This window comes from Taurulus bubalis (genome assembly GCF_910589615.1).
Source record: "Taurulus bubalis genome assembly, chromosome: 17".
Lineage (NCBI taxonomy): Eukaryota > Metazoa > Chordata > Actinopteri > Perciformes > Cottidae > Taurulus > Taurulus bubalis.
Genome location: NC_136605.1, coordinates 11918404 through 12061068, shown reverse-complemented (window position 1 = coordinate 12061068; position 142665 = coordinate 11918404). Strand labels below are relative to the sequence as shown.

At 41.7% G+C, this 142665-nt stretch overlaps 7 protein-coding genes across 8 annotated transcripts; 3 read left to right on the top strand and 4 right to left on the bottom strand.

The window, feature by feature from the left end:
- Window positions 1-14448: 14448 nt before the first annotated feature.
- On the top strand, window positions 14449-17297 carry LOC306749360 (peripheral myelin protein 22-like). 2 transcript variants are annotated; one of them, XM_079232640.1, is made up of 5 exons: window positions 14449-14716; window positions 15431-15527; window positions 15729-15822; window positions 15933-16073; window positions 16192-17297. In XM_079232640.1, the coding sequence occupies exons 2-5, from the start codon at window positions 15450-15452 to the stop codon at window positions 16347-16349; spliced, it is 471 nt and encodes a 156-aa protein (XP_079088766.1). In that variant the 5' UTR covers window positions 14449-14716; window positions 15431-15449; the 3' UTR covers window positions 16350-17297. The 2 variants fall into 2 exon arrangements, with proteins under 2 accessions (XP_079088766.1, XP_079088767.1); XM_079232641.1 differs by lacking the exon at window positions 14449-14716 and adding an exon at window positions 15273-15284.
- Window positions 17298-41149: 23852 nt separating this feature from the next.
- hs3st3b1a (heparan sulfate (glucosamine) 3-O-sulfotransferase 3B1a) lies at window positions 41150-51810 on the bottom strand (the record flags this gene model as incomplete). The annotated part of the gene is made up of 2 exons (XM_079232607.1): window positions 41150-41768; window positions 51317-51810. The coding sequence occupies 2 exons, from the start codon at window positions 51808-51810 to the stop codon at window positions 41150-41152; spliced, it is 1113 nt and encodes a 370-aa protein (XP_079088733.1).
- A 13228-nt stretch (window positions 51811-65038) lies between these two features.
- arhgap44a (Rho GTPase activating protein 44a) lies at window positions 65039-89774 on the top strand (the record flags this gene model as incomplete). The annotated part of the gene is made up of 22 exons (XM_079232622.1): window positions 65039-65091; window positions 76092-76131; window positions 77116-77220; window positions 77374-77450; window positions 77611-77722; window positions 77891-77967; window positions 78110-78224; window positions 78399-78467; window positions 78629-78710; window positions 79175-79302; window positions 79969-80080; window positions 80577-80658; window positions 80840-80920; window positions 81535-81648; window positions 81742-81833; window positions 82658-82841; window positions 83664-83681; window positions 83782-83970; window positions 85098-85610; window positions 87263-87408; window positions 87499-87894; window positions 89620-89774. 22 exons carry the CDS (start codon window positions 65039-65041, stop codon window positions 89772-89774), a joined length of 2940 nt encoding a protein of 979 aa, XP_079088748.1.
- A 5299-nt stretch (window positions 89775-95073) lies between these two features.
- On the bottom strand, window positions 95074-95786 carry LOC306749302 (RING finger protein 222; the record flags this gene model as incomplete). The annotated part of the gene is made up of 1 exon (XM_079232575.1): window positions 95074-95786. Exon 1 carries the CDS (start codon window positions 95698-95700, stop codon window positions 95074-95076), a length of 627 nt encoding a protein of 208 aa, XP_079088701.1. The 5' UTR covers window positions 95701-95786.
- Window positions 95787-105505: 9719 nt separating this feature from the next.
- Window positions 105506-113525, top strand: ndel1b (nudE neurodevelopment protein 1-like 1b). Its single transcript, XM_079232634.1, has 9 exons — window positions 105506-105538; window positions 107928-108024; window positions 109797-109950; window positions 110614-110762; window positions 110926-111062; window positions 111158-111325; window positions 111422-111513; window positions 111631-111776; window positions 111910-113525. Exons 2-9 carry the CDS (start codon window positions 107939-107941, stop codon window positions 111998-112000), a joined length of 1023 nt encoding a protein of 340 aa, XP_079088760.1. The 5' UTR covers window positions 105506-105538; window positions 107928-107938; the 3' UTR covers window positions 112001-113525.
- Window positions 113526-117106: 3581 nt separating this feature from the next.
- On the bottom strand, window positions 117107-125282 carry LOC306750210 (medium-chain acyl-CoA ligase ACSF2, mitochondrial-like; the record flags this gene model as incomplete). The annotated part of the gene is made up of 15 exons (XM_079233605.1): window positions 117107-117483; window positions 117581-117649; window positions 117739-117849; window positions 118618-118759; window positions 119597-119748; window positions 119837-119944; window positions 120050-120126; window positions 120237-120328; window positions 120412-120563; window positions 120643-120738; window positions 120848-121129; window positions 122651-122704; window positions 122909-123037; window positions 123468-123663; window positions 125176-125282. 15 exons carry the CDS (start codon window positions 125280-125282, stop codon window positions 117433-117435), a joined length of 1818 nt encoding a protein of 605 aa, XP_079089731.1. The 3' UTR covers window positions 117107-117432.
- A 10559-nt stretch (window positions 125283-135841) lies between these two features.
- On the bottom strand, window positions 135842-142375 carry metrnla (meteorin like, glial cell differentiation regulator a). The gene is made up of 4 exons (XM_079233712.1): window positions 142054-142375; window positions 139893-140281; window positions 136885-136944; window positions 135842-136772 (listed from the first exon to the last, which is right to left on the bottom strand). The coding sequence occupies exons 1-4, from the start codon at window positions 142152-142154 to the stop codon at window positions 136459-136461; spliced, it is 864 nt and encodes a 287-aa protein (XP_079089838.1). The 5' UTR covers window positions 142155-142375; the 3' UTR covers window positions 135842-136458.
- Window positions 142376-142665: the final 290 nt, after the last annotated feature.

The following is a 142665-nucleotide window of genomic DNA, read 5'->3' as shown; positions in this document are numbered from 1 at the left end:
GGCTCTATACTTTTATAATAAATACATACTTTGATGTTGAGTCATTTCATCACTTTTTGCTGTAAAAAAAACATGGTCGTGTTCTGTTCTTGTTTTGTCGGGGTATGTGAAAATACTAAAACCCTTTTGAAGATTTGTGCCTGAATTTATAATTCCACCCCTGGACGGAGGAAGGGAAGTGCATCACTATGGAGAGCTGTGTTTATAAATAGCGGTGACAGGTAATCCTTCTGGCCCTGCTGATTGGAGACAGATGCGCCAGGCTGTCATGTAAGACCAGGATCCCACTCATCATCACAAACGCACAACTGTTCTGTCACTTTGGATTTCACTTTTTTTTTTTGTACACCACTGAACCTTTCACGGCTCGGTCAAAGTTCATGCACTCTGCTTTGTTCACTCTGGTTGCAGACAGTCCGAGGTCCCCCCCCTGCATTATCCCTCCGTATTAAAACTGCATGCTGAAAACACGCATCCATTTTTCCTTGGTGTCTTTTTTTCCAATTCAATCTTTCATCTCCACTTCGGGGGATCTTTAATCTCCTTCCACTTTCAGTTTTTCACAGTCACATTATACCAGCATCCAATCTGCCAGAGGGCTAGAACAAGTCATTATTCTTACACTTGTGGTAAAAACAGGGCATTTATATTGATTGGTGTGGTCAATACAAACCAGTGAGGCTATTGATCCTACTTTCCTCTGTCTGTATAAAGTCATTATTCTCTTTAGAGATTGTTAGTCTGTTTTATTTTTTTAAAGACTAAATCTTTACTAGTCACCGCTTTTGCATTTTTTTTTCTTCTTCTTTTTATCACTGCTTTCAATTGGATTATTTATCTTGTGCTGAAGGTCCAGCAGCAAGCAGCAAATCACTCACCGTCCTAAAGCTTGTTATCTACTGCCACCTAGTGGTTCTATGAGGCTGCCATCTGGGGATGGGTGTGTCTGTGAAATCACTGCTTTGACTTCGGGGTTGTAAATGAATCTTTTGTATATCTTGGCATCATATTGCACCCTAGAACACCATGTTGATCTTGAGTTTTGTACATTTTTTGTTTCACTTTTCAGTGCTCCACCCACATTTTACAGTGTCTACAGAAAAACTGTTGCAAAAAAAAAAAAGACTGTCAAATGACACCAAGACTGTCAAATGAGATTATTTGGATGATTTGCAGGAATAGGCAGGATGTGAACACAACTGTTGAAATCTTCCCGCACATTTGAACTTGATACCGGAGACGGCAGATTTGTTCAGGAGGCGAAAGTCTCCTCCCTCCCCCATAGGAACTCATTGTAATTTAAGTCTGCCTTGCAGCTGTTTCTTCCTCTCAAACACCCGGCATGCAGTTTCTCATCTGCTTCAGAGGCTGTCGAATGTCATTTCCCTTTGGTTTCAAACTCACTTTGAAAATCATATTTTGTTTTACTGAAGCCACCAATGGGAGGCGCTCATAGCCTTTAGGTTTATTATGTCAGAAGCCCCTGCCTAGACCCACAACCTTTTCCGCCAAATTCCATCAGCAGACTTGCAGTTCTTCCAGGAGGCCGACGGCATGCTGAAATCTGGAAAGTATTAAGCAACCTGCTGGTGGAAGGGACTGGGGGGCTGATGAAGGAGGGAGAGAGGGGAAGTAAAAAAAAAAAGTGGGGGATGGGGGAGAAAAGAAACAGAATAACAAATTGTTCATATACCGCCCTTTGCCTGGCTCTGCTCCCTTTTCCCTCCCACACACACACACACACACACACACACACACACACACACACACACACACACACACACACACTCACACACATTAGCGTGTGAGCTCCCCCCCAAAAAATCCAGACCACTCCCCAAGCAGCTCGAGCATTTTTCTTTTTATGTTTGCAGTATTTTGCTTTCCTCCTTTTTTTTAATGGGTCATAAACAAACACCCATTTCTGCTGTGTAGTTCTGCACTGAGGAAAAGAGATGGGGGAGTGGTGTGTGTGTGTGTGTGTGTGTGTGTGGTTGTTTTGCTGGCGCTAAACTGAAAAGCGAGTACCGTGGTCAAAAGCCCCAACTGTGTGTTTGTGGTTGGAGGGGAGAATGAAAAAACTGGATGGCGTCCAGACATCGTTTCCCATGCTTTGATGCACATATCTTTGACCAAATGTATGCACAGAATTTGGGAGGGCACACAGTAAGCCCAGTGAGAAAGGCCCGCCCTCAAGAAGATGCATATACTCTGAACTGTGCCAAGTAACATTCTTAAGCTGGCAAGAACAAAATGTATCTTCCAGGGAGGCAGATCTGTCTTAATGTCAATGCATTCATTGAGGTTTTTATTCAAATAAACCTTTTCTTCTGGAGGAGGAGGTTAAAGTTGTCTGTTGTTGACTGTATTTCATAAAGTTATTATCACTGATGTTCATCACGTATATGTTAGTACTCCAGGCTGTCTTTTTATTGATTATGCTCTACATCTGCGTTTATTTCAGTCTGCTAAGTAACCAAACACATTTTAAGACAGTCAAACCAACAAATATTATCATTTTTGTTTCCCCTTTGTGTCTTCAAAGTAAGGCTGAGGTATTCCTGGGAGTGCAAGACGCAGCACCACGGATATTGGTGTAAGCAGGAGCAGCGAACATAAACATTCCAGTCCCCAGTGCTGACCTCTTGACCTCTAAACCTTGGAACTGCAGGCCCGGCAGCAGTAGACCACACGCACGTGGTGAGAGGAGGAGCGGGGAGTACGCACAACCTCTCCGATGTCTTTGCCTTAAAGAGCTTCAGATACCTCAGCTGAAGACTGAAAAATTAGCCCTTCCTATTAACATCGGTGCCGTCTTCCCCGCTCAGGGATTGTTGCATGTATGCTAGAATGTGGGCATGGCTTTCTCAGATGGAAAAGTTATTCCAAAGGAAACACAGCTCCTGTCTCCCTCGTTCTCCCCCAGTTGTTGAGCAACTAGTTTCCTTTATGAACCTGGAGATTGTGTCATAGATTCTTTGGGCTAGAATACAAATCTCCAGTGTTAAAATATGTTTTTCCACTCCGCAGAGCCACAAATGTTAAATCCCCTTGTGGCTCACCGGACTGAAACCATGGGTTCAAATTTTCTTTTTGCTGTTTATGAACAAACAAACAGCCGGATTAATAATTTCTTTCAAAGTATTTCAAAATTAACTGATCATAAAGTCAACTTCCACCATGATTCTGCACTGAGTTTGTTGAACTACAATGTGAGCACGGATCACACATTCTTGCCATAGAAACAATGATTCATCCCTTCATTTTGCATTCCTTCTTTCCATCTGTGCGCTGCTCTGCTGACCCTGTCTCACTCCGAAGAAGAAGAGCGGTTCCTGCAGCCATGTGCGTCCCCAGGAGGTCTGGCCTGGCCTGCATTCAGCCATGACCACATAGGATGGGGCTGGGGGCTCTACACCCCCTCAAGTCTGCCAGACGCCACTTCCCTTCCAAGGCCTGTGCTGCCTGACACTTAAGGAAGGAGAGCACTTATATACCCCCACACATGCTACACTCCTCTGCACACCCATACCTTTAGGCTGCTGTGCAATGTCAACTTCCTCACGCCATGTTTTAAGCAGTTATTGTTAACTTAAAATTCAAACAACAGAATTCTTACATTTAGAGTTAATAGAGTTCCACACACAAATAAACTATGTGTTTTCTGTTCATCTCTGGATGTAGCGCATTGGGAGGTTAAGGGAACAGTCAATTTCTCAGTGAACCCAGGATAGATAAAAAGAAGCTTAAGATGTTGATCACACAGCGAGGGTACATCCTTGCCAACATGGACTTGGCTCCCTCCCAACAGAGGCTGTTCGTCCACACAAAGCCCTCCTTGTTTAGGAGATACTGCATGCCCACTGTGGAGCAAAATACTCAAATGATCAGGAAGGGAGGGATCACAAAGGGTCACATCCCATAGGCCAGATTTAAACTTTGACCTGCCAGTCCTTCTTCAACTTAATATCCCCACTCTCACGACATAATGAGTGATACCAGTGCCACACATTCACTGCAGGGGCAGAAGGAACTGAAGGACAGTCTCACAGATTGATGCCTGACGATAATCTGGAAATAAGGGGCTCCTTTTGTCCAACGCATTTCATTCATTCATTCAGTTTATTTCAGTGCATGAAGTTTATATATATATAGCCTTGCATATACAAAGTACAATTCGAAACATCACTGTGTTTTGCCCAAACCACCTCAAAAGTACTTTAGATAAAAGTCTATTTGAGCAGTTATTAGTTTAGAAGTTGAACGTTTTTGCACTTATAACTGTCAAAGAGGATACCAAGAAATGCAACTGAATAGCTATGACATCATCGCTATATTAAGGAGTATATAAACGATTCCTCACTCACTTCTCACTTCATATTTGGCCAGGGGGATAAGCGTTGTGTTCAGGCCTCTGTGCATTCCTCTGTTAGCTTTATAAAACAGTGTCCACTGTTCACAGGGACTAAACCTCAGTGATTTAATATTGCACCAGTAAATATCAGCTCTAGCAGAGCCAATCAGACAGATTTTCCATTACACTCCATCACCTTCCTGTTTTCATGTAACCTCAACGAGTGGAAACACTGCAGCAGCTTTAAGCTCATTCACTTCTATCAAATCTCAACAGCATCATAAATCAGGGTGTGTCTGGAGATAGAAAACAGCACTAGGGTGAAGAATCCCAGAGCTCCATGTGGGGAGATGACTTTTAAACATACTGTACTGGGTGTTGGTCCTCCATTCAACAACTCCGTCATCCAGTTTATTCTCCCCTCCCTCTGGTCACGGTTCCCTCAGGGCTGAGCTGGAGAGGAGAGGGGGAAAAGTCCGGCCGATGCTGGCTCTCTTCGTCATCCCGCCGGCCAGGCTCTGACTCTCCTCCTCCTCCTCGTCCTCCTCATCCTGCTCCTCCTAAGTTTGACAATCAGAGCCAGCAGACCATACACAGATGTATCGTGTGTGTTTGTTTGTCTTTTTGGTTGGGTTGGGTTGAATTGTGTTTATTTTATTTGTATGTGATTATTCAAAGATTGATTTGGGCTGGATTTACATGTTGCTTCAATAGAACAACTCAGAAGTGATTTGTATGAGTTCATAAACAGCTCAGCATGCTGACTGCAGAAGAGGATGTGCAAAATGGGAGAGTGATTTTTAAATACAGAGTGTACAATGCTGCAATAATGTGCAACATATTTAAATTACCACATATTTAGTTCACCCCTGTATTCCTTTTCGCTTCATGTTGGATAACAGAAGTTGGAGAAGAAGGCTGTACAGCAGTGGTAATCACCGATACAGTCACCGTCCTGGAGGCATGTGTGCTATAAGTGTCAATGTTCATTCAAATGCTGGATAAAAACCAACGTCAAAAACAGCAAGGCACAATTTTATGATCTCTTAAACAACCTTAACGTTCTCACATCTAACATAAGACATTTTTTCTCTCAGGGTAGATGTAGGCTTGAAATTGCAATCTATCTGCTGTGTTTATTTTAAACATAAACACTCGAGGTGATGCTTCGCATGTGATGTCAAGGCGTGTCTGTCTCTGAGCTCGGAAGACGCTGCTGAGCATGAAGCCATCTTCTGGCTTTCCCGTATCAGACAATTGCCTTTCAGCGGTATATCCAGCATGGTAAAGCCTGGTTAAAGCCCTCTCCACCCTTTCCATCTGTAGCCGTTTACTTCGATTGACAGCTCGCTCGGATCCTCAAAGAGGCAATGAAAGTTGTACCGGATTCATTTCAAGCGAAGCACTGCCTCATTCACACCACAATCTCCAGAAAAACGTCATGTTGACAGCAAAGGAGTGCGTATGTGTGTGTGTGTTCAAGAATGCAAAGAGTGCTTACGTGGGTGTTTGACCGACTTGGTGAGCAACAGCGAGGTTGGACAAAATGTGAATCAGAGCAGGATGGAACAAATAGAGAGGGAATGGTTTAGTAATCATCCAAATCAGGTTTTTTCTTTCTCTATTCTCCTGCTTGCTGCATGCTCCAGCTGTGTTACTCTGGGCAAGTCAGGAAGGGGAGTGTGTGGGGTGGAGGCAGGGTGAGGTCACCATGCTGTTGGCCCCTGGGATGGGAGGAGAGAGAAGAGACACTCAGCCCACTGTCACAGCCCTATATATCCATTCTAATCGAATCGTTAACTGAGCCCTTCATCAGAAACACATGGTATATCCCAGCACTACATCTGGAACACCTCTCAGTGCTGCCATTTTGAACACTATCAAACACTGACCCCTCTATCGCGGATGTGCCCATGCACACACACACAAAGTGAGAGTGACTCACCCACAGAGCCGTAGGCATGTTTAGAGACCACTGTGATAGTGCCTGGCCTTGCGTGCTTGGGATGCCTTGGGTGTGACCAGGGTGGCCCGAAGTGTGTGTGTCACTGAGTGTCACTGTGTGTGTGTGTTATAGTCGCTCCAGTCGCCTGTCGTTTGTTGCCTGTCCAATCGGTTCTCACTAAAGGAATAGAGCCAGCCAGACAGCGACTCACACACACACACACTAAGAGAAAAGGCTACTCAATGGAAAGAACTGCTGATAGAATTTGGAATTTCCTGGTCACCAGCAAGTTCCATTTGGAACAAGCACTGGTCACTTTCAGGCTTTTACTGTAACACTGATAATCAATCAGTCAAAATGGAGGAACCACAGAAAGTTAAATTCAATAATGAAACCGAAACACTACTTGGCATTTCGCCACCTGTTATTCGACACCGAGGTTTTTTAATACATTGATGTGAAGGGAAAAACTTTTACCGTCGACACAGAGTTTCAATTTTTTGCTACATTTTCCAGTCATACATTGTGCAACAATTGCACTGTAGTTAAGTCTGGTGATTCTCTGGAATTGGCCAGCGCCCTGCTCCCCCCCAGCCATGTGTGTAGTTTTTACAGACTGGAGATCTACAAACCCAAGCATGACCTCAGAGAATTAAATATGCTCCTGGGAAAACCCCCACATCCCCAAAGTGGCATTTTAGGTTGTGAGCTGCACTGTTACTATATGTGTAGTGTATGTGTGACAGACAGAGATTTAGTTTGTGGTGACACTGTTTTCCATGAAAATGCATATCCAGTTTGTGCTTGCTTTTGTGTGTAGTTCACACGTGTAAGTAAGTAAGTGTAGTACTTGATGATATACATTAATTTTTAAGCCCAAAAGAGTTCCAAAAGAGTACTTGCAGTAGCCCAGTTTTTTTAACAAGGATTAAACTGTACTGTAGGCCCACTGTAACGAGAGCCCAGGTAATTGTTTTGAAGGGTAACTTTATTATGGAAGAATATAAAAACAACCTCTGTTTCCAATTAAGTATTTCCATCCCATCCCCCCTCACCGCCATGCTATATTTTCTTCTCTGAGTTCACCACTTGCCTACACCATATGGCCAAGAACGGGATTTAATGTAATTTTTCCGCTTGCACGATCTAAACCTCATGTTTTGGTCTTGAATGATGGCTGATGCCATATTTATTAGTCATTTATCTCCAAACGTTTTCTGTTTCGAAAGAAAAAAAATAGGAAAGTGCTTTAAAAAAGTGAAATGTTGAGAATGTATAGATTGTTTTCTGTTTGTAACACTGCTTGTTGTTTCTGACCACACCCAACTTTTCTTTCTGTCATGCAAGAGTGAAATTCATTAAATAAAAGAACGAAGCAGAGCACATGTTTTGAAGCACTCATATGGGTGGGGGAACAGGCTATGGTCTCATCTGGAATGCATAAAGCATAACAATACATCCCAACGTCTCTCATCGCTCTGCAGAGCGAGGTTAGGCTGGGAGAGGAGTGGGTGGGATCTGCTATGTCTTGAATCCTGCTGGAGTAGTACAGGCTGCAGTCTGCAGATCAAGCTGTTCTTGCTGTGCCTCCTTCATATATGTGAAACACTCTTTCAATTGTTCTGCAGTTACTTTATATTCAAGCTAATCTGTACAGTTTTTGTTTTATTTTGGACACATCCTTCATGATAAGCAGTGGCTGTGGGTTTGTTTATGCACTACATTTTAATGATAAAATTTCACAATCGAATAAGATCTCCTGAGATTTTTCTTAGCTGAAGTCTGGGTTTCTGGGGCAACATACTTTTCTGTCTGTTGCTCAGTTATGGAAGTTATTGTTTGCTACCCATCTATTTTTCTATTTCTTCCTATACATGTGAAAAGGGTATTAAGACGGTAATAAGTATATAGCCATGCAGTTCTGTGAAGCTGTCACTGTCTTATTAGCATGATAGCATGCTAACATTTGTTAACTGGCACCAAACACAGATGAGGCTTATGAGAGTGGCATTAGTTTACAGGTATGTCATCTTATACAACAATTGGACAAATGAGAATTTTGAAATGATAGACGGTGATTAGATGAAAAGTTAAGGAATCTGCAAAGTTATGACAATTCATCTTAAGAAAGACATGAATGTGTGTACCATGTTTTAAGGTAATAGATGTTGAGACATCTCACTAAAAAAACTGAAATATGAATCTGCTTGTGGTGCTACAGAGGAACGGTCAAGGGGTCATCAAAGTAATTATAATTCATCATCTGGGGACAATGCATGTATGTACAAAATTGAATCTCAATTCATCAAACAGATAATTCAGTAACTGACCGACAGTTTGCCATCATCAGAACTGCTAGCAGTTAAATGTTTGGATTGATCTTAGTGTTCGAAAAATGTGTTGTTATCGCCATGAAACCAACATTGTTGAAGTTGTGGATGTTTTCCATTGCGTGCTATGTCCATGTGGGGATTTGTACCGCATGCTGGTGCATCTCTGTCCGCCAGCATTTATCAATGCCTCTCACCTCCTCCTTCACTCTTCCACTGAGAGGAGCTCAGTGGGTTGTGTGCACATGGTGTGTGAGTGGCTACTTGGGCTGCAGTCCAGACCGATGCTGACAGATGCGCACGTACAACACAGATGATCTGCCACAAGCCGGGCTTTACGGCACGGCCACAGCTTCCTTTGGCCAGGCCACTAGACAGTAAGTGGATAGCCATTGCTGTGTATGTGTATCACCACATTCCCCAATAGCAACCAAGTTTGACCAGCCATCTCTTATGCAGCGTTCACACCAAAGTAGCCTGAAGTAGCCTGAAGTAGCCTGAAGTAGCCTGAAGTAGCGCTGGTAGCGGCCGTCATTCAGACGCTGTTGTGGGTCTACGGGTAATATTATGAACCCAGACACGATGGAGTTTGATGTTTCAACGTATGTGGAATTTACACAAGTATAAAGAAGAACTAGTGGTTATTTCCATGGTGGATGGCGGAAACGGTAACTGTTTTTGGGGAGATAAGCCAGCCGCAGTTCCTGGAGAAGTCAGTGAAATTCACCAAGCTGTGTGCGGCTACGGATGGTGTTATGAACCTTAACATGAGGGCGTTTGATGTTCCGACGTTTTTGGGACTTCCACAACAAGTATAACGCAGAAATAATGGTTATTTGTTCCATGGTTGATAGCGGAAATGATAGCTCTTTTCACAGCTATAAGGAATGGAGATAAGCCACGCCCCCACACACTTTTATTGTCGAGCGAGTAAACTGACTCATAACTTAAGATGGCAGATGTAGACAGAGATAAAACTCACTCAGCACCATTCTTAGGGATGGCCTTTTTTCTCTCTTTTGCTTCCTTTCTTTCACACAAGACAACAACTAGCTGTTTACTAGCTGTCCCTTTGCTAATAATATGTTGACTCACCACCCAACTGTTTTACACAGACTTGATACTAGCCAATGCCTTACATGTAACCTCCTGATGACCTCAGAGTGTACCAGTTACCACTGCTAGCCATATAAACACAAGTAAATGAGCTCAATGTGTTTTCATTGGCTTATCGTGACCTTTGACACCAGACGCAGCTATGTGTATCACTTATATGAAGCTAAAACAAGTGAATGCCTTAGATAATACACATAATAGGCAATTAGAGTGAGCTAGCTCCTTATTCTCCAGTTAGACCACATTTACAAAAGTGACAACGTGTTGGCAACACTTAAGGAAAGAAAATATTCACTGGCGCACATCTTCCTTCACATAGAGTCAAAATTGGCAGCCTGTACAGGAAGTGCTGCACTGTTAGCGGTTACAGGAGCATAGATACACTGCTTGGAAAAGATAGCAGCCCAGCAGGAATGGGAAAACCACTGCTAACAAGAGGAAGAATTATTGGGAGTTTAAGAGGATTTTAGCTTCTGATCAGCAACTGAATCATATGACCATGAGTGTTGACATTCAATTGGAATTCAAATGAACCAACATGGAGTATATATATATATATATATATATATATATATATATATATATATATATATTTAGATATGTATCTGTAGATAGCAGAACTGCGAGAACTGTGTAGAAATGAAAGCAAGGCGATTCAAATTCTTTCAGAGCTTTTATTGCTCCATTCCAAACCCCAGAGGCCAGTTTCACTCTGATTTGAAGCAACAGTTTGTATGCTGGTCGTGCCTGTTGGGATGTGTGTGCTGATGACATCGGCTCCAACAGGAAGCCAGGGGCTAATGATTAGCACATGTTAAGGATCACTAGGGTGCCACAATCTGGAGTTCTCATGCCGTATGTCTCTGATTTATTTGGTTGTTGTTCCTTCACAAGAAGGGAAAGGCCTGTTTTTAAAGGGATAGAAACAACGCCTTCTCCCCTCTTTAACATCTTCGCCTGCTTTATCTGATTTAGCGCCCAACCAATGGAGATCTTCATCTCGGTCACGGTCCATTTTGGAGCTTCGGAGTTTAAAATGGGACAGGTGAGACGGGGCACGCACGGCACGGATGCTCTAATGTGATCCTGCTTCACACTTGCACACATACCTGCATGTGGCTTTCACACATAGCCGAAATGCTTTTGATTGTAAAGCAGACATTGCATATTGTAGTTTAAAGGCCTGGTCAGCAGTGAGCTTGTCTTTTTGTGAGTGCATTTTGTCTGTCTAGCACCAGTGTCACTGTGTGCGAACAGCTTCACAGTGTGCCATCCTTTAACGTAGGTCTGGCTCTGGAGGGCTTCGCTCCAGCTCCTCCTGCGTGGTCTGTGGTATGTTATCTGATAGTCACGATGTGGTGAAACACAAACACTAAGAGCAGCAACAGAGAGGCCACTTCAGCCCGGAGAATCGAGCAGCACAGCGAAAGAGAGAGAGCATCCTGGAAAGCAGAGAATGCATCTGCAGGAGGAATGTCGCCGTCTATGGTTTCAAGCAGACTTGAGGGATGCGTTTGACACTGCATTTGAATCAAACACATACAGGCCAAACAAACACAAGCTATATCAAAAGTTTGAAGCTCTCTGAGCAGCTATGTGCAGAGAGTAGTTCCCATCGCTTTCCAGCTGTGATGATTCAGAGATGTTCCAGTAAGATATCTTAAGGATTATGTTTTTATGGACAGGCGTTGTCAACTACTACAGATGACATTTGACCAGACTGACTTCAGAGCTTTAGTGTTTCCTCTTTTTCTGGCAGCGGCTTCCATACGTGAAGGAGAAATGAGGCGTTCCACCATTCCTTCATATTCCCACAAGTGAAATTGAATGTCCATCTGTCCCACTAAGACGTATTCTAAGCAGCCAAGCCCAGGTCATGTCCAAAACCAAAACCTAATTCCTAATTATCTCACCCCTCTCTCAGTCCTGCGTTTGCTATTGGAGCTGCAACAGTGAGTCATTTGGCCCCTCCTGCTGTCTGGCGCTGGATACCAGGGCCGGGCTTAAACTGAGGCTGACTCATTCTGTCACCAAACAGCAAGCCATTACGACTATACACCTCCACTGCTACACAAGTCTGGACTTGACTTGAGATGCACTGACCTACTGTGGGTTTGAATAGGCAAACATAAACCTGACGCAATTTGCATTAATGCCAAAAAGAAAACTGAAAGTTAGCACATCACCTTGTCTCACAGGCCTCAACACCTCACCACATATCCAAAAACATTGTAGTTATATACAATGTAGATACACATTTCAGTGGCCATATAGCCAATAACAAAATCATTTATAATTGTATCATTGTGAATAACAGCGACATGTTCATTATCCACACAGTACATGTATTATCTTAAATGTATTATATGGTTTCCTATTAAACAGATTTTTTTCTAATAAAGTCACAGCCCAATGTTTTATAGTGTTACAACTTGCAGTTTCATTAAACAGCTCTTACATCACAATGACGCCTCTGTGGTTTTGATTTGGGTCAGCTGTTTTGCTTGAGGTACTGTTTAAACAGTACTGCAACTCTTTTGCACAAACCATGAGGTCCATTTAAAGAAACAGAAAATACTCCAGTTTACATCAACAAACCTTTAACAGTCTAAATGACCAGCTTTCTGAAATAGCTCACCTGGTGAATCCCTCAATAAAGCAGGGTGTGTCGGTTTTAAATTTCAACTGCGGCTTCGCCACAATGGCTGTGACTAAAGTTACTGGTGCCGAGCTACTCCTGCCTGTTAGCTTTGTAATCCCACACTTTCAAGAGAAGAAAAGAAGAGGAGTTTTCATTTAATGGGTTTAAGGGTCAATGGTTTCGGATGGTTTCCAGTGCTTTCAGCCATGTTGGACAGATCATAACTATTCAAAGATTTGGTTGAGCATTCAATGACAGCACGATGTGTTTAAGTCAAACGGATTGGCACTAATAAGCACGCAGGGTAAAATGTGAGAAACCACACCCACACATCTTTTATAGTGTCTTCACAAAAATGGGATTCACTAAAAAGGCAATATGTACATGTTTTTAGGAATGTTATTAAATATCCAACCACAATGTAGTGATCTAATCAGTGCTTATTAAAACAAATAAAGCTGTGGTAAAAAAAGAAGAAAAGGTGGAGCACTTTGTGGTTCACTGCAGTGAAGCTTCATTTACTGGGGAGTGTATCACAAATGCCGTATCATTTGAGCTCCTCTTTACATGGATTTCTAGTTCAAAGGAAATAAACAGAACCGTCCTTTTACTTTTCTGCTCTGTATAGATCCACTTTGTGAGTAACAGTTTAGCATTGTGTGTGAATCCTCCGCTGATTAAGAGGAGTGTTCGACTGCTGTGACATTTATAGTCTCCTCACACACACCTGCTCCAGCTGGGCAGCCAGGTTTGACTTCTCACCCTGCTGCTGGTGCTGGCGCTGCCTTCCACCCGACCACTGCACCAATTACATCTTCATAAACAGCATCACGTCCAGCTGAGTGTCTGTCTCTCTCTCTCTCTCTCTCTCTCTCTCTCTCTCTCTCTCTCACTCTCTCTCTCTCTCTACCCCCTCCAGCTCTGCCAGAGATCATCCCACAGCGAGCCTGGGCAGCAGCTTACAGTTCCTCCCCTCGTATGTTTACTAATACAGACCACAGGAATCCACCTGATGCGCCAACAAACTGCAAGGGAGAGAGAGAGAGAGATAGAGAGAGAGAGAGAGAGAGAGAGAGAGAGAGAGAGAGAGAGAGAGCTGATCACTATCATGTTTGTACTCGGGTGGTTTCAAAACACCAAATGTGTGCTTTTGTCACTGCTGTCATTGGGATTCTGATTTGGTTTACAACGTTGTCACTTGCGAGGCAATGGCCTGAGACCACAGTGTAATGAGGGATGCAGAGCCACGGCGGGCGATCTTGGTCACTCATCCTTGAATCATGTGTGCATAGAGAGCCAAGCCGTTCCATCCATTTAGCATGACCGAAACATTGCACTGTGTTAACTCCCATATGGCGCTGGACAGACTCTCGCATCCCTTTGCAGACGCAGGAGTAAACAGCAGAACTGCTTCACACACACAGGCATTCTGGGCATACCGCGGGGCCTCAGGAGGGCTGGTCTGTTCACACACGCACACACACACGCACACACACACACACACACACACACACACACACACACACACACACCATCTGGACAGAACACTTCTGGACATGGTTTATGAAGCATAGTGTGCACATTTGAGTTCTGCCAGTCAATGAAGGTCATAGTGCTGTCCAGCCACCTTCAACCATCTGGAAAAAGATCATCAAGCCATCCTCAATGTCCGATTGTTAGGATTTCAGGTGTGGCCTATAAAGAATAAAACATAATCATATATATTGCAGAACAGTTCACACCTTGGTATGCAGGATCAGGCCTTTATAATAGGGAATAATCACTAGAAATATATCATAACATTACTGAGAATCACAGACATGCCTCCGTTGGATTTTTAAATGATTATGTCATAATTATGTTTTATTACTAGTAGTGAAATAATGGATGTTTTTCGGGCATAAATGCATAGACAGTTACACTTACATTTTTTGTTTTTAAGGCTTTGCGGTTTGCACATAGGAATCTCCACACAATCCTGTGGATTTAAGAACAATCCAGATGATAGGCTTCCACAGGAAGAAGAAGAAGAAGAAGAAGAAGAAGAAGAAGAAGAAGAAGAAGAAGAAGAAGAAGAAGAAGAAGAAGAAGAAGAAGAAGAAGAAGAAAAAAAAGAAAAAGAAAAAACGTTTAGGACGGGCCTCTGGTGACGTGCAGGGCCTGCAGGGCGGTGTTTCTCGGGCGGAGGAAGTCTGACTGGGGCGTGTGCGCCACATCTGGAATAGTAGCTACAGTGAAAGAAGTCGAGAGAAGCAGAACCTCGCTGATACTCGTCCCAACTCCCAGCACTCCCTTTTTTTCGGATACAAACCTTCTTGCTTTGCCTATTTGTAAGTTGGAGTAACTTCCTTTTGTTTTAGTCAGTAAACCAAGTTTTTTTTTATTTACTATTTTTTTCTTCTCGAATCACAACAGGACGTCACCCCTGGAGTTTAAATCGACTTTTTGGATTTTCTTTCAATGGCTCTGTGTCTATACCACGTGTTTATACGTTACCTGCATAAGTCGCGCGTGTATCACTATTGTAGATGCAGATATGTGTACTGGAGTTAAAGCTCGAGGCTCGCGCATGGCGCCACTACGATGGAATGTTTCTCGTGCAGATGGCTCGCGTTTGTTTTCATAGCAGCATGCATTAATTCGTCTCTCACTCCCTCACTTCTCTCGTTATGCAAACACGCGTCGCCCGAATCAATGAGTTGTAATTACATCATTTTGGGACTCGTAAGGATGGATCTCAAGTTAAACAAATCTTGAAATCAGCTCGAGAATCGATTTAGTTTCATAACTTCAGCCTGACTTAAAACTCAACATTGACCATTTTAGCCCCATCAGGAAGAAATTAAAGTTCCTTCCTTCTTTCTACGTTAGCGTGTAAGGGGATACTTTCACATTGAGGTAAACACTGCGGTCGGTGCAAAAGTGAGGAAATAGCGCCCTCTAGCGTCCAAAAGAGTTTATACGCCTAACGTTGTTTTTTTTTGTGTTGAAGAGACGTTAAACTCATCTGGATTGACTCATTTTTGTCTCATGTATCACTCTAGATCTACTTGAAAAGATAAAATGCTGCTCTTCCTGCTCGGAGTGCTTGTTTTGCACTTAATCATTCTGGTTCTTCTCATTGTGTCGACAGCAGCCAGCGTAAGTTGTTTCACTTTCCCTCTTCAATCTTGGGTGTGAACGTAAAGCAGAATAGAACATGGGCATGATGTGAATAAGCAATACTATAACTGCTTCATTGTAATGCTTATTAACTGTTATTGGTGTTGGATGTTACAGCCCTGGGCTGTGCTGTAGATGCTGCAGTGTATGTTAATGTCACTGTGTTGTTGTGTTTACCAGGCCTGGACTATAGGTGGGGATAGCACCACGGATCTATGGTACACTTGTATGACAACTAATGGAGGCTACCACTGCAAGCCAGCCAGCAATGAAGGTTTGTCAGCATTCCCGGGAGAAAAAAAACTGCCTAAGTTATGCCTTTATTGTCTTTGATATAGAAACGTTATGACTATTTAAATTCATGCTCTCCATCTTGTCTTCTAGACTGGATCCAGGCGGTGCAAGCCCTCATGATCCTGTCCCTGCTCTTCTGCTTCTTCTCCCTCATTGCATTCGTGTTTCAGCTGTTCAAACTGGTCAAGGGCGGACGCTTCTTCTTCACAGCCATCTTCCAGATCTTGGCAAGTGAGTATGACGTCATCACACGCCGGCGGGTCACACCCTGAGCAGATGTGGGTGGAGTAGTGAGGTCATCTGCATTTGCGTTCAGATCCCCCTCACCTCTCTTTCTCGTCTCTCCTAGGTGTGTTCGTGATGTGCGCGGCAATCATCTACACCGTGATGAGTCCGGATGACGGATCCGGTGCAAAATTCGGCTACGCGTATGTGCTGGCCTGGGTGGCTTTCCCTATGTGTCTCGTCAGCGGGCTCATTTATATCGTCCTGAGGAAGAAAGAATGAGAGAGAGAGCAGAGGAGAAAAGAGGAGGGGTAGTAAGGTGACCCCTTACAACAACATCGCACTGTGCCTACTGCCCACAGACCATAGACTGACATCCCAACAACACAACACAAGTGCATGTGTCACCAATCATTTTCAACACTAAATGGAGATATTTATCACTGCTGGGGATGCATTTAGCTGTATTTCAGTATCCACTAAATCCCCATCAAATGCTGAAATATATCACACCTGTTCGCTTTGTCGATTTTAACAGTGTTACTACAAGTTTCCTGCAGTGACAGATTGTCTTCAAAATGTGTTTATAAATGTGTTGGCGACAGTGATTTCTTGTTGCATGCTGGCACCCGACTTCCACAAATCCATCACGTGTGATAACAAAGACGAGTAATCTCTGCCTTGCTTCAGTACAAAGATGTACATAGTGTCTGTGGTTTTTAGACATATTTATAACATTTTTACATACATTTTGTACATAGTGTTGTCAAGTTAACATTGTCATGCTCATTTTACGTGATAGAGTTTTTTGTCTCTCACAAATCATGCAGCTGTGCCAAAGAGATCCCCCTTAATCTGCCAGAGTATCAATCTTTTTTTTTAAATTTTCTCTTTTTTTTGAGTGTCCAATGCTTTGAATCACGTGCCTTACTAGGAATATCTGTGTTGTTCTTGAAGGAAATGAAAACTTTACAGAAATAAAAAAAACAACAACAATAAGAAGTCTTAATAAACTCATGAAGTTTTTCTGAATTATCATTGTACTTGATATGCCAATTGATTTTGCATTTTGTAATCTAGTTTTGAAAAATGGTGCTTTAATCTACTATTCTTGAAATGTATAGCCTACTTTGTGTTGCAAGTGTGTCATGCCTTGTGATTAATTTGCTTTGTACAAACCCCAGTTTGCATTTTTGTCAGTATTCTTCTAAATAAACCCGTTGAAATGAATCATTCTTACTGTTGAACGGTCCAGCCACATGCACAATTTACAGCTGTAAAGTACACGTTTAGTGTTCACACCACACAGTGAGCCTCTCTACCTGATATTTCTTCTTCAGTGGTTTTACTCTGAAGTTATACTTGCTGATATATTAACTGTATGGTATGTCATGATGTTCATGACTGACCTTGTTCCCAGCAGCTACTTGTAATGGCTTAACTGTACCACATGGTGGAGCTGCTACACACAAAACACCACCAGGATGTTCTCCTCAGGGAAAAATGGATGCTGTTCTGCACATAGTACATAGTCATATTTAGATAAGATTGTTTTTTTTAGGTTGAGTTTAAATCCAGAAGGAGTTGTTATTGATTGACGTCAAAGCTTTTGAAAGGTTAAAAATCACTACATTTACCGAGACCGTAAACATTTTGAAATGACGAATATCACCATCCGGCTATAGTTTGAGGGGTTTGCTTATCATCCGCTATCAGAAAACAACATCAAATTAAAGTGTTAAATGGTTCATAAAAACTGGTTCAGAAGCATCTCATTGAGGAAAAGTAAATAACATGTTTTTCAAATCAGACATATTCAGATCATTGGCTGCCAAGCTTCTCATAAAAGACACCAATCTAGCTCTGTGCCTGACAAGTTTCCTGACAGAATATCCCCACTATTTGTTTAACTTCTCAAAACAATATTTATTCTGCAGGACATACACCGATACACTGCAGTATATCTGTTATTTACTCATCAGCTGTATGTGATACTGCTGTGAAATAGACTGAATGGTGCAATAATTACCATGAAATGTGTATTACTGTTTATTTTCACTCAGAGGTGGAATACGTATTAATACCATTGGGAAACTGTATTTCAAATTGTTCTTGAGTAAAAATACACAAGCATCACAATAAGTACTTACTGTACTTAACAAAATCTACTCAACGACATACACTTATAGTACCAAAAGTATTATGCAGAACCATTTCAGAATAATGATGTATTCATCAGCTGGTAAAGGTAGAACACATTTCCACATCTTTATACTGCCGCAGCTTAGTCTATAATAATTAGTGTAATTAGTTGAATTATATTTGTATCAATTATCTGAATCAAAGCAAAAGTTCAAAGTTCAAAACTAACTAAAGTTGTAAGTATAATTAATCTAGTGGAATACATAGCTCTCACATGTAGTTGAGTCGAAGTATAAAGAAGCATACAAATGCTAAATGTTTTGTTGCATTCCACTACAGGTGTAAAGACAACCAAATGGTAGCAGTCTTTATCTTATCTGTGACATTGTGTTTGAGCCCATAAAGCAGCCAAGCAGTCTGAGAGAACGCTCACTTTGCTTATAATTCCACTAGGTGGAGACTGAAACACACTTTTCTTGTTTTTTATTTGTTTTTATTTTGAAAAAAACATTTGAGTGATTGTTTAAATCATATGGTACGAAACATATAATGTGTCTCCCAAATTGAAGAAGATATATATATATATATATATATATATTTCCCTCTCTATTTTTATACGATACTGGGAAAACGTGACATTAATCTTCTCTCGTGCTTCCTCTCAGACGTTGGCACCACAGTGGATTTTTAAGTAGGATTCTGCTCTTTGATCAAAAGCCGTTTATTGATGTCTTATAGTTTCCACCAGAAATAAAGTGTATGGTGGCCGGCTCTCAAATGTACAAAACTGTGTCGATGGTGTACATCGTACAGAATGTACAGAACAAATGCTGAACTTCCTGTGTCGTGTCCTGTTCCTTGTTCCTTGTTTTATTCCGTGCCACGTTACGGGACTCATTTTCCTGACTCACACGTTAAAATGTTCCAAAAAATGACTCTCGAGACGCTGATTCAATTTCTATCCTTTTGTCGATTTATTTTTTATTGAATCGAACAAAACAAATCATAAATCTAACTTCAGCTCTTATCCTAAATTAATGTTCTAACGTGAGGTCAAAAAACTATACCGATGTCCCATTCCACATAAGAAACTAAACAACCCCGATATTCGGTCCCGCCCCTTCCTCTTATACCAGCCAGCTGATCCTAATCAGATTAATATAAACAATTAACAGAAAAAGGCATTATTATTATTATTGCAAAGAAAGTCTTTAAATCATACAAATTAAATTATATAACATGATTTATAATCGAACAAAAATATATGGCTCCAACACTCCAGCCCCTAATTGCTTTTAGTACAGCAATTAATAAATAGAGCCATTATTCAAACACAAATAGCTGTATATTACGTTCATTTGTTTTCATAGATGAAGTTCATCTTTTTCATACTACTGTCCAGCTTCAGCTACTCTATAGCTTCCAGCAGCAGACATAGCTTGTCGATAGGTCCCTGTAAGACACTGTGGACAAGTCCTTTACTTCCCAGCATGGTCTTTTCTCCAGTATTTTCCCTTTGCAAGGAGGGCAAATTCCAGTGCAAAGTGTTGCTGTTGTTCTAATGTATATATGGCCATTTCCGCATTGTCCATATCTTTTACCGTCAGATCCGCACCGAGTCAAACCTTTAGGTTTATGGCACGTTCTTCAGTGATTTATCATTACTCAGCAGCAGTCCTGCATCTGTTATCTTTCTTCTTTGAGTGATCTCCAAGAGCAATCTTTTCAGCTTCAATATCCAAGCTACAGCTATTTTCAGGCTGTTCCAGTCTGAGTAGTACTCAATTAGCTTACTGGTGGGACTTTCCCCCCAATGCTCGTTGTATTCACGATCACATCCTTTTTTACTTCAGGATCATCCGAGGAAAGAGAACTTCCTGACGTTTTGTCTGTGTTCTTTGGCCACTGAGATTCCACCTTTTGCAGAAACTCTGGTCCTTGTCGCCATCCTTTGGACTTCATGAACGCTTCAATGTTTAATCCCCGTGAAGCATCATCTGCAGGATTGTTCTTGGAGTCCACATACCTCCACTGAGTCTCATTTGACAAGTCATGAATAACCGAATAAATGAATAAATGAAATAGTATGATAGTGAAAAGGTCTTAGTATCAAGAAAGCATTACAGTATTAATCACAAATTGTTAGATTATGATTATATAGCATTGAAAAACATGTGTATATACATTATACATCCTATAAATCACACCTAATTAATTTAATTCATCTGTGATAACACACACATTTTCCTTTCTTTTATATTGTCTTCCTGCCCCTGAACACATCCTGATCAGATGTCTTTATATATGTAAATGTATAGTGTTGCTGAAATACTGATGCTTTGAAAGTTTCATGTTCGTTTTATCTCACTTCCAACATGACAGGAATCAGCTCATCTTAAGACTCCAGACATGTTCACAGACATCACCAGCAGCCGTGAAGGATAAACACCAACCTCTTTTTAGCCTCCTAACAGACTCCAAGGTACCATACTACCCAACGCCATCTGTGCACACACTTGTATGCTCATGTGCACGGCTGCAGTACAATCTTCAGTAAAATAGAATTAACCACACCCACGCACACACAATCCGGTGTGAATGCACAGATTTAACCAGTGTGAATGTCATACGTTCATTGCTGCTGAACATGCAGATAGAGGATTAAATTCACATTCTCAGGACTGTTGGTCAAAAGAGCTTTTCCTATCTCCATTAGTCCTGACACAAAGGAGAGGCCAGTTAATGTTGCTCTGGCTAAAGTCCCTGGGCATACAGATAACATATTGAAGATGTCAGGAAAACTCCGGAGGCCTATAATGGCCTCACAGCTCCATTTCAAACGTGGTTAACCTTAAGGGTTATTTATCACTGTTAGGGTCACCGGGGGGCACTTAGTATTTACTGCAGGGCATGCAGGATGGGGGAGAGAGGGTTGAGGGGAAGCCACCCTCATCACCATCCTCTGAGTGCTTACTTTGGTGGCTGTATACATACATCAACACTGTTAAACCAGGATATTTCACCTTTTTAACAACAGCCATGAGCATTTACATGTAACTCGTCAAGTGTTTTTCTTGGTATCCCAGGATCATTTCCATAAGTCTACGGTTGGGAATTTATCCGGTGAAGCAGTAATGGTGGTGAGGCTCCACATACAATGGGGGTGCGGCCAGCTGATGGGTCCTTGAATAGGACATGTGAGGACTTCAGAGGATGCTGCGGCCCTCCTCTCTTCTTTCTCTTTAGATTTGTTGCCTTTTTATCCAGGGTGTCTGTCTCCCGGAACAAACCCCGAAGCCTTCAGATGTAGCTAAACGATAAAGAAAATGGGCAGCGCCCAGTTTATTCAAAGCTGATTTCATCACGCCCATAAATCTTTGAGAAATCAAAGCCCATCTTGTGCTCGCCCCTCTCCTCACCCTTTGTCTTGCTAATACACATTAGTGAGTGGCTGGCTGCCCACTTTGACGGCAGCCCGGACAGGATCTGGGCAAAGTTGCAAATTTGGAACCTGGAGGCACCTTTGACCCATGACCCCTGCCGTTAAATCTTGCCACTTGCATCCGCCTTAGACCCCCGCCATGCGAAGGAATCTCCCAGCTCCATTTCCTGCCTAGAACTGCCTAAAACTCACAGGGAGACATGAAGACATATAGGATGAAGATGACAAGGGGGTTGATGAGAAACACACATCTGATGTGTGCAGATACATGATCACAATTGCACACAACTTCACATATACACATAAAATGATTTACAAACACACTCATGCATAAAATTAATGCATTATATCTAAATTATGAATGTGAAAACGTTAAACGTTAAATCACCCATCCCTCACGCTCTGTAGAGCGGAGCACAGATGTGAAACAGTTTCCTGCAGCAGCGACAGAGCCAGAAGTTTTAAATGCAAAAAAATCAGCACTGCATGTATGGACTTCAAAATGAGAGAATATAGCCTATTTTCAGTAAAGTTTAAGAAAAGTTTTTTTTTTTTTAACCGTGCCACAGTGTATATTCACTCATCCCAAGTGACCCTGAATAATATTTGATTCAAAACATTGCTTCTGTAACTTGAGACTTAATTAAAACAGTGTCTTGTAAATAATTTAGTGCCAACAGCGAGGCTCAGTCATAATCGTTGAGTAAGAAGGGAGGTGGTTACATAGGGGAAAAAAGAAAACTAAATCTTAACTGCTATTTTTAAACACATTAAATCTGGTACCATCAATATTATGGAGGGATTTGGGAAGCAGACCTAACATTTGGTACTTTAATATGGTCCCTATTTCATTTTTGTCTAAAAGGTTAGTTCTGGCATTCCCGAAAGGAGTTCTTTTCAACGACACAGAGGGCCATGTCACACTGGACTTCCAGGGGGTAGACGGCTCCTTTTCAACTTGGTCTCACAGAAATAAGTGAAATGGCCACAACCTCGTAACAGTGCATTACACGGTGGTGGCACCAAATGTGTTCAAATGACTTGAACCACGAAAAAAATTCATATGAAAAGTCAATTAGAATCTTTTTTGTGGTGAATGCACAAATAAACACATCTAGGTCAAAAACAAAAAACAGAGCCAAAACCAACGTGGTAAAATGAAATAACAATATGCAGGAATTTGTCAGGTGCGTGCCTTATACTGTCAAAGTGTGCAGGATAATCTACACATTATGAGCTCTCATTGGAAAGCTGCAGCGATATCCAAACAGAGGGAATTTAAAGTGAGTTTCAAGAGTTTAGCATTCCAGAGATGTTCTATAAATAGTAATTACAGTACTTTGATGTCATATACAACATCGGCGAGTTTAGCACGACTCACTTAAAAGCTGTGTGGCCATTAGCCAGCAACAAAGACCGTCTCATCTAACAAGGGTTTCTCTACTGGTGTGAGGAGGCGACTGAGGCAAACATTTCTTCTTTAATTATACAACAGTAAGTTGGAGAGTGTCTTGCCGCTCTCTAGTGTTTCAGGCCTGAGCAGAGCTCCTCCAAATTAGAGAGAAATGTGACAGTGCCGAGATGTGGGGAAACATGGAGAGGTGGCTACACGGCTGCTGGTCCATTTATGGGCTTCAAATACACTTCCCACATTTGAGTTGGAGATGAAAATATGCAGATAATTTGAGAGAGCTTGTGAGAGCTTGCACATGCAGGCACGTGAGGATAATTACACACAAAGTGGCACCAAAATGATTTGAAAGCATTATACTGGTGTGAGCAAAGGAGATTATCCTCTCCGTGCGCATAAATGAAGAGACAATCACCCCAAAATGGAGATATTAAATGTATTGGATCAGTTTGTCTTTGAAATTGTGTCTTTGCTAAAACATTAGTCTCTGTGTCAGGAGATTTCTCATGGAATCAGCGAGTGACGGTACAGAGAGAAATCCCTCTGTACAGGACTTCCACATTTAGTGTTTTTGACTGAAACTGCTGCACAGTAATCATGCCATGTATTTTGTGAATATCACCATTCAGTTCCTTGTAGTTGTTTTTTAAATCTGGATTTGTCGGTGGTACAGATACATGTATACATGCATACATGCATAAATGCGTAAGATCCAATTACAGGCATTCATCTGTCAGTGGGCTAAGTAAGCCAGAGAGGCAGACGTGATATCTGCTGGCAGATCAAATGAAGGATGGCGGTTGTGCCCTAATTGAGGGGTCAAACTGAAGTAGCTGTGTTATTTCAACCTCACTGACCCCGGCCGGTGGCCCCAGTCTCCCCGGTGGATTTCAGAGTGGATGGGGAGCTGAGGCCAGCCGAGAAGTAGATGTTTGTAGTGGGTGTCTTTGTTTGTCTTCCCAACCTCGAAACCCGTCTCCGGTGACTGATGATCAGAGTCCTGGTGGCTGCTCGAGTCTGTAATAAGGAAAGCTGGAGTCACACCTTCAGCAAACACTCCACTGGCCAAAGTTCAGAAAAGAGCTGGATGAGATTGTTGCTTACGCCGACTAAAGGCTTCACATACACACAAACACACAGCTGGGTCCAGAAGTGTCCAGTCCCCAGACTCTATCTGCTAAAACAGATGCCAGGATACCTTTCTAATCTATCTGATTCATCAGTTGTAAAGTCCCATCGCCTGCATCCTCTGATTGGATGAAACAACCTATTTCCTCCCACTTCCGCTTCATCTCCAGATCACTACAAGCCAAGATAAGTTTACCTCAAGTCATTCTCATTTTTCATCAATTGAAAATGTAATGAGGCCAAAATATAATGATGCGAGAGAGATAGCTAGGAGACAAGAGATCTTTTTTATTTATTTTTAATGCAGGTCAGCTGCAAATGTGTCAGTTTAAACTGCTTCTGTGAGTTTTCATCTGCTCTTCAAGTGAGTGACAAAGATTTAGATATGATAACTGACTGAGCTGAACGGCCACAAAGGCATTTCAATTATGTTGAAATGGTATAAACACTATGCTATTCTCAAATGGACCAAAATGTGCCTTTATTTTGAGAAGATTAAAAGAGGCAAATTCTGCACATTCAACCGTAAGCATGTAAAAGTAAGAATTCCCAATTAGGGCTTTAAAGAGTGTTGTTGATAGAGACTGGACAATGTAAGCAGCAGGGAGGCCAGAAAACCTTTTTAAAGCTGCTGGCATGAACCTGTAAACACTAAGGAACTCCAGCTGTAAGCAGTCTAAATCGTGTTACCCCACAGTTAACCCTGTCAGCGAGAATGGTCAGACACCTAAATATTAAGACAGAGGGAGGGAAAGAGAAAAGAGAGCTCAGCGCACTGACTGCTACGCTCAGATGGGGTTAATAGGTTCATCTCAACGTCTGCGTTGTGCAAATATTGACAGTGACTCCATCGTCTCATTTAATGACCTGATCTCTCCTCCGGTCCTGTTGCCTACAGACTAAAGAGCCCAAACAGCTGCTCTGCGATAGCTTCACTTCTGTCCTGTCCAGACCAGTCTGGACGTACCAAAGACACACATTGCTAATGATTACCCAGACTGCACCACAGCAGAGATGGGAGGTTTAGGGGTATGTGCAATTGGCAAAGGTAAAGCTACAGAGGGATGGATGCACATGTTATTTGCTTATCATGAATCACTTGAGAACAATCTGGCTTTAATTAGAAGTGTGTAACAATATCTTCTCATATCTAAAACTGTTCTATAGATGATTACATTATTATGTCTGGGGAAGGACATTATTTGATTATCTGAATAATGCAATCTCAAGTTAATCACTATATTATCGGGCAAGAAGCTAAATTCCCTACATTTGAGCTCTTGAAGTGATTAAAAGCTAACACAGTTTAAGATCCACCATTTATTCAGAGCTCTTTAGAGAAATTATTTGTTGAAAACCTCTTCTCTGACCTGGAGAAGTGTCTTTCTGCAACAACACATTTTGTATTACTTGCTTTTGTATTTACTGAGAGCAGCCAGATTATTTTTGAACGTCTCTAAAAGCCTCTTATTCAATTCCTCATTGATGGTGTCAGACAGAAATTGCCCCAGGCTGTAAACCCTATGAATGTGTTTTGGAAAAGTCTGAACGACTGAATGAATTGTTAAGCAAGAAAACACTTAAACCCAGGCGCACCTCTGCACAGCTGGCATGTACATCAATACTGTCACGTATATCTCTGCCTACTGGAATGCGGCTTATGAATGAATTATCTACACGTATAAACCAAAATACAGAGATAGGAAAAGAATTGAATGGATGAATTGCATATGATCAAAAACTCTTATCCTAAATAAAACCATGCCAAGCCTGATTGCTCATTCTTCCAAAAGAATTTACATTCTTCAGATATCTTAAAAAGCTTCAGGTGACAATGGCAAACAATGGTGATCATCAGCCATATGAAAAGAGCATCGACTAATGAGCTATTAACCTTTCAACTGCAGACACTGGGCTCCTGATTGGCCAGTGAAATCAAGCATGAAGTGTCACCTCCATCAAACCAGGACAGCAAAGCTTTGTTCACAGTCATCTGTCTGCATTTAGGATGAGCATACACATACTTTGATGTTGCCTGAAGCACACATATTCAGTTCCAAATGAAAACATACAATTGCAATAGTTGCATCTCTCCATCATGAAAAGAAGAGGTAGTTAAATCAGGGACGTACACCAACCTTTTGAAATCCCTTTCGTTCCTGCTATTATGCTCAATGAACTTTCAACGTGGTTTTTAAAAGACATTTCTCAGAAATCTGTAAACTTGGCTGGAGATGTATTTTGTAATAGCTTCCTCCCCAGTTAATTGCAGAAACTGAGGGCTGTCAGAGCCTTGACCCTTTTGCGACCTGCATTGAAAGAAACATAACCCGCAAACCTTCCATAAATGCATTCAAGAAAAATAAGTCTGTCTCTCTGTGCAGAACCCACAATAAATACGGTAGCAATAATGTCCTGTTATAACCATTGTTATGTGTAACCTCCATGCATTAATCTATTCGCTGAATTATAAGAGCAACAATTAAATCCCAGTGTGCACTGTGATAAGACTTTTCCATATGTGGCTGCCAAGGTGTCAAGAAGCCTTTTGAGAGCTCCAAAGTTCACACTATGTTCGTTTTGTCGACACTAAACATCCGGGTCATAAAAAGCAGGATTCATGGGAGGTAGCCCGGGTTAGCCAGGGGTAAGATGAAGATTTGATCGCTGTAAAGCCCATGTTGGAGCACAGCGGTCAAGTACTGACTTGCTCTGGCCTCAAGGCTGTATCATCCCAGTGAAGCACAACAACTGGCAAGCAGGTAATACGTCTTCATGGGTCATGTTACACACCGATTTGTCAAGCAAAGAAATCACCATAAAGTATGCACTTGAAAACATAATGTTACATGAAAATAGCATAAGCATATGACACACTATAGAACAGCACAGTGCAAAACACATTGATGAAAGCATTCATTTTTTTCCCCAGCACCACCTCAATTAGAAAGGTCCATTGATTCTCGATGCGTGACGGGACTATGCAAGGACAGGACTGTATGTCATACGTTACTGCATCTGTCCCCTATTTCCCACGGGCACAGCAGGCATCATAAATCTGATCTGGCCATAAAACTCTGCCCTCAACTGAGATAAACACTTAGAGGTAAACACAGTCACTCACACATTCCTTTGCACCCAGACTATTTAAAACAGTATCTTCATCGTGACTATTATGAAAACGAGCACAAACAAAACTACCAAACCACGTATGCTGCATGTGTTAGCTGAACCATGACCTTACAAGTAAAATCAAATCCACCAAGGCCAGTTGTGTGTGGCTACTGCACAGCCAGATGTCGGGACCACAGCAGCCTCGCGCTCGGCCTGTGAGCGTTCACATGTCCGATACTCAACCGCCGCTAAAGATGAGCGCTGAGTGGAGCTGACCGACTGCGCCGGCTGTGGCTCACCCAAGTCTGTTTGGTCTTGGCGCAGCCTGAGAAAAACCCTGTGAGGCAGGATGTTGCAGGATGTCTGTTGTGGGCAACGTGAAGTTTGTTTTGACACTCAGTGACATGGTGACACATCGTGCAGCACAAAGGTTCTCACCTTTACTCTCATCCAACCTAGGAGAGGGAATTGTTGACAATTCTTTCTGAGTTCATCCCATTGATGTTGGAAATGTGTCATCAGTCGAAGCAATGTTGAAGTTCCTACAGAGGGCTTCACTCAAAACTTTGTTTTGCTTGTTGTTACTTAATTTGAGTTTTTAACCCTCACAGTGCATGATGATCAATGCGCACTAGAAGGTTGTTTTCACATTAATCTATTAAAGGGGGAACATTTCTCACCGTAAATCTGGTAAGCACGAATGAGCAAGATTTTGCGACATCACAACTAGTCCTTGAAGCCAATCTGTGTGATGTGGAAATATGATGATGATGATGAGGTGGAAGACATTTCGTGTCCAGTTTTTATATTTGCATAATCATGGCTACCGGACGGTAATTGGACTTCCTTATGTAGAAACAACATATACATAACATATATTTGACACAAATTATTATTCCAAGTTCAAGTTTACAATGAATCATAGCTCAGAAGAAGAGTAAATTAACAAAGCAACGTATTGTTACATTAAAACATCCATTTAGTATCATAAGGAATAATCTAAATACATATTAGCTGTACAAAATCAGACTGTTTCATTCTTAATTCACGCCCCATAAATGAACTGACACAATGTACTCTGGGAACCTCAGGGTGTTGTTGGACGTTGACATGTGTAAGGAGCTGGAATAACTAGTGAGCAGCAAAGAGGAGGACTGGGGCAATGCAGCCATGTCAGCTATGACACTGCCTTCAATTTAAATTAAGAAATTGGTGGTATGAACTTGCTTCCTGTCTTAAGAAGCTTTTCGAAAGATGAATTGCTTCAGACCAGGCTCTTACAATATAGGTCAGATTTTGAGCTTAATTTTAGTCTGTTCATTATTTGCAAGAGGAAAGAGAGATCAGGGAAGAGGAGAAGAGAGAAAGAAAGCCCTTTGAAAGGAGCCTCTGAACCTTCTTCTCATGTTCTCTGGGTGGAAGTGGAGTTCTTGATGAGCTAAATGCGAGTTCTCAAAAGTTCGTAGGGCATGAAGCCATCTTTAAAGCTGACAGGTCTTTGATCCTGCGGTCTGTCATGATTTGTTTTTGATTAATGTGGAATTTGTTTTTTTTATCCATGTGGATACGCCCCATCCTGTTAACATACACAGACACATGCACGCACACACTCATGCACTCATCCTTAGCCCTCAACACAGTAACACAGCGCTGACAGACCAAATGCGATGGATGCCAAAACACAGCTGACTCCAAAAAAAACTGCATACCAGCACTGCAGCAAAAACAGGCATGTGTGAGAACACATCCCTGTTTTCGTCTGGTTGGAGAACAAGAAAAAAAATCACCCTGAAGGCAAAATGTAAGGAAATAAAATGCATAAAGAAACAGATTAGGCAGTATCATACTACTGGAAAGCGATGTCACTGAGAATTTACTGCACAGCGTATAACACATTGCAGTTGAAACCAGGCTACAGTAAACATAGGATGTTCCAGGTGAAACAAAAGAACATTACCTTTATTTGCCTTTAGACATAAAATACATGCTTTCGTTGCCAAAATAAAATAAAAAATGTCAATACTTCTGTAAACTCCTTGTGTCTCTTTAACCTCAGCAGACTGTTTCAACTTCATGGTCCTCTCTGTCTCGGTTGTCGGGAAGTGGAAACTTTTTTTTAACACAGCATTCCTGATTATGACCTGAAAGTGGCATCCATTGTATCTTTTTACAAACTGCCCGTCCTGGTCAAAGAGCGACAGCTTGTATCGTACATGATCCGGTAGTATTGTACTTTCCCAGTTTACATTGTGTTGTTCACTTTCTGACACAAGCAACAGTGATTATTGACTGTTTCTTCATCTTAAAGTTGTCTTCACAACGAACAACTTGTAGGAGAATTCGCAAGCAGCCCAAACTGACCAATCAAGTTCTTACCGTTTTCCCATGTGGTATCTCCGTTGCCACAGTAGCCCCAACGTGTAATAGTGTATTCTTTTTACTGAAATGCTGAGCTACAGAGAAACCTCATCTCAGCTACTTGATCCTATTCTGTCAGTCAAAATCCACGTTGTGTGAATCTAAGTGAGGGATGGAATACAGATTAAAGTTAAAGGGAAATAATTGCATCAAAGCCATTAAAGACTCAGTCCATCACAATCCTTAAGTTTCAAAGAACGCAGCAGAAGTTCAATATGTAAATTGCAAAGGAAAAGTTCTCTTACAAAACTTGTATAATGAGCAGAGAAATTAGATGTCAAAGTTAGCTTAATATCATGAAACAAAAACCATGATAATAATTATGAGTAATGAGTCAAACTAATTAGCCACATGCAGGAAATTCCCTGAATATAATACAGTCATTACAATGATAATAACTGTATTACTGGAGGAAGAATTGAATTAGTCTGCCTGGTATCTCCAGAGCAAATCCCAGTCCTCTGAGCCACGGGTCGCTGGTTGGTGGGAATGCTTCAGCAAGTGACCAGAAAGGAACGCACACTGTTTAACTGTGTGAAGTTAATAACTGGATGTAGCAGGGATAATGTCAATGGACGATAAATGTGGGATGACATCAAGTAGAAAGTGTGTGTGTGTGTGTGTGTGTGCATGCGCGCGTGTGTGTGTGTGTCTGCTTAAGCAATGAGGACATGAGATACAAGGCCGAACCACCCACCCACAATATTATCCCTCCTTCCCTTTCCTCTCTTTGCGCTGTTGAAGGTTGCACCAAGTCAGGAGAGACAGAGTTGGGCCGAGAGCAGGATCGAGCGACTGGTTGTCTGGAAGCCCACTCAATAAAACATCTCTGGACCTGAAGTAAAACAATATCCTCTGCCTTGTGCTACATATTTACTATTCAATCTGATCGTTATTATTAGTTTTGGGCTCCATTGTTTTAATCTTTTCCATTTTAACAATGCAACACAAGTCGTGGCAATCTGATACTTAAATTAGTTGTATTGCATGTTTATTTTATTGTATTTATTGTATGTATGATGGATTTGGTTTTCACCTCCTCTCAGGAGCACTGTTTCCCCATCTCAATCTTTATATTAGGTGGAGAGACATTTCAGAAATGGAAAGGAATGATGATGAAGTCCCATTAAGTCACATGAAATACAAGCCATGTCAGTGTCCAGCCAGATGTCCTGGGAATTAAGTTTGTGTCCAGAAGCCTCTCCTCCCGATGAAAATGTACCAATGCAGGAAGTACAGTATGTATGTCTAATATACGTCTACACCTAACCATACCTTGTGGGCGACTGTGGCTCAGTGGTGAGCGGGGTCGTCCTTCAATCAGAGCATCGGCGGTTTGATCCCCGGCTCCGCTAGCCCATGTCGATGTGTCCTTGAGCGAAACACTTAACCCTATATTGCTCCCGTAGCTGCGCCTATGGTGTATGAATGGTTGATAATCCTGATGTGGCACCTTGCATGGTAGCTCCTCTCATCAGTGGGTGAATGATGTCATGTAGTGTTAAAGTGCTTTGCGTGGTCGGAAGACTAGAAAAGCGCTATGCAAGTACAGGTCTATTTAACCATTTCCCAGCATTTCTGATAATAATCTCTTGAACCAAAGTTTTTCTTGAACCACCATTTTGCTCGTCAGGGGCCCTTTACACCTTGTTCATGCAGTTTGTGTCCAGAGGGTTGAAGGGGCAAACGTCTACTTGGACAGAACCAGGAAATGTGTGTTATTTGACTCAAAACGATTGCAAAAGGAGTGCCAATGCCAACCCTAAATTCCTCTCTTTGATGGTGTACTTTCTTTTGAACAGCGTGTTTATACTCTTCATGCAGGCTCTGACAGGTGAGAAGAGAGTTTTAAGTATGTGTATAAAAGATTGGAGGTGTTTGATTGAAACAAACCTTGATGGGTCTGAAACCTCACTGTCTCAAACTAGCACAGCGGCACTCAGCACCCTCTGCACCGCTGCTGACGTAAGTCTAACACTCAGTGGGCCAACAGTTAAATGGAAGGTGACACGTGAAGGAAAACAACAGAACAAAGACAGTTTTCTGCCCTATAGATAGGACGGATGACCTAGATAAAGATCTCTCTTGTGGTAAAGCCTGAAATTAGTTCTATAGTGCGACAATCTTCCTGTCCCAATCGTCAGGCGGAACCCTCGGCAGAGCGAATGGGAGCATTTTGATTGTGCACCTTGGTACTCCGAAGACTTTCTGGAGATGTTAATGATACTGGGAACAGCCTCCACCAGCACCCACGTGTGATACTACACTGAGTTTCTACATGTCGTGCACCAGAAGCTGCGTTGTCCAGCTATATCAGAGCAGCTTCATTCTGCCGCATGGAAGGAAAGCGAGAAGATTTCTATAATAGGGCCTCCAAAAAACTTCACACAGCTGGTGTTCACCCAGAGAATGGAGAAAAAAAACCTGGGCTTTGGGGTTCAATATGTTGTCTCACAATGTGACTTAATGGAAGTCTTCAAAGGGAAAAGCAGCTGAGAGCAACATTTTGGATGAATTACAGGATAATTGCTGAGGCTTTTAGATGTGGTGTGATACAGCAGTGGCTTGGATATTGAGCGGAAGAGGAAGAAGTGTGGGAGGACTTCTGGTGAGAGGAAAGCTTGCCTTGGGATATATTCTTTGGCAGATCCTCTGTTTGGCTAAATTAATGATGAGAGTTTATTTGGTGGCATGCCGCATCTGTGTTGCTCTCATATCATCCAACATATTTCAGTTTTTGAGTTAGAGCAACAACAGCAATCTCAGAAGAGCAAATATAGTAGCGGAGAAAGAAACGAGAGCGCGTCATCTCGGGGACAATGAGTGACAGCGTTCCCCTGATACCATGGCAACACATGGAATTCTACTCAATAGAGCCCATGACAAATCAGGACCTTGATGTTTTGCTGCTTTCCAATAGAGCAGCAGGGGAGCGAGATCAAGGACAGGACTTATTCAGATCAGCAGCAGTTTGCTAGCTTGATATAAAATATTAAATGTGATACTGAGATTAAATGCAGTTCTTTTTGGGAATCAATTTGAAGCTTTCTATTGTGAATCATTAACATGATTTAGTGGTCGGTAGTGTGACAAAAGTGCAGCGGGCCAAAGAAAAGTGTTTTTTCAGAAGGCATCTATATCATTTCAGCAAATGCCAAAATTTCCATCGAACCGCTTGTAGCATTGAATGCCCTTTGGGTATTGTTAGACCATTGGTTCTCAAATGGGGTTACGTGTACCCCTGGGGTTACCAAATGGGGGGACCAAATATATGTAAAAATAAGGACATTGGCAGGTGACTCGCCCTCCCTAACCTCACAGGTTTCTAGACTTTGTTGGCTAGAAGCTCAGTATCTCTTTAAAAAGACAAGCACTATGTTTCACCAAGATGCAACCCCATATATATTAGTTTAAAACTAAGTTAGAGAAACCCTGGGAATAAAACTCTTTGAATATATTGTTTTGTAACACATCTGTATGTTGGTTTGAATTTATGGTTGACACGATTGACTGACGACACCTTTGAATTGTTGCATGGTTGTTTTGATTGCTTTGGTCTCTTATTTTTACTTATTTACCTGCTTCTTTTTTTTTCTTTTGATGGCCCTACTTGGCCAGATGCATGGTTAATTTCTTATTTGAAGGTTGTATTTTTGTTAAACTGTAAAAATACCTGAATAAAATATCAAGTATAAACATTTTGTTTTTATTTAATACATATTCAATAAAATCTAAGTGTAAATTCATGAACGGAATTTGATAAATTCTATATTAAATCAGACACTGGCACATCGCCGTGTATTACATCTTTTTGTTCATCCAAAAATGCTTTGTGCTGATTAGGAGCTACTTGGCTGAAAAATATTTCACAACACTGAAAAAAGGTTGAGAACCACTGGTTTATACCATGATTAAAATAATAACGTTCAAAACAAAATATGCAGGCTGTCTGTCATCACTATAGTGAAGGCCAGTATCTTATTTATTTATCTCTTCATAGGTGCTCAATTCAATATTCAGAACATTTAGCAGCAAATCATAATTTACCCCTTAGGTAAACACTGTTTGCTCTGCCAGCACTGTTGCCGCTGTAATCACTGCTGCGAGCCGCCGGCTCAGCTGTCGCCATAGTCGGAGCCGTTGAGAGGCAATAGAAAGGCTCCCAATCTCTACTCAAGCACCTATAAGATGAAAACAGAAACATTTTCCATTTCATTGCCATGCAAACAAAAATAAATAAAAAAGGATGTTTCTGTTTTCGAGATTGAACGTAAGATTTGAATGATTACATGATGGTACAATAACCTCAAATGGGGAGGCTTATCAGAGTTGTCAGACCTTAAGTTCTCCTTAATCTCAATAAGTGGGAGATAAACTGCAGAATTATGATAACGCTTCATGGTGCATCCTAGTAGGAATTCTACTTGAAATATGCACATGATCGACTGGCCACTAATGTAGCGTGCTGCTCGATGAAATTACATCGCAACAGACTCAAGCCTCCTCAGCGCATCCTTAAGCAACGGACAGCTGAGAATGACACGGTCGATTTTGATCTCCTTCTGTGGTACCCATAATCAAGGGATATATATTCAAATTCATGAAATCCTGGTTTTTGCTTGTCACAAACTTGAGGCCTTTTTAAATTACTTAAGGAGGAGATAAGTGATACTTTTGTATTGATGCAAAAATAAACAGAGTCTGGTGCAAAGGCTGCCTTGGGAAAGTCCCTGCTCCGTTCTGGCATTGCTTTAATTTCCGTTTAATCCCAGGAGCAGGAGTTTAACGAACCAATTAATTGCAAAATCAGATTAAATCCCCGAAAGCCTTGAAATTATCTCTGTGTGAAGTGTTTCTCCGATGCTCAATGCATACATATTACTGTCCCTAGTTCATTTTAATTGTAAGATCTCTGTTAGAAGCCAACAAGTCCTTGAGTCATGATCTCCCACTCTGCCTTTTTTATCCTTGTCAACAGCTATAATGAAATATGTTCTGCAACGTAACTTGATTAAATATAATACCATTTGGGCTTGTCTCTGCCATGTCCAGTAGTTAGAAGCACTACTTTAAAGATATCCTTATCTATCCCGCACATATGTACAGATAAATGTAACTGTCTGGTCCTGAGGCCAGCTCAGACGGTGCTAAGGCTTCAACTCCAGATTAGCAGCAACTAAATGTCGAGTATCCTCCTGCTCGGCCTCTCTGGAGGTTGCAGACAGCCGACAGACCATGCAGTCCGTCCAGTCAGTAATCCCGCTGAGGATCCCATAACCCCCCCTCAAAGTCTAAATCTTGGATTATGAAGGTGACATTGGTCCACGGAGAATAGGGGGGCTGTACACACCTCATTACAGAGAAAGCAGGATAAGACTGGAAAAGCTCTGAGATGTCTGAGCTGGGTGGGGTCACAGGCGGAAGAGTCTGAGCAACTAATGCTGATTTTCTCTTGCTAGCCCCCATGTGATTGCTTCAAATTAAAGGAATAGATATCTTTAAATACAATGTATTACACAGATGAGACAAGCAAACTACTTGTTATTGTGCTCTGAGAAGAATTGTCAGACATTAAGGTTTTGAGCCACAATCCCACAGCCCAAATGGTTTTGTGATCTGGGACTCAATGAATGAGGTAGAGTGATATAGTCATTACAATAGCATGCCACTGGGATTTGGAGAGGACTGGTCTGGCCTAATGGAGAGTCTAAAGTGGTACCATGCAGGCGGGCGACTGCAACAAATAGCGCTAGACCACGGAATGAACATTAACGACAGAAAGGCCTGTATTGGTCAGAGGGCACTTCTCCCTTCATCAGCTTCCTCAAGGGAATCTCTGGTTGCAACACAAGGTGCTGATGAAACATTCAGTCCTTCACAACATCACAGTATCTGTTTGTCCTCCGAACAATATAGACTGATACACTTTTTATACAGCTGATCAAAATATATGAAAATGTGATGAATGCCTTGAAAAGTCCATGCAACTTCAAAGCTGCAATTAAAAGCCATTTTGAGTGCCATATGTGAAGTCTAATCCCATTAGAGAGTACTGGGGAGATCACTAGTTTTGCATAAGGTTAATGGTTTAAAGGTTTTGTCTTTTGGACACATGTCCTGCAACATAATCCAGAGTAAACTAAGTGGCAACAGTACAAAGTAAAGCTATGCTAATGCTTGGAGGCTATTGAAAGCAATTACTAAATCATAAATTAAATAAAATACAAATTGTGGACAAATGCTAAACTATAACAGCATTAATGTGAAAGTGAAACTCTATGCTAATCAACGGCTTGAATGTATTTATACTATCTTATATGTTCGAGGGAAATGAGTGTCTACAAAGTGCTATTAATGCAACAGCTCACTGTACCCTGTTACAATGAGTAACAGTAAGCACTTTGATGGCACAAGGGAATTACTCCTCCCTCTTAGCTTGTTGAAACAAGTTGAATAAACTGTTGAAGCTTTCATAACACATTTTGAATATTAAGTTTAACACTGAATTGTCATTTTCATATATACGGATTATTGGGGCAATGATATCCACAAGAGAAAATAAATTGTACTAAACCACAGATGCCTGAAAAATCCACCTCATTATTTTAGGGACAACGTGTTGAGAGATGTTTAGTCACGCTATGGGTTATGACAAGTTGTTTTCAGATGCAATCGAGCATTCACAGCACTGGATCCTGACAGTGAGGAGCTGATGAAGCAGCGCATCAAGACAAGCCCAAGGTGTGGATGTATTGTGCACAAATCTATCATTTAGAAAAACATCCGCCTCATCTTAAAATATAAATTCTTAACCATGTTGTAAGTAAATCAAGACGTGCACTACTTGCACTACTCTGACTACTCTGTTGTCTTTAATTGTCTTTTTTGTCGCTGTTGTCTTTAATGTCTTTTTATATTTATCTTGTTTATTGTATATAATATGTACATATAAACGATGAGAGCTATGTGAAACCGGAGTCAAATTCAAATTCAGAATCAGCTTTATTGGCCATGTGTGTTTACACATACATGGCCAATAAAGCTGATTCTGATTCTGAAGTCGGTCCCACTCAAGGCAAGGAAGTCATTTTGGAAGTGGGATTAGATTTGGATTAGTCATGCCAGCACATATCTGTCAACTCCAATTCTTCTGTCTCAGATTAATGCTTGCCCTTCCTATCGGATTAGGCTTAAAGGTTTGGGCAATGCAGAATAAAAGAGGGCAATAGAGGAAGGCAATTGTCTTATTAACCCCTGAAACCAATTTAACCACTGTAAGAATGATTATTTCCCTGCTTTCGTACTTTCTGCTTTGGGTGCTCAGAGATGATATTATCCCTGTGTTTGAAGATAAATACCTTCAGTACCTTCTGAACCCCAGAGCCCCCACAAATGGGGGCTAAACCCTTCATCGAAGGTCTTCATTGATCTCCCAAGCCCTATTAGTCCATATATGGGCCTCTGGTGTGATACAGCAAAATAAACGGCACATCCTGGCCTTACAGGGCAATATAAGTCAATATTTCATGTTTATGAAACTATTCCACAATACATATTAGCATAAACCAGAAGTATGACTCGAAGAGACTCGAGAGTGACTTGTGAGAGCACCCAGATTTTTAAAAATATGACTTTTCATATCGATAGCATGAAGCTACACAGGAGTATCATACAGTTGTGGAATCCTTAGAGCCTACTGAATCCACCAAATATGCTGAGAAACCAACCTTCGCCAAGATACGCACAACATTGACATTTATGTCCAGCAAAAAATAAAAAATTGACTTACTTATGACCGAAATCTGATTCATTTCTGAGCCTTTCTTGGACTCTATAGCTTCGTCTCTCCCCGCAGCACATGGCTACAGTGGAGCGAGGACCGTTCAAGGACCAGGAAGGGAGTGTGAGAATATTCAGTGTTGGCCGAGTTGACACGATTATTAAAAGTACTTAACTTCACTCAATCAAAGCCAAACTTTGCAAAATTCAGCGTTTGCAAATATAGTTACGAAAAAAACCAACAATTTTTAGTTGTTGTTTTTTAAGATTATTTTTTTCTGTGTACTATCATAAACTAATATAACACTAACCCATATATGAACTTATCATCTATGTTCACACAGGTTTTCTGTATATTATAGCTTTTTCAATTATTCAAATAGACCTTGGGGTTGAGGAGATAATCAGTATTTAGTATGGGATGCAAACCATTCGCAATTTTCATCATTACATTGATCTGACATTCTGCATCATAAGTGTACTTCCTGTCGATTTTCTTTAACCTTTTTCATGATCCCTTTCATGATCTTCTTTAGATTCTCAAAGAACAGGTTGTTGTGGATGAGAAATGTTCAGGGACAAATTGATTTAATGTTCTGTTTGGCTGCCATGTGCAGCCTGACCTTGTATAAGAGCTCACTCTATTCTTGTGAGAGTGAAAAGAAAAAATGAAAAACAAGTAACAAAAGATCACTTAATCCCTACAAAGTGCGTTAAGATACATAACTGATGTCAAATTCTCAGGACTTGCATGACTCCACAAATCAATTTTCTCACAGGGTCTATTTTATTCCAATAAATTAGTTTAGGACCAGATATAAGTGTGGTATTGACACTTAAATGTCTCTTATTTTTGGTTGGATTTTTAGGTATAGGCCTTCAAATATCTCTGCACTACTGTAAACTGAGGCATGCACCGTGTAACTGAGATATTCTTGTTTTGACCTATGCTCATGTCGTCCCCTCTTCTACTTTTCTCTCTCTCAGTTGTTGCTTACACGTCTAATGTCACATAAATGCAAAAGTATTAACCTCACAGTGTGATTTTGGAAAACTGATTTCCACAATCAAATCAAATGTTTAGTGGATGAATGACTCAGATCAAGCATGTTTAGCTCCCGTCCTGCACGAGTGACATCTTGTTAAAATATAAAGACTTTCATTGACATCATAATGAGGTGATTGTTCATCCCGCTGCCAGCAACCAATCCAATCTCCAAATGTCTGTAAATCTGTTCTCTCAACCAAACCGTCTGCTGATGTATGATGTTGTATTTTCTCTCACTTGTACTCAGCAGCTCTGATTCCAAATCCCAGTGGTAGCTGCCAAGTAGCCGAATGAAGTTGCTTCATGCTCAGGGCTGCCAGGTGTCTTATTTTGCTTGTCTTCCCAACCTTCGAACAACAGAAACCTCCCTTATAACAGCCTGGAGGGATGCACGCTAACAGCAATTCCCCAGTTGCGAGCCTAGCAATTACAGCACCCCTCCTCTATCCCTGTAATTGCAAAGGGAGCTGCTTCCTGAGTGATCAGACTGCCAGCCTGCCACCAGGGAGACTGGCTTCATCACCTCTGGCAGCCCCAGTTAAATGAGGGTGTTTTGCTGGAGAGTTAAATAAAGGTTGTTCGTTAATAGGGCGTAGTGATTCATATCTCGCTTGAACCGTAACCTTTTTGCTCTGCGGTTAGTTGTGCTGCATGATGGATGGGACAGGTTGCTTGATTAATGTGCCACAGACAACCTGAGGCGCCTTACTTAAAACATGACGGGGAAAATTGATGGATTAGCAAATGCTTCTAGAGTTAAAACCAATATGTACGACAGACTGAATATTGTATCATCAGCAGCATAATGAGCTTGATTTGTTCTGCTTCAGGTCACGGCTCAAACACACAAACAGGAAGAAGAACCTCCTCTTTACACCCACATAAACACATTTAAACAGCAGCTTGAAACCTGACCTAACTTCATTTTGTCGGGTGTGGAGTCTTAAGTGTCACCTAGGGACATAAAAAGGAATGCCAATGTTTTCCATGATATGTGACGTCTCTCCAGATGAGAAACCTGACACTTTGTTTTGTGTTTCTGGGGGTCATAGCAACAAAACCCACTCATTGGTGGTAGCGTGAGGCTGAGACAGCATAAAGAATAACGCTGCTGTGCTAATTAGCAGTTGACGTGAATTAGACACAGCAGTACTCCTTCGCCTCCAGGGATACAGAAGTCCATACAGGTATAAGGTGGGGGCAGTGCATGAATGAGTGCCACAAGTTCAGCATTTTAAGAAAGTAAAACAATGACATAAACAAGTTTTTTTTATATATAATTAAGTGCTATTTTAGTACAATATTCAAATATAGTAAGATAAGGGACTGTTGATGATTTTGGTAAAACATATTTATTTCTTACTTCATAAAAATGACATGACCGCACCTCTGAATCAACTTCTCAGGCAAACCTGTTTGATTTCCATGTTTGTAAAGCAATGCATTAAGTAAAATAGTGCCGCTACGGGGGTTTCATTAATATGTAATTGTGTCTGTTCAAATGCTTACTAAAGTTTGCCCATAAAGGTTGAATAAAACTCAACCATACAATAAATTAAATGGAGAAATTTAAGCCCAACATAGGTGTATTCTTATCCTCCTCAGCTGCGACTGAAAGTAAACTATAAAGATGCTTATTTCAGTTTGTGTATCATGGCTAAGGGCAGCATTAACACATGTAGTATCACCTGTGGTTAAAAAAAAGAAAAGAAAAAAAGAAAAGCTGTTCGGGATGATCCATGAGAGCCATTTCAGAGCAGATCAATGGATGTGATTAAGACATATGAATCATTTTCTTTTCGGAAAGAGCAATACATGAGAGGCATTATGAAGCCTGTGCAGCAGGTTTTTGGATCGCGGCATGGCCCTCTACTGGTTCCTAATAAACATTCCTTTGTAGAAATAACATAAATAGTGGTTAAGTCAAAACATTGTAACAACGTATAACAACGTATCTTATTATATTAATTTGACGTTGGCTAAAGGGTCAACCATAAACTTACTACCATTAATGGATCCATGTTTTATTGCGGTGCTCGAGAGCTCAAGTCAGTGCCATCACTCAGGTCTAATTGACATGATGAGGAGCTATTACTGTATTGATCCACCTGGCAAGTGGCACTGGATCAGCTGAGGCCTGTATCGACCTGCCTAAGTGGGTCCACAGACCTCTGAGGGTCAGGCAAATGTTAAGGGGATATTACCAGTTGTTTGGAAAGTTGGATCTCATTCAGTTTAAGGTAAAGCAAAAGAAGCATTTTGGAAAAGTAAAAGACAAAGTAGTGGTTATCCACTGAAAGCCAAAACAAAACATCCTGATGGGAAAAAAAGGATGCTGACCCTGCTCAAAATACCCGTAAAAACATTGTGCTTATATAAACATGTTCATGTGCTCAATGAGAACTAAAATTGGAACATGAAATATGGTGTGGATCATTAATTAACCTGGTTAGGCAGCTAGTGAATTAATATCACAACAATAAATTATCATAAAATAGACTTCTGAACTTTTTACACATCCACCAAAGAATGTACATACACTGTATAACAATATCTCCAAAACACAGACAAGGGACCAGCATGAGTCTGTAGTTATCCTCTCAATCCCAGCCAAAGTCATGACCAGTCATCTGGTAAAACTTGCGATTAAAGGGTTTATAAAAGTCCCTGAGCTTCTGTTCCACCTCTGGGTTAATATTAGGATGGGTCCTGCCTTTGGTTTTGCCCAGGCAGTGTGGCTTGCTGTTCCACTCCGGTCTCTTAAGGCAGGGGAAGCCCTTTGCTGGGTTAAAGTGAAAATGCTTCTCCGTGACCACCCTCCTGAGCCCGAGAAAGTCCTGGACGCGAGCCATCTCACCTGCGGGGTCGCTAATCAGACGCTCTCCGCTAACAAACAGCAGCTGCTCCGTAGGGAAGTACTGCAGCCAGCGCTCAAGGTGCTTCGCATACATGCCAATTTGAACAGCACTCCATGTGGTGTCGATCAGACCCGCGGACATGTTCTTAAACGTCAGGCTCTCGAAGGACGGGATGTCCGGCTTCTTGGAGCGAGTCTGGGTGTAGTCTGAGATGGCCCTGGTGACTGGATCCCGGACAACCACAATTAGCTTTGTGTCTCTAGACATGGTGTAGATTCTTGCGGGGACCTCCTTGGTGACATAGTAGCTGGGGGTCTTCTCCATGGTCATCTGGCCCTCAGATGACTTGGGCATCAATTCCCTAGAAAAGGACACAAACACACTGATTTATATTTGCGCTACAGGCACTCCATATGGCACAAACAAAACTCTGCACCATTGTAAATTTTCCTCTTTTAATACAGCTTATAAAAGCCCCATACAGGAAGATGACAGACACAATGACACAGTAGCTTCATGGCAGGTTTATAGCACTGTCAGGCAGGAGCAAGACAATCAAGATCAAGAAGACAATCGTAGACATCATGATCAACATTAACCGAGTCTGTGAGTGTACCTGAGGTGACAGGAGCTGGTAGGAAAATCAGGAGTCCTATCAATCATCTGTGATTGTGTGTGAACACAATGCACAGTTCATGGCATGTTCTAAATACAAACCCTAAAGGAATACATTCATCTGCCCCGCTGCTGCATTTAATCCACCTTAAAACCTAAATCCTCTTTCAAACCCCACAATCCTCACATTGAAATACTCCACACCTTCATTACATTATATAAAGAACGGTTTAACTGTGAAAAGGCAGCATTATGCTTCATGCCAAGACAGACGACTGTGACTACACCTTTATTCTCATATTTGGCTGTAATTTTGTGTAAAATGGGAAGATTTAGAGGAGCCTTGCATTCCTCATGATAAAATGCAAAGCTTGGGAGCTGTCTATTCCCATAACTCTATATTCCTTTTTACCCTGGATGGCTTTGGTTGATCATAATATAGCCTGTTAACTGCAGCTCTGACTGGATAATGGCTAAAGTGAGCCAAGGGGGATTAGGACTAAGCCAAACACGCTGGAGCATTAGAGGCTGGTTGACTGCTTGTTGGCTGGCTGCGTGGCTGACTTGAGAGAGATATGTGGCCACAACGATGAGATTCAATGGTAAGTAGTTAATCCAAGGAGAAATATTAGTGATGGACACAATAACCCAAACATAGCTGAGGCTGTGTCGGAGCAGTGTTCACTCAGCAACATGTTATGGATGTATGTAAAGTTATGTTGCATCAAACAGCATTTTATATGAACATGTTCCTCATCCACACAACAATGTAACAATGTAGAATGCATAGTAAGTCAACTATTCTCTTCCAGGAATCAAAATAGCACTTTTCCAACTTCACATCTGGCAGCATTTAGTGAAGGGGTACTGCATTTGCAAGGTGTTTCTGTATTAACCTATTTACAGTACACATAGTTAAATAAAGTATAAACTCCACACTATGAACACTTCCCCACTTGTTATATGTGTAAAAATAGTTGACAAGCAGCATTTCTTATGAAGGTAAAATAAAGATATAATATCTTCTTGGGGGGCGATGCTTGTGAACACATCATCACTCCCATATACATTTTCTACGCTCATATAGAAGCAGAAGATGAGAAATTCAAGAGATGTATTTATTACAGGCATCAAAGTAACATTTTTCCGTCCCTGCTATTTTCTATCAGAGTATATCTTATACAGATTCAACAAATAACTTGAAAGCATTTGTTGAATCATACCTCCTAATGGTTTTGTCAAAATGTAAATCTTAAAGCATTTGGTAATATTCTTATGTCAAGATTGTGAGCGGTTGATCGAAATCAAACAAACGGGAAAGCAGAGCAGCCATGTCATTAAAGTGATTACAATAATTTCCAACCATCTGTTGGTACACGTACATGGAGCTTCAATTTCCCTCTCCAAACACAGAAGCTTTCATCGTACACATATATGTGCTGGAAAAGAGCTTAGCTTATGGGAAAAGTATGCATTACATATAATTTGTTGCTGCCATGTAAACACACAAGGGTTTTTCTTTATTATGCAATGTCATCACCTCATGTCACCTGCTCTTTCTTTTCTCTAGAAGCCCTGCATCTCAGACATTTATTCCAAGTTCCACTCCCTGAGTGACGTAGTCACCATTGTAGGTGGGAGAGACAAACAAATCAATCAGAAACCCCACAAGTGACTGTATATATTGGCTTTACACAAGCAGAGGGCTGTAGGTCTTCCTTCGGTTCTCCAGGCACACACACACACACTTACTACTGTACCAATCAAACTTTCTACTTAGTCCCTGAGCAAAACAATCTGTGTGAGAAAAACATGCATTATTCATTTGAGCAGAGACAGAGAAGGGAAGAACATCTCTGACTCAGTGAGGAGTGAGAGTTGCCTGAGGGGGGCAGATGTAGCAAGCTTTCACAATTTGTTCCGCTTAATAAACAATGTCGCCTGGAACCAATAGCTTTCAGTGCATCCTCATTTATCAATCAGCTACGCAAAGGCATCTTCATTCAGCTTCAAGGCAGTACAAACAAAAAGAGTCCTCTCTCTAACTGAGCTACAGCGTGCTGACTTTTGCCCCTTCATGAATTTTGCAAGTTTCTATTTGACTTCATAAAACAAAAAATGCTGCTTTGCTCTAAAACTGTAACATCTAGGTAGGCTGTAAAGTCATAAAGCCAGGAGTCTACCTATAAAAAGTGCACTGAACATACATCTATATTGATGCTACACATAAACATCCTCTGCCCTCTAACCTGTCCTGTTAAACTTGCAGGAGAACGGCAGGGGCTGAGGAGATAACACCAGCAGAGAGGAAGACTGTTAAGAGAATGAGATAAGGCAAGAGAGGAAGGAGTAAAAGGTGCAAAGAGAGGATTAGATGGAATCAGGTGCACCTTTGGAGGATAGAGTCGACCCCCCTGACCCAGAAGCCTAAGTCTAAGTTTTAAGTCACCGGCAACTTTAGATGCTGCGTCGGCCTTTTCCTGCAGCAGTAGCACAACATAAGTCACCCCTACAGCAGCCTAAATACAGATATTAATCCAGGAGTGGTGTGTTGCGTAATTTGCCCGTGTTATGTCTGCTGGGCACTCAGGTGTGTCCTTTAAACTGGCTTCTGGGTAGACAGCGTTTGAACGCTGGGTGCCTTGTTTACATTCACTGCTATCGGGAAGCGGGTTCAAAGGTAGATATCTACAAAGTCGCTGCGTGCGGCTGCTGGATGATGCCCTTGCTGATGAGTTCACCAAAAACAAGAGCGGTGCAGAAAACTCCCACAAGACTTACACCTCTTGAATCCTGCAGGATTCTGCTTGACTGACTCTAATTGGAATCTGATATCTCAGCATTTCAGACCACCGTGACAAGGGACTGCCCCAGGAAAAAAATGGTGCATTTTCTAATGTCAATGATGAGTCCTAATCTTGTAATGCAGGGGTTGAGCTACTGTGGGAATGAATGGCTCTCAAAGACAGGATGAGAGGTGGTGGTATGCAGCCACTTATATTAATCAGACCGATACCCTGGGAGATGATTACCAGACAGATATCAAAGAGGAAAACTTCTTCAGGGGAGGTGTTCTCTGGTCATTGCAGCTCATTTTATCATGCGTGTGAAAGTCATTGTCATTGCGCTCAGGACCTTCAGCATTCAGTATCTCAACAGCATTCCTGAACAGCAGTGATAGTGCAGAGCAAGCCTTTTCCCCATCCTCCATTATTACTGTCAGTATGCAGAACTCAGGGCCACCTGCTGTCTGAGGGAGACAGGCCCAGACTGATGAGAAGAAGAGGAGGAGGAGGAGGAGGAGGAACAGTGAATGAGACATTCTGGCTTCCCACACACAACTGTCAGCCTTACATTAACACATAACAATTCTGGCAGTCAGTTGTTTTCTAGAACCAATGAGCACTTTTTCTTCGGCTGGTGGTGCTGGAAAAGACATAAACCAGTAATGCTAAACAAATCATTCAAAACCAATCGAAATGAATATCAGTGTTGTGTAGCGTTTGATTCAACCAGTGTGTTAACAAATAAGTATATTTATAGAAACTTAGGAAGCCAAAAAGAGCATGAGAGTGAGTCTGACAGGTGGTTTTTGTCTGCTTCCATTTTGAAGGACAGCTCAGAGGAAATAATCAACAGGTATGACTCTGACTTTAAAGATGAAATGAAGGACTGTAACTCACTCTGCACTAGGATCACTGACAAGAACATCCAGAAACTACAATATATCCAAAACAGCGCTGCTAGGGTCCTGAGGGGAGTCCGGAAATATGACCACATATCACCCATTCTCCACTCACTGCACTAGCTCCCTGTTTCATTCCGGATTAACTACAAAGTCCGAGTACTCACATATAAATGCATCAATGGACATGCACCCCCTTACCTACAAGAACTTATCACTCCCCTAACCTCCACTTGCACCCTCAGATCCACAGGCCGCTCGCTCCTTCGGGTCCCCAACACCAAGCTCCGCACCATGGGCGACCGGCCTTTTGCTCGGCAGCGCCACGCTTGTGGAACGGTCTCCCTGACCACCTAAGGGCAACTCAGACACTGAACTCTTTTAAGACTGGCCTAAAAACCTTTTTATTCAGGAAGGCATTTTTTTACCTTGAGTTAATTTATTGTCAGCTATTACATTCTTTTTTTTTCTTTTTTTTTTATGGGTTGCTTTAACTATGTTTTAATCGGTTTTATTTGTTTTTACTATGTGTGGCACTCTGAGATTCTGAAGGAAGAGTGCGATAAAAATGAAATGCATTGTTATAATTATTATTATTATTATTAAGGACACAACCTAAGACATGTATCTTATTTACATGGAGCAAAACACATGCCAACAGTGAAACAGCATCTAACTTAAAGGGGACCTCCTCTAATTGTATATATCAAAGTCTGTTTACAGGGGTTGGAGTACTACTGCATGTGCAAAACATTTCATAAAAATGTTATCATTCCTCTGTTACTCCAGAGGGATGGAATCTGATAAAAGTGTGCCACTTGAGTCAGCATCAGTTGAAGTGAAGGGTACATAAAAAAAAGAAAGAAAGCGGAGGAAGGAGTTACGAAGAAGTGAGCTTTCCAGACTTCTCAGTGCTCATCTCTGCTTGAGGCTAGGCTGAAGGAAACAGCCGCTGCTAGCATAACACACCTGAATCATGTGCTCATTCCAACTCGTCACACACTGACACTTCGTCAGACCCCTTTGCGCCACTTTCTAACACTAGTAGCCCAGCGCACAGTCTCAGTTAAAGTTGAGTTGAAGTGTGAGCATTGTAGGTGGCAATTTATGTCAAGAAGGAAGAATGAAAAAAGAAAATATATGTTGCTCTGGTGCATCCATTTGAACTTTATTTCATACTGTCCATTATGAGTGCAACAGCGTTATAGGAGTGCTATGGCCAAGAGAGACGGGGGAGCAGGTGAATATTTATGTGTTTGTGCAACCAAATGGTTGGTGGTTAAATATAGCAAACAAAATATGTCCGATTTAATACTGCTATATTCTGATACTAATGCATGCAATAATGTCATGCTAATATATGTAGGGGCAAAGCGGTATAAATGGAAAACGTTGGTCAACTGCAGCTGGTTAAGAATGAAGCTCGTTCACCTCAATGCATATGGGCACAGTTCAAAACATCCACAGTTATGACGGTAGTTTCCATTTAATTGGGGGTAAAAAACATAATTCTTAACATATAATGTAACGTATATAGTGGTAATTCCCCACAGACACATGGTGGCCTGAGAGGATCAGCAAAAGCAAACAACACGTCAGAGAAGCAAACCAAAGATGGCTGAGGCAGATTGCTGCTTTCTCAAGTTGCTCTGACTTGCTGTCAGGGAGCCTCTGCAGCGGAGAAAAATAGAAGGAGGAAACAACATATTCTCTCTGAAGATACTACAAAAGAAAGAGAGAGAGAGATGAGGACGTCAACAACTCAAGGGGATCTAATGGAGTGATTTTTTTTTCTGTGTTTCCAAAGTGCTGTAATAAGTACTGTGGTTTGACAAATTGCCTCAAGCATAAGCCCAGGGGGTTGTTTCAGCAAATTAAACCTTCAATCTTTAGAATAGGGAGGTGAGGTGCACATTACCAGTATTGACAATCTGGTGGACTTCTAGGAACTCCAGCATCATTTTAGTCAATTGAAAGAAACACATTGATAAGTTTTAGAGTGCAAGGTTTTATGGTTTGTGGAAATATTTTAGGAATGTTTGAAACAACAGCGAAACAACAGCGAGCATGTGACATTGAAGCGTCTAATTATCAATGCAGTTCTCCCTTCTTTTCCTGTCAGTGTGCTGACACATTAGTTTAGGCTTTGGGATGTACCTATAGCAAGAGCTCTCTCGCTTTCGCCGATCCCCCTGTGTCCTTCTAAAGAGCATAAAGTGATGAGTAAGCAAAAGTCCACCAGTGGACTTAAATGAACCTTCTCTTGGGAATAACGTAACTTTTTCAGACAGAAATCTCTGAAAGTCAACGTTCAGGCTAAAAGCGTAGTGTTTGGCTCTTTTCTTGGGGAAATGCTCTTTCTGATGAACTCCTGCTGGGCTTCGTCAAAGGGCACTTTCACCCTTCTGAGCACATTTGCATACAAAGTGAAGGCAGAGAAAACATGTTTCACACTAATTGTGTGCTCTTTTATTGTCAGGGTTAATGCAGACCTCAGGGGTCCTCCGGCATCCCCTTTCATTGAGCTCAATAATACTGTTGCGCTTTCTAAAGACTCACTTTAAATTTACTGCCCTCTATCTGCCACTGGCCTGCAGTAAGCCTCCCAGGGGCTATGAGGAGGATTAGGCCGTCTTCACTGACACCCTCAGTGAGTTAGTAAGAAGGCCACTCATTGTTCTATATATGGAGCCTCAAGAGGAAAAACACAATCTCAGCAATTAAGTCCCATCTACAGTATATCAGTCAGAAGACCTTGATATAAGCATGCATCCAGCAGATGAATAAGACATTCGGGAGGAAGTTGGTGCCGTTATTAAAGAAAGGAGGGCCCAAGGACTTGCCTTCTGTGTGAGAGTGCACAATTGTCTGCATGCCTCTCTGTTTCTGCCGCTGGGTGACAACGTGCTGCATTGTGGGTGGTGCCCTGCTGTGCTGGGGCCTCTCCGCTATGTGGGGCCGCCATGCAGGATGGACAGAGCAGACCTCCAGCAGGATGGACACACCAATCACAGCCGATAAATGGCGTGAGCACAACTCAATGTCACCGCAGGAACTGATAAGCCCACACTGTTCCTCTCCCCAAGTTACTGCATGCCATTAGTCTGGGGGCAATGATGTGAAACATATGGGGAAACAAATCCACACATACCCCCACCTGGATTTTTCCTCTTAGCTTATCTTTAAGACCAACAGGATGTAGGACTGCACGGAGAAAGGCTTCAACCGGCTTGAAAAGGGTGTGCCAAACTACTGAAATGCCATGTGAAAACGCCCATTTATCAAATTGACAAAAACTCATCCGTCCAACTACGCTGCGCTGCACCATAAGGCCGGGTGAGGGATCTTCTGAGCGCCACTAAATGATCAGTAAGAGTTGACTCAATGTCACGGTGCTTTGCTGCATGGGGGTCAACCTGTGGCGCAGGGCTCTCACTGTGACAACCCATGCCAACTAGTTTTAATTAGCCAGATCACCTCTAACAGCTCCCAAGATGAATCAGTTCTCTACATCCACAAGCCGAAACGTATATACAACTGCTTCTTTGACTATTACTTGCAAAACCTTTAATGGTATCCATCTTCAAGGATAGCTTCATGCTTCCTTTTAGACATCACTCATTGTTAACATGCACTGCCTACTCGTGCATCACGTGGATTGTAAAAACAGCATGATAGTAAAAGAAATCTTCAAACATGGTACGATTTCAATTTGTTCTCGTTGCTCAGTCTGTGGAGATGGACAAAAGACCTCTCTCCACACACTGATCATCCAAAATGTCCTAAACCTGTCCGGAAATTCTTGAAGGAGCTTAGGCGAGAAGTCCTTTGAACAATGCTTCACTTCGCCTATTGTAGCTTTATGGAGCCAGCTTTGAAACAGTGTCTAGATCCTTTGACATCACCCGTTAATCCCTCGTCTCAGTCAAATGGACCCTTGAAACCGCAGCATCTCTTATTATCTCTTACTAGCAAATTGGGTGCTCTGATGCAAGCCATTTATTGACAAACCATTTCCTGGAAATTTTTGGGGACATAAAAAGATCAATAATTTCCACGAATAAAACGTATTAGTGATTTATTCTCAGCAAGTTGTGTAACCGTGCAGCTAGGTAAATAGTAAAGTGCATGCATATGGAGATTGTGAGGCATGGTATACAGTTTCCATGACAACGAATACAATGAAAATGTTACATTACATAATGTTAGAGGTGTAAGCAGCCTCAGGTATCGGATCTCTGCCTTTGACATTGAAGTCTATTTGGATTGAAGATCAAAACAAACTAATGCCACTGAATCAATACCCTGGATCTCATAATCCTGAATCATGCTCCTGGCTGTTCAAGGATGACAGTGTGATGTAACTTGCTGACACATAACCATAAACCACAAATTGTTTCTTTCTTTGATCAGCATCCAGAATGCATGTCAACCCTAAGTGTAAGCGCTGCTTCATATATTTCTACCTGGTGCCCCCCTTCTTGTCTTCTTGTCAGAAAACCACATCATGACTAAATCCAAGGACGGACTTTCCCAGAACTCTGAGGTGATGGAGGTCATGCAAACAGGCAGAAAATCAATTGTGTTTTGTAAATGAACTGAGAAGAGATGCCTGAAACGTTAGGTTGTAGTCTTATTGGAAATGTGGGTATAGTGTTGTTCCCTCTGACCTGTGGTATACTGACATTAGAGGTGTTGATTGCACCTGCAGTTGTTAAGGCTGTAAGGTGCAGCGTCCTGATACTACTCTTCACAACGTAGATGAACACTTTGTGGTATTACAGTTGCTTCACTGATGTTTGGTTGTTTAGGACTAAACTATCTTGTGAAAAAACAGTTAACATCTTTAATAAAAACTGTATAGTGGAGTTTAAAGTCACTTTCGGTTTGCCGTTCTATGAGAAATGGACACAAATCACTATAAAGTTACAGCACACATCAAACTTCACGTCAAAACATACATCTAAAAATTCAGCATTCTTTTTATTCTTAATATTGTTTTAGTCTACCAGGTTCTTGTCACTATTCTTTGTCAATAAAAGGATTTTCTTTAATTGCATTACACAGTATATCATTATTTAATTGTCTCACTTTCTTTGTTATTTGTATCTTGTTATATCAACTTGCACACCCAATATCCTTGTACATTTTACTGAAATATTTATTTATCACATTCTTTTATTTGGATTAAACGTATGGGACGTGTCAAGATAATGTATTGTAGCACAATATAAGAAAGTTCAAAGTAACATGATGATAGACTTTTAAAGAAGCAAAGTATCTATTTAAAATGTGTTTTGGTGGTCACAACCCGATGCAATTTAAATTTAGCCGAGTGTAGATATTCCAGCCTTTACTGTTTTTTTATGGTTACATCATATTACGTCGGTAAAAGTTCCATGAAGGTGGCTCGAGGTGGAAATATACTTTTCAAAGTGATGCGTGTTTTATTCTGGAGTTACGCTTCCAGACAGCATCAACATGAGATGCCCCTGCGCAATAAGGCTGGTGACGCAGAAGCGCACTTTATGTGTAAATGCACCATATCAGAGCTCAGTAAACCATCTATCTCTGGATTGATGTCCAGAAGCAGCGGATCAGTGAGGTACCTGTACCACTCCAGTCCCTTGTCGTAGTTGCGGTCGAAGAAGTGCGGCTCCGCTCCCACCGCTCGGATGTCTGGATGCAGGCGCAGAAACTCCAACAGCGCCCGGGTTCCTCCTTTCTTCACCCCGATGATGATGGCCTGGGGCAACTTTTTACTTTCCGACTCATTGAGGAAACCTGACATGGCATTATCATCCAACGCCTTCGCCTCGCCTCTAATTTCATCCCACTCGTCTCCTCTGCTGTCCAAATCGTTCTCGTTATTCAGCAAGTCCCTGGACGCCCCGAGAGAGGACTCCTGATTGTCAACTTCTGAGTCGTTTTCGTGTCTCTTCCCCGAGCCGTACGTCAGGTTTGGCATAGTTGAGCAGTAGCCAACACAACAATAAATCATATACACCCAAAGGGACAGCATTATGCAGAACACAAATAGTTTGTTTTTCACGTGGGATGATGGCACAACATGTAGATTGTGTAAAATCGGACTATATTCCATAGGACCGCCGTGGACAAGTTATATTCCAGTTAACAGGCATTTTGGTAAAAGTGCCTCACTCCTCTGCCATGACTGAGAACCAGTGCGTAATTTCCCAAAACACAAAGTATAGCCAACATGGAAACTGATATAGTCGTTCACCTTCTGCTTCGACCCCAGTTCTGCTTGGAAAAGATGATGGCTGTCTTTATTCTTGATAGAAACAAAAATGTAGAAAACAAGTTTTTAAAATGTCAAAAGAGGCAATAATAATATCGCCAGGTGAGCGATACGCACGTCAGGGACTGAGTTTGTCTCCCATCACTTGCTCTCTGTGTGTGAGCGCTTTCACAGCAGCACCCAGTTATCTAGGCATAAGCATCAAGCATGCCAGAATACCAAGATCCTTCTTCCGGTAGTGCCTTTCAAAGTAAACCTCGTTAGGATATGGCAAATATATATTAGATTAGATTAGATTAGATATTCCTTTATTAGTCCCACAGTGGGGACATTTCAGGATTACAGCAGCAAACAGGGTAAAGTGCACATATATATGGATATATATATATATATATATATATATATATATATATATATATATATATATATATATATGTGTGTGTGTGTGTGTGTGTGTGTGTGTGTGTGTGTGTGTGTGTGTGTGTGTGTATAGAATGTTCTTATAATAATGAGATACATACATTTGTAATCATTATGTTACTGTATTCACATCGATGGAAGTCTCAATGATAATTGAAAGTTTATGCCAATAACAATTATGAAAACAATCTTGAGAATTTGGGTTAATAAATTGAGCATATCCGTTCTATTATTATCGCTATTTTTCGCGAAATCACGTAGGCCTTCTTGTCGTCTGTTTTGTTTTGTCTATTTTGGACACTTGTAGACTCTTCCAGTGATTTGCTGTGCTGTACAAAATACTTTTAGCATTCATTTTATTTTGAAATCTGTGAAGGTTCCGGTCCTTTTCTCTCCTTTTCATGGTTATTGACGCAGTTCTCCGTGTCTCAGAAACACAGGAGGGCGGATGACTACCAGAGGAGTTTAGCGACATTCTGGGCATATTTACAGCCTTTTTAATGCCAAACACTGGATGACACTAAACCAAGCTTTTCAGAGGTAAATTGTGGCTCGTTGTGCAAATATTAAACACATACACGAAGAATAGTGATTTGTTGCCCTCATGCTCAGAAACAATAAACAGCACGTCACGACAACTTCGAATTGTTTACTTGCATGTTTACATCTTTACATCCGCACTTCTGTTTCCAAACGTCAGCTTGAGATACCAGCACACAAACAAGCCACATGAGTTTTTTTTAAGTGTTACGGATCAGCTGTTTCTTTCACAGCTTCACGCCAATTCTGGAATTGTGGGACGAATGGTCCAGTGACTTAAAGTTAATTGGCCTCATAATCCGTCCTAATTGTCCTTGTAATCATTCCACACAACATGAGCATGCCGTTCTACATAAACACAAATTGATAATTTACTCTTTAGGGGTGTGGTGGTGGAGAAGATGTGTGACCATGACGTCTGACATGCCACAACAACTTTGGTGTGTGTGTGTGTGTGTGTGTAGGTGTGTGTGTGTGTGTGTGTGTGTGTGTGTGTGTGTGTGTGTGTGTGTGTGTGTGTGTGTGTGTGTGTGTGTGTGTGTGTGCACCTCCTCTTGATGTAGGGTCAAAGGCCTTCAGCCCCACCGCACCCTTCAGCTAGCAGAGGATTAGCAGGATTACCCCAGAGCTGCCATGTCAGTCAGAGTTTCACCAGAGACCCTGCCCCCTTCATCTAAACCCCTTATCTCATCTCCCAGACACTGCTATGTATGATATATATGGTGCGTGTCTGTGTGTGTCTTTTAATCCTAATAGGTGCATTTCCACTGTGCATGAGCACAAGATAACCTGTTTGAGGAAATATGTGCATCAAGGGGGTTGGTTGGAACTACAGTCATGGTTTGCCCTTTCCGCTTTGTGTACAGACCATGTTTGTCTTTGAACTGCGTACTTGTAACTCTCTGGGTGGGAGTTGATGGGTTAGTTCAAGTGTATTAACTTTATGGTTACTCAGAAGTCCAAAACACTCTTTTCTGTGTTTAGCTGATTGAAGAGGCCATTTATAGGTTTCCATGTCTTTGATACCCAGAGCTCTCAGTATGACAAAACCATCAGTAGATGCAGCTGTGAGTACATCACTACACGTCTGTTTTGAAATAGTAACAACATGTTTGCCTAAGTCTTCCTGACAATTTCCGTCGGCTCTTGCCAAGTGAAAGCTCACTGGAACACTATTGTGGAGCACATCCAGACCGGGTAATATAGTATGAACAATGAATGTCTCCGTAATAGATCAAAAATAATATCGTTGGAAATGTTGCGACTAACACAAGAACATTAAATCTATGTGAATTAAACCAAAACAAGGGTGCTAAAGTACCCAGCATTTACACAGGAATAATTTTGGGTGTCTACAAAGTAATGTTGCCATCCCACCTGACTAATGAAAGCCCAATATTCACTGAGCAAACGTTTTTATCCAGTTAGTTGCACAATATGTCTGCTCTTTGATGTTGGGCAGGTCGGATACAGTAATTAGCACTGCATTGCTGAAAACAACATTATTTAGTACAATATCATTAAAATGTATCACGCTATGAGATAGTTACCTCTATGTCTAAAAATATCCAGATATATTTATACAGCACCTTAATTGTACACATACTTATACATTTCACTCTTACTCAATCTCTTCCTATTCTAAGTATTAGGTGATGCTTTAACTCAGGATAATATGTGACCCGGTCTTTGCCCTTTTCTAAAAAATGGTATACATATCTATGTCTGTCTGTATTCAAATATGTGTATTGTGATACAGTATTTGGGTATGTATATACCTCTATATGTGCATGTAAATATACTGCAAATATGAATACTTTTGTTTTTGCTAGACTATTGAGGGGACACAGGCCTTATTTTGGCGTTTTCTTAGTTTACATTTTTGTCTGAATGGCGATGATTGACAGACTTCAAAGTAGAGCACAGTTATGAAAGCATGAAACTTAGAATAAGAACTAAAGAAATCTTAGGAAGGACACACACAAACACACACACGCACGCACGCACACACACACACACACACACACAAACACACACAAAGGATGCACAAGCAGACACAGTTTTTCCAGAATTGTTGAGCTGATTTGTTCCATCTGTTGTGCTTCATGATGCACATAGACAACACCTCTCACACACATACACACACACACACACACACACACACACACACACACACGCACACATGTACACAGACAAGCACATGTGTTCTCTGTGTCATCTCAAAAGGACTCAGGAGAAGTAAACCGGACACAGTGAAGTGAGTGCTTGACTTGTTCTACACATCCTCAACACGATTACACTACATGGACCATGTTAACACACTCCTCTTCTGCAGCCTAAACAGATGACATACACAGCAGCTCATACATGAAAACCAGACAGTTTAATGAAGTCCTGCATCAGGACACACACTGATACTGCATCATCTGTCCTATTGTATAGCCACAGTATAAACAAATGCAACCTGATCTAACCTTTGTGTATTTGGTTTGTCAGTCTGCCATTATGGAGCCATTTTCTAATTTAGTGAAAGTAAAAAGTCCAGAATGTTCACTTACAGAAGTTTCTTCTAACAACCTATGTGTGCTTATCACATTGTTTAGTCATCATTTTTTCAAAACGATTTTTTTTAGCATGACTGCATTGTGTTAATCAAGTGTGGAATCAGGTGTGTGTTTGTGTGCACATTTGTACATGCTCAGCGTATAATCACAATCTGCGGTGAGGTCTAATGTGGTATAGTCGAATACAAAAATAAACATACACACATCACGTTGCACTAATGTCACTGTTGGAGCAACCTCCAGATGTCAGAGATCTGAGTCCATTAGAGGGTAAAGTGGATGATCTCATCGGGCGCTCTATCCCAGAAAGAACAAACAAATGGAAACAACAGAAGGACCGACGAGGTCTTACACACGGAAAGCCCTCAATCTAATGATAGGGTTATTAGGTGAGCCTAGAGGCAGATCAAGACACTGCTCTGGCTCCTTAAGTCCCTCCTTCAAGGTCTTCAACTCTGGCTAAGGCCATTTAAAATGTCTATAAATTCTCTGAATCCGTGCTAGAGACTGTCTTATCTTCTGTTAAGGAGTAGCCGTAGCCTGAGCGGATTTCCCGACCCTGATCCTGTAGAAAAGGTCTTATTCCTCGCTGCTGTCCTCCTGGACCTGGAAGCAGCCCCGTGGCAGGTTGGCCTAGTTTAGATGTTCTGGATCTGCCAAGTCCTGCACAAACAAACAGAAAAGAAAATCCTGCAATGCTGTTAGCTTGTTTATTATGGGTGAGTGTGACAGTTGCTCTCACCAAAATAAAAATGTGTTGTCTTTCATACTTTTGGGAATGAGTATTTGTTAGTCTGGATGCAATGTTTCAAAAACACTCTCCTCAAACTCCAGATGATAATCACTTTGAAAGCATTCATGTTTCAGACAAATGAAAGCTCTTCAAACGCATACTATATTATTGGATTAAGAAAATTACCTCACTCTGACATGCCCTATTTGTTTTGCCTTTTTATTACCATGTAAGGAAGTGTTTCTGTTTTACTGACCATATATGTTTTATAGCACTGAAGTTGAAGTTCAAAAACTTTTCAGTATCAAAACAGTCTATTCATTTTTAATTTCTGAGTTGTTTTTTCACAATATCCAGATGGTTCACAACTTCATCATGCCACATCAGGTAAGATACAACACTTCAGGTTCAGGTCTATTTCAATTTAGCTTATGTACAAAAGAACAAATGTGCAGCGTACTTTCTGGTAACAATGTTCAAAGTTAAGGCACATTATTTAACCATCAGTAAAAGTGGACCATATCAGAGCACTTTTTATTTATTTGTATTATTAACCAAGACATGCTTTTAGCTGTTTTGTCTGATGTATTATCTCCTACAGTATAATCAAGGATGCCAGAAATGTCAGAAAATGTCAAGTGCCATGAAAAGCAAATCCTATTTTGCAGCTGCTTGCACATCAGGTGTTACTTCTCCTGAGTGATGGTTACCATACTCACATCAGGGTGGATCATTATGTCTAATAATTGGTGGAAAGCTATAGATTTGGAGATGAGATACCTTTGATATCTGGTGGAGGTGTATTATGTACAGGAAGATAATGCTTTTATCTATCCCTTCTTTGTCTTTATACAAGCATTTACATAAACACAAACATTCACACACAGTCAGTGTGTTTTTTCAACTATACTGCTGCTTTATTATCAAGCCGATAATAACTTCAAAGCATAATGTAACCTTGCCATTTGACTGTTTCTAAAAACAGATCTAACCAGTCAAAGAACACATGTTGATATGTTCAAAAGGTTCCAATGAATATTCACTGGCATCGGTGGCAACTAGAAACCCTCAAGGCGAAGGCTTAGAGGCTGTCGGTCCCTTAGGGGGTATATCCCGGATGAAAATGTCGCCCATTATTTGAGCTGAGAACAGGTGCTTCCAGCAAAGAACACTGCATCATTATGGTCATGTGGGAAATGAGGGAAAATATTAAGGCCCAGGAATTTACGATGTGGCCTTTTGAAAGCAAAGCAGATCAGATGCCGGAGTTGTGAGTCAAACTATAAGCCGTTTATAGAATAAAGATGGAAAAGCAAGGAAAGCTTCTTCGACATTAAACAGGAATGGAGGAGAGTTTTTTTAACCAGCAATACGGCGAGTTAATTGGACACACACACATGGAGGTTATGAGTTGGTCAAAAGGTTTTTTTGATTCTGCCATGTATTATGGATTCCATTCATTATCTAAGTTATCATGTATCACTGGATGACACAAGAACACATAAAACACGGTGCAACTATTTTATATTTTAGCATCTAATCCAAACTATATGAATAATAACACTTTAGATACTAATGGAGTTCTCTCCAAGTTCTCCCAATCTTATTTATTTTTTCTCTACTTTTTGTATTTTTCTTAGGAAGCACAAAACAAAGAGCTGAGCACGCTGCGGCGTGGTTCTTAAACCCTTTACTTGGTTTGTGACTTAATTATTTGATCTTTGCTCTCAGCCAGTTTATTATTCAGTGGAGAGACTGTGCATGTCAGCAAATATTCTGAGGTCACAAGAAAGCAGATCCGAGGCCAAGAAAAAGTTCTCACTGCAGCTCCGTCTGGGTGGAGGTCCTCATGAGACGCGTTGAGCTCCACATTTCCACCACTTCTCCTTCCCTGTGTGCTTTTGTTTCAAAATTCCTGACGTGCCTCTTCTCTCACTTCCCTTTCATTTAACTCAACATGTACTCACCAATCTCGCTTCCCTACTCAGATGTCTTGTGCGTTTCTTGAGCAAAGTTAGACGAGCCATTGGCTCTAAAGCAAACTCGCTCAGGGTAACCTACACAGATACTCTGCCTCTAGCCACCCATGGTGTTGATCAAGCCGTGCTCTCCAGCTCCGTGCTCACTGTAAGCCTTCATCCAAGGCCATGGCTGCTGTCAGACAAGAGCAGGCCCTTTGATCTGGGCTGGGATGACAAGGCTGTGTGGTCCCAGTGCCCCAGGCCTCCTCTGTCACCACAGGCTGAATATAACAAGGTCACTCAGGGGAACGCACGTACGGCCTCCAATCTACCTGGATAATTGGGTGCAAGACTGGGTGTGGGGAACACAGCGAAAGATACCAAGGGCCCGAAACTGAGGCACTACAAACTTAGAAAATAAGATAATCCTTTATTACAAGGATACATTTACAAGTCAAAGATGTCTATGTGCACAGTTACGTTCTGGACAGGTACATTAGCATACACGCTAGAGAAGCACAGGTTTATACTCTCCTATTGTTCTGTCATGAAGTCAATATTGACGATGAAGTCAATTTCAAGTTTTATTGTATGATGATTTAAGGGCTACATTTTTTTAGAAATTACATTTCTGATAAGTTCTTCTGAATTGATTTTATTTAAAAAAAAACGGGGGAGGGGGGCGAGGGGGGGGGGGTAGCTTTTTATGTCGCAGATTTGTTTTAATCTATCTTCATGTTTGACAAACGTTTCACCACAGCAGCTTTTCTTTTTGGTCTCATAAAAGTCTATGAAGGCTGGATAAGTCTCTGCATGATACAATAAATAACATAGCATAACTATAGCTGCACTAAACTGCAGAGTAGTGGATATAGTTTGTAATTGTGAACAGTAAATGATCTATGGAGCCTCAGTGTTTCAACATTTTTGTAAGAATATACAATTACCGCTCTGATTGAAAAGTAACTGACTCAATAAATGTCCTAGCCAACCACTTCAATAAATCAGAAAGGGCTCAAACACACATGCTGTTTGTCTCTGAACTACACTCATTAGAAATGTACAGTCGTTTTTCAGTCTTCCAGTTGTATTTTCCATTAGTCACGCAACTGTCATTCACGCTGACTTTTATTCTCTGCGGAAAGCCGGCTGAGATGAAGTAAAGCTGGTCTGTGGGCAAGTTGTCAACTGCCTGAAGAAGAGACAAGACAAACATGATAAGAGGCTGTTGGTAAAATTACAGACTGCAGCCAGCCCTTAATGGAGTTGAGCGCAGGGTTGAAGGAAGTAAGGTCAGTCAGTCATCGAAGCTCCTCCACTGACACGATGCTTCCTACATTCCTCAACCCCAATGTCAACAAGAAAAGAGGCCGATTATTACATTAAGTTCAACCTTTTGAACAAGGACAAACTTGCAAACTATATTGTACTTTATGTCCACAATTTTTTTTCATTTGAATGATAATATACTGAACCCACATTTACAAAGCATGAAGAAGCTGAATGAAGCCAATACAAACAGTGCTTTGGTGATTATGAAGTCTCCCTGTAGGCTAACCATGCTCATTAGCATTGGATAAACACACTGCCGCACTTGAAACATGTTTAGCGGATGCATATTTCATAAGGGTTGTGACAGTCCATTGAAAATTCATCTCTTCCAGATTTACAGCACGGCACTAAGGGTGGGCAAATACCATAAACTATTTAAACCACTTTTGGTATACATACTTTCTTGAGGTCTACTTTCATTTTTGCCAAATGGACATTACACAGGTCTTAACTCAGAGATTCAGATCCCTCTGAAAATTTGATTTATGGGCCCTTAAGTGTTCAGTTTGGGGGAGCCATTCTTGACCTCTCTAGCTTTACGTTTAGGTAAGTGCTGTTGGTTCCAGCGCTCTAATTCAGCTTTGTTGGCTCCGTCTCCATTTTACTTTTCCCATGGTCTATGAGCAATCAGCTGTAATATCCTGCCTGTAAATCTCTCTATCACCATGTTGCTGCCAGCCCAGAGAGGAGTTGGCTTGTCCCTCAGGTTGCTCGCCTCACATCATAAATCCTGGACCATCTGAGCTCAATCTGTCTTTCAGATCCAGGAAATGCCAAGGCTATACCTCAAGGCTTTGGTTTCCAAAAGTCCAGGTCTCAATTCAAATGCGCTGTCTGTGTTTTATATTCATGTGTAAATGTTCAATCTACACCTGTTCACCAACAATATCAAGATGTGGAATTAACAGCTTTAGTCTGCAGTGGTGCCAAGTAACTAAGTGCATTTCAATTTTCTCTGTTATTATTGTTCTTTTCATGCCACTATAAATTATGATGTTATATTATAGATCAACTAACTTAATTGATATCCAGGAGGAAATGAACAAGCTACCCAGATGATACATTGTATACAGCAGTAGTTCAAATTAGCCCTACTTTTACTAGTTTCGGTATTAACATGATGCATCAATAATTACCATCCACTAATATGATATAGATTATTGGTCCTTGTACATTTTGTTTCCAAAGCTTTTGTACTTTTAGTTAAAGTTTCTGAGGGGTACTTTATTTTTCTATCTTTAAACCCAGAGCCCCGCGGCGCCTATTATCGGACAGGAAAAGAGAAAAATAAGTCAAGTGACGTTTCCTAAAGGACATCCAGAACTACAACGTTGATTAACTTCATTAAATTGCTGAAATACAGTAAAGCCTTGTGGGGAGAGTTCTATCCGAACAGAAAAAATTAAACTTACCGTTACGTTTATGTAATTACATAAACCCCGTAACATCGCCGTCATTTCATTTTTTCTTTATGCAAATTGTCTTACCCACCATGCCTCAAACATATGGGGAGAAGGCATAAAGCTTATAACTTGTACATGTTTTAACCGAACGACACATTTTTTTGCGCTTTATCGTGGAAGTAACCATATATGGTCGTTTTCCTCACAAAGTACTTCAATGAGTGCCTCATGAAGAGTAGCATAAATCAATGCCACTAACTGCATCATGTATGCTAGTTTCCAATGCCCGTTCCTGGACGATTGAACAGACAAAACAGCACAAAACACAAACAACGGTACAAAAAAATTGCCATTCACCGATAATTCATGACATGACTGATGACTGATTCAGCTAAAATTTGAAATCATCCATTTTAAGCTGTGTGGATAAGGAGTTCCACATATTGATCCCCCAAACAGAAAAAGGTAATCTGTTTTCTATTCAAGCTCGCTTTCAAGCAAAGCCTACTACATGAGTTACTTGCATGTACATACATGCTCTGTCCCTGAGCACAATGTATGCAGCTGGAGCTCTCCATACCCCGGCAAGCAGTTTTTGAGTTGGTATTCTTTGCATCCTTGAAGATCTATGTGATGAAAGGTGAGATGTGAAAGGTAACACCTTGATAGCTGATATGGTCGCACCATCTTCTCAATGTTATGTCCACACCTTATTAATAGAATCTATGAGTTATCTCTGTTAAAGTGATGAAGTCTCCACCATCTTTTGATTTGCCCAGAGAAAGAAGCATTTTCCTGTTTTATTTACATCTGTCTCTAGATGCCGAGTGTCCAACATGCCATCAGTCTTAAGTGCTCAGCTTGTGTCTCTCAACTCCAGGTCGACTTACCAGCAGACCTGCATTTAGTGTCTGAACGGTGTTTGTGATAACCATCATTTTCTGTCATTTGATGCATGTTAAAACGGCCTCTGTAGTTTAGACCTGTAATATCTTTTCCCCTCAGATGTCGCAGCGTTTTCATTAGGCCTGGCGCTGGGCTAACTGGGGCTCATTATGGCCTTAGATATCCCTTTAAAGACTCACAACAAAGTCTGGCCTCGGCACTCAGGCTTACCTGAGAGGGCTGCCGTTAATGCCTAGGTGAGCTTTGTCTCTCCACACCCAGCCTGCAAGAGACTGCATCAACTACAAATATAAGCAAACCATATATTGTTTGCATGTTTCTTGACTTAAATTGCGATCAGTGTTTGATCCCTGATTATATTGTGTGTGGAATTACCATAAAAGTGAATATATCTGGATTTAAAAAAGGATTTAGCCAGAGGGTGTACAACTCATGGTACCTGCCTGCTGCCCTACACACACCACCTTGATGAATATGTGACACTTTTCTTTAATGACAGACCAAAGGCTTGTAGCGACCCACCCTTCACACCCAGACTGATTGATCTGGGTAATACGATGCTATTTGTCAGAAGATAAAACACGAGCATGATGTATGTGGTGATACCGCCAAGCTTTACCCTCTGCTGACCCGGCAGCTTTCAACCTGAGCTCATAAGGTGCCATTAGGTCCTTCCTATGTTCTACCCTTGTTTGTTTTGAGCAAAGCTAACACTTGATGCTCCAACATTTTGTTTCCAGCAAGACCAAACCCATCTAGACTGCCTGCAAAGATCTTGTATACGTGTCGCTCTGATACCACGCCTCAGTGCAGGAAACACAGGTCACTGTCAAAGGGCAGCTCACATATCACTAGCGTATGACCTGGGATAAGGCTTCAATTGGTGAACTGGGGGGCAATTAGTCCCAAGCTGCCCAGTAGAGGAGCATTCGGTGAGAGAAGAACACTCAGTCATCCCACTCACTGAGAGGAACAGCAGGAGACCAGTAAAGAATGGTCGTTCAATTTTTTTGTTCTTGTTTTGGTCTCATGAGATAGAAACCTGGGAACTATTTCATGATTTTTGGGGGTCAAAACCTACCTCTGAATTCCCTTGTGGTTTGACTTTATGTTCCTCCCCCTGCTCTTTCTTTGTTTATTGTCGAGGGATTACCAGTGAGAGGGTTTCTGAAACAGGCTAGCGGATGTTGAGAATCATCCATGCTGATTTAGAAGTGTCCAGAGACACTCTGGAGCAGTATACGTTTTGGGGGTTGGGGTTAGTCAAGAAGACCCCTGGAGAGGCTTTCAGAAATGCTCCCTGTTTTTTGGGGGGGGGTAGTCTGGACTGTGACTGGCCAGTTTGTCTGAGTGAGGACTAATGAAAACAAATGATCTGACAAGGTCAAAAGGTTGAGATCAAGGCTGAAGGATCCTCCGCCCCTCTCAATTTCCAACGTGGGAGATTAATGAGGGCATTGAACAGCCATTGCTCTATATAATTTACTCCCTGAGGCCTCGGGACCTGGTGGTGGTGCTGGTGTGCAACCCACCTGTTGGCCTGTTAGGGCCTTATGACAATTAGCCAGAGGGCATCAGTCCTGAATTGAGTTTGTGACTGCTCTGTTCTGTTACCGCCGGACAGCAGCAGATTAAAGTCTTTGCGCTCAGCCTCCAACAGCCTCTCAATTGTCTTGTAAATTTTTACTCTCCACATACAGGAGACAAAATGGTTGTTTTCACATTAGTCACATGTGTCTTATACAGTAGATTATCTTGCCACTTAATTAATGTTCTGATTATAAACTTAAATGCAAGACATTTTTCTAATAACGTGCTTTGAAAAGCTTCACAGAAACTGTTTTCATGTGACTAATGAACTTACTTTTTAATTTCACAGTTGTTGAAAACATTTTGCTGCACTCAGATAAACATACACCAAGCCAAGCGTGTTATGTGGCATGTCATCTGTGTTTGAACATATTACACGTTTACTGATATCCAAGTCAACAGCCCAGTCATGGTGCTAAAGCTGGTACTTCACATTGTAGCGCTGTGTGGTGGTTTCTGAGTGGTTTATTAGACAAGACTGCTCCCTTCTGGACAGTTGAAATCAGTACAAAGAACTGAAAATAGATTATTAAAAAGTCAAAACTGCCATCACTTTTAACTTTCAGAAGGAAAGAAAAATAAAGAAAAATAAACGGTCCTTAAATAATTCATAGTTTGTCTGAAAATGTAAAACTATTATATGAAATAAAAATGTATTTCAAAATGTTTTAAATTGTATCATTATTACATCATTAACAATAAAGCATAACGACTGCCGCCAAAATCTAATAATTATAATGTATTTGTCTTTCGAATTAAGAATGAGTTGGTGCCACTTTGTACCCTTTAGTTGCATTGGCACACAACAGCCACCAGAGGGCGATGTCTGACTCACAGCAGTGAAGGTTTGGTTGGACCTCTCTACTTCAGGTGGGCGTAATGTGGTAGAATAGCAAATAATACCACATTAATGTATCACTTAGAATCTGTCATAAGGATAATTTCTCGCTTTTGACTTATACATATTATTCCAAATGTATTTTAATTATTGGACAACTATTTAGTTATTACAAGTATTGTTATTGTTATTATTATTATTTAAAAAAAGATGTTATGATTATTATTATTATTATTATTTGATCCTCCAGATTCAGCCGTGTTTGTGTTTCCCCACACATATGAATGACTTTATAGCCAGTATGCGCCTACACATGTTTGATTAATTCCGTTGTTGTACTCAACAGCTGAAACAGATTAATTAATTAGATTTAAACACGTATTAGAATAAACGCCCATTTGATCACGCTGCATAGCCCTCTGGGAGCCGGCTCGGTTTGATTCCTTCTCAAGCATCAGCCTTGATTTTACTACATTTCCCAGACTGCCTTGCTGCGCAGCCGCGACTTGTCACTGCTGTCGCTCTCTCGCCTGTGAGTGCCCGCGGTGAATTGGTCCAGCATCCCTGCGCAGGCAGTAGGGGAAAAATGTAGATGTTAAAATATCATTTCAAAATATGTAATCGTGGAGTAGCTTTTTCGGCGTTGGCAGTGAGCGATGAGGGGAAGGAAACTATGGCAGATCGGATTTTGTGTTGCGCCTCTGTGGAGCACGGACCGTTATATTGAGAGAAATAATGCGGAATATTTCCCCCTGTAGGTGTTAACGCAACAAAAATACAAGATGAAGAAGCAATTCAATCGGATGCGACAGCTCGCCAACCAAACAGTGGGAAGGTAAGCAAACCCTTTCTGTGCGCTATCCTCGCCGGGCCAAGGCAAAGGGAGGAGAACCCTCCTGCATGGCCCCAACTACATGTGAATCACCTACATGTAAATATCATTTATTTGAGATGTTATAAGGCTGAATATGTGGAATAGACAATGGTCAGTGCAGTCGTACTTATTCTAAGAAACAAAAGAACACCCCATGTGCATGTCGGTGCTTAATGTCCATTGGAAGAGGCTACCGCATAGGCAGCGTGTAGGCGCATTGCCCCAGTGCAACCTGCCCACGGAAACACATTAAATATACACCATCGCAGCACCACAGACCTTCACGGAGAGACGACCCCCTCTTTGAAGACAAGGCATCGCCCCCTGGAGTATGCAAAACATGCAATTGTGAAGTTACGGTGTGAGTTCATGTACCGTCCTGTCACAGAAACTGTCAATAGGTGAACGTGATGCAGACGGATGCGGTGCGGGGCTGCGACGTGCGGAAGAATGGAGAAAGAAAAAAAAAGGCGCAATGTTTTCATTACGCAGTAATATCAGCTGTGAGGAGGGAAGCACCTCCATAGGCGTGGGTTATGAAGTCCGTGCATTCCTGAAGGTCGTATTCCCCATCTGGCGTTTATCTAACATACTTTTAGTGAGAATAGTGGGATTATATTAGTAGCCTTCACAATGGGATGTTTGATCATGCCACTGTTGTTCCTGAAAACAGGTCCAACTGAGAGGTGTATGTGGGAGGATTTTCCATCACTCTCCTCTCAGTCTTCTCTGCCCTGCACTTGCCCTGCATCTAGCTGGTTCTGAAATCCCTTCCCACCTTCAGAAATAGATGCATTGTGACCTTTCACACCAGGCTTATGGGGTTTATCACTCTCTCCCACCCTGTTCGTTCACCTCACATGGAGGCAGAGCAGCTGGTGAAGCAACACCGGGCCAGAGGCTGTTCTCTGCTCCTGCCTACGGGTTAGGACCCGGAGGTGTGGGTCATTATTATCACAAGGCTGTTTGAGAGGCATGCACTCAGAGGGGAGGGGACACACCTTGCAGGCTCTGTTTGTGCTATCGCTGTCAGTTGGTTCAGGCTGCTCCAGTCTTTTTATAATTACTTCTGTGTGACTCATTAGTCTGTGTGGGTTTGATTCTGGATATGTGTGTGTGTGTGTGTGTGTGTGGGCATACAGGTTGTGGGCCTTCATGTGAGCAGAGGAGGCTGTGTTTCCTTGTGTGTGTGTTCATGCACTCCCCACATTTAGTGGTGTTGTGAGTGTAATATTCCTCTCACACTCTGCTGTTTTCTGAAGCTGTCTGTCTTAGAGCAGCAACAGTATACCTGCTGAGGTGGTCAGCCATACCACAACACTGCTAATGGTACCTACTGGGCTGTTCACAGCCAGTATTCTACTCCCAAGCCCTCTGCTGAGCTATGGATTGGGGCAAGAAGTAACATGTCAGACCCTCTGGTGACCTTGTGTCACATATTGGTTCTGTCTTACTGGGAGAGATGGAAATAGAGGAATAGCCAACGCTGTGCCATCTAGCAACCTGGGCCAGCAAGTGTAATGTCTGTGAATGAAGCCAGACCACACAAAGCTTTCTAACACTTCCTGGTCCTGCGCTTTATCCACTCGTGCTAAAATTACACACAATCAGAGTACCATAAGGTGCTCTGGAGGAATTTGTCCATTGAAAGTGTTTCAGGTTGTAACAAGGAAATAACAATCTGGATGACCGTTAAAGGTCAGCATGTTGTTCTTGTTTATTAACATCTTGCTTGTCGTGTATTTAAAAACTGTCACCGTCTTCTCTTTTAATAATTTGCGGGACTTAACAACGGTCTTATATCTGTGCCCTAAAGGTTGATAATGCCCGTTCGTAGTATCCCCTACAGTGGAAACATGTGTGAGCGTGTGTGTGTGTGTGTGTGTGTGTGTGTGTGTGTGTGTGTGTATGTGTGTGTGTGTGTGTGTGTGTGTGTGTGCATATATTACGTAGTGACAGTGTGATCCATGTGTCCTTGCACACACATGGTTGTGTTAGTGCAGGATCAGCGGGGTAGGGGTCAGACAAATGTGTGTATCAAGCATCCTGATGTCAACATTCACCAAACATATTTTGTTGTGTTATTCTACTCTTCCTGTCTTTACTTCACACAACACTTGAGCTTGTTTTCTTTCCGCTGGTTTGCCATTACAGCTGAGTTACAAGGCTCCAGTACGAATGTTACAGCGCAAAGATTAGATTAAATAAATTAGCATATAAGGAAACAGTCTGTTCATTAACGATTTCACCGATCATAGTTACAGTCTTGTATTCACTGAGGCTTCAGATGATACTATTCTGCTGACTCAAGCGTCACCCATCTTCCGAGTGGAATGGGGGTTACTCTGTAGGTTTGAGTATTTGACCTTCCTGAACCTCAGCGGTCTCAGTGGAGCCGCTAATACCGCTGACCAGTCCTCAGTCCTTTCAAAACAGCTCAACAAATCCACAAAAGAGGACTGTTCATGCTGGAGATTGTATGACTTTAATAACAATGATATGTGTTATGAGTGTGTCTTCAATAAGAGGTGAAAATACGCTTTTTTTACCAGTGGACTTTTATTCTACTCGCCTCCCTCTGGCATGTGTTTCTGTAATGGCGAGTCTCTCTGCATGGACAGTATGACCGTGAGTCTTTCTTATGTATGTCTTATATCTGATGGGCATTGAAGGTCTTCTTCAGTGGGGGGGTTGGCGATCAGGTGTGCTGTGTCAGCATCTTTCTGGATCTCTGAGGCTGCTGCTGCTGCTTGCCAGGGTGAGATCCACGTCATGTGATCGTCAACTTGACCAATCGCCTCTGTGGAGCAAGACTTCATACTGGAGGATGTGCAGCCATGCATACTCTATAGCTGAAATAAATGTATTATGGCACAGTGGGAGGGACAACAGAGTGTGACAGCCCTGAAGAGAGTCTTTGTGTGCATTTTGTTATCAAATTGTTTTTGTTTTTTTAACTACAGCCATTATTTTTGGTAGTTCAGCCCTATATTTCAGCTTTAATAGAGGCCTTAAGCATTCTCCTTGATGTTAAAATACATTTTTAGAAGTATTTGGGTCTTCAATATGCATTGTGAATTTTTTTTGATGGTCTCACACACACACGAAATAAGCCAGGAAAAGATAACTTTGCTCCAGCCAGCTCCCGCCCTTCATTTCTCTTGACCTATTTCTCTATTCCCAACTCACTGTCCTATCTAGGTCTAGGACAGCCTGGTAAAACGATTCCATGATACGAGTCTATAAGTCTGTCAGTGAATCTCAATCTTTAAATTGAACTTTTTTTGTCCTATTTATACTTGAAAAAGGGACAACTGTCTCTTAGGGATGCACCGATACGACTCAGATAGCTGGATCGGGTATCGGTGACAATGGAGCTGATCTATTTAATTGAATTCTATATGTAAATATTTTACACTGGAATTTAAATTCCTGTTTAAGTTGTAACCAATGTGTTGCTGCTTTTAAAAGGCTTGCACTTGCTCTGTAATGCATGTTAATTTTAAAGAGTTTTCGCCAAGTGGCTGGTGCACAATTGATTCTATGTATTTATTTGTTACATTGTGTTTTACAAAGGTAGAAAAGCAACGTTTAAGTCAAGCTGGATGCTTCCTAGTATCTGATCAGTAGTCGGTATCGGCCGATAAGCCCAGATAGAGGTATATAGGACTGAAAAAGTGCATCCCTACTGTCGCTAGCCCTAACCATCCACTCTGCATCAATCATCTGTGTAATGTTCACCAATACCACCAGTTCATAGTAAAGACATTCTTCCTGCTCATGCCTTTAGGCTTTACCTCACCACTCCATGACGCACTTAACAGAAAATGGCAGCCATTTGTGGGCTGGCACATGAGTTGAAGATGCTTTCTCTCGCCCACATTGTCTCACTCACCCTCTTTCTCTTCCCCTTCTGTCTGACAATGTGACGCTCTCATAGAAGTGTTTGTTTCCAAAGAAAGGATTTACACAAATGGCACATAGAACTAGGGAGAGGGACACAAGGCAAATATTAAAAATTGTGTTTGTGCAGGTTTGTGTATACTTCAGTGAGAAGTTTGAATGTTGACGTGCATGCACTTTGAATACTCTGCATGAGATACTAAATGTATCTCATATTAATCTTGAAGAAACAATTCTGTAAGCATAAATGATAACAGCCATGGCCGTTTTAACATTTAGCACAGCATTTGCACATGTGCACCTCTTGGCATGAATGTATGTTGCACTCTAAATGATCATAACAATTGACAGGTAACATGAGATGTAAGAGGCAACCCTGTTGAATGCCAATGCAGCATCTCCTCCTCTGTCTCTCCTCCTCCTCCTCCTCATCCTCCTCCTCCTTGTGGCCTTGATTTGCTGATGTGGCCTTCACAGGGCAGGTGATTCACTGCTCTTCTGGGTTCACTTTTGTATAGTTTCTGGCTGATCACATTGTTGAATATTCACTGGAAATCACAGTGTGAGTATTATATTTAACAAGTCAAGGCCCTTGTCATGGCATAAGTTTTATAGTTTTGAGGCATTAGTCATCAGCAATAAGGAATGCGTCATTTTGTGTGTTCTAGGTTGTACATCTTTATTTGAAGCAAGAGCTGTTGCTGCACTTGTATAGTGCCATTCAGGGAGTGTCAGAGGTCCGTGTTGATAACCCCCCAATAACCCATCAGTGCCTCTCAGAGACAGCATACTACACGATAGAGTTAGTGATAAAGAGCCATTGTCAGAGGACCATTTTGGCCATCAAAAGAGAGATGATGTAATATCGGACAGAAGCGCTGTTTCTCCCTCTCTGTGTCGCAGATTCAATCAAAAAAGTAACCTCTTAAAGAGCCCATGTTCAGGCAGCTCACTACAAATTCAGCACGAGTGTATGTTATGAGCACATGTGTCAGAAACAATACACTAACAGCTTTGGGGACGTCTGCTTGTCGCCAACAGACTCTCATTTGCACTTTGATTTTCTTTTTGTCCCTATTGACCTGCTGTATATTAAAAGTTGGTTCGATCACGACTGTGATGTGTTACGGGTGTCACGACTGTAGGTCAGTTGCTCATGATCTCATCTCCAACAGGAAGGGACCTCAGGGCCTGACTGACATGCAGCAAATGAATCAGATGCAATTCAAGTTGCGTATCACAATATCACAATCCTTTATTTCAATAACTTCAAGAGACATTGTCTTTGAAATAAACAGGATTATGGAAGCAAAACACAGGAGGGAGCAATATCTTTTCATAAAAAGATACATTTAGATAGATAGATAGATAGATAGATAGATAGATAGATAGATAGATAGATAGATAGATAGATAGATAGATAGATAGATAGATAGATAGATAGCAAGTTACAGAGTAAGCATACAATACTCAATATATACAATAAAATACAATAGCTGAGCATCATTTCTAGTGGTACATTCAGTTAGCTGCCATGTTATTCTAATACACAGCTCTAAGTGATAATATCTACAGTAGAGTGGCATTGTTGTTAGAAATAACTCAGTTCTGCAAAGGAGAAGGCGCCTCCCTATCATCATGCCCACTTCCTTCCGTTCAGGAATGCCAATAGACTCAAAACAGGAAGCACTAATCCACTAATAACAATATCCTGTTTTGTTTACCTCTCATTCTCAGAGTTTATTATTTTTCATTCAAAATCTTGCTCTTTAATGATAGAAGATGATTTTTCATCGTCCTTTTCTGTAGAATTAATTTGCTTTGGTTGCCTAGAAACGTTCATTTGGAAGTAGCTGTTTCATCACATTTACTTGGCTTTGACAACCCACATGTTACATGCAAAAATTAGGGAGAATATTTATTTTTAGAACTAGCCAAGAATGATGGCTTGTCACATGAATGTCATCTACGGCTCAACATGGATCTTTATTGCCTCTTTCTATTGTTCATTTGATGCTCTCTACTGGAGATTTAAAATCAGAGTTTAGGTGCAGTGCGTGTGTGTGTGTGTGTGTGTGTGTGTGTGTGTGTGTGCGTGTGTCTGTGTGTGTGTGTGTGTGTGTCTTTGTGTGTGTGTGTGTGTGTGTGTGTGTGTGTGTGTGTGTGTGTGCACATGCTCGGACAGATGCCAGGTGTAAAAACACAGTTAAGTCATAGTGTGCTTCTTGTGGAGATTATTCACCATGAATAAAGTTATTAGAGATAACTCACTGCTTGTGTTTCCACTGAAACATTGCTGAATGCTGCAGGCTCTCTCTCTCTCTCTCTCTCTCTCCTTCATTCCCTCTCTGGACATGTGTGTGCTTTGTGTGCGCGTGCATGTGCGTGCACGCTCGTGTGTGCACAGTCCTCTCACAGTTATTCTTGCATACTTAACAGAACTGTGACCTAGTTTGCTGGACAACTACAGTAAGTGGGTTTTTCTGTTTTAGTAACCTTGTGTCCCATCAGCCCTCCGCCTCGTCATTTGGGAGGAAACAGAGTGGGCCTCCAGATGCGTCTGCACGGCAAAGGTCTGAGGAAAGCAGTAAATGGAGAAATATTCAGAGAGCTGATAGCATGAACACTGCAGTGTGTTTTTGTATGTGTGTCTGTGTGTTTGTGGCTGACTGTGGATCTCATGCCATCACTCCAGGCCGCGTGGTGCCCTGCTGAGGCCCAGGGCCACCATTCTGCTCCACTACTCCCCCCTCGCAGCACAAGACCTAGCATCTAGCGCAGATCCTGCAGGGCCCAGAGTTAGCACTTCTGTTAGCCAGGCTAGCAGTGTGAGCAACCCAGAGCATGACCACTTTCTCTTTGTTCGGACGAATCAGATGGACCTGTGGACGGAAAGTGTTACGGCCAACAGTTGGCTAGCTGCCAAGGCGACAAGCTCAAGACTGTGGATGTTATGTTATTCACATGTTAATTATGTCAACATGGATTATTCATGCCTTCATAAACCATGCATGGTGCTGGGGGGCTTAGCATGAGGGGTTCCAACATTAACATATCTCTCGATAGAAGTATTTATTATACAACATGTGTTTGGATGGAATGTGCAGCTAGCTGATGTTTGGACGGACAACTGGGTATTTGGTGCACACATTTTCCTTCCAACTTTATGGACTTACAATGACTTGGAATGTCTAAGGTCCCTGGGAAAATATGCACAGTAAAATGACATGTGTCTTTGGCCAGCTGTGAATACAAAACCCCAGATAGTTCAGACTCTCCTTCTACTTATCAGCACTTTGTTAATGTCACCAGAGGTGAAGAAGGAGTTATTAAAATTGTAGACCATGTGCCTGTGTGCATATTATCTCAACTAATTCGTCTTCCTCAAGTTGTCCATGTTTTGCATTCCAGAGACTTATATTTCTTGCTATTTCAAAGAAAGCACAATTTTGTTAGCTTTTCAAATTACATTATATGTGTTAGTCTGAAAGATTATTGTACATTTCAGCATTTAACCTGTGTTAATTATTGTGTGTATGCATGTGACTGTGCGTGTGTGTCTGTGCGTGTGCATGTTTCTATTGAGTCATCAGCAGCTCCAGGTAAAGGAATGCCTGCAAAGTGGCAGATGGCTGGCATAACCCTGGCAAAGTCTTCCTCTTTCTCCGTGAGCGCACCGCCCACACGGCTGCCAACTCTCCCACGTGTTTACTTTCCTCCCATGGCTCATTCTGCACATTATTTGCTGAGAGGAATTTCACTCCTCACCTCCAAAATCTCCTGCGAGTTAGCTTTACATCGGGTTGTAGAGCAACTCTTGTACACATTTTAATATATTCCAGCCTATGCATTCTTATTTGGTCTCTGTGCCTTCGCAGGCAATTGAATTGACTAGTTGTGTTTTTTACCCAACTTTTCAGTGTCCACTGTATTCACAAGTCACGCCTTTGAGAAAAGCACTCTCACACAAACTCTCCCAGGAGATAAACCCTCCCTAATATTGAAACTTTCATATGCAGCTGTCATATTCTTAAGAACGTTTGATGATTGAGTTTGTCAGAAGAGCTCCAGACATCCAAGCCAGAGAGTTTTACAGGTTGTCCACGGATCTCTGTCAAACATCGCTAACAGAGGATCTTCTCCACGTCCCTGTCACTGCTGAAGCTCCTTCCCTATCTCTGCTGTTGACCCTTATTAGGGTCCCTCAGCCGCCAGAGTCTCCCAAGGGATACTTCAGCTAGTTAGTGTGAGGGCACGTAGACTTTGTTGAGCTCACAGCTGCATTGCAGACATCAGTGCTACACACTCACTGGTATACTGTGGTATACATGTGACAGTCTTGCCCGCAAGGTCTTTTATGGAACATTGAGTTTCAGAGATCTGTGGCTGTTGGAATGTCGCAGCAAAACAGTCTCATTTTGGTGCAATGCTTGGGTTATTTTGGTCCCCCTTTTGTCATGTAATCAGCAATCTGCGATCACACTTATCCTTCCAAATCATGCCAGAAACTTCTCCCTCTACAACATTCTCCCTTTCACTCATACACACACACACACACACACACACACACACACACACACACACACACACACACACACACACACACACACACACATTTACCTCAGTGAGCAGAGCCGTTTTTCAACAGGCCGATGGTGATAAGCTCCATTGGTACATGGTTTGACCCAGTTCCCATGGTTTCATGCCCACGAGAGCTATGATTCTAATAAGTGGCATCATTAAAGCTCAGCTTTCTGTTGACTACGTACACAATTACATGTCAACATTAAACAGACACACATCAGTCCATTCCTTTTCTGACATTTTTAGACAGATTTCCTTTCTTTTTTCCCCTTCAACACAATTGCACTGGGTTTGACAGAATGATAAGGCATCCCACATGAAAAGAGTATTGTAGTTATGTGCTACGGATGTGTTTTTTGTCTGACTGATAAATAATAGAGCACATGCCAAGGTCTTTTTCATTCTCTTGGTCAACAGTGAGATGATTTAAGATTTGGTTTTCTCACAAATGAGACTAAAAAAAGCTATTATCCACTGTTGGCATTGGCATGGTTGGGGCACAATAGCAGGAAGAGGTCGGGCAGACAGGAAGGGGAAGCGCTGGGAGAAAGTGTGCACCACTGGGTGGCTGCTGGGGGTCGGCAGGTCTGGTTTTGACACATTTTTAAGAGGTCGGCTCCCTTGTTAGTCAAGAGCCCTTTTGAGCAGGAAGTACATGTTATCCTCCACTCAGATGAGGTCATCCTGATAGGTCATTGTTGCTTTATATATATATGCTTTGTTGGTGTCCAAGTGTGTTTAAAGGAATTCTGAAAAACAACCAAAATAAATGTAGGTATACTGACAATTTGCCGATTCAATCTTTTCTGGAATGATTAATAAAAGGCATTGAGCTCTGTTGGGAATCCTTGCACAAAAAGGGCTAAAGTCTTCAAATATAAGCTGTCTGAACTGAGCTGACACCATGTATTTATGATATCCAATGGTCTGCTCTTTTCTGAGCTCATGGCTCTTTCAGTACTCTGGATGAGTAGTTTTATCTGCTTCAACGGTAGTGCAGCTCTGCCCTTTCCTTCACTCTTTGGCCAAGTCCCCAGTCTTCTGGTTTCACAGTGGGATGTGATGCTCCTCAGTGGGAACTGGCATATTTGAATCAGTGGCCTTGTCAGTGGCTGTCCTGCTTGTTTTGCTCACCCTCATGCGAGTTTACAACATGACTAGTTTGCCTGATAATTAATGTGTTCCTCTCACGGATTGTCTAAGATCATGACTGAGAGCGTCAGCCACTCAAGTGCATGTACTCACGTGCACACTCACACATGCTCCAAAGGGACAGGTGCATCGATGTGGCCCACCCATTTTGGAGCACTGCCACATTGATGATGTGCAAAAATTCAGTGAATGAGTCAACATCCAATGCAATACAGCTGGGACTTTATTTCACAACTGTGAAACATTTAGGCATAGACACGCCAATATTTGGATAGAGTGCCTCAAATGTGCTGATAAAAAGATTTTTGTTATGGAACATTTTCACACATTATCCAGTTATATTATTTCAGTTTCCTCCCATGTGTGTCACAGAAGAGGCCAGTCCATAGTAGCAGAGGAGGCTGCTCCTCTTTTTGAGGGGCAAGAGGGAAATCAAAATATAAAAAGCAAGACATATTTTTCCAATAAAGCATGACCAAATCTCAGTATCAACTACAAATATTTGTTCTCACCTCTTTGTAAAACAGATCACGATTCAAATTCTGATTAAAATGCTTCAACAGCGACACCTGATGTTAATCAGTTATTGGCCAAATTGCCTGAGGGATGACTTCCTTCCTGCATCATTACCAATCAACAACCATATCATAATGTTGATATTGTGATGGTCCAATGCAGATTTTTAAAATTCTAACTTGCCACAAAACAACTCAGCACTGAATGTAAGTGAGTGTGACCAACCGGCAGTAAAGCAACTGGATTCATACATTTCTTTCACACCAAGAAGTTCTGGCAAGATATTTGCAGATTTGTGATTAATAATATCTTTAAAGACTTTACATTATTATGGGAAACTGGTGTTTTGTTTGTTCCCAACCAATAAATTGCAGACAAATACTGTTTTATAATACATTTGATAATGATGATGAGAAATATAAAATACATAAATTAAAAACGTATGTTGTTATTTCCCTGATGGATGTTGAGCAATATGGGAAACTTCTTTCTAATTCAACTAACAAAAAGGCATTTCATATTTGTATGTTTTATAATTTATTTTTGTAGTGTGATAAAACCTCTGACTGGTGTGTCATAATAACACTTTTTTTTAAAAGCCTATGACGATAATAGGACACAGGTACATCAGATGTCTGAGGAGCATGTTTTCTGCTCTGATGTTAGTAATACAAATAATCCTTAATAGTCACCATCACAGGCTGTTTTGATGAGTGACCTGATAGAGGACATATTCAAGTTAAACCACTGTGACTGATGTAGTCTTCCCTGGATACTCTAACCCTTATACACTTTTGTCTTTACAGGGCAGAGAAAACAGAGGTGTTAAGCGAGGACCTTCTACAGGTGAGTCAAGTGTGTGTGTGTGTGTGTGTGTGTGTGTGTGTGTGTGTGTGTGTGTGTGTGTGTGTGTGTGCATGTGTGTGCATGTGTTTAAGCAGGGAGGGAGGGTGATCACAACACCTGTGAACACCAGGTGCTTGATGTGATGATGCATGGTCTATTAGCAGTAAGTGATGTCAGTGCTCATGCTGTGTTTCAATGAACAGGTGTAATTATGATGGCTGTGTTTGTCCATGATGGAGATCATTGGCTGCAATGTTTTTATCTTGTGGCCCCTTAAAGTGAAACAAGTCTCATCTCAGGTTGCATGTGTCTGTATGCAGTTCAACTAAAGAGTGATTCGCAGGTTGTTTTATTTGTAATCATTTTAGAAGTTCTCCAGTATGGAAGAGAAAGTCTGACACTGAACAGGTTTCATGGGCACACTAAGGCTGGGCTTGCCACTCATGGTTATGCTCATTATTCAATATCAATGATACATTATTTAAGTTAATCAATCGTCTGACATAGTGATATATGCCCATCAAAAATTAAATTGTCATTTTTAACTACAATTGGCTTGAAGAGACTAACTTTTGCAGACTACCAATCTGTACCACAAATACAGTAGCAGGTGCTGATTAATGCTGCTGCAAGCAGATGAAAGATGTCATGTGGAACAGAACAAAATGAAACAAAACCACATGATTGGTTGATGCTACTCGAGGTACTGGAGTGCTAAAAAAAAGTTGAGACCATGACTAAACCCACACCCTTCATGCAGCAACATGTGTCAGGTGTCAGTTTGAAGCTTCACAGCATCAGCTTCCACTCAAAATGCCTTGAATTGTGTTGTGCCTGTGCTATAACATGGGTGCATGTGTTGGTATCTGATGGTTTGGTTGGTTTCTGATGTGTGTGTGTGTGTGTGTGTGTGTGTGTGTGTGTGTGTGTGTGTGTGTGTGTGTGTGTGTGTGTGTGTGTGTGTGTGTGTGTGTGTGTGTTCAGGTGGAGAAGCGTCTGGATCTGGTCAAGCAGGTGACACACAGCACTCACAAGAAGCTGACTGCCTGCCTGCAGGGTCAGCAGGGGACTGATATAGAGAAGAGATCTGTCAAGTCACCTTCTGTGAGTACTGGCGTCCATCATCGTCTCAGACACTGAATACTGATGCAAACTGATCGGATGTGTGATGATGCAACATTATTCATCGTCTTGTATGATTCTCACAAACGCTCTATTCATGTTATTTCTCTCTACTAACAGAAAAAACTACCGCTCACTATCTTGGCACAATGTATGGTAGAAGGGGCGGCAGTGTTGGGGGATGATTCTCTCCTCGGGTAAGTCACTGAAGTGCACAGGCCTTTGCTCACACACTTCCCTGGAGTCATCTTTAATTATTGATCAAGCTATTTAATTATTCTCTGTCCTCATTACCCTTGTCTGCATTTTAATTGTATTTGATTGCTTCTGACTTTGTGTTTGGCTGTCACAAAACAGGAAGATGCTGCAGCTGTGTGGGGAGACAGAAGAGAAGTTGGCCCAGGAGCTCGTCCAATTTGAGTTCCAGATAGAGAGAGATGTGGTGGAGCCTCTATATGTGCTGGCTGAGGTGAGCAATTAAGACAAAGCACCTCCTTGACAAGACTGACACACTCTCACTTTTTTATTTCTAACTATTAAAGGATTACAAAGAGAATGTGTTCCTTATTTACCTAAAAAGTGCTGCACTTGTATTCCCTGAGCTGACTTTAATCATGCAAGACATCTTCTTTTGTAGGTGGACATTCCCAACATCCAAAAACAGAGGAAGCACTTAGCGAAACTTGTATTGGACATGGACTCCGCTAGAACAAGGTGACGACCGCATTTAAAAGCCAGGCTGCAACCTTCTCTTGTTCATTTATATGTTTTTAATAAAGGCTCAGGTTTGAAATGTTTGTGCAGGAAGTATGACATATCCAATGCAGCGGCCATTTGTTTTACTTCATGCCCATAGATATCAGCAGTCGTCCAAGTCATCCAGTCACCCGAGCACGCTGCAGCCCGGTGCCAAGTCCGAGTCCCTCAGAGAGGAGATGGAGGAGGCAGCCAATCGGATGGAGATTTGTCGGGTGAGTCACCAATAAGAGCCACTCAGATCTTCCCTCCTCCAGATCCTTTGCCCTCCGTTTGATATAAAACCATTCTGCATGTATCAAATACAAATTGACCAAATTGCCAGGGTGATATTACAGTAGGTCTGGATTATTTCTTATGAGATGGTTGCTCTCTGTTCTCTGTTTCAGGATCAATTGTCAGCAGATATGTACAGTTTTGTGGCCAAAGAAATAGACTATGCAAATTACTTTCAGACAGTAAGTATATTTTGTCATCAAAGTTGCAATCCCAATGCAAGCAATGCTATTTCTTTTCAAAAAGCAAATATGTGTTTTCCATATTAACATTGTAGAGTATCTAATAACAAAAACAGCATTACATGATACACACTTTGTTTTAATCTGTTCTCCTTCTACAGCTGATAGAAACACAGGCAGAATATCACAGGAAGTCATTAGAGATTCTTCAAAATATCCTGCCCCAGATTAAAGCTCACCAAGGTGAGTCGTGTGTGTGTGTGTGTGTGTGTGTGTGTGTGTTCGCGTGTGTGTGTGTGTGTGTGTGTGTGTGTGAGTGTGTGGAAATATGCTCCATTTCTGCACCTAAAGCAATATGATGATGAGATGGAATGGAGTTAATAGCCCTGACATGTCACATAACGATCTCATTAGGTTATAATTATCCACCTCCATATTTGTGCTACCGGCTAGTTAACGGGTGATGAACCAAACAGTGAGCTTAACATCACATGTTCCTCGTAAAATACTAGAAATAGAGATGTGGCACCACGAAAACATGGAACTGTAATCTAATCTTGAATGTCACAGTTTGGATATAATTGATGACTGTTGTTTTCAAACTTTATATTCAGTCATTGATCTGAAGTCGTTTAGGAGAAGATGCTGTGAAGGTCAAAGGTTTGTTTGTGTCTGAGTGTGCTTCAAGCTGCTGTCTTGTGTTGCAGAGGCGTGGGTGGAGAAGCCGTCGTTTGGCAAGTCTCTGGAGGATCACCTGAATATTAGTGGCAGAGAGATTGCCTTCCCCATCGAAGCATGTGTCACAATGCTGTTAGAGTGTGGCATGCAAGAAGAGGTAGAGGGCACACACACAGACACAACACTTAGGAATTTTAGGTGTGAGATAATATGCTTATTTTGGTCATCTTTATTCACACTTGAGTCAATGCCATGAAAGACACTCCTGGTGCTTAAACTTAATTCCGATCCTTGTGTTTAGAAGATAACATTGCAACCACTTACATATGTATGCACCTTCACATACAAATATGTATTTGATATCCCTAATTTACAGAAATGATGACCATCTCAAAGCATGGAGCTGATGTTACTTCCCATATTCAGTTAATAGTTTAAACTTTACTTTATCCTTCCTTATCAGACTGGAAAGACTAAAACTCAAATTAACTTAAAGTGAGAAAGAAGATAAAAGACAAGGAGCAATATCTTTGCCTCAGAAAACATGGCTCTGAGATTGAGGTCACTGATCATCTTTACAATGTTTTTTTGTGGCAATTAGGTCAATTCAAATTTCACGGCATGTTTTAGAAAATGGTTCACAGTAATATACATTATTATATACATTAATGGACAAAAACATGTAAAGCCACCAGTTTTTCCTTTGCTATTTATCATCAACCAGTGTCAAGTGCACAACTAGAGAGGCTATTACTTCTGTACAGCATCATGTTAGATGTGATAATTACACATGATTATGTGTTCACTGTGTGTGTGGCTGCAGGGCCTCTTCAGAGTGGCTCCGTCAGCTTCCAAGCTGAAGAAGCTGAAAGCATCCCTGGACTGTGGAGTTTTGGATGTGCAGGAGTACTCCTCCGACCCACACGCCATCGCAGGTGAACAACACCCACACAAAACGCCTTGTGCAAAGCTCATTTCCATAACAACCCTACACTGTCATTGTAAGTCAGGAAAACTGTAAAATACATATATGTTATGTATAGGCAATTATTTTGACTGAGCATCTGCTAGTTCTTTATGATGGGGAAAGGTCATTTCCACTGCACAAGTGCAAATCAGTTTTCTGATTGGACCTGGTTGGTGGAAAATGTGGTTCTTCATCAGGCGAGCATTGTGCAGTCTTCATCAGCTCTGCCCTCAGTGCTCTTTTCCTGAAGGCTTTCTGTTCTGATATTGCTGTGCATTTCACACATTAGCATAAAATCTGTGTTGAGCGATATGAATCTGGCAGCTGCAGCTAGCTGCAAGGGCCTGCTGGAGGGGAGTGGAAATATGGGACATGGCCTCGCCAGTACTCTGAAGAGAGAAAACAACTCTCCTGTCCTAAAAGCAAACCATTTTTTACCCTCTCCCTGTTTTTCTCACCCAAAGGGGCTCTAAAATCATACCTCCGTGAGCTCCCCGAGCCACTGATGACCACTGAACTTTATGATGAATGGATTCAGGCCTCAAAGTGAGTTTCTGTTTTCTTCTTAAATGCATTTTCTTCAATAATGCCATCGGCCTTGATGAAAAACTGAAAATAGTCCAAAGTCTCTATAAAGTGGGTCTTAACTGCCAAAATGAATAATGGTGACATTTATCAAGAAATGGAGCAACAGTAAGCCACAATGTTTTTTGTTTTATTTCTCCAGCACGCAAGATATGGACAAGAGACTACAAGCATTATTGGCCGTGTGTGAAAAACTCCCCACAGACAACTTGAACAATCTCAGGTCAGTCGCTTTCCCCCATTTGCTGTCCTATCGTTTGCATATACCACGTTCTAGTATTGCTCTAATGCTGTAAAAAGAAAAAAAGAAAGACACTCGGGGAATGCTGACCAGCTTCTAAGGCTTTTGAGGCTCCACGAGTGAAAAATAATGTAGTGTGTAGTGTTTCACTTACGTTCATGAAAACACGGGCAGTATTTTTTTTATATTTCTGCTGACAACCAAACCCAAAACATAACTTTGAAAGAGAACCAACCTGCACCACCTACAGGCAAGAGAAATACCCGCAGCAGCAGGTTTGAAATGCAGATGCTTCTGAGATGTTTTACAGCTGTAGTAATCAGTATTACAGTTGCTTGTAGAAGATGATATCAACATGTTTACATCTGCAGGTTTAAACTGCGCCTGCTATTACTTTACTTACAGTAGGTGGCAAAGGTTTTGATGTGTACAGCTATAATGATAATGTGTTAAAATAATGAGAATTATTATTAATTAATCATGACAGTCATTAACTCTGTAGATGTATAGATGTGCGTGGCTGCACAAGTCTTAACATCTCTGACTAAAAGAAAGAAATAAGTTATGAAATGTTCTCCTCAATATAAATCCCACAGATATCTAACCAAATTCTTAGCCAAGCTAAGCGACTACCAAGACTCAAACAAGATGACACCTGGTAACATGGCCATTGTTCTCGGCCCGAACTTGCTCTGGACACACACTGAACCGTATGTATATATTTTTTTTTTTAACGCAACTACCTTAATTAAACTTATCACATAATAATCATACTGCAGTTCAAGTCTTTCTTTTCTTTCCAGGAACATGACAGAGATGATGACCACCTTGTCCCTACAGATTGTTGGCATCATTGAGCCCATTATCCAGCATGCTGACTGGTTCTTCCCTGGAGGTGGGGATCACATACTATGTATGTAATATTGTAGTCAGGCTGGGCGACCATATCCATTTTATTGATCTTCAATAAATTGTATAATGGGATTTTTTATATATATATATATATATATATATATATATATATATATATATATATATATATATAACTGGCAATATATATAGTAGGGTATGCCCCACAATTTTGCCAGTTTTGACTAAATTAATCTATCAAAGCTACTTTTGCTCAGCCTTATATAAATTAGATGATACCTTGCAATTGTTCTTCTTCATGGTTGTCAGTTCACATAAAAGTTCAAAAGAAAAACAACCACACAAACACCAAAATACACCATGAAGCCATATAACACACCAGCTGTAACACAACACACACACACATGAAGGATAATAAACTGTTCATGGATGCTGTACACATCATGGTGTTGAGCACAATGCATTCGAAGCTGCAGCATCAAGTAACACCGACAGCAGGTCATGCTGTTGCACGTCTCAAGTACAGTGTGGAGTTACAATCAGATGTAGACCAGCAATGACCTAGTTAAATTCTTGTTCATATGCTGTTACTCTGTGGAGTAAAATGCAATAAAGCTAGTTACCTTTATAAATAAGCATTACATTATAAACCATTAAAATACTGCATTTGATACAAAGGAAAAAAGTTTATATCAGAATTGTATCTGGGTAGATACTGTAACTCCTATTCTTTAAAGTGGTAGAGACCAAACAGACCAACACATACACATGCAAACACCACTGTGAGCATCAGCATGCAGAACACCATCATTATACAGTATGATGATGGTGTGTATGCTCCTCCCCCAGAGATTGAATTCAACTTGACAGGCAGCTACGGCAGCCCGATCCACACCAACCACAACTCCAACTACAGCTCCATGCCCTCGCCGGACATGGACCAATCGGATCGCAAGCAGCAGCACGACCAGAGCCGACGCCCACTGAGCGTCGCCACTGACAACATGATGCTGGAGTTTTACAAGAAGGATGGGTATGATGCCGAGTACATCCTTCTGCTGCCCACATCTCACTTTCTCACTCTCTTTTCTCTCTCGTTCCACCCACGCCTCCTCTCAGGATATCTCAATCTGATATTTAATAATTATTATTATTTGAGTGCATGCACATTAAAATGTATTATAATACATTAAAGTATCGGCAAATCCTGTAACCTAAAGTTTTGCTCTACAACCTTTGCACATACGACTCCTATTATCAGGATTATTTAGGACAAGATAAGCCTCTCATTTGAATATATGCCTTGAGTGGCATTGTCTCTATGGCAACGGGTCTCTGATGAATATTTCTCCAGTATTATCTTCCCATCCTCCCACATCCAGCTCCTCCTTCGCAGTCTGGCTAGCACGTCACCTGGCCTGAGTCATTCATCCAGCTGGTGGAAAATCACTGGCAGAATTAGAACCGATACTTTCACCAAAATACCCCAATCAAACTAAGGAAAAGGCAGTATTATAAACAGTGATCTAAATCTCCTGCATCCCATAATCAGCAACTATCTATAGGCGGGAGATAGAACATAGCTTTTATCTGTTTAGAGTAATTAGCAGCTTACGATAAAGCGTCTGATGGTTTGTTTGTCTTTCAGATCAAACCGGTTTAATTAGAAAAAACAAGTCTTTATTTGGCGCTCAGTAGATATTCGCACCTCTGGAACGTCTCTTCTGCTCCCCCTGCCACTGTGGATCTCATCTCCATCATATACAGAGTACTGAGTGGTTAAGTCTGGTGTTGTGAACCAAGTCTGCATTCTGACCTCATATCCCCTTTGCCTCTCTTCCCCTTACTAACGCAGCATTAGGAAGATACAAAGGTACTGTATCGTGCCCTTTTCCCCCACTTCTTTCCCTACCACCCCCACTCATCTCTTTCTTCATCAACATAAATGATTATGGATATGTGTCTGTCTCCAGTATGGGCGTCCGGGTTATGGATACCTCCTGGGTGTCTCGAAAGGGTTCAGCCACGCTGACGCGCAAGACCTCCTCCACGCCTCCAGGCATGCAAGGCCCCGGCTCTCCCGCGGACACACTGATCCCAGAGCAGCCCTTAGAATTTGCCATTTCCCCGTCCACGACACCGCCACCTGGAGAACGGGTCTGGTGAGTCACAGTGGACGCGCTGTCCCCGCTCTTCCTCACGCATCCTCTCCTGTTCATTTTTGTTGTCATCGCCATCGTCATCATCAACTTTCTCAGCTCTGTGTGATCAAGATCGTTGGCTGTTTTAATCATACTATTATTTTGCAACTCTTCATGTCTCGTTCTGTTTTTATTACGATTTTTCACACTCACATTTCTTCAGTTCTCCCTCGTTGTTTGTCAGGTTCACGCCTGTCATTGTGGGTACATATTTTCAAAAGGATGATGACATTTTTAGAGTCTAATTCTAAAGGGATGTAGTTCAAATACTGTTTGGAAGTTTTGTTTCTTTACATGGCACTAAGCTTCAATCTGCAAGTCCTTTGCGCGCATGCTAATATTTCCAATATCCCATTGTTGTGGCTTGGCTTTCTTAGCTTTGGTCGTGAATTATTTCCTTTTCTTTTTGACACTCTCTGACATTTTTTGGTATGATTATCATAGTTAAACACATGAATAATTGCCTCATGGTCGCTGCCTCTGCCTGTGTGGCAGACAATATATAATATGGCTTGTGGCTTGGCTGGCTTTCCCCTCCTCTCCTGTGGCTCTTTCAGCCAATGAAAGGGTTTTGTGTCTGTTTCACACTGTCCTGGGCTGACTGCAGGACCTGCAATGCAAACAAGTCATAAACTGAAGGATACGGGCGGATAGGGTTTCCATATGCTGCAGAGAGGAGATATTCAGTCATCAGTTCAGCTTGATAATATTGTAGACTTCAGACCGGCACTTTGGCTCCAGAGACAGATCCTCACAGCTCCATGCAGTGTGCAGACACAAGGTGATCACAGAGGAAGTCCTACACACTGTATTCTTTTCCTTTGGCGACAAAACTTTATTTTCCTTTGCTGTTTCTTTGTGCTTGTCTTTGTATTTGCACTAAGCTGACTGTGTGCTAAGCTTGGTGCCCACCGCCCACCCTAAAATGCAATTTTTTTTCTATTTTTTCTTCTGCTTTTGGCTACGGACCAACTAACACACTAACACCCTAATCATCAAAACAGCTTATCCTATATCGCTCCGATGCGTCTCCCTGTTCAGTCACTAGAGCTGTTTTTTTGTGCTGTCTATTCTCTTAATATCTACAGCTCTGACAACGTGTCGCCCAATCGGCCGGACACCTCTCACGCCCACCCACCCCCAGGGGAGGATCGGCCACCCCCCCCTTACCCCATCTCCTCGTGCCACACTGCCCCCCACCTCTTCTATCCCAAACCCCCACCCTGCGCTCGCCCCGTGGCACCGGGTCCAGAGTCCCAGCCCCCCGCCTCTCCCCCGCCCCCGCTGCGCTGGTCTGGCTTCACTCCCCCAGCCCCACCCCCTACCTCCTCCTCTTCCTCCTCCTCCTCGTCACTCGACATCAATTCGAACCCCAAGCCCAGCTGTCTGCATTTCCCCAAGCACAGCCCGCCTGGTGACATGTCGCATGCTCCCCCACCAGACACTGGTGCTTCTCCACTTTACATCAAAACCTCCTTGGTACTAGCCCGCCATGACCAGGCACTTGGCAACCCCCCTAGCCTCCCTTCGTCCGCGCCCCCACCCCCGCCGTGGGCTGCCTGTCCATGTGCCCGAGAGAGAGGACCCCCCAGGCTGACTAGGTAAATACAACACACCCACGGCCACGATGGATGCATCACAAAGTGGCATCTGTATCTCTCCTCTCCTCTATAGTTCGCTGGCTCATATTTTCTTTTTGCTTTTTTTTTCTCTCCTCCCCCTTCAAATTACATCCCTCAGATTCTGTAACATTCAGGTTGTCCAGGGTTGCCTCTCATGGGGTTGCCTAGCAACAAAGGATGTTACCGGCTTATATAGCACTCAGTTTCATACTGGTGTTGACTAGACGATAAATACATGGACAATGCTGCATATGGCGATCAAAAAGCATATGAATGTATTTATTCTACAGCAGCATTTTTTTTTCTAACCAGCAGAGGGAAAACATTTTTAGGTTTTAAGGTTAGTAATGTAGAACCGTGTTTGCAATTATGTTCTGTTGAGCGACAGTATTGAATATCTTCATGCAGTTTACGCATCTTCCAGCTTGACCCAAAGTGCAGAGTTTGTGTGGAGTGACTGTGTGTTTCCTGACTCATGTGTCTGTGGTGTTACAACCACGCTGGACGGTGTGAATCATTTCAGCAAATAACAGAACAGCGATAAGAACAAGCACGCCTGATACTGCGCCCTCTTTTCCCATTCAGATGGATTCTTTTTGGGGAAAGACTGCTCAAAGGGACTACAGTTAATAAGATATCTTGTCATCAAAATTGTGACTACCGTACTGCAGGAGCGGTGCTCTCTGTGGGTCTTGGATCGTTTTGCAACCATACCTGTCCATATTTTTGAGTATATCACATTAAATACAGATAAACTTATATCTTACAGGGAGAAGAAGCTTTCATGTGACTTGTTTCTATTTGTTGCAGGATACAGATACATCTTGTTGAACTGAGTGGCATTTTTGTCAGTGAATCAAGTGTGAAATATTTTGAGTCCAGTTGAGATCCCAGCTGGACTGTAGTTGAGTCTCTCAACATCAATATATCATATTATATTTTTTCTAGATCATTATAAGCCCCTGTATCTATGGAGAAGAAAGGCATTTAAAGTTTGTATTGTTAATATATATATATATATATATATATATATATATATATATATATATATATATATATATATATATATATATATATGTATGAATATAACAGTAATGGTGAAATGCTCATCTGTTTTGTCAGGCAGTCTGAGAGACACGCCAATGCCATCTAACTTCTTTTTTTGAGTAAAAAAAAGAATCCCTGATTAGTCGATGACATTTTCATTAAAGAAAAAGACAAAATCTTTGCAAATGCAACAACACTCATCTTTTCATCTTTGTTGTAGTTGTATGGCCTTATGTGCTAATGTATACCATTTGTGTCTAAAACTGTTAATTAACAGGTGTTTCAAAAGATGTGAAACCATTTTCTCGCTCAACACTTGCCTCACCTTGATGTAGCCTTGCTTGACACAAGATCTGGATTTGAGAAAACTTAGTAATATTGGTAACAGTGTACTTACATATAGTGAAATGCTCATAATGATGATGACAATGATGATGATGACAATGATGATGATGACGATGATGATGATAATGGTGGTTGTGGTAGTGGTTGTTGTGGCACAGAGGTAATGTACGTGAAATGCTGTTCACAAACCTATTGAGTCTGCTGCTGTTCACACACTAATGTTTTTCTGTCTTTTTCAGTTCATTGAAGAGCAAAGAGCTCTCCCCTATAATCGGACACAAAGGCATCCAGGTTGCAGGTCCAACTGTCCCCCCCAGCTGTAGTCCTCAGAGCAGCAGCCACTCCCTCCACTCTACAGAGCACAGTCCACACACCCTGCGCAAAGGTCAGCACATCTCTCAATCTGAGCGGGCTCTCTTCCGTTTAAATGTATTTCCATCATTAACACTAATGTAACTGCGTTGTATGTTTCCAGGCTCCAAGAAGTTGGCCCCTGTGCCTCCCAGGGTCCCTTACAGCCAGTCTTGCGGGATGTCCGACCAGTCCACAGGTCAGCCGTCACCGGTCAGCCTGTCCCCCACACCTCCTAGCACCCCCTCCCCTTATGGACTGGCCTGCCCTCCGGGGCAAGTGCCCCCATCCTCCCCTGGGCAGACCCCGTTGGGGGCGCCCCACTCCCTTTCGTCCCCACCCTCCCTGACCGGAACGCTCACCAAGTCGCGGCCCGCCCCTAAGCCCAGGCAGAGACCCAGCCTGCCCCCTCCTCAGCCGCCCACAGCCCCACTGGGGTTCACTGGCCCGGCCCCAGTTCCCCAGCCCCTGGAGCAGGGCCTCCTGGATGGACTGTCTCCCGGGGAGAGCATGTCTACAGGTAAACATCAGCCCTTGGCAACAACACCCCCTCCGCCACCACAGGTGGGGCTGCAGCGGCCCTCTCTCAGACTCGCTGTGGCTCTGTCCAATGGAGACGGTGGACGAGTGTAGGACTCTGTAGGACTTGTCACTGTAGATAAAAAAAGATACCTTTCCCCTTTATTGACTGTTCTCAAAACAAATGTCCCAAACGAATGTCTGAATTAATAAAAGTTGCCTTTTAGACACAGATGCCTGAGAATTATGTAAATATTAGCATTTTTGTGCTACCGTAGTGAGCAAGTCTCCTTGACCTATGTATTCATTGCTTGTGTTATGTGATGATGTTTCTGGGTAATGTGTGGAAACATCAGAGAAGCATAGCTCGTCCTGCTTGTATGGAAGTTGCCATTAGATTCATCATGTGCTCTCTGTTTATCTGTGTTACCCAGACCCCCACTCGGCAGAGGTAGGTCAGAGGCTTACACACCAGTCCTATCTCTCTTCTCTGCGTAGCAGGCACGGAAACCTAGCCAGACAAACCCCACATTATAGCTGCAGTATGATGTCTGATGATGAGGTGTTCTGTCATTATATACCAATCATTCTGTCACTTTGCAATATTTATCATTCTCTTGTCCCCCCTGCTACGATTGTGTACCTTGCAGCTGTGTGAGGCCAGGGATTCAGTGTGGGCTAAGTGTGAGGGGGACTTTTAGGGTAAGCCAGACCGTCCCCGCCCCATGCGCTCCATCTCACTGCCTGGCCTCGTGCTGTGGCTGCCTCTGGGGTCTCCTGTAGCCTGCCTCAACCATACAGACCTGTAGCGCTCAATCAGAAAATGTGTCCTATTCCCTCTTAGCAGGTTGGCATTATTGACTCTTTGCATGGTGTTGTAGTTCAACCGATAATGCATGGCTTAAGGACTTCCCAGAGTGCACCACACTGCGCTCACATTGCAGACGCCGTCGCTTACAAAGGTCCATCTTAAAGCCCCCTACTTTTCGTTCCGAGCCCTATGCCAGCAAACATCCCCCTCTAACGTGCCTGCCACCGGTATCGGGGGGCAACAGGTAACCCCCTCTGCTCCTTTGGCAGGTTCATCGCTTTTTATAACCTCTGCTCCCTTTTACTACACTGCCACGCTCCATCTCATTCCTACACAGGAGTAGTCGTCAGTCTCTGCTTTCAGTAAATGCAGCAGCACAGTAGGATATATTTAGAGCAAATACTGTATCCGTTCCTCATGAGATCGATGCCATCGTTACTTCAAGCCCACTTGGTGTCTTGGTGCCATTTTTCCACAGAGTCCCACACACATCATGTTGCCTCTGTGTTGGTTTACCTGGCCATTGTTGTAAACGTGTACAGTAAGGTGTCATTGTGCAGTCATTTTGACCTGTTATTGTATTTTATCTGACTAAATATTTGTTGTTGTTGTCTCAAAAGACACAAGAAGCTGTGACATACCACACTAGTCTTGAAAACATCCCTGTGTAGAATGTGAAGCACAAATATTCTAGTGATTATTTAAACCAGGACAGACGTCATATGCCACTTCCCATGAGTTCAGACTCAAAAAGATTAATATTATTTCTGCTCTCTTCCGTTTTTTACACCTCATTATCATCATCATATGCCCTCTCCTCCTCCTCCTCCTCCTCCTCCTCCTCCTCTTGCTCATCATCACCATTTCCACCATTCTGCTCATCATACTCACCTCTCCCACCATGCTCACCATTAGATATCTTCAATTATGAAATCCCCTCCATCAATGTCAATCTGGACAGCCTCATCGATGAGTTCAGCGGTGTCCCTTGCAGGAGGTCCATGGCAGTGACAGACTCTCCAGAGGGGGACGCTGTGCCTGAGGAGGAGCCACAGAGCACCACTCTATGACCTATGACCCTAAGGCATCACAGCTTACCAGCACCCCTGTGGCTGTACATACTCTTAACTGTCGCCACCAAGGCCTGATGGAAACACCAATTGGCCTCACCAAAAACCCACCTGAAACCAGAACTCGAACACATCTGCTACAGGCTGCAAAGAAACTAATCTTACAATTGCTCGCTAGTACATAAATGTGACTACAAAAAAAACACCAAAATGCCATAGTTGAGGAACAGTTGCCTTTAGGAGGAAAGACTGGAATATAAATGAGTATTACATTGAGATGTTTTGTTTTTTTGCTTTGCTTTTGTTCATCTTTGTTGTTTGATGGAGTGGTCTGTATTTCTGTGAGATTTCCAATTTATTTTTGCCTTATTGGAACATGCAATCAAATTGCAATATGATATTCACAAGTTGTGCAACTTTTGGTAAGGGAAACTCAGAGCCTGACATTGTTCGGAGCAAAGCCCATCCTCAGGGTGAACCAGAGAGACAGAGAGTAGTCTTGTTATATTACTCACAGGGTATTCAAGCTTTGTGCACATTAGGAAAATGCTGAGCCGTAGAGACAGGTTTTGCATGCAGGATGAAACGTTTAATGCAGTTTACTTCTTATTGTCACTCCAAGTCTTTACTTCCGCTCTTCTATCACATATTACAACTGTAGTTCTTTATCCGACATTTACCTTCATACAGGTAAGCTCACTTTAACTCACTTTATACCAGCACAGTATGAGAAGAATGTTACTGTAAATTAAATTTTTTGGGACGAAAGCACCACGATGTGTTTGCATGACAAGCCAATATGAGCGGACTGCTTCGGATCAAGGGCCTCAGAATGACAGTGTTTTATTTTGTGTGACTGTTTCTGTTGTTGTTGTAGTTGTTGTCCTTGGAGTACATTTACACCACCCATTCGCTGTTACAGCTTGATGAGAATGGATGGATGACTACACTGCCTTTAGGTTTGTATGATTCTCTCTCTTAACTTTGTTTCAAGTGCTTCAGGTTTAGTGACCTTTGACCCCTAGTGTAAATACAAAGACTGTACATAAATTGATGTATATAAATCTGAGAGGAAAATTATATGTAAAATGCATATCTTGAATATATATAATAATAATATATGTGCTGATATGTATCATGTGTAGAAAATGTAATGATTAAAAATGTGCTGTTATTTTTGTCCCTGCACACAATGAACAGGTTTACTGTAGATTCATAGTGTTTGACTTTAACACCAGGTAACAATGGTGCTGCAGCAGAAACGCAGAAGGTTATTTCTGCTAGAATACATTTTTTTTCTAATTCTGACTCCTGAGTCTTTAAACATGCTCGAGCACTAATGAGTTGCACACCAATGCCCTATCTTTTCTTCTTTTCCTTTTTAATCAGTTATTTAATAGATTCTGTGTAAATAATTAGATTGCGTTTAGCACACCTTGGCCATTTAATTAATTCATAATGAGGATAAATGTAATCCTAAACCTATACTGTGGGACTGACTAAAAATATATGATCATTCAATTAGAAAGGTGAATGCGTATAGTTTCGGCACACATGCGGTATCAGCTGCAAACATTTTAAATGATTGTGTCCTTCCTTTTTTTTTTCTCATCACAGACAATTAATCAGAGCTAGTTCAAGTTAATCAGATAACAGATGCTGCAGTGTCACTTTTTTTATTGCATAAAAAATATTTTAGGACTATAATTTTGTCAATTAAAGTGCAATTACAGTGTTAACTGATCCACCTCAATCCCAAAAAGTGGTCAAAGTCCCCCTTCCCAAGCCTACAGAAAAAAAGCCATTAATTTTATTGCAAAGCAATTAATTTATTCTGTTTGTTTTATGTGTGAGTTTCTTCTGACAAAATGAATTCTAGATGAACCTTTCTCCAAAAGTGGTCAATGGTATGCCTCAGTGTGTGTTCTCTATGACAATTTTGGTGACGTTGATAACTATATTGATAGTCGTGGTGATTATATGACAACAATTGCAAGTGCCCTCACTCTGGTCGTTATTTTGGAACTATAGGCATAATTAATGTGTACCAGAGGTTTTTATTTTCTGTGCTGGATCCATACATTTATACGAGGAGGCAGAGGTATTTCTCTCTGTGTGCAGACTGAATGTGACTCACTCATTTCAAACGATCTGATTTTGTTATAACTAATAGGCAAATGAGCGCTTGTATTGGATGAAGGTTAGTTAGAGCCTGTTGGCATGTATTGTTATAAGTGCAGTGCAGTATTACTGTAATGCTTTTGTGCATCATAACTGGAAATTACAGCCACCTAAAAGCATGCATTCATATTCATTCTAGGTTTGATTGTTATGCTTCTGAAAAGAATAAAACACCTGTACCCTCCCCCAAAAAACAAGTCATAATTTCACATCTAATTTCTGTCATTAATTTTACGGCGATTTTTGAAGAGCATGACAGAAGCCACCTTTTTTCACCAAATGGTACACTTTTGCATAGTTTTATCAAGCATTTTAATTACTGTAGACTTCAATTTTCACCTCACCACCAAGTTGGTCTAAAGTAAAGCTCAGTTTGTTTACATTTTGTGGGGGGGTTAAATGAGAAAAAAAGGAAAATCTGAAAAAGTGTCATGCATGCGCTTAGATAGTTTTTTGATAATCCACGTTTTGTGTCAATCACTGTCTTTTTAGAGATTGTAAGAGGGGTGAAATGTGGAGATGGAGAATGTGGATCACAATATATGGTCCTTTGTGGGGTTTTGAGCAATACGGTAGAGGAGTGGATGTTGCCTGTGGATGTACTGCCTCCTTCTGCTTTCACTACATGTGTACAAACAAAACCTGCCGCTTGTCAAGCCCACCATGTTCACCCCTTCCTTCTCTGCTTAGCATATTAAATGGAACACAGTGTGTACTGTGAAGCCTACCTGCAATCCTTATCAGAATGTCAGAAATAAATAAATATATATATATATATATATATATATATATATATATATATATATATATATATATATATATATATATATATATATATATATATACATATATTAAACTCTACATTTTTAATAATCTCACCTGGTTCATGTGGGTTTTCTTTCAGTGTTTTTTCTTCTGGTAAAAATATCTGTTTTTAATTGGACTGATGATGATCCCTGATAGAACTAATAATCAAGATGTACATTACAATGTGGAGGTATGTGTAAATTGTGATTATTTCTGTCTTCTACTTCTACTTAAGTACATTTACTCAAGTACATATTTAAAGTACTCTTTTCCATTTAATGCAACTTACTTCACTACATCTCAGAGGCAAGTATTGTACTTTTTACTGGAAAGAGTTTCCTCTCTTTCCAGTGAAAACATGTTTCTCCAAATTTGATGACTTTGAATGTTTCTGCTAAACAGAAGGATGAAGGGTTTGTTTATGGGTTGAGATAATTATCCTACTTCTTAAACTCAATAAACTATTTAAAACCCCTCTTGTATCAACTGGAAAATCCATCATCACAAAGCTGATAACAGGGCTGTCATTCTGAGCTCATGAAAAGTTGACATTTTAGAGGAGTTGTCACATACATGAACATGAATAATGATCTCATGAATAAGGATCTTATAGAATATGATGTATTGCTGAAGATAAAACCACCCAGAGAGTTATAATTAGCACAAACGGAAACATCTACAGCAGTACAATGCAAAATACACATTAAAGTAGTAGGAGTTTTCCAAAAATATACTTTTACTGAACAATGAATAATTGTACGTAACATACTATCAGTACAGTGCTGAGGATACTTTTATTCTTTTGAATAAAGGATCTGAATACTTCCACTGTCCCGAACAGCTAAAGTTACCAATTACCCTTTCAGATTTAGATTTGACCTATAAAAAAAACATAAAAAATGTAACAATGTGTACAGTTCATTTGGATACATCCATTGACATGCAAGCCACTATTCTTTAAAAAAAACTCTGATTCATCAAATTAAATAAATAAGTATTGTCCTCCTCTCACCCACTGAGAAACTGGGTGAGACTGAACAACAGAGGCCTCTTCAGGTGTGTAACCTGTAGGACTGGCCCAGCAGGCTGGCTGAGGGGTTGCTGGGGAAAACTAGGAGTGCACATGTTTGTCAGGATGGTGTCGATACTAAAACTTGTCTTCCCTGGTTTGTAAACTATTTGTTCAAGAACAATTAACATTAGACTTTTTCCAAGAAATTTAGTTTTAAAAGGTTTACACTTGGTAATCTAATGCCACAGTGCAGCAGTGTATCTCCTTACAGGCGCAGCTCATCCCTGCTGCTATCTCCTTCAGACGGCCATGGGTGCATCAATTATTTCTTTCTAAGAGGTTTAAAGGTGGCTCTGTTTACACTTTCTTCATACACACTAGAAAGAGAGACATTGGATTAATAGGTTACTGGGGTCTAATAAAACCTCTGATCATGTGTAAAGTGAATGCTTAAAATAGAAATTGTGTGATATATTTTGTTTTAAATGTCTAACATTGTTCCTTCTAATGTAAGGAGTAGAGGAAGTCTGTCCACATGATACTCTGACTGTTGTAACAAGGTCTTTATTATTGCACTTTGCTCCCTCAATAAACCAAGCTCATGTCTTGCTGCCAAAATCTAACCCCACCTTTTTTATTTTGAGTACACTAAAAAATTATTGTGGGATATATAGTTAGATCTGAAATTAAAAAAGTCTGCTGCTTGGAAACAGTGTATCCAACAACAGGGATACACTGTTGACTAATGACTTGAGCTGCTTCAACAAAAAGGCTTACAGGTTTTTATTGCATTTCTTTCAGCCAACCCCTATTTTTGATTTCTGTTGAAATTATCATTTCAAAAAGCACTCTTCTTGGATTTACAAACTTGTGGTGCTTTGAAATTGTTACGATTCCCTGCATGATAGCTGCTCATAAAACAGGTAGAACATGTCACAGACAAGAATGCAAGACAAAAGACTCAGCTGTCAGAGCTTTAACCTTTACTTTACCTCAGACTGTTGCTTGGTAATGCACATAAAGGACATGGGCATGCTTGAAAACTCCTCGACTTTTCACTAAAAACAGGGAATGAAATGACAACATCTTAAAATATCGTTGCAAACCAAAGTATTAACATATTCAATACATTGTAAGTTTTCAGTGGATTCATTATTTCCTGAAATGCATCAGATTTGTTTCCTTCTTCAGTAAAACAACTTCATTGCATCGCTGGAAGACAAACGTCATTCCATTTTCTAAAAATGTCAGTTAATTTTCCCTTAGTGGCACTTCATAATCCAGAAACACATCACTGGGCTATGCCAGCAGGATCCAGGGCAAAGTTGCAGCCATTAGTGCCAGTATAGTAAACGCTGACAGTAAAACGAGCAGGCATCGTGTAGTTGTGCAAATGGTACGCCTTCGCCTGCGCCGGGGCTGAACCACAGTCATCACAACGCTGAGGGCATCGTATTCAGCCATGGGACGCCCTTGGGCGCTTATGATGAAGATCTGAGATGCGGTATGGCTGGGGCTGATCAAACTCTGTGGACGGAATCGATTCGACATTCCTCTGAAGCAGCGAGCGATCCAGTGAACTTGTCCCGGGAGAGCGTCCCCGGAGGCACGCCTTGCGCTCTGGACCTGTGTCGGTGGCGCAGGGAGAGGCACCTCGAGGGTCTGCGCTTCACCTGGATCCTTGTCCGCCGGGACGGCCACCAGCGCTTCCTTTTGTTTCTTGATGAATGTGAGATGTCGGCAGATGGGGCAAACAATAGTGTCTCTGATGTTTCCATTGCTGTTGATGCTGACCAGCGTTTTGACCAGACAGTCGTGGCAGAATACGTGTCCGCAGCTCAGGGTCCTCTCTGTGCCCGAGAGACACTCATAGCACACGGGACACTCTCGTGCGTCCTCCTGGCTTTCTTCATCATTAAATGCCATTGATGGAAAAGCAACCACTGCAGCGTTGGGAAATTATTCAGATTAAAAAGTCGATTCCTGCGTAAATGTAGTGTGAATTCTCTCAGCGCATGACTGTCTCTATCTTTGGCTGAGGTGAGGCGAGAGCTGCGCCTTGTAAAACAGGGCCAGCCACCTCTGACTGCCAGTGACTTCACTGATTGGGTCCTCTGCGGCATTAGTGTCACTTCATGTGGCCAAGCTGGTTCATGTTTATGTTCGAGCACTAAATGCCATACTGGCACTCCTGAAATATTAGCAATAGCACATCTGATCAATTGGTGATATTTTTCAAAGCTACCGCTTATACAGAACTGCACAAAAAAAAATCACTGTTTAAATTTACAATGTATAGGGCCCAATTTTCTCAAATAATTTCGTTATATGTTTATACCATTACAAGAACGACTTGATGTACGTTACTAAACATACATTATATCAAAGTTGACTCAATGTATTCAAGTTTTATGTAATACATAATGACTTTAATAAAGTTGGTTGGTCCACACACTTTGTGCCTTTTCACATATATAGGCAAACTCAAATTTAAATATATTGAAGTTACTATGTATTACCCAACTAAAAATATCAACAAGTTCACTCAACTCACTAACAGTTTTAAATTTCAAATGTATCAGACGAATAATGTAGACACGTACATGAAAGGCAATGTATTATCTTGTTGTCCAGTGTTTTCCATGACCTTATTTAATTCGAGCAATGGTACATTATATTATATTGTAAAGTCATGGATATTATGAAATGTGCAATAGTTGTAACAGAAAAAAACACTACACGATCAAAAATGGAATAACATGAATAACTAGAAAATTTCACAAGAAATTTTGAAAGTGTGGCTACTACTGCCGTAAGACGTCGCAATATGTATACATTACCGGTAGTGAGATGTGTTATTGAGGTAACACATCTCTCAATAACACAATAACCTCAATAACCTCAGCCACCTTCAGAATTATCAGATCAAATGACTTTCTTTGAGAGGGTGAAAAACGTAGTTTTTTACACAATGAAAAAAAAAATCCTTAACCGAAAGCCAAATAAAAAAGAGCCAATCAGACTTCTTCTATGGGAGGAGCCTAATCGGATTCGTTGTGTTGTCCATTTTTCCCCAGCAACAACAGACTCATTGGGTGAAAGGTCGATCCAAGTTGTATCTCCTCACTCACCAACTTTCTGGGGTCAAAAAACGTGCACGCACACACACGCGGGCGCACATAGACACACACAGTCAATCGTTTTGTGATAATTCTGTGTGTGTGTGTGTGTGTCTAAGTCTAATGTATGATATATAAGAATGTGTGTGAAACGTTTTTTGTAGAGTTTAAAATAGAGTGTCTTGGATGTCAGCTGACCAACGTCAGTTGGCTCCTCCTGCGTTTGTATCACCGGTTGTCGTGGTGACAGCCCTGATTGGCTAACTTAAAACAGGTGTGACACTGTCACAGAGCGGGAGACTGAACTGTGGATTTAATGAGAAAACAACCTTTTAAACTACTGTATTTGACAGACAACCGTGAATCCCATTACGAAAATAATGACATCATGAGAAGCACAAGACTTCTGAGAACGTTTCCGTCTACTTAAATATTTGTAAGGATTTATAAATGAGAGCGTAAATTCAGTTTGTAAAGTGCTCACGTTTCCGTCATGAGAGAAAATTGTGGTCCGATTTAACATGGAGGTTAATGGAGCAGTTGGCCGGTCTTCATGTCGCTTTCAGGCTTGCTGACAAAACAGTATACATTTGTTGGATTCCACGACGCATGTGTACCACCGGCACAATATTTCCAACGTTTTCATATATAAATTATGCCTCAAAAGTCAATATTGTGGAGTGAATGGCAAAATACAAATACAAAAAGGTTGTTTAGGACACAGCTCTGTAGTGGATTTCTATGTTCCTGAACTTGAATAAAAGCCAAGGGGATTGAATAAGTTCAAGGATTTAGAGATTAGTTTATATTTAACATTAATTAGAATAGGAGGAGGGGAGAGGAGCTCTTTGCAGGGGTCTGGGTGAAAGTCTCTGTGGGTGCAGCTCATTTGCATAAGGCGGGAAAACCGTGGGTGTGGCTCATGAGCGTCTGACAGAGGACGTTATTAATGGTCTAAAATGTCTATTTGTGTGCCTTATTGGTAATATTAGGATGTTTAAACCGTGTCTATGAGTCTTAAGCTTGTTTAAGTGTTTAATAAGAGGAAGCATATGGAAGAAAAGAAGTTAAGAGGCGTTTATTTGTGTCTTGAGACCGGTGTAAGTGTAGGTAATGAAGATGGGCCATTATTCGAGGTAGGGCGCAGAATTGAGTAGGGAGGTGTGGTTACACCAAGAAATAATACTATTGTATTTGACAGACAACCATGAATCCCATCCCATCACGAAAATAATGAAATCATGGGAAGCACAAACAGTCAAGTGTCAGCTGACCAACTGACAGTTCCTCCTGCACGTGTGTGCGTGTGTGTCACCGTTGCCATGGTGTTCACTGAGAGAGAGACAGGAGAGTTGATTTAATGAAAAAACTAACTTTCAAACTACTGTATTTGACAGACAACCATGGATCCCATCACGGAAATAATGACATCATGAGAAACACAAGACTTCTGAGAACGTTTCCGTCTACTTAAATATTTGTAAGGATTTATAAATGAGGGCGTAAATTCAGTTTGTAAAGTGCTCACGTTTCCGTCATGAGAGAAAATTGTGGTCCGATTTAACATGGAGGTTAATGGAGCAGTTGGCCGGTCTTCATGTCGCTTTCAGGCTTGCTGACAAAACAGTATACATTTGTTGGATTCCACGACGCATGTGTACCACCGGCACAATATTTCCAACGTTTTCATATATAAATTATGCCTCAAAAGTCAATATTGTGGAGTGAATGGCAAAATACAAATACAAAAAGGTTGTTTAGGACACAGCTCCTCGTGCTCTAGCGATGACATCACAGCTCTAACCTTCCCCACACACACCCATTGTAAACTCTGAAATGGTTCCCACATTTTCCTAAACTTGAACAATAATTACATGAAAACTGTGCTAGCTATCAAAAAATGCCCAATTGGGCAAATAAACTCCAGACTTTTGTCAACGTTTTAAACTTTAAATCATTTCTCTACGATACATTATGGCGAGTCACTGTGGGCACAAAGATGTATGTTTTTTTGCTCTCTTCAGTCCGAAACCCCAGTCAAGTGAATGGGACAATTTCTCGCCGTTTTTCGCACTTTTCGGGAAAATGGCTGGTCGAATCTCTTAGAAAAGTCATAGCTCACGATTCCCGATCGGGCCGCACGTTTTGATGTATTTTTTACGCATGTGCGGGCAACGCTGTGGGAGAAGATACGGTCCAAAGTTTGGCGGAATAAGAAGAATAATAATAAGTAATAATAATAAGCCCGAGCAATAATATGAAGTGCGCTTTGCTATAGGGGTCTATGACCCCTCTAGCTGAAGCCACACTTAACTAGAAAATTTCACAAGAAATTTTGAAAGTGTGGCTACTACTGCCGTAAGACGTCGCAATATGTATACATTACCGGTAGTGAGATGTGTTATTGAGGTAACACATCTCTCAATAACACAATAACCTCAATAACCTCAGCCACCTTCAGAATTATCAGATCAAATGACTTTCTTTGAGAGGGTGAAAAACGTAGTTTTTTACACAATGAAAAAAAAAATCCTTAACCGAAAGCCAAATAAAAAAGAGCCAATCAGACTTCTTCTATGGGAGGAGCCTAATCGGATTCGTTGTGTTGTCCATTTTTCCCCAGCAACAACAGACTCATTGGGTGAAAGGTCGATCCAAGTTGTATCTCCTCACTCACCAACTTTCTGGGGTCAAAAAACGTGCGCGCACACACACGCGGGCGCACATAGACACACACAGTCAATCGTTTTGTGATAATTCTGTGTGTGTGTGTGTGTCTAAGTCTAATGTATGATATATAAGAATGTGTGTGAAACGTTTTTTGTAGAGTTTAAAATAGATTGTCTTGGATGTCAGCTGACCAACGTCAGTTGGCTCCTCCTGCGTTTGTATCACCGGTTGTCGTGGTGACAGCCCTGATTGGCTAACTTAAAACAGGTGTGACACTGTCACAGAGCAGGAGACTGAACTGTGGATTTAATGAGAAAACAACCTTTTGAACTATTGTATTTGACAGACAACCGTGAATCCCATTACGAAAATAATGACATCATGAGAAGCACAAGACTTCTGAGAACGTTTCCGTCTACTTAAATATTTGTAAGGATTTATAAATGAGAGCGTAAATTCAGTTTGTAAAGTGCTCACGTTTCCGTCATGAGAGAAAATTGTGGTCCGATTTAACATGGAGGTTAATGGAGCAGTTGGCCGGTCTTCATGTCGCTTTCAGGCTTGCTGACAAAACAGTATACATTTGTTGGATTCCACGACGCATGTGTACCACCGGCACAATATTTCCAACGTTTTCATATATAAATTATGCCTCAAAAGTCAATATTGTGGAGTGAATGGCAAAATACAAATACAAAAAGGTTGTTTAGGACACAGCTCTGTAGTGGATTTCTATGTTCCTGAACTTGAATAAAAGCCAAGGGGATTGAATAAGTTCAAGGATTTAGAGATTAGTTTATATTTAACATTAATTAGAATAGGAGGAGGGGAGAGGAGCTCTTTGCAGGGGTCTGGGTGAAAGTCTCTGTGGGTGCAGCTCATTTGCATAAGGCGGGAAAACCGTGGGTGTGGCTCATGAGCGTCTGACAGAGGACGTTATTAATGGTCTAAAATGTCTATTTGTGTGCCTTATTGGTAATATTAGGATGTTTAAACCGTGTCTATGAGTCTTAAGCTTGTTTAAGTGTTTAATAAGAGGAAGCATATGAAAGAAAAGAAGTTAAGAGGCGTTTATTTGTGTCTTGAAACCGGTGTAAGTGTAGGTAATGAAGATGGGCCATTATTCGAGGTAGGGCGCAGAATTGAGTAGGGAGGTGTGGTTACACCAAGAAATAATACTATTGTATTTGACAGACAACCATGAATCCCATCCCATCACGAAAATAATGAAATCATGGGAAGCACAAACAGTCAAGTGTCAGCTGACCAACTGACAGTTCCTCCTGCGCGTGTGTGTGCGTGTCACCGTTGCCATGGTGTTCACTGAGAGAGAGACAGGAGAGTTGATTTAATGAAAAAACTAACTTTCAAACTAGTGTATTTGACAGACAACCATGGATCCCATCACGAAAATAATGACATCATGAGAAGCACAAGACTTCTGCGAACGTTTCCGTCTACTTAAATATTTGTAAGGATTTAGAAATGAGAGCGTAAATTCAGTTTGAAAAGTGCTCACGTTTCCGTCATGAGAGAAAATTGTGGTCCGATTTAACATGGAGGTTAATGGAGCACTTGGCCGGTCTTCATGTCGCTTTCAGGCTTGCTGACAAAACAGTATACATTTGTTGGATTCCACGACTCATGTGTACCACCGGCACAATATTTCCAACGTTTTCATATATAAATTATGCCTCAAAAGTCAATATTGTGGAGTGAATGGCAAAATACAAATACAAAAAGGTTGTTTAGGACACAGCTCCTCGTGCTCTAGCGATGACATCACAGCTCTAACCTTCCCCACACACACCCATTGTAAACTCTGAAATGGTTCCCACATTTTCCTAAACTTGAACAATAATTACATGAAAACTGTGCTAGCTATCAAAAAATGCCCAATTGGGCAAATAAACTCCAGACTTTTGTCAACGTTTTAAACTTTAAATCATTTCTCTACGATACATTATGGCGAGTCACTGTGGGCACAAAGATGTATGTTTTTTTGCTCTCTTCAGTCCGAAACCCCAGTCAAGTGAATGGGACAATTTCTCGCCGTTTTTCGCACTTTTCGGGAAAATGGCTGGTCGAATCTCTTAGAAAAGTCATAGCTCACGATTCCCGATCGGGCCGCACGTTTTGATGTATTTTTTACGCATGTGCGGGCAACGCTGTGGGAGAAGATACGGTCCAAAGTTTGGCGGAATAAGAAGAATAATAATAACTAGAAAATTTCACAAGAAATTTTGAAAGTGTGGCTACTACTGCCGTAAGACGTCGCAATATGTATACATTACCGGTAGTGAGATGTGTTATTGAGGTAACACATCTCTCAATAACACAATAACCTCAATAACCTCTGCCACCTACAGAATTATCAGATCAAATGACTTTCTTTGAGAGGGTGAAAAACGTAGTTTTTTACACAATGAAAAAAAAAATCCTTAACCGAAAGCCAAATAAAAAAGAGCCAATCAGACTTCTTCTATGGGAGGAGCCTAATCGGATTCGTTGTGTTGTCCATTTTTCCCCAGCAACAACAGACTCATTGGGTGAAAGGTCGATCCAAGTTGTATCTCCTCACTCACCAACTTTCTGGGGTCAAAAAACGTGCGCGCACACACACGCGGGCGCACATAGACACACACAGTCAATCGTTTTGTGATAATTCTGTGTGTGTCTAAGTCTAATGTATGATATATAAGAATGTGTGTGAAACGTTTTTTGTAGAGTTTAAAATAGATTTCAGAAATTTCTAAATTTCGGTTAGGGTGTTGTCTGAGATGTGTGTGTTTGTGTGTTAATGGGAGGTTATTAAGGGGTTAAACCCGTATATTCAGGCTTAACGAGAATTATACCGAAGAAAGATAAGGGGTAAAGTACCTGTAGTGGATTTCTATGTTCCTGAACTTGAATAAAAGCCAAGGGGATTGAATAAGTTCAAGGATTTAGAGATTAGTTTATATTTAACATTAATTAGAATAGGAGGAGGGGAGAGGAGCTCTTTGCAGGTGTCTGGGTGAAAGTCTCTGTGGGTGCAGCTCATTTGCATAAGGCGGGAAAACCGTGGGTGTGGCTCATGAGCGTCTGACAGAGGACGTTATTAATGGTCTAAAATGTCTATTTGTGTGCCTTATTGGTAATATTAGGATGTTTAAACCGTGTCTATGAGTCTTAAGCTTGTTTAAGTGTTTAATAAGAGGAAGCATATGGAAGAAAAGAAGTTAAGAGGCGTTTATTTGTGTCTTGAGACCGGTGTAAGTGTAGGTAATGAAGATGGGCCATAATCCGAGGTAGGGCGCAGAATTGAGTAGGGAGGTGTGGTTACACCAAGAAATAATACTATTGTATTTGACAGACAACCATGAATCCCATCCCATCACGAAAAAAATGAAATCATGAGAAGCACAAACAGTCAGGATGTCAGCTGACCAACTGACAGTTCCTCCTGCACATGTGTGCGTGTGTGTCACCGTTGCCATGGTGTTCACTGAGAGAGAGACAGGAGAGTTGATTTAATGAAAAAACTAACTTTCAAACTACTGTATTTGACAGACAACCATGGATCCCATCACGAAAATAATGACATCATGAGAAGCACAAGACTTCTGAGAACGTTTCCGTCTACTTCAATATTTGTAAGGATTTATAAATGAGGGCGTAAATTCAGTTTGTAAAGTGCTCACGTTTCCGTCATGAGAGAAAATTGTGGTCCGATTTAACATGGAGGTTAATGGAGGAGTTGGCCGGTCTTCATGTCGCTTTCAGGCTTGCTGACAAAACAGTATACATTTGTTGGATTCCACGACGCATGTGTACCACCGGCACAATATTTCCAACGTTTTCATATATAAATTATGCCTCAAAAGTCAATATTGTGGAGTGAATGGCAAAATACAAATACAAAAAGGTTGTTTAGGACACAGCTCTGTAGTGGATTTCTATGTTCCTGAACTTGAATAAAAGCCAAGGGGATTGAATAAGTTCAAGGATTTAGAGATTAGTTTATATTTAACATTAATTAGAATAGGAGGAGGGGAGAGGAGCTCTTTGCAGGGGTCTGGGTGAAAGTCTCTGTGGGTGCAGCTCATTTGCATAAGGCGGGAAAACCGTGGGTGTGGCTCATGAGCGTCTGACAGAGGACGTTATTAATGGTCTAAAATGTCTATTTGTGTGCCTTATTGGTAATATTAGGATGTTTAAACCGTGTCTATGAGTCTTAAGCTTGTTTAAGTGTTTAATAAGAGGAAGCATATGGAAGAAAAGAAGTTAAGAGGCGTTTATTTGTGTCTTGAGACCGGTGTAAGTGTAGGTAATGAAGATGGGCCATAATCCGAGGTAGGGCGCAGAATTGAGTAGGGAGGTGTGGTTACACCAAGAAATAATACTATTGTATTTGACAGACAACCATGAATCCCATCCCATCACGAAAATAATGAAATCATGAGAAGCACAAACAGTCAGGATGTCAGCTGACCAACTGACAGTTCCTCCTGCGCGTGTGTGCGTGTGTGTCACCGTTGCCATGGTGTTCACTGAGAGAGAGACAGGAGAGTTGATTTAATGAAAAAACTAACTTTCAAACTACTGTATTTGACAGACAACCATGGATCCCATCACGAAAATAATGACATCATGAGAAGCACAAGACTTCTGAGAACGTTTCCGTCTACTTAAATATTTGTAAGGATTTAGAAATGAGAGCGTAAATTCAGTTTGAAAAGTGCTCACGTTTCCGTCATGAGAGAAAATTGTGGTCCGATTTAACATGGAGGTTAATGGAGCAGTTGGCCGGTCTTCATGTCGCTTTCAGGCTTGCTGACAAAACAGTATACATTTGTTGGATTCCACGACTCATGTGTACCACCGGCACAATATTTCCAACGTTTTCATATATAAATTATGCCTCAAAAGTCAATATTGTGGAGTGAATGGCAAAATACAAATACAAAAAGGTTGTTTAGGACACAGCTCCTCGTGCTCTAGCGATGACATCACAGCTCTAACCTTCCCCACACACACCCATTGTAAACTCTGAAATGGTTCCCACATTTTCCTAAACTTGAACAATAATTACATGAAAACTGTGCTAGCTATCAAAAAATGCCCAATTGGGCAAATAAACTCCAGACTTTTGTCAACGTTTTAAACTTTAAATCATTTCTCTACGATACATTATGGCGAGTCACTGTGGGCACAAAGATGTATGTTTTTTTGCTCTCTTCAGTCCGAAACCCCAGTCAAGTGAATGGGACAATTTCTCGCCGTTTTTCGCACTTTTCGGGAAAATGGCTGGTCGAATCTCTTAGAAAAGTCATAGCTCACGATTCCCGATCGGGCCGCACGTTTTGATGTATTTTTTACGCATGTGCGGGCAACGCTGTGGGAGAAGATACGGTCCAAAGTTTGGCGGAATAAGAAGAATAATAATAAGTAATAATAATAAGCCCGAGCAATAATATGAAGTGCGCTTTGCTATAGGGGTCTATGACCCCTCTAGCTGAAGCCACACTTAAAAAATGAGTCTGTCAGACGAAACATGCAGTTGTGCAATACAATTGAGAAATGAAGGCACATATCACACCTAATATTGTCCACAAACAATAGAAAGGGGAAATAATATTACGGAAGCCTGGTTTGTCATGTTCTTCGCTGTGTGGTGGTTTCTGGCAATCATACGCCACCTTGTGGCCACTGTCTACAATACAATAAAATAAAAGGTGCGGCTGGTTCTATTAGACGCATTTCTATAGCTGCCCTGCCCAGTTCTGACGTAAACGTGCTACGTCATAACGTACGTCTGTCGGGATCACACGTCGGTTCCGGGAGACGCGTTGGCAATTTCCTAAACATCATCCGAGGCAGGAAAGAGGTGTGTGTGTGTGTATGTGTGTGTCTGCGTGTGTTGGACGTGACACCGGCTGGAAGGAGACCCCCCTGAAACAGAAGATAGCTGGACGCCGGTTTGACATGAGCAGGTAAAACAAAACCCCGTTTTAACGAGTTTAATGCCGGTCTGTGTCTCGAGCTGTCGTGTTCAGCTGCTGCTTCTTGTGTCATGAATGTTGCCGAGAGAAGCGCTCGAGCTCGGTGTAAATGCCCAGAGGTTTTCGCTTCATATGGCAATTCATTTCACTTTTTGGACGTTGAATTGTATGTTGTCTTTTCACAGTTGTTGTACTGTTGTTAACCGCGCAGTCCCGGTTATTATCAGACAGACTCACGTTTATTAGCTTAACGTAACAGACCCAAAGGACAACCTCCCGCTGACTGCCTGCTTTTTAGCGCAAACGTGTGTGTTTTCTGGAAATTACAGTTGTGTGTGATACATGTCGATTGACATGTTTATAGCAAAACCTTATTTTGATGATTTTTAAAAAAATGTTTAAATTTTTTTTTCCCTGATTACTTGCTGATCAATAGTATGACTATGTTGAACCTCTAACATTTAACGTTACCTGTCAGCATGTATGCTCTTTAAAACATGGCACAAGGGCCCAGGTCAGGGGGCCACTACACCACCAGGCCCGTAAAGCTGTGGCTCTGATTATTATTCACAGTACAGCAAAACAACACGACTACAAAGAGGTATTTGACTCACCCCTCTCCTGGGCCCCATTATAAAAATGTGACTACTTCAGTGTCGGCAGTTTAACTCTGAGTAAGCACCTGGTCATCTTCAACAAAAGAGGATGTAGAGATACGAATGTGGGAAAGGAAACTTTCTCTTCACTCCCTACCACTGTCTGTAGTTTCCAGATGGCTCCACAGTAAACAGAGGGTCACCATCGCCACCATCTTTGCTGGCTATGAGTCGTGCTGCCTGACCTGGTATTGTTACAACAGACCAATAAATCCAGGGGTCACACTGACACCGCTCCAAAGGATGCTGAAAGAAATGAGAGATAACAGGGACCGCCATTTGTTCTGGCAGAGTCTCGGGTTCTCTTGACCTGTTGCGTGATGTAACTGAACCTTGTTGTTGTGTTACCAGCAGTGCATCGCTCTGTCCACATATGTCCTAAATATGTGAAATAGCTTTGGTAGCTCCTGTCAGTGGGCTGTTGAACAGCAATATCGTTTTTTTTGTGGGGGAAGGGGATTCTCCTGATAATAAGGTCTTTCATCTGAATCTGAAACAGTTTAATGTCCCTCATGCCATTTGAAGAGCTGCAGTAATCAATAGAAAGCAATGGATTCCATTCAGCGTCATTACTAATGTTTTTTGTATGTGCTGAGAATAAATATCTTGGGCCTTTCCCACTCCGCACCCTTAGGGTATTTTGGCCTCCAGTTTCCTTTGTGATTTCCAAAGTAGTGTACTGACACGTGAGATGCCTGTCGCGGGTAAATTGTTGAAGACGTTATCTCAGTGGAATGTTTAAAGGGAAGATCAGGCGGTCCTGCCGCTGTGTGTCTCTCCATTCTTCTGAGTCTAGACTGTCTTGGCAAGGAAAACAACAACAACACACCCTCTTCCTAAACCCAAGCTGGTCTGGTCACAATCATAACTGCCATAAACAGTTGAGAGTAGTTTGCTTGACCTTCAGTCCAGCTGAGGGGTTTCCTGTGCTGCCTCCTCTGGTTGTCTTTCCTATCTGCAGGAAATCCTGATAATCTCTGTTCGGATTATGAATATTCCTGAAGCTACAACAATGGGAGTATTTACGGTGTTAATCATTTCCTGAAACCTGCCTTGTTGGTCCACATGCATCGCAGAGTGAGTCAGGGTGTATTACATTACCAGAAAAGAGGAACAACAGTTTAGTTGAGTGATATTTCTGCAAACAGGATGGAAGATAGAAACGCAACATAACTGAGCTACAACAGACCGCTTTGCTCTATTCAGCCTCACTTATTTCACATGGACTGCCTTGATTAGTAATGTTGACGTCACATGAGCTGCAAGGTTATACACTTAATGACATTTAATAAAGGGGGCACACTTCTACTAAGCTTGTCCCGATGGCCACTTTATCATAACTCAGCTTCTAAATAATCAGAGGATATTAGTCAGTGACTCGTGAGTAACTGAGGATGTAATGACCTAGGAACGGCAGGATGACATGACCTGGCTTTGTTTGTCACTTTTGAGTAAAGAGAGATCTGTTCTCTTCTCTGTTGAGGAATGAGGGGAATGTCTTAATCTTTGATTTGAGTTGTTCAGCACTGAGATAAGAGGGGACTGCACTGGCCTCATTCTACATGCCAAAGGAAACATATAGTTACAGTGTCGTACCATGTTTGAGCCACCTGCTAGTTTATTTTTTCACTCCTCAATGCTTGTTCCTCTTTTAACCTCATGAGCATGATTTCATGTGTACTTTTATGGTAAATGAGGGAAATAAATGTCTCTTTTATCCTCAGGGTGCCCTGACATGGAAGAAGAGATGATTCCCAAATTTATGTCAAAGGATGAGGAAGTTGATTACTGGAAGTCCCAAGCCCTCAAATATAAGAAAAGGTAAGTAGTGTGAAGAATATAGATATATTAGTCATGGCATTAAACATAAATATCAATGTTCTCAACTTTTTGTGCAGGATTAGTATTGCTGCTTGCATAATGCCCTTGAAGCTCATTCTTCCGAATTTGGTTATGTTAACATGCGTCATTTTCATTTTGGTCTTGCATAAACGTTGAACCAAATAACAGATGGCAGCAATACCCCATATGAAATAACCTCACCTAGAAATCATTTAAAACTCCTAACAGCAGGAGGCCAACTCTGTTTAACATTTTTTTTTAAAGCAGATGAGAATATGCTGAATCTGTGGTTTCTGTGTAAAGTTACACAGAAACCCATGTTTAGCCATATAAGGCAAATGAGCACCAGTCAGTGCCCACAAACATCTGTGGCTTGCTGAGGAGGACATTACGACATCTTTGACTTCTTCTACTACTTCTCAGTCTGCGTTTGTGAGTGTTGTGTAATCTTTGTTGAACTCGGTCTGTCTTTTCTATTTGTGGAGTTGGGCCCCATTATGCCCTCAAAGGAAGCGTAAACCTGCACAGAGGGGGTTAAAGTCTTGGTGGTTTTCTAAGAAATTCCTGATGTCGGTACACAGGAAAAACTCAACCCATGGAAAAAAAATTACTCCAAGTACACAGTGGCTTGTCCCACAGATGTTTTTGTGCACATGTTTTCTCAGGATCCCTTTTTCAGTAAACCACTCGCAGTGGCAGCATGTAGTATTTAGTTACAGATTGTGAATACAGAAGTGATATTTTTAAACGTTTTGCTGTGACAAGGCTACTTGGACATCAAACAGTTTATGATTATCCCTAAACAATTTAATAGTGTGAAATTCACATATATTTTCTGCATTCAAAAGGTCTTCGCACACATATAGAGTGCTGTTGGTCATTTGAACCATGAAAAGTGTGAGAGCCTGACTGTCAAACAGGGAAGTTTTAGGGCCCAGCGTGCTGATGAAGCAGCAACTGAGGCGTTGGTATGTGTGGAACGACCTCGGCACATCAACGTACTCATGGATTCCAGTGCTCTGTAGAGTCACTGCGAGGCCATTATCCCAGCACAGGTCAGCTGATCTCAGAACAGTGTTAACCACGATGTCATTATGTGTTTGCACTAGGGTCCATGTAGAATACGTAAACTCAGAGATTACGTCCACATTTAATTTTTCCTTCCTATTCTACATTGCCATGTATACTTGAATGAATCTACACATTCAGAACTCGTCTGCGTTATGTGTTATTGTCTGTTTTTAGATGGGTCCGGTCCTTACCAACACACACATCCTGTTTCTTAGGACATTTCCTCATCCTGTTTCTCTGCCCTCCCATTTTCTTTTCACTTCTGACCTTTGACCTCTCCCACAGCAGAGGGCTCATGACAGCAGGCCTGTTTTTCTGAGCTACTCCTGAACTACCTCCTGCCACACTACAGCTGTCTCTTTAGAGCTGTATATTTAGATTGCTTAACTCAACAATGCTGAGCCGTGCACCGTTTCCTGTTTGCAGGGTGAAGGTTAAAAATCTACAAATATCTGACTCGGCTTTTCATGCAGGTTTATTTCGGGCCGTTGGAGATAAAGCTACTAGAACACGCCTGAACCTGGCTCATCTTACGAGACAAAAGCCAGTCAGCTTTCTAGAGCTACTGCGTGTAGTGATTTAGCCAGCTATACAGAATTGAATGGATAGTGGACAGGGTAGCTGGTAGTTGACAATGATTGTTTATGTGTTTCCCCTCTCTGTCTGTGTGTGCCATCCAGCTGCTATGAAGCCCAGGAGGAGCTGCAGGAGTTCCAGGAAGGGAGCCGGGAGCTGGAAGCTGAGTTGGAGGCACAGCTTGGCCAGACTGAACACCGTCTTCGAGATCTCCAAACTGAAAACGAGAGACAGAAGAACGATGTGGCCAACCTCAAGGTGACTGGGCCGGGGGATTTGGCTTGCTAAAGCACTGGCTGTGGGTCAGGCCACCGATAAAGTAACGTGTGGTTACTTACCCTGAGGAAAAAGTCAGATGTCTTATTTGTACGTTAGGTGTTAATAAGGCATGCTCTTAGGTAATCCTCCAGTACTCTTTAATTGGATTGGAAGAAAATAGAAAACTCCAAGGATAAGTCTGCTTCTTCTTAATCACTGCAGGCCCTGTGTCTACTGTACATTCAGAAAATCACTGTAGCCACTGTACATGCAGCAGAAAAGTATTGTGATGTTTCACATGGCCGAACACGTGAGCATGATTGCAGCAGCTAATGCTGAAAACAAAGTGTGTGAATGAACCAGAGAGATCAGGAATGATGCTCTCCTTTCTTCATGGCTCTGGGACCACGATACCGACATGCTAAGTGGAGGCTCTTTGAAAGTAAAGATAATGTGTGGATGATCATCTTCACTAACTGTCTTAGGATTCTGTTGTGTATTATTTAGTAGATAAATGGTACTTTCAAGCTGCATGCCTCAACAAAATAAAATTAAAGTGTTTATTTTTCTCCTGGAGCAATAGGTCTCTTTGATGTCCTTGTTTCTTGACACACACTCACACCAAAGCTCTGTTCTCTTCTTCACTCTATTCATCTCTATCAGGAGAAGCTGGAGCATCAGTATGCCCAGAGTTATAAACAGATTTCTATGCTCGAGGATGACTTGGGCCAGACGCGCAGCATCAAGGAGCAGCTCAACAAATACGTCCGAGAGCTGGAGCAAGCCAACGATGACTTGGAGAGAGCCAAACGGTCAGACTGCCACAGTGCATTTTGGTCGATTTATTAATTGTTTTCGGTTGCACTGAGGAAATGAGAATTCAAGCTGTATTGAGATTTTATAGCACTTGGACCTACTGTAATGTTCATTCAGGTTTTAACAATTGTGCCCTTCAACCTATATACGTATGTACAGGGCAACAATAGTGTCTCTTGAGGACTTTGAGGGCCGTTTAAACCAGGCCATTGAGAGGAATGCCTTCCTGGAAAGCGAGCTGGACGAGAAGGAGTCTCTTCTAGTATCTGTGCAGCGGCTGAAAGATGAAGCACGAGGTAAAGACAATAATCCAATCTGCCCCTTCAGGATATGTCATCTATGGAAGCGTTAGTGGAGATGTACTTAATGAGTTTGACTCTTTGTTCTGCAGACCTGAGACAGGAGATGGCGGTACGTGAGCGGACCACAGACAGGATGTCAGCACCAAGCTCACCGACTTTAGACATCGACAAGATGGATTCAGCGGTACAGGCCTCTTTATCCCTCCCAGCCACACCCGTAGGAAAGAGCATAGAGCACTCCTTCAGCAGCCCAAAAGGTCAGGATTAATTAAACTCACTCTTTATTGCACATGTGAAATTGGAAATGGGCAGTTACAGAATGTATTCTAATATCAACTTGTGTCCTTGTGCAGCATTGACCAATGGATGTGGCAACTCATCCCTCACTCCTTCTGCTAGAATCTCAGCTCTTAATATTGTTGGCGATCTCCTGAGAAAAGTTGGGGTAGGTTTTATTCCCTTTTTAATTTGAGACATAATTATGTTATTTATCTGAATAGTGTCCTCAACCACAAGAGATGATGAGGCTAAATACAAATCAAACTTCCTGCTTTGTGACTAGGCTTTGGAGTCCAAAATCGCCGCCTGTAGGAACTTCGCCAAAGACCAGGCAGCAAGAAAGAATTACTCTACAGACAACGGAAAACTCATCAACAGCAATGCCACAAAGTTCTCTCATTCTCTACATACCACTTACTTTGACAAAACGTGAGTTGTTTTACCAATTTGTGTTCTTCTCCGAGCAATTCTATGCATTATACCTGGTTTTATGCACATTTGTTCTGCCATGTATGTGTGCCTGTGTTTGCTAATATTGAAAATGTCCATGTGGTAACTGCAGGACTGTAAATGGATTGGACCCCAGCTCCCTGACCTCCATGGCGACCTCCAGAGCCGTGTCTCCACCCGGCATGCTGCCTCTGAGATTGTGAGGCGCCCCAAACCACATACACCTCGACTGAAACTGCTATTTACCCAACACAATGTGGGAACCAAGAGGACACTTGAAAGACCTTTACATTGTATGCTAGGCGTGTGCGTGTGCGTGTGTGCGTGCGTGTATGCGTGTGTGTGTTTTTGAATGGGATGTGTGGAAAGAGAGGCTTGACAAAACAATGGAGTTGCGTCCAGTTTGCAGCGCTAAATGCATCTGTGAGTAGGTGCACAGTCGTGTGCATATGTTCCTACCACACACTTGCATGTGCCTATAGCTGTGCTGTGCTGTGCTTGTATGAACGCCATTGCAAATGCGTTGCTCTTTAGATGTCAACTCTGAAGTTGCACCATTATATTCTTGGTTCCATTGTTCACCTGAAAGCTCCTATCTCTGACAAAAAGCTCCCCAACAGACCACAGCTTCATCTTCATCTTCTTTTCCTCTTGTACTTTCACTTAAATTGCACAGTTAAACTATTTTCAATTTTAGAATGTATTATATTTAAAAAGGGATGTGTTCATATGAATTAATTTATCTCACAGTATGCTTTAAACATGCAATGTTTCCTATTTTCTTGCATGTGTGCATATGTAATGTGGGGTTGGAGAGGTATTGTTGCTCCCCATGTTCATGACTGAAGTGAATGTTGATCGTTCAAAGCCATGTAGCCACAGCGCAGTCGTTCCTCGTGTTACTGGCTACTTGCTGGATTCGGAAGTAGTCTCCGTGTTAAAGGTTGGAAATATCAGCTGGTTCTGTCCTCTGGGTTAAACCTGCACTTAAACAAACGGCTCCTCGCAGGTTTTGCTGCAGTTTCGTGTTTTCCTCTGTGGACATCAATTGACATTTCGAGGGAACAGTTTTGCCTTTTTTTTGTATGTTTAATATATTGATTTTTTTTTAACTATTGTGACAGGCTCATTTACCTCATTCTGATATGATGGATTTGTAATATGGGTAGCTACATTTGGCTTTATAAAACTCTCACAAAAAGATACTCAAAACAAAACTGAGACTGTTTGTTGACTTTAGCTGGTGTATGAATTTATGGTCCATTGTGGCATTTGTGTCATGCAGCATATCTACTGATTTGTTATTGTGTAAACTTCATGTTAATTTGGATTGATTCTTTAATTTTCAGCTGGATATTGACATTGCATTCACTTTTTACATGCCAAAATTTGCTCTCAACCCATTTTGCCCACATTTCTTTATTTCATGGATCTTTGTGTCACCATCTCAAAGCATAATTTGACCCCTTGACTATTATTTTTGTTTGAAAATATGAGATGTCCTTTTGGGCACTCTATGAGCCTGTTACTAAAGTGTGTTCTACAGTCGGTGTATATAGCTTGTAAGGATGGTAATTTTGCCTACCATATTTGTACATACTGACATTTGGACATTAAATTCCTATTTATTTCAGATTCTGTATGGCATGTTCAGATAATGAATGGTTAAAGCCATTGTATTATATCAAATTGTTTGTCAAACTTGTTTAAGCAAATAAAGATTGAGATGACAAATATACAGTATATTGTGTAGTTAATATCCTTTTGAGCTCTAAGCAGGCTCCTCTTCTCACCAATATCTCATCAGTAGATGGGTACCAATGATGTTCTGGGTGGTTTTAATCCCCCGCTGCAGAGCCCTCCTCTCCCAGGCCGTGCACATCTCATGCCAGTTTATAATGTTTCCAGTCAGGATGCTTTCTATTGCTCCTCTGTAAAAGTTAACAAGAACTTGGCACTGGACCTTTTCCTCCTTAAGTTTCCTTAAGAAATACAGCCGTTTATGAGCTTTCTTCTCCAGGATGGAGATGTGTGATGACCATGTCAGGCGGACAGCGTGAGCAGGCGGGGGCTAAGCACACAGCCCTGAGGGGCTCCGGGGTTCAACACTAGTGGAGCAGGTTTGGCTGCCAATCCAAAATGCCTGAGGTCTGTTTGTGAGAAAGAATAATAACCAGGTATAGAGTGAGCTAATCAAGTCCAGAGTGCTAAGTTTACCTTATTATTATTATTATTATTATTATTATTATCCATATGGATAACGTGTGTTTGTTATTGTTCTCTTCAAACTGTGTTGGGCTGTAAACTAACTTAATACAATTGAAAGCCAGTCCAGAGAACACGCGGCTGATGGATCTGCAGAGCAAGCTGGTCTTCCATGAGCCATCAATATCCAGTCCACTTTATTATTGCATCTTTTTCACTGTATATTATATAACTTGGAATGACATTATGATGTAACAATGATTCAGAGCAATCAATGACGAAGATCATGTTTATTTGTTTGAGGGGACTGCAGGTCTTTCCATCACAATATTGTAAACAATGATAAATATGCTGTCGTGAACTTGATGGAATGTTTAATAAAACATAAGCCATCCTTGTTTATGTGCTGCTGTGTTGAAGGCATCATGGGAGGTTATCCATGCCCACCTGAGATTGTGACAAAACTGAAAACCGTCATGAACATTAAAAGAGATAATAACGGTGAGCGGTTACATGTCCTAAACCTTTTCAAAGAATGCTGTATTAAACTCACAGGAGCATAGCTTCTCCAACATATAAGAACATGTGTACATCATGTTTCATAAGGATACTGCTGCATTGAAGGCCGCATGAAAGACTCGATCATCCGAGGAGAGAACATCTATCCCGCTGAGATCGAGCAATTTCTCTTTACACATCCCAAAGTACAGGAGGTGCAGGTAAGACTCGGCACCACTAGAGGGCAGCAGGAGTCAGATTACTTGTTACTAAGCAGGCGACTAAAGATGCACCTTGAAGCCATACCTTTTCTCTCTCTGAATGTGTAGACAGTTATGGACATCATTTTGAATGTCCATAACTGTCTCTGGAAGGGATTTTGCTGCTGAGCTGTCTTTACTTAAGATTCTTTTATTTTTACTTAACAATGTGGAGATGTAAACAAAATAAAGTATGGTACATTATATACTATGACATATTTCATGACACTTTTTAGTCTTTTTTTTTTTGTAAGGCTACAATTACAACAACTACTACTCTTTACGTTACTACAACAACTACAACAAATTACTACAACTACTTCAACAACTATACTATTAGTTGATTTAATAGTTAGTCCATTTATTCATTTAGCAATCTTGACAGAAAACAGAGACATTTACACAACATTTAAATTCTCTCGTGTTCCAATAACAGACTCTGCTTCATATATTTGTTGTCATCATACATTCAGATTTTGTGCCTCCGTTTTTTTGGTAGATCATTAAAAAACGTGTACAACTCAATAAACAGGTATGCAATTGGGATCAAACATTAATAATATGATTATCACAATATGTGTAACGATGACATTAAAATTATTCTTAAAAAAAGTGTATTACATTTAAGGCCCTTTTAAGACAAACAAAATTACTTACAGTGATTAAATGAGGACCTTCAGTGTCTGCCAGTCCATTAACTTGTTAACAAAGAAAGAACATTCTAAAATACAAATCTAAAATGTATAAACATCTATGACCTATTATACACCATCTGCTATAAATAAAAAAGGCTAAAATGCAGAAAACATATTTATTTATTTTTTAAATTGCTTTACTGGTGTTTTCTTACTCTGTGAATTTGTTGAGGATCAGTCTAGTCCCAAAACAGCTGAGCTCCTCCATCGTTTTCTGGAGGACGGAGACAAAGAAACCACATTACAAACACGCGATCATTCAAATGAGTTTACTCAGTGACTCTGAACAAAGTCCATCCACTGATGAAAGCCACACCATGGGAGTGAAAGCTCTGGAAAATGTTCAAGATAGCATTAATGGAAAACTAACATCAATATATTGTCGGCTGCAATGTCAATGATTCCTTTTTTGATTACGTGAGATCATGGTTTCTTTTTTTCTTTTTCTGAATCAGAAAAGTTGTAATTAATCATGAACTCTCAATGTTCAGATTAATTAATAGTTATGTATGTATAGTTATAGTTTTGTAAGCATTAATGGAACACTAACACCAATACATTATTTTAAGTGACACTGTGTTGCATTGACCACTGAGCATGAGCATAAACTTACCGCTGGAGCAAACTTGTGCTGCATATTTTCCACGCCTTGCTGTGTTTGAGTCCTTCCACAGACCTGAGACTGCGAGCACAAGAGCTGAGCAGTGCTGACATTGGTCTTTATCACACGATCTGTTTCAACTGGATGTAAATACTGTGTAGAGGAGACCAGGCCTTGGCAACAAATGAGCTGGTTCCTGCCTATCTGTACAGAGGTTGGATCACTGTCGGTAATCTTTAACTTCCGCTCACTTCTGTAGGCTGAGAGCCAATTGGTCATTTCAAACCCATTTCAGCATATTCTAAGAAAATGTTTATTATAAAGAAAATAACCAATGTAAATAATTTACCAACAGGCATTTGAAAAGGACCTATGAATAGAGAGTTAATATAAAGTGTGCCACCATTAATTCTGCCACATTAGTGATGTTTTATAATTTGTGATTTTTAATGTATGCATTCATAAAGCAAGAGAAGGAGCTGCTAACCAACGTGAGCCATCAGGAGGGGAAAAGGCTGCTATTACACTTACTTTATAGAAGCATATTCATCAATTTATTAATTAATCCGACTACTATGAAATGGACACAAACATATTTGTTGTATATTTTATTAAAAACTACTGCTTGAATGAGTTGTAATTCTGTTTTATAATGTAATTCCCGTTTCACTAAGTCCAAATCTTACTTAAGTCAAACTGTGTTCAATTTTTTAATTAAAAAAAAGCATGATGTAATTTGCAAATATTAATATACTGAACAAAATGTTAGACTGAATTATTACAGCGTCCTATTAATATAATAATCATAACACATTGTATTTGTATAGTGCTTTAATAGGTACTTAAGGCACTGTACATGGGGAAAAACAAACAATAGAAGCAATAACAATGTACAAAGTAGGTACCAAAAAAAAGTGGGTTACTTTTTAAAGTATATTAACAGGGAAAAGAACATCCCTTATTATCATAATTAATTAATGATTATTAATTATCATGAAATGCACATTATACAAATGTCTACCAGAGAGAGAAAAAATATGCTTAGCCTGCTTAGAGACAAGGAATCTGACTTCTGCTGCCCTCTAGTGGTGCTGAGTCTTAGATACACCTCCTGTATTTTGGGATGTGTAAAGAGAAATTGCTCGATCTCAGAAATTGAAAAAAGTGTCATGAAATATGTCATAGTTTAGTGTGGCATACTTTCTTTCTTTTGTTTTACATCTTTACATTGTTACAAGTACAAGTTAAAAAAGAAATTCAAGTAATGACAGTTCAGCAGCTAAATCCCTTGCAGAGTCCCAGTTCACCTCTCGGTAAAGAAATTATGAACTCAACACTGCTCAGTTATGATTCTCCGTCGATGTGGGTCCATACAATTAAAGGCCTAATTTCTTCTCCATTTGCTCCTTTAATATGATCTTCTTGATCTACAAAAAGCAAACAGTAGTCGTTTTAGTCTCATTAAACTGATCAACAGTAAATCATCAGGATAGTTCAGTTGGTGTGTGAGCAGAAGCATCGTACCTTTCCAGAGACCGTCAGAGGGTAGCTGTCTACAAAGAACACATAGTGTGGGATCTTGAAGTGGGAAATCTAGTGGAGTAAAACACAAAATGTACTAACAGTTTTGCTGATTCTGAGTATGTTGTAGCAGTTTCATTGATCACAGCCCCAACACTCACCTGGCCTTTGCAGAAAGCTCTTATCTCCTCTGCGCTGGATTTCTGATCCTTCCTCAGCCTGATGCAGGCACACACCTGCTCCCCCAACCGCTCATCTTTCACTCCAACAACCTGGGAAACGGACAGAGAAACAGAACAACCAGAGAGCAGATTCAACACTCAGCTCATTATTATGAGTTTTTGAGCATCCCAAGCCACTAAACAAGGAGTATATCATAGTATAAAACATGTCATTTTATTTTGCCAGTAGGTGGCGCTATGACAATGTGGTCATTGGTCCTTATCTCCTAAACGCAATGAGATATCAAAAAGCTTTTGATAACTTTTAAAGGTTACAGCTCTGATAATGAATCAGAGCAAGTTTGGAATGAATGGGACCCAGCGTGTAGGTTCGCAAGAATATGTTTTTCACAAAATTCAAAATGGCGAAAAATCTAAGAATGCGGAGTTTAGGGGTATGAGATGCTTTTTTGTAGAGCAGGTGTAGATGAACAGGTGTGAATATTTTCAAGTCAAACAAACATTCTGGGTGAGGGGCGTCGCAGGTCCAACTTCTAGGGGGCGCTAGAGAGCAATTTTGTTTACACAAATATGACGCCTCTATCAGATGGCTATTTTCCCCAAGCCTGACAAGCGTGCCAAATATGGTGAGTTTTTGAGTATGGCAAATACCCCAAATATGTGCTCGATTTCATCCTAAGAATTGCAATAGGGTCCTCTTGGACTAACTAGGTCAGTCGCTCGGATCCTAATAATGTCCATAACTGTCAACATAACATTCAGAGAGAGAAGAAGTATAGTTTCAAGGTGCATCTTTAGTCGCCTGCCTGGAGACAAGGAATCTGACTCCTGCTGCCCTCTAGTGGTGCCGAGTCTTACCTGCACCTCCTGTACTTTGGGATGTGTAAAGAGAAATTGCTCGATCTCAGCGGGATAGATGTTCTCTCCTCCTCGGATGATCAAGTCTTTCATGCGGCCTTCAATGCGGCAGTATCCCAAACTGTTCAGACTGGCCGTGTCACTGTGCAGAAGAAAGATCACACAACATGTAACGTGAGCATCAACCCGTTCCGGTAACAGGTTCTCTTTTCGACAAACATTCAGGAGACATGTAGATACATGCTGTAGAACATCAGGAGAATATATTCCCTTCTCACTCAGAAGGAGGCACAGGTTCTCGTCCAGGCTCTGATCATCTCGTGCCTTGACTACTGTAACTCCCTCCTGGCAGGTCTACCTGCTAATGCCATTCGACCTTTACAGCTCATCCAGAATGCAGCAGCTCGACTGGTCTTTTACCTCCCGAAATTCACCCACGCTACTCCGCTCCTCCGTGCCCTTCACTGGTTACCGGTGGTCGCCCGCATCCGCTTCAAAACATTGGTACTTGTGTACCGTGCTGCGAAAAGATCAGTTCCAATCTACATCCAGGACATGGTAAAACACCCCAGCTCGTTTACTCCGCTCGGCTTCTGCCAATCGGCTTGTAGCTCCGTCACTGCGATCTAAACACTCAACAAAGTCACGACTGTTTGCTGTCCTGGCTCCTCAATGGTGGAATGAGCTCCCCATTGACATCAGGACAGCAGAAAGTCTCTGCATCTTCCGTCGCAAACTAAAAACACATCTTTTCCGACTATACCTTGGCTTGAATAAGGAAAGTAGCACCGTAGTAGCACTTAAATGGCACTTACTGATAGCACTTTGTGGTTTAACTTTTATTGAAGAAATTGTACTTTCTTGATTCTTGTTGTTCTGAGTTTGTACTCATGGTTGAATGCACGTATTGTAAGTCGCTTTGAATAAAAACATCAGCTAAGTGAAATGTAATGTAATGTAATGCAATGTAGTATCTCACCCAGTCCTGTACCAGCGGTCGTGGGAGATAACTTCTCTGGTTTTCTCGAGATCGTTCCAGTATCCATGCATCACACAGCTGCCTCTGATCATCAGCTCCCCTGAAGCCCCGAGAGGGACAATCTCCCCAGTATCTGGATCCACCACTTTAGCCTATAGTAAAGACACACAGGTATAAGTCAGAGTGTTGTAATGCCGATATGTAGATAAAGGTTTTTGCAACAAACAAAAAAAGGCATACCTCAGTGTGGCTCATGATGCATCCAACAGTATTTGTCTTCAGCTCATCGTTGTCTTGTGGGAATCCCAGAAATGTAAGGGGGCTGTTCTCAGTGGTTCCATAACCTATCTATTAAAACATGATGTACACATGTTCTTATATGTTGGAGAACTTCTGCTCCTGTGAGTTTAAGACAGCATTCTTTGAAAAGGTTTAGGACATGTAACCGCTCACCGTTATCTCTTTCATGTTCATGACGGTTTTCAGTTTTGTCACAATCTCAGGTGGGCAGGGAGAACCTGCCATGATGCCTACAACACAGCAGCACATACACAAGGATGCCTCAAATGCTGGCTCAACATCCCACCAAGTTCAATACCACACATTCATCATGTTTGTATTCATCAAAGTCTTCTATTACCGGCTTCAATTGATGACACATCATACTTGTGTAAATCCTGTTGGATGAGCATGTCGGTGAACATAGTGGGAGTGCCATACACAAAAGTACACCTTGAGTGGAAACACAAGAATCAATTGAAGCGCATAATGGTGCATATTTGAAAGTAACTTGGGTGATAAGCAGTGGGCCATACTTTTCCCTTTGAATAGCCTCTAGGTTGGCTTGGCTGTTGTAGCCGGGTGAAGGAAAGACCAGCGTGATACCATGCACAGCCATGTTTATCCCTGCCAGCACAGATCCAAAGCAGTGGTACAAGGGTACAGGGACACACACTCGCACTTCAGGCTGAGAAGAATATGGAAAATAAGATTACGTCAAATCCACTGTGTGTTTTTTGCAAATTGAGAGAAGAGTATGGACTTACTCTCAGTCCATAACCCATTCGGAGACCCATAAAGTAGGCATTGTTTACAATATTGTGGTGGGAAAGACTGGCTCCCTTTGGACTCCCTGTAGTGCCCTGAAACAAATAACAATGACTTGATCTGAATCATAGTTACATCCTATTGTCAGTCAAATGTGAATCATAAATGTGTCAGTTAAGTGAAAGATGCAATGTTGTAGGTTACGGATGTGAACTGGATGTTGATGGGCTCATCGAAGGACAGCTTTCTCTGCAGATCCATCAGCTGTTTGTGGTGCCGGCTCTGCCCTGCTTGCATCACATCATCCACGTGGAGCATCCCTGGCTGCCTGCTGTCCGTCACAATCACCATGCGCAAGTCTGGCAACCTGGAGCTTTTGATCATGCCTTCTGGCATTGTGTCGATCTCCGGGCAGAGCTCCCTCAGCATCTCACTATAATGTTGGGTTTTATAGCGGGCAGGGCAGACCACCGCTTTACACTGGACCTGCATACGATAAATCAGTTCTGTTTAATGTATTTACATAGTCATGTGTAAGGATTACTATTTCTATGAAAATGGTAAATTGTCAGAAATACTTTGCTACAAGTAAAAGCTTTGCATTTGAACTCAAACTAAAGTAAAAGTTCAAAAACATTTGCACCTAAATATACTTAAAGTGTAAAAGGTCCACATGCTGTCCACCCATCCTCAACCAATGTATATCATATTAATGAATCTATAATTAATGATGCTTTAAAATACACATTACTTCAATATTGCAGCTGGTAAAAGTGGGTGTTTTTACAATATAAATCAAACGAAAAGTTCGGAGATTTGTGTTTGGTAGATTATTTCTCTCATGTAACAATGCTCCTTGGCAATACAGTGTATAGCGTTGGAAAGCCTGTTTATTTCCCTTTTAAACGATGCCCCATTTGTAAGGAACGTGTATTTGTGGGATGAGCAGCACAGCTAAGTAAGTGGGGGGAAAATGGGTGAAACATTTGCCAAATCTTCTCTGCCAATGCCAAACAGCTTTTTCTGCTGTTGCTATTGACTCTTGTTCCACAAAGGTGCTTCATTGGAGTTAATCTCAATGCAGAGATATCAAGATGAGATTCTGCAAACAGCAGCAATCCCATTTCTCCACAGTCTAGGACCGAACTCCATCCTCCAAGATGTCAGCATCAGAGACCTCCAGAGTTTGGGAGTAGGGAGAAGGGAATGGCCTCCAGCAGTCCTGACCTCAACCCAGTTGAACACTTGTGGGATAATCTTGGAGGTTCTGTTCGTGCTAGCGTGACCAACACAACCACGTTGGCTGACTTGAGACAAATCCTGCTTGAGTAGTGGAATGCCATCCCACAGCAGTGTTCACCAGGCTGATAACCAGCATGAGGAGGAGGTGCCAGGCTGTTGTGGCTGTGAATGGTTCTTCCATACACTACTGAGGCTCCTGACTGTTTGTTAAATGAATACATTGTAAAATGTCCAATATGTCTTGTTTCTTGCTTGTTACCAATAGACTTCAATCATCCAATCCACCAAACAAGAGTCAATAGCAATATTATATAAGCTATTCGGCCTTGGCAGAGAAGATTTGGCTAATTTTTCATGGATGCAACCCACATGCTCAGTTCTGCTGCTCATCCCACAAACACATGTTCCTTACAAATGGGGCACAATAAACAGGTTTTCCAATTGTATACAAGTTTTTGCCAAGAAGCATTGTTACAACATAGAAACTTTGTGTTTGATGTTTATATTTCTGGGTAGCTTGAGAAATTCACCAAGAGATCAATACATGCTTATCTTTATCCAGAATAACACATCATATTTTATTCGTTGATTATTTTGTATGATTAATCTAAATCTGCAGAGATACTAGACACTTTTGTGTGAGGACGGCAGGGATACCTCTGTTTCTCTTTTATTCCATTTATGAACTTTATGACCCTTATGCCCCTCATGCCCCAGGGTCTGATTGGTGGTTATGTAAGTCAGCTGTAACACAATTCGTCGTACCTGCTTTAGAGTAAACTCCACTTCCTTCAACTGATAGGCCGGGTTCAATGACACCTGCATGTAAAACAGTTTCAAGTCAAGCGTATACAACGCACATTCTCCAAAGGCCTTTCCAGTACATACCATATCATACATACATATATATATATACCGTATGTTTGACGGAAGGGTGTTTGGTAACACAAAGCCGCTGTCTGTCTAACGACAAGGCTACACAGTAAATGTCATTTTAACATTACAAACTACTCAGAAACTGACCTGTATAATTCCAGCTTTGGCTGATGCAAACTGGAAGAGGATCCACTCATACGTGTTGGGACCCCAAATTCCCAGTCTGTCGCCTCGCTCCAGGCCCAAAGCAAGCAGACCGGCAGCCGTCTTGTCAACCTGCAGCCATGAATGTCACAAAAAGATTTAGTCGTGTCACTTATGGCACTTTACGCTAGCGTTCTAGTTGTGTGGATGCGATAGTGCTCGATAGAAAATGTTTCTTGTGATTTAGAGAAGCTTTGTGAAGAGAACCAATTTATATAGTAAATCTACATCTGATGGTTGCTGCTTCATTTAGATTTATTGTAGTAGGCTTAGTTTTAAGGAGGCACATTTCGTCTCAGGGGCCACCCGATGTGATTTCAGTAGGTGTCAATAGGTCAAACAACAATTCTATTAACTTAAAAAGTGAACACAGAAAGAAAAGGTATCAGCTATTTAGCAATGATTTGACATGTTTCGTTATTGAAACAGGAAACTCACTTGTATAACATCAATAGCATCAAAGTGTTGATACATGCATGAAGGCACAAAGTAGGAGACGTACATCTTGCTGAAACTGTGCAAAGGTTTTACGAATGCCGTCCTGCAGAAAGACCACAGCTTCACGGTCAGGCCAGCGCTGGACTGAGGAGTCCAGGCTCTGGCCGACAGTCAGGGGGAGCAGAGAGGTGGAGGAGGTGCCATGCACATAGCTGCTGGTCAGAGAGGGTGTGTGAGGAGGACTGTCCACATGGAGGGATCTGGCATACAAAGATTTAGGAAAAAGCACAGGGGTCATACATGGTCTAAGATTTCAATGTCAAAATGTACTGCAGATAAGAAGTGCAAAGGTCCCGGAAAGTGACACACAAGATACACAGTTTTAAGCAAACTAGTACAATTCAAATCAAATAACAAGAAAAAAAACACATCAAATACTCTCACATTTAGATGCACAATATGATTAAATTGAAAAGCAGCAAAATGTTTGATATCACTTCTCTGAGTGATTGAAGCCAGTGTAAGTATTTCAGAACTGGCGTAAATCAGTTGTATTTCCTAGTTTATCAAGATGTCTGGCTTGACTCTTAGTTATGAGACACAGAGAGTTAAGGTGAGAGATGATATTCTGTCTTGTTTCCTGTGCTACAAAGAAGTCTTATCTCAGTCTTATCTCAGTCCACTTCTATGTCTTGACCTAAAAACGGTAAGTTTAATATCAGCCAATAATAGTAATTCAGTACAGTAGCATCAAGACAGTTCTTTACAAGAGGCTTAAGAACTGCAGTTTTCAAAGCCTGTAGAAAAATGTCACATTGGAGAGAGTTATTATCTATGACGTATCAGGGCTCGCCCCCCGAAGTGCGAGACAGTTGAGAGCCCTGACGCATTATTTCATCAGGCTGCATCAAGTAATTTGCTACGAACGGAACATTAAATAGGGCTATAGTTTTAGGTTTAATGGAGCAGGGCGATACTTGGCTCACTGCTAAGTAGTAGGAGACAACTCGGACGGACCACAAGGGAGAGCTAGTGTGATTTGAATTGGAGGGAGAAGTTTGCTGACACGTTATGACGTGCAACTAGTCATGAGGGAGACTTTGGTGTGAAATACATTGTCGGTTCGAGCGCGCGAGACCAGGTGGATGCCATCACGACAGAAGAAAAAACACCACAGAAGCCCAGTTTAAATGCGGACGGCTGCAGCGAGCGATGACGCAGTGGAGTGGGGGAGGGGACCAGAGGCTCAAAGATCCGTTTACCTGGGACCCTGAAGGAGTCGCGGAGTATGCTGACGCCATAGTTTAGTAAACACAATCGGATCACAATCGGATCATTGACTCTTGACTTGGCCAAGAACACATCTCAGTCAGTGGACTACTGAAAGCAAAACTACTTTAGAGGATATTGTTTCAGTGCACTGATAATGACTCTAAAACCAAACATTTGGACAAACAAAGTCTGCATATTACTGACACACCGACTAGTCGTGGTCAGTCCATGAATGCATCTGTGAAAAATGTTTTTTTATTATTTATGTTGTCGGCTGCAATGTCAATGATTCCTTTTTTGATTACGTGAGATCGTGGTTTCTTTTTTCTTTTTCTGAATCAGAAAAGTTGTAATTAATCATGAATTCTCAATGTTCCGATTAATTAATAGTTATGTATGTATAGTTATAGTTTTGTAAGCATTAATGGAACACTAACACCAATACATTATTTTAAGTGACACCATGTTGCATTGACCACTGATCATGAGCATAAACTTACCGACAACACTGGAGCAAACTTGTGCTGCATATTTTCCACGCCTTGCTGTGTTTGAGTCCTTCCACAGACCTGAGACTGCGAGCACAAGAGCTGAGCAGGGCTGACATTGGTCTTTATCACGCGATCTGTTTCAACTGGATGTAAATGCTGGGTAGTGTAGAGGAGACCAGGCCTTGGCAACAAATGAGCTGGTTCTACCTGCCTATCTGTACACAGGTTGGATTACATCACTGTGTGTGTGTAATCTTTAACTTCCGCTCACTTAAAATTACCAATGTAAATCATTTACCCGACAAGGACCTGTGAATAGACACTTAATATAAAGTGTGCCCCCATTCATTCAGCGACATTAATGATGTTTTATAATTTATGATGTATAATGTCATGCACTCAAAAAGCAAGAGAAGGAGCTGCTAACCAACGTGAGCCATCAGGAGGGGATCAAGTAATGAATTAATCAAACGTCTATGAAAAGGACACAAAATAGTTGTGTCCATTGTCCGTTATTACAGCGTCATATGATTATAATAAATTACACAATAACACTGTATTTCTATAGCGCTTTAAAAGTTACTCAAGGCTCTTTTACATGGTAAAAGCAAACAATAGAAGCAATAACAATATACAAAGTACCTGTAGGTGGAGCCTGCAGCGCCTACAGGGCATGGGTTACTTGTTCCACTATATTAACAGGGAAAAGAACATCCCTTATTATCATAATTAATTAATGATAATTAATTATCATGAAATGCATGAAACAAAATGTCTACAATTGTCAACACAATCAGAGAGAGAGAGAGAAAAAAAAAGGCATCTTTAGTCGCCTGCTTAGAGACAAGGAATCTGACTTCTGCTGCCCTCTAGTGGTGCTGAGTCTTACCTGCACCTCCTGTATCCCTATGAAACAGGATGTACACATGTTATTATATGTTGGAGAAGCTATGTTCCTGTGAGTTTAAGACAGCATTCTTTGAAAAGGGTTAGGACATGTAACCGCTCACCGTTATCTCGTTCATGTTCATGACGGTTTTCAGTTTTGTCACAATCTCAGGTGGGCAGGGAGAACCTGCCATGATGCCTTCAACACAGCAGCACATAAACAAGGATGACTTATTTTTTACTGAACATCCCATCCAGTTCACTACAACATATGTATCATTGGTTTACAATTTCGTGATGGAAAGACCTGCAGTCCCCTCAAACAAATAAACGATTGATTGATTGATCTAAATCATTGTTCCATCATAATGTCATTCCAAGTTATATAATATACAGTATGTGCCAGTGAAAAAGAACACGGTTGAAGAGAACAATAACAAACACATGTTGTCCATATGAATAATAATAATAATAAGGTATACTTAGCACTCTGGACTTGATTAGCTCACTCTATAACTGGTTATTATCCTTCCTCACAAACACACCTCAGGCATTTCGGATTGGCAGCCAAACCTGCTCCACTAGTGTTGAACCCTCAGGGCTGTGTGCTCCTCCTGCTCACGCTGTCCGCCTGACATGGTCATCACACATCTCCATCCTGGAGAAGAAAGCTCATAAACGGCTGTATTTCTTAAGGAAACTTAAGGAGGAAAAATGCCGGTGACAAGATTTTGTGACCTTTTACAGAGGAGCAATAGAAAGCATCCTGACTGGAAACATTACAAACTGGCATGAGATGTGCACGGCCTGGGAGGGGAGGGCTCTGCAGCGGGGGATTAAAACCACCCAGAGCATCATTGGTACCCATCTACTGATGAGATATTGGTGAGAAGAGGAGCCTGCTTACATGATCAAAAGGATATTAAAAGACAAGACTCACACCAGCCACAGGCTGTTCACCCTGCTGCTGGCTGTATAGTATCACCAAACTTCAGAACAGTTTATTTCCCCTCACTTTGAGACTCCCTCATTCAGTAACACTTGTATGACCATAGTAAGAGCATATTGAGTATTTTATTATTAGCAGATATCATATTAACTTTCTGTTTCCTCTCAGTTCAGCAGCCTGAAGGTTCCTGAGTCACTATTTTAGCTCCGTTGAGCTGATAGACTCCTACAGCTTGAAAAATGCAGTAATAATATTGTTTTACAACTGATTGTTAAAAAAAACATCTGGTTCTTACTTATATTTTTCCTATTTCTTAATTTTCCTGAATCTACTGGAAACACTTCTTCAAAATCATATTTTGTCCTGGTCCTGTGCAACCCAGCTGGAATAATTCAGGAAAAGTATTTCCTTCGACCCAGTTGTCTTTCTCAGAAACAAAGCTAGACAAAGAGAAACATCCTCACTGGCCATGGAAACCCATTGTTGAACTGGAAATGTTCTCTGACCATATTCATATAATGTATAACTGTTGAAGACCTGTACAGTATGTGTATACAAGTCTTGTTTCATCTAGTCAGAAGAAAAATAACCAACAAGTTGTTGATTTTTTTTTCTACTGTAAGAACTGTATGAGAGAAAAAAAAAGAAACAAATTAGGTGATTCCTGAAAGTAAATCTTTAACATATTCTGGCACTTTGTGATCAGTAAAATGAGTCAAAGGTTGTCAGTGCTTACAGGCCCATTGAAAACAAGCTCGTAGACCCCTCACAGGCAAACAACTGGTATCTTATTACTGAATTTCTTCCGAGGCGTCATGAGCTGAACTTGATCTGTTGGACCATGTTTTCTTTATAAATTTGTATGAAATATCCCCCAACACTTGAAAATAAACCCTTGTGAATACACTGATGAGTTTTTAAGTACACACTCGGCCAAATCACTCTGAGCAGAAAGCAGAGTAAAGTTTCCTTCCCCTGTGGGGTCACTGTTGTCTTTAGGACAGCGACTCGTTTTCTGCACCAGCAGGGCAGCAGGTAGGCCCGGTCTTATTGTGGTGATCCCATCCCCTGATCCAGTAGACAGATTCAAGCCATCCATCGGTGTGCGGGCGGCATGTCTGCAGTACAAATGATAATTTCAGCCATTTTATTATGCCACGTCAGACTTATTCAGGCTTTGTTATGACTGGAGCATAAATCTGCAATTCACCACGGCTGGAAATATGAGCGTTCCCTATTTTCTGTGCTCTCACTCCACTGTTATTATGGGTTTGGTTTGTGGGTTAATACTGTACATAACTCAGCCTATTGGTGCATACATGATGGTGATAAGTGGAGGGATGTACTCTGGATTCCACATTGCCATTGTCTCAGGATTCATCATAAACAGTTGCAAGAGATTCTTCCTGCAGGGGGCACCATCTGTCTTATTAAGAGAGAGAGAGAGAGAGAGAGAAGAGAGAGAGAGAGAGAGAGAGAGAGAGAGAGAGAGAGAGAGAGAGAGAGAGAGAGAGAGAGAGCTGTGTGTAGAAAAACATAAAGAAAATGTAAAAAATAAAGACATTGAACAGTATTATAAGTAAAGGGGGATTTTGTATGTGTTACATTTGTTCTTTTAAGAACATTGGTCAGATTTTGTGTGCACATATCTGACATCATATTGTGAAAGAACATGTCAAACTCGCTGGGATTGTAGCAGCAGGAGTGGAGGCGTATTTCATATTTAAGACTTCTTACGGCTGCCTCGCATTTTTTTAGATCCAGAATAAAACTTTCAGCACCTTGTGAGGCTCCTGTGTACTCATGGCTGCTCTCGATCTCTCTGATTTCCCCACTCAGACATGCTATGCATTCCACAGCAGAGCGGTGATAATCCCCCTAAAATCTACACATTATGTCATGCCAGTGAGCGCTTGACTCTTCAGCCTGCAACTGGGTAAACGTCAATCGACTGTGTTGCAACAGCTCCACAAGAGTTTCTCAAGAAATCTCTGCAAGTGGAGCAAAGAACTGAAACCGTCTGCGAGTCAAAGGGGATGAAATAAATATTCTTTATGTTTAAGTGATTTCCCATGTTTGTGGTCTCATTCATCAAAAATTGACTGTTTTTATTCTTTATTTTTTTCTGTCCTGTCGTTGCTAAGTGTTCATTCTCACAAGCTCAACAGCAAAATTGGAATTCCAATTATTTATTTTTTAGCACTTTGCAGTTGTGGATTACATCCTCAATGCCAGTCAATCAGGTTGACCTTTCACCTTTTGGAAGTCCGGCAGGTCCCGAGCAACATAATAGGGTCTTGAACTCTGATTAAGGGTCACTGACTGTCACCTGTGCCAAGCTACTATGTGAAGCAGCTACATGAATGTGCACACGAGTGTGTGTGTGTGTGTTTGTATATGTGTGTGCGTGTGTGTGTTTGTATATGTGTGTGTGTGTGTGTGTGTGTGTGTGTGTGTTTGTGTGTGTGTGTGTGTGTGTGTGTGTGACCCCCTACGGCTCTACTTTCCCTTTGCTCAGGCATTCTTTTCCCAGCTGACCGTTCAGCTGTTGCCAACACTTGTCCACTTGATTACTGTTGCTGTAACTCAAAACTCAGCATACTGGTTTACGCAGTAATGATTTTAATGCAACCCCTGTGGGACAGATAACCCAGTAATTGAACATACAGCACATCATACTTCAGGGATTGTGCAGAGACAACGTTTTTTTTTGTTAATTTGATCAAGCAAGAGTAAAAATTCTGTTAATCCAAGTTTGACATCTTGGGATGTGTGCTGAGCTATATGTGAGATGGTGTGCGACAGGCCCTAAATTCCTCTGATGTTATCCTGAATTAGGCAGCGCTTCTGTTGGGCTAGGTTCAACATGTGCTTATAATGTTGAAGAAGCACACTCGAAATACTGAACAGCTTTTTTGGATTTTTTTTGCTTGGCAATCACCCTAAAAATTAACAAAGTTCTGTTATTATAAGATTTTAAGAATTTACACCAATCTCTGGCAATACAGTATGTAGTTGTTTTATATTTGCACTGCATACAAAAACATTCAACTGTCTACCACTATCACATTCCTTTAGTGGTGCTTGCATTTTTGTTGGAGTTTGAATAAATGTACCTTTGAGTGATTGTGGGTCAATTTTGGACATAAAGGAAGATTTATCCTGTATGCCTTCCGTGTCTTACTTGTACCTGCCTAATTGAAAGTAATAGAGCAACATTTGTAAATTCTAAATATTAGATTTGGACCACGATGGTGCTGTGTCGTGGCTTTAATTTATGTTTATGCGTGAAAAACATCCAGAATAAAAAACAGAAATAAAAAATAAAATAAAAAATAAGTACGATGCATTTATTCCATCGTTTGCCCAGTCCTCCTCCCTCAAGAATCAATCAGTCATCCTCTGTCCCAAAACAAACAGCTCACATCCGCTGCTGTGTTCAAATCTAAGTGTTCTCTTCCTACCTATCCATCACGCAGCTATTATGCTCCTCATTTAAACATCCATCAAACGTCACATGTTCCATTACACAATCCATCACGCTCTGCACTTGTCCCGCCATTGGCTGATGATCTTCGTCCGCCCCGAATGCCCAAAGATGTATATTTCCTTCAGAGGTTAAAGGGCACGTCCCCGTCTCCTCCAGATTCTAATGGCTGAATTTAGACAGGAACCATTTCTTTTCTCACCCAAAGGCCACAACCCAGGCCAGAGGTCAGCGGGGGTTGGCCTGGTTGCCAAGGAGGAGTCCACTGGTGGGGCAAAGCTACTGGTGCTCATTGGACTGTGCAAACAGCAGATCTTCTAAGTCTGACAGGCCTGAGAGCAGAGGAGCCCGGGCACATTGCATTATCACAATCAGACAAGAAGTAAGGGTTAATGAGTGAAAGGTTGTATAGAGCGCACAACAACACGCTCATTCAAAGCTAAGATTAAGTCAAGAGAACTCCAGTGACAGGACAAGCTTTTGTTATTGTGATCAGGGAAATTTCCTGTAATGGTCCTTCCACAATCCATTGTATCACTTAAAGCTGTTAATGCTAGAAAGTAACTTTATAGAACGTGTTGCCTTCATATTGGAAGGCAAAAGTGTTCGTAGCTGCTGCAAGCAACCGCACTACAAGGTGTGAAGAGCTGGCCATCAGATTACTGATTCGTCAGTTTAAGGAAGTAATAGAACAAACAATGTCGTAAAAGTCTGGGGGGGGGAGGGGAAATCTGAAGCTATTCAACAGTCTGACAGGCAGTTTGATTGGTGTCTTTACTATGGTGATAGTGAAATAAACTAGAAACAACAAGGGAACAAAATTGTGGGAACATAACATACAAAACTTGATCCTTGAAAAAAACACATGACTTCATAGTTCAAGGTTCAGTACCAACGTCCAAATTGGGTTTTGTAAAATGAGAAATCTGTTCCATTGCGACGCTGACATCTCATCTCTTTGCAACAGACCGCTAATAACCATGACATGGTGACATCATGAGAAAGTTGTCCCCCCCCCCCCCCCCCCGTTGACAAGGCCGACTGTTGCCATGGGCTCCTGGAAATGGCACTGCAGATCCCAGTAAATGAACGCTGCTGGGGGCGGGGACGCGAAGGCAAGTAAATAAAAGTGCCATTTGCAGTGTGTTTGCTTGATGTCCTCGGAGCCAAATTCTGCTCTGTTATTAGGCCGCCGTGCATCGGAGGGCTCCCAGTGGCTGTGCAGCGGGACCCCCCACTCTGGAACACGTTGCCGTGTTTGCTGAGCGAACAGGGCACCCCCGACGCGGCCTCTGGGAGCCATGTGAGCTGACAGCGGCCGCGCACATTCACTCATTTAGAAAAGAGGACGATGAGGGACAAAAGGGAGAAGGAGACAGTCTTGTAGGAGCAGACTGCAGCAGCAAACCACCATTCACAAACAGAAATAATTAGTCATAATACAGACATCAGCCAAGAAAGAGGAATTTACATGATAAAGCTTTGCAGTCTGGTGCTTTCTATCACATGCATGAGTTTCTTTAACAGACTATTGTTACTGTATGGATCCCATGAGTCTCTGCCAAAATTAAGCAACCCAGTAAAGACAGTGCCTGGTCTAATTCATGCACACTACCCATTTATTCAGTCAGAGCACACAATTCCCAGATCCTCTTTGATACCTGATATTTAGACATGCAGGCCCCTGCTGTGACCCCGCAATCACTTTTTGCTAGAGACACCCAACACCAGTGTCCGTAATCCTGCTTTAGCGCTTCGGTGGAAGAGGCGGGGCGAAGGAGGCGGCTGGAGGCTTTTCATGACTGGGAAACTCATGACCCACTGGGGATTAATGAGCATTCTGTGAGGGGCCGTATTGGCTTGCTGACCCTCGCTTTCTGCTATGTTCCCCTCTATCTGCCTTGAATTGGAAATGGCATGTATGGAAGTGTACTTTTGTATTTATTGTTATCAAAAGATCAATCTTATTTAAATAAGTTCAGCTAATCAAATACACCAGTCCACCACTTTGGTCCAGACTAAAATATCTCAGACTTTTGCATGGATTTGCTTTTAATATGGTAACCAAGTGGAATTACAATATGTTACAGATAGTCAACAACATCATAGGGGATAAATGTCAGGTCAAAAGAAATGTTGCCCAACACTTTGGTTGATTATCAGAAAGGCCTCCCTGCAAAACTGTTGTTCCCTTCTTCAACCCCAGCTGGACTCTGTGTTTGTGCTAATTATCAAATATGTGCAGGCTAACAGGCTAAATTGAGATATGAACATGGTAAATATTACCCGCAAATCAGCTGCATGGTAGCATTGTCCTGTGAGCATGCTAGCATCATAATGTTAGCATTTAGCTTAAGTTAAGTTAGCATGGTTGTGCCTAAACCTACACAGAGCTGCTAATTTGCTGTAGACTATTGCTATTGTTTTTCTTAATATAAGTAGAGTGTACCTTCCCAAGGTCTTGTGTTCCCCAGATTAATATGACACATTATCAAGACCTTTCTAAGGGTTTTATGTTCTCAACAATGTATGTTTCTCCCTGTCAAATCTTTATATCACCTACCGACGGCTGCTGTTTTATTGCTTGAAACCTTTCTTTAGGTATTGATGCGTCCACTGTGGAATGGATTTTTACCATTCAAACTGCAATGGAAACATTCATCTCCCTTCCTTTGTTTGCAATTTGAACTGTGTGGACAGTCCTTGCTCGTCTCTGATGAATGCTAGTTTATATCAAGAACAGGACCCTGGGAACATAGAACCCTGGGAACATAGGGTGACCCCCATAAAAGTCCCTGTCTTTCTCTCTGTGTCTAACTGGACTTATTTAACCAGGGACATCTAAATAAATCAGATCGTACAATTTTAGTGTCCTTTCTGGTCTTAACATCAGATGAACTAACACAAGGCTGATTTATACAGTTGAGGGAACCGTGCAATCCTAAATCGAAGAGATTTGTTAAAACAAATAACATCTTAAGAAAAGCAATAATATTGCACGTGATTATTGTGAAGTCTGATTTTAAAATGAAATGTGAGCATGTGAGGGCTGCTTCACAGAAGTGTCAGGGCAGAGTTGTGTCAGATCGGAGGTGTTAGGACTGCAGCTGCAGAGTCAGATGTGGCTCAGTGTGGGTGGCGGCTATCTCGCTGCAGGGGCGGTGTGTTTATGTGTGCTGGGGTTAGGGCCACGCGCACAGTGCAGGCATACACACCAACACACACACACACACACACAAAAAACACACAGAGACTCTATTGATTAGAGCTAATCAAGGCAGCGTCACTGAGGGAAGCTGTGCACGCGTGTGTGAAGTCAACACATTCCCCACATTCCAGCACTTCCCAAAGAGGCATAAAATATGAGCCACTACAGTGAGCTCGCAGGCCTCTTCTCACTGCTGGGGACCGCCTGCCGTTCTACTTGACTGCTCTTCTTTCTGCGAATTCACTGTGCACTTTGCAATTGGCTGTAGTTTTCAACAGGACCTTTTTTTCTCCTTGCTCTTTTTTTAATTCCACCCACGCAGTGACTTGTGGCTGAATCACACTAACGGCACAAAGACTCCTCATATCCATGTCTGGTTTAGACTGGTCCTTCTTAAATATTACAATGAAAACTGACCTCGCCCATGAAGTCTCTACCAATTGCGTCTGCATTTACAACAGATTAGTCAGATTAAATGAACAAGCTACACCCAGTGACACTATAACCAAATCCTGAAGATCTTTTAGAACTTTCTCTAAAATGTTTTTTTATTTTAATAGTATTCATTATTTATATATTAGTTTCCCGAGGCTCAATTGCGTATCAAGTAAGAATCCCAGAAAGAGAGTGCAGTATTAGTGCCAATAGCTACACATCAGAAAACAGTTTTCTAAGGACATTTCATCTTTCTTTTTTTGCGATTGATTATTAGAATATTATTGATAGGCTGATCAATTCACCAACTAATTGAACAATAAAGCAGATATTGATTATGTTGCAGTGAAAACACCTGAAGATTTTGTGACAGTTACCAGAGAGGAAGGACTGACAGCACAGGACCAGCAAAGAACACACCAGCCAAGTTATGCCTACCGACCCTCTTCTCCTTCTTCCTCCTCCACCTCCTCCTCCTCCTCCTCCTGGTCTTAAAGCCAGAGCAGGAAGGTTCACAGTAAGGCATCGTCACCATAGAAACTCTGTTTGCATTTCCCAGTGAGCAATTCAGGGGCCACTGGCTTTCAGCTGGAATTCAGACATTCAATTCAAGTCATAGTGTTGTCTGGAAAAGTAATTGTCTATGTGGGGCAACTTATTGAAAGACATTCTAGGTGCATTTCCGTTTTAAGAGAAAAGGAGGACAAAAAAGAGCCTCGGCCATGGACTTCTCAACACGCCCGGCTCGCAGGTTGCATCTTGGTGTCACAGCACCGCTAAGCGCTCCAATAACCACCCCGGCTCGTGATTTGTTCCTCATGTCTGAGGTGATGAAAATGAAAAGCCTTAATTTAAAACAGGGAGCCTGAGCAGTGCTACACATGCCAATCAAAATTTGGAGTGTGGTTGGAGAGTGCTGCTTTCTGCTGCGTGCCCAGTCACAGGGCTGTATGCAGGTCTGTCTTCAGGCCTCTCTCTCATACCGGGCCGCTGCATTGGAACAAAGGGGCCTTTCACATTGACCTTGACACACGGCCACCCCCATCACCACAGGAACCAACGCAGAGGAATCCACTCCAACTCTCTGATATCAATCTCTGGAACCCTGCAGACAGTTCCAGCTCAAGGCTGAGGTGGATCTCGGCGAGGAGGCTAATGCACATCATATGAGTGGAGCTTTATTCTAACGGAGACTCTAGGGGGAAAAGAATTACCGTTAGCACCACTGAGAATATATTCTGATCTCAAATTACCCACCATGTCCATCTAGCCAAATGTAAAATACTAAGTGTTGGTTTACAGCGTTCAAAATAAATATGATTAGGGCTACAAATATGTCAGTGTAGGTAATCTGCCAATTATACTTCTAATTACTTGATTGTTTGAACTGACAAGTCAAAAATAGTAACAAGCACCAATCCCAAACCTTCAAATGTAGTTACAGCATGTCCAGCCAACAGTCCAAAACCCACATATATTGAGGTTTTACTATGATACAAAAACAGAGAAAAGTATATATATATATATATATATATATATATATATATATATATATATATATATATATATATATATATATATATATATATATATATATTTTAATAAACTAAATAGATGCCTATTCGTTTTCTATTATTCTTGTAAAATTGACCCAATGTGGATTTAGTTAATGTATTTTACATGTAACCACCACAGACATGAACACTCATCAAGGGAATAAAAGATTTTATTCTCAACGGCAAAAGAGTTTTTGCTTTTTTTTTTGGTTTGTTTTTCTACAATTGTACAGCCTGGAAAAAAAACAGGAATTCAGGCATTCAAATTGCAAATCATTTTTTAAACAAAATAAAAATAACAGGCTTTCACTTTATACATTTCTTTCATAAGTAATAACTTCAAAACTGTACATCAAGCTTCTTTTTTTACAAAGCACGCAAAACTTCAAAATATACAATGTTCATTCACATTTTATACAAATAAAAACCAAATGGGGGTTTGCTACATTTAAAAACTGGGAGATCCTCGTCTGCGAGAAAAGCAGTCCGAACACATTCCACGTTGCATCACGTTCGACTTTGAGAGCCGAGTCCGTTCAGCATGCTGCTTTGCAACATTCAGGAGCTCCAGTCTTTGTCTCCAAAGAGTCACGAGATAGCAGAAGAGGAGAGAGAGAGACAGAGAGAGAGAGAGAGAGAGAGAGAGAGAGAGAGAGAATCTGGGCCAGTCTGTCAGACTCGTTCTCTCCTTAGCTTGAACTCTAGGTTCAGCTCTCCCCCCCACTCGGTGAGGACTTGTCCTTTTTCAAAGCGAGGACAGGTAACACACTCAGTCTGTGTCCATGTGACAGGGGTTGGTGCCCTGCTGCTCCGCCTCGCCATACAACCGCAGGAAGTCTTTGTAGCGCGGGGCGCAACCCATCCAGGCCTCCCCAAACCTCACGGTCCCGGTGAAGAGGAACTCCCCCTCCCCGGGCCTCACCCCACACTGCAGGAGCATCTTGATGCGGCCGGTCCACCTCCGTACCCTCACACCCCCGGACATAAAGACCTGGGTTTTCTGTCTGTAGAGGCGACGGAGCTCCACGGTGACAGACGAGTGCTCCTGCTCCAACTCCACCGTCTTAATGCTGCCCCGAGCCACTGAAAACACCAAGCAGAAAGACAAGGTTTAGAGTGATGTTTTTATTGTGACAGTGACATTTATGCACACCATACAGCAGCAGGACGCCTATAATAACGGTTTTTGACTTACCAAAGTCATTGGTGCAGACGGCTAGAAGCATCTCAGTGTCGCTGCAGGGCTGGCAGGGTGCTGAATGAAAACAGAGAGGGGAGGAGGATGAGTTTGGTAGAGCACCACAAACAGGAACACTGTGTCTTTGGCACTGCCAGTCTCGCTGCATGATAAAAATCTTCATCGGGTCCGCAGCGCTCCAGTTAAGTACCACTTAGACGAACAGAAAATTGTGGGCACACACACACACACACACACACACAAATTTCCTTTCCCCACAAATGGTTATTTATATAAAAAGATGGCAGAAAAGGATCCAGCTGTCATGAGCTTCTTGATTTAAGAGGCATGCTGCTGCAGGAAAAAAATTAATCAACAAAATGTGCCGTGTTTAATACTCATGGGGGCTGTTCGGTCAGCTTCCCCGCCACAACAGCCCATGACAAACAAGGACCAGATGAAAAGGGTGAGGAGAGCACAGACACGAAAGAAAGCTTCATCTCTGACCTGAGCAATGTTAGCACTCCAGCAGGCCTGCTGGGACTGAAACAGTGAGCAGTGTCTCAACAATAACATCCAAGCAGAGTTTTTAACAGCCTTAAAAAGTCCCACCTCCCACTTTAACATATCTTGTTTTTAACAATAAAAGGAAAGCCAAGAGAGGACATGCTCTCATAACTGAAGGGCAAATAATTGGGTCTAAAAAAAGTGAAATAGGCCGTACTTTAAAAGCCTGCCCCGGGCTGCATTTGACCTTTTACTGGAGGCTGTAGAGCCGCAACACGGACTGCCCGCCTCCAGAGTGTTTTATTGCAGGAGAAAGGGCCCTAAATGAGAGCAGTCAAGTCAATGATTAGTTGACTCAGCTGGTCCTGTGGCTGGCCTTGCTAGAACGCCTGTATTAGCCCGAGATCTGCTGTGGTTTTCCTTTGCGGCAGATTGGCACACAGGGCCAGGTGGGGAGGAGGAGTGGGGGCCGAGGAAAGAGCGTCGAGTCAGCAATGAGCTGAGGGTTGGGCAGCAATGGGGTGTCCATCAATTAAATTGGAGAAAGAATTATCAAAAACTGTTCCCTCGGGTGGATTTGGTGCAATGGAGACCACCCTAGATACATAGTCTCTTGAATCCTGAAAAATGTATGTAGTTTATAAATGATGCATTCTGGTAAAAAAAAATAAAATACGAAGACCATTACCCTTAAATTAAGTCGCTAACCTAATCATCTTTAGCAGCTGGAGCATATTTTTAAATAGCTTGTCTGAAGCTGAGAGTTTGGGGGTGAGGGGTGAACACGTCTCAGGTCAGCTTGAGAAGCAACGCGAGGCGTTGCTGCATCACCGGAGAGATCAGAGGTCAAGCAGCCACAAGCTCGGACAGCTTAAGAACAGCTGGAGAGCCGGGAGACTTCAGAGCAGCCGACCTCGCCCCGAGCCCGCGCAGAGTGCAAAGGCCCTTTGAAGTGAGCCTGTGTGCTGCTATAGCATTAGGCAGAGCAGCCTAGAGCCGAGGTCTAAACCCAGGCATGTTTTTTCTTCCCTCCAAAGCGGAGCCGAGCAGGGCTCACGTTTCAGACATGAAACAGAACCACAGGAATGGACTGAGAGCAGAGTCAGCATCTCTCCGGTCCATGCACATGCAGCAGCGCTCTGATCAGAACCACTTCACAGGAGCAGAGAGGGATGAGGGATGGGACGAGTGGTAAAGGGGGGTGGAGGGGTACCATCCAGTGTCCCTGCAACATCTGGGCCATGATGCATTCCACTGTCATGGAGGACAACTCGCTACCACTCAGCACAGACAAAAAACTACTTCAAACAGCCAGGAAGAGGAGCGGGAAGATATATGAAGGGGGGAGGAATGAAAAGGAAAACACTAGAATGATAAATAGACAAGAAAGAAATGAAGGAGGGAGGAAATAGTGGGACTGAGAGGAAGAAAACAAATCATTCAGGTGAGCTGAAAGGGAGGCAGAGGGAGTGACAGCAAAAAAGAAAGGGGGGCGGGGGAATAAGACTATATCCTCCAAGAAGGTCCTCCCAACATCTGGTTGGAGACACATTCCAGCTTGATGGTGAGCAACTCAATCCCAGCACAGCAGGTCACAGAGAAGAGGAAAGATGGAAGAGACAGAAAAAGAAAAAAGAAGATGAGAAGAGGCGAAGCAGCAATCAATCCACCAGTCCAGGCTTCAGATGACACGAGACCGCTGTCTTTGTGAATCATCCCAGTGCTATCTCAGGCCACATCACACAACCAGATTATACTGCAGAGGGGAGCAGAGCACACTAATGTGGCCAAAACAACTCCACGCTCACTGCGCTCTACGTTTAACCCTCTCTCCCTCGCTCCGCTGTGCCAGAGAATGACGCAGGATGTGGATATGTGAACCCAGAGAGCCCTAAAAACAGATGTTGGCCTGATACTGGTCATATTTTGCTTTAGGTGGAAGAAAAACACGGGTGCTCGCACTGTTGCGCAGCTTGAAACTGTGCAGGTTTCGCAGGTACTCAGCGTGAAAATAGATGGTTATTTTTCCAATGGAGGCCCCCTGTTTGGCTGTGCCTCTCCACACCCACACCCACACAGACACAAAAAACAATTACAGCTAAATCAAATCAAGCGTGGATGGTTGGGAAACCAGCTGAAATGTGAACGTTTAATCCTAAATAAGTTCCATAAAGACTTTATGACGTCTTGATAAGCAAGTTATATACCCCCCCCAAAACCAAAATGTACAGACATGCTAGCAGAGAAATGGACTTTGGCTTCAGTATTAGCAGTCTACTGGAGCAAAAGTTGAGTTTCCTACTATTAGGGTCCAACTGAATAAAAGTTTCCACCAGTAGATGGCTGCATTTAGTGCACAGTACAAACCACAGAGACAAAGCACAAAGGAAGCCAGACCTTGAGGGAATTAATCAAAAACAAGTCTGCAGCCCTTTATAATGATTAGATGAAACACAAATATGTACAGGTTTACCACCAATATCGAGCTGTAAAAGCAACATAATGGAGATGTATCTCACCTCCCACTGAGTGTGCCTGCGGCCCCAGCCTGTCGCTGACCAGCTCGTACTGGAACGCCGTGATCCGGCGGCTGATGTCCATGTGCGGGACGGCCTCGATGAAGAGAGCACCCTCCTGGATGCTGAAGCACTGCACCTTGCCCTGCGCTTGGTCCTGATCCTGCAGCAGCAACCGCAGCTTGCCATTACGGTCCAGGTAGACATTGGTGCCGCTGGATTCTGCAGAGGGTTTGATGCAGACGGAGAGGAGAGCGGCGGCGGGGGAGGCCGTGTTGGGTCGGAGGTTGACGATGATGGCCCCCGTGGGGTAGAGCCACTCGAGAGAGCCTTGAGAACAACGCAAGTACACCTGCTCCACATCCCTGGCGTGGCCTTCGTGAGTCAGACCACTGGAAGGAAAAAAGAAAAAGATGTCAGCAGACATCGACGACTCAAATCTGTCAAGATTTTTGGAAAAAGAGCACAATCACGGAAACCCCAAGAATGTGAAAAGTTTCTTTGTGGAGTTTATCAAACTCGACATCTTTAATTCAGCGAAAAGGGAGTAATCAGAAAATCATTTTCCACATTATTGTCAGCCTGAGTTATCCGACCAAGGTGAAGACCTCTGCTGGCAAACTGTAAGGACATTAGACCACATTCCTCCTGAAGCATTATGGCCGTCTGCGCGCAAGACTGGCTGCGTGACCAGTCACGAGCCGGAGCAGCCGCCGTGACCTCAGCTCCAACATACACACACACACACACACACACACACACACACACACACTCACACACACTCACACACACTCACACACACTCACACACACACACTCTCTCTCTCTCACTCTCTCTCTCTCTCCCTCTCCACCCTCCATACCACATTGTTCTTCCCAGAGCTTTGGCAAAATGCACCACTGGCAGGCTGCCTTTGGGAAGAGCTTGGAAGCAGAAATGGATGAATGGAGGGACACAGGGGCTTCTGGGCAGACAACGGCAGCAACAGTAGCCGGGCCTGCTGCATGCAAGTGCAAATGCAGGTCACGCACCTAGCCCTCCCCTTGCTTTCAAGCCACCAAAGAGACTGGAAGAGACTTGTCCGGGCAGCACTCTGGACTCTGGCGCCAGCGTGACCAAATGACTCCCTCCAGAACTTAATGCCTGGTCAGGGTTTGAAAACTCCAGTCAGTCAGTCAATTCTGTGGCAAACCCAGGCAGGAAGCCATCAGCAGTCCACACAGCATGCGCATGCCAAGCTAGTGGTTTGACTCTGAGGGAGAAACGCCCAGTTTCCTCAAAATGAGATGCTGAAATTCTAATTTGCCCTAGATCTTAAAGTAACCCACGGCACATGCAGAGCATCTGCAGCTGAAGCTCCATAACCAGGCTCTCCTCAGCACGCCTCTAATGAAGTACTTTCTAACTTCATCACTTCTGCATGCAATTAAAGAAGATTAGTCAAGAGTTTCCCTAATGGACAACAGATTACATGGTAAGGGGCTCAAAGTGCTGCATCTCGCCTGCCCCTCCTGACTGGAGGATGAAAAACACAACCACACTATTTGAGGCGCAGCCGCCCAAGTGCAAAACAGATTTCAGCAGATGTTTGATGGGAGGTTCAATTTTCCAGCATTTGCTGCCTGAGGTTTTGGAAATCGGTTTTAAAAAAATAAAAAATACTTAAAAGCTCGTGGGAGATCTGTGCATGTAATCCAGTGACTATTTCAGTATAGTTTGTGGGGGATGTGAACCATTAGACAAAAAGTATGAACTCCAACATCAGTCATATTTCAATGTTTAATTCAGCACCATTTTGTATACTGCAGAGTTCATAATAGAGAGCAACTTTTCTTGCACCGTCATATCTTGTTCTGATTAAATACCGATGCCAGTCATTCATAAATTCACCACCACCCAGACCCAGTCTGTAAAACAACCATACGACTTTTCATTTACTATCATATTATTAATGTACTAATATAACATTGAGGACGCATGTGGTCTATAACACGTTTATATTTGGTACTAATCTGCGGTTCATTCCAGGTTCACTCCGCTGCCTGATCTCGCATCATCGCGGTCTGAGTTTCGGTCACAGTCCTTTCAGCGGCAGCTCACTTTACTTCCAGACTTTAAGTAAAATAACTTGTGCGCAACATGTTACAGGACAGTGAATCCTCACCTGCCCTTCCAGCTGCACTGGTCGCTTGAATACTGGCAGAAAGAAATCCGACAGAGAAGGAGAAGAGGCAGCAGCAGGGAGGCCAGCATCGGGGCGAGCATGTTTATCTCGCAGCTCACTTCGCTTCTCCTCGAGCGAAACTATGCAGAAGTCCACCGCCGTACTTCCAGCGACATGGCGTGTCCATGTGTCCCCGGTCCGGTCGGCGCTGGTCCCCGGGGGATGTGCCTTAAGGCTCGGGGGCTTGTGGTGGGTAACGGCGCTGGTTCAGACTCGGTCCAAGGCGTCTGGTGCTGACAGTAAAAGTGTGGAGCGAACTCAACTTTCGACTCGAGCCCTGATTGCTCTCTACGTCACACCCCGTCCACAGTAGTTTATCGCGGATGCTGCCTTCGGGGGCTAAGATGAGACTCGGATCTTCGAGCTTCACAGTATATCACGCGACGCTTTTGCATGAAGTGGATTTAGCGTCTTAATAAATAGGTGAATGTTGTTTCATTTTACAAACACCACTGAATTAATTCATGAAACATACATGTTTGACAAACATTATAGTTACAGATTAAATATAAAATGTGACAAAAGATTATTAATCTAATTATCAACAGAGTT

Coding starts and splice junctions, on each gene's coding strand:
- LOC306749360 (XM_079232640.1), top strand. CDS start 15,450: ATGCTGCTCTTCCTGCTCGGAGTGCTTGTTTTGCACTTAATCATTCTG. Junction 15,528..15,728: donor TTGTGTCGACAGCAGCCAGC/GTAAGTTGTTTC, acceptor TGTGTTTACCAG/GCCTGGACTATAGGTGGGGA. Junction 16,074..16,191: donor CATCTTCCAGATCTTGGCAA/GTGAGTATGACG, acceptor CGTCTCTCCTAG/GTGTGTTCGTGATGTGCGCG.
- ndel1b (XM_079232634.1), top strand. CDS start 107,939: ATGGAAGAAGAGATGATTCCCAAATTTATGTCAAAGGATGAGGAAGTT. Junction 109,951..110,613: donor ACGATGTGGCCAACCTCAAG/GTGACTGGGCCG, acceptor CATCTCTATCAG/GAGAAGCTGGAGCATCAGTA. Junction 111,514..111,630: donor ATCTCCTGAGAAAAGTTGGG/GTAGGTTTTATT, acceptor CTTTGTGACTAG/GCTTTGGAGTCCAAAATCGC.
- metrnla (XM_079233712.1), bottom strand. CDS start 142,154: ATGCTCGCCCCGATGCTGGCCTCCCTGCTGCTGCCTCTTCTCCTTCTC. Junction 140,282..142,053: donor CAGTGCAGCTGGAAGGGCAG/GTGAGGATTCAC, acceptor TTTTCCTTCCAG/TGGTCTGACTCACGAAGGCC. Junction 136,945..139,892: donor GCAGGCACACTCAGTGGGAG/GTGAGATACATC, acceptor GTTTTCATTCAG/CACCCTGCCAGCCCTGCAGC.